This window comes from Oncorhynchus masou, chromosome 6 (assembly GCF_036934945.1).
Source record: "Oncorhynchus masou masou isolate Uvic2021 chromosome 6, UVic_Omas_1.1, whole genome shotgun sequence".
Taxonomy (NCBI): Eukaryota; Metazoa; Chordata; class Actinopteri; order Salmoniformes; family Salmonidae; genus Oncorhynchus; species Oncorhynchus masou.
The window spans coordinates 48,222,537-48,358,511 of NC_088217.1; the positions used below are offsets into that span (position 1 = coordinate 48,222,537).

Sequence of the window (135,975 nt, forward strand, 5' to 3'; positions counted from 1 at the left end):
CATCATCTCCCAAATGTTGACTTTCTATTACAGAGCATTGCTATGGCGTGGACTGAAGCCTTTAAAGTATATTCATATCAGTTGTGTTCCTCCACTTTACGTATTCACCTTTCCTCTATTTCTACTGTGTTTCTGCTTGCCGATGAAAGGTCTACTGATATCTAAGCAGACCAGCCTTTGTATTGAATATATGGAATTACATTGTGATGATACTGATGATACACACAATACGCTTATTTACATTTTCTTTTTGATCAGGAATTATATTTGATTTGATGTGTATAAAATTATCTGGTGACATTTGCATAAAAGCAGAGTAACTTCGCACAATTCTGCACCTTTGATAGTTGTATTCCGTCATAATTTAGTGACTGCTAAGAAAATATATTGATCTAATGGATAATTTTTTTTTTTAAAGACTAACTTTCTGTTTTGTCGGCTTAGACTGTATGTTTGTATTCATCTTTTTGCAGTGATCTTTTGATGAATGTATTTGCAATTATTTTGACAGTATCATTTAGTTTTGATGAATGTATTTATTTTTTAAGGACATGTTTTAATACATTAAATCGTTTTAAGGCCAAAGAGATTAAAACGTAATGTATATAGCTAGTTTGTACAGATTACATTCCACTTGCTTGTATCTCCACGCTATGTCCATTAGGTTAGGACAATCTAAAAATGAAGATGCATACAGTGTCTGGTGAATTGCATTAGTTCACATTTAAATTCAAAGTAATTAAGTGATTAAGCAATATATTGGGCGCGCACGTGTGTGTGTGTGTGTGTTGAGCTACAGTAGTTAATATGGGCAGAAATGAAAGCTATTGAACACTGTACTCACTCCCTGATGGTGAACAGTGATTACATGCAGAAGCACTACTTTGTTCTATAATTTGCTATGGCAAAAGTAATCCTATTTGGATCCCACTGACTAAAAAGCCTAGCTTATCATTGATGTGTGAATCCCTGGAGCACAGCTTCCCCAAGATTTATTGAACTTTGCGATCCCTGAATTAGATTACATGAGGGAACTGCCTTCGACCCAATTAGGCATTCATATGCGTTACCAGTGCATGTAAAAAAAAAAATACTGCATAATCCAGCACTTACATATCAGTAATTCTATCACCACTCTGAAATTTTGCCAAGATATCAAATTGATTTACAATGGCTATGTTAACAGCACTGAATGGGGCTGCTGAAGACGATCAAACCTCCAATGGGTGCCAAATAATAAATCCCTGCTGTTTTCATACTAAACGTCCCTTATGATGAATATTAAAAGGTCAAATGGTGCTGGAAAACCATTAACTGTCTAATGTGGAAGTGGAAAAGACCACGCTGTCACAGATGCAGTGCTTTAAATAAAGAAGGGGATCTTGAACGCAAACAACTTGCCGCAGTAAACATTTTAACAGTTTATTAAGTTACAATTTTAGAAAATTCAACACAAACTCACAAAACAATGATTCACATGCACAATTTTAGTATACAAGACAAAACAGTTAGTTTTCAATATGAAAACGCAGTTCTATAGGTCAGTTATCTCATGGAGATCATGGATTAAATATCAGTATTAAAATCAAGGGCCACAAGTTGTATAAAATATCAGTAGGTTGTCTTTGTAGGCCAGCTTTAAAAATATATATGCAAGCTATTTACATTAGACCAAGTACATTTGTCAGAACTAAAGTGAATATTTGAGTAACCATAATCAGTGTTTATCATATTAAGTTGAATCCTTTAAAATCAAACTCAGTTGACCTGATGGCTAACATAACGGTCTTAGATTGTATTTAGAATTAATTAACAAAGTACAAGGCCAGAAAAGGTACAGCATTTCCCCCTCTATTTTACAGTTAGCAAGGAACAAGTACTTAGAACTATAGCTACGTAGATTATAGGATAGTCTGGCCAAGTTTGATAAAGGACTCATTTGTAAATCCACATACTCTAGCACTGTGTGAGGGATGTGTACTGGTAAGTATACACTATTCTACTAACCAGCATACAGAAATAATGATCAGGTGATGGGTACAGGAATGAGGATAAGGTCTACGAGTTACACTATTTGTATTATACACTGTGTTACAAGGTTTTATCCTTGAAATTAACTGACATTGCACTGTACTTATTTTTATAGTAGTATTATTACACAGGCTTAATCCACAGACAGTTTGACACCTAAAAAGCCTATTGTTCATCATTTGGAGAAAAAGAAAAGGCTATCACTGCTATATCAATGCATATCTTCAGCGTAGGATGGACGTTTTTTTTTTCTTTCAAAAAAAGGGCTGAAGAGTCAAAAAGACAAAGGAAAATGACTAGCTCCCTTTATTAACCAACACATGACCTTTAAACCTGGAATCCGTAATGATGAAACTGCCATGTCCATTTGCGATATAACGACAACAAAGTTACTTCAAACAACGAACACCGTTTTCTCATTGCACCTCATTGCACGCACAATAGAACAGCAGAGTATGTGTTTCGATATTTTTTACTACGATGCTGGATGCTCCTCTCCTCCGTTTCAAAAACAAAACAATAACAAATGTGCCGGGGGCGAACAGGGGTGCTGTTTTCCCTTATGCGGATTTCAGCTTTAACGAGGAACAAAATGCTGTTCATTTTCATATGAAAGTCAGTAGGATCACTTATGAACGTGGAGCCGTTTGAATCCGTTAAAAGTTCTTAGTAGGGGGATGTTACCTAAAACACCAGTTTCTCATAGCAGCTCTTATAAAAAAACAAAAAAACATGTACTGTATATTACATTGTGTTCTTATGATTTTAACTTTGAGTGTGGAAGGACATCTCCAACATCTCCAACTGTACCCAACAAAAACATGCGCAACAGGAAGCCTCGGCATCAGTCAATCAAGCATCTGAATTGTGACAGCTGCAATAACGGGGCAGGAAAATCAATATCCTATTGACTGGGCTGCAGCAGTCTAATCAAAGAGCACAGGCCTTTATGAAACCACTGAAGGAGCAGATAGGCTGATTGTGTCCGCTGTTTGGGCTTTACGGGCCTCTAGGGACTGCACACCTGTTCTGGTGGCTGAGCAGGGACACAGTCACACAGTCACCTTGGATCAGTTCCTTGTGCTTTCATTCGACTTTGGGAAATGAGTGCAAACGCAGATGACGGGGACAGTCTCACAACAATGTAATCATAGCTCAGCCAGCCCTAATCAGTCACAAGTTCAGTGAAGGCACGGTTCTTTATAGCAGTAGTTGAGTGTTTACTGCAAGTCCAAACTTAACACCAGTGGCCCCAGAATGATGACTTAAGATGGAGGACCCATCAGACAACAACATGAACAGGAACCAGTTTCTCACTCAACATCAGGCTAATCGAAGTACTTTAGCAGTTACTGTGTCTAGTCTAGCAGCTCAGGATGTACTTCATTGTGTGCAGAGAGGGACATTATGACAGCAGCCAACCTTTTTCCTCTATTTCCAGTCAAAGCTCCTTTAACGTTACATCATTTATTTAGAGGCTTTAATAGCTGCTAAATTGTGCTGCAGATCCAATCATAGATGTATTATTCACAGGATCTCACCAGACCATAAACGTAGACCAAACTTCCACACTACATACAGTCGGATCCATCTCTACCTCTATAAAGTTTTCAACCCATTGTTATATCAGGTGTTCCAGTATATAATTAAAATTGGAATCATCAACCCATTTCCATTAGTGGGGTTTCACATTCACCCCACTCAGTTACTTCGTTTCTATCTGTCTGATAATTCCTTTCCAAAAACTGATCCAGAAAGAATGTATGTAAGTATGTCCCTCAATTTGTAATATGAAAGATATGCACGTGCAGTGAAGGCACTAATATGTCCTGTACTCAGACATGTATACTTTATATATATTTTGCAGACCGGTGATCTGAATTCGGGATAATCGGTAAGACTTATTTAGCATTTAGAGGTCATTTGAATGCAGAAAATTACAAGTGGCAACACCACATGATTCTATTCCTTCTGGGACCTTAACATTTCACCGAATTCATTGTGATTTGCATCCATTATTTAGAGGAGCTTGAGATACAGACCAAAATGCCAAGTCCCATCAGCTTGTTGTAGAGAAGGGGTCTAAAGCTCAATAGCCAACAGCTCTGTAAGATGCCTAATACTATTTCACTATGCAGAGATGAGTGGGCTAGAGGCACAAGTAATCGATTTAGTATCCAGCCCTGGTCCTGATGAGTTAAGAAATCTCAAAACACAAAACATACAGGGTAAGGTTCTAGCTGCAGTTACAAAAATCACTTGATGGAATATTTTTTGATTCGGTTCACCAAGTAAAACTGGTTTTATATGCTATAGTAGCCAATTTACAATAGGTCTGGGCATGTAGTCAGCTACATAACTTAGTTAGTGTATATTTTTTTTACTTTTTGAAGTTCTACTTCTTCAACTTCTTATAATAATACTCCAAAATGCCATCTACAGTTAGCTACGATATCAAAGGCCATCTGACCCATATAAACCAAATCACATCTCTCCATTGAGCAGCTAACCCTACAATTACAAATGTATGTGAACATACTGTACCTCCACCTGGTAAAAAACATTTTTTTAAACCTCAGATTACCTCTGAAAGACCAATAAATGAATGAAATAAAGACAATGAAACCTTTTTTTTCCGTCAACTACTTTGGTATCTACATGGATTTAAGGCATTAGTATTCTTCAAGGATCAGTATCAAACATATAGAATGTAGACATCACTACTCCCAAATTGAAGTATATTCCATTGGCAAAAACAAAATAACACTTCCAAAATGTTTTTACAGCATGACGGCACTTATGACATGAGAGGAAATACTGTAAAATATAATGCACACAAATTCACGTTCTCTATCGGCCCGTTATTGAAATCCTCAATGCATGGCCCTTTTAAAATTCCTGTTCTGTCCAGCACTGCCACAGTGAGTTTTCACCCGTCGCCCCTTCCGACTGAGGGTGAATGCAGGAGCAGCCTCCTGGAGGAGAGGGAGAGAGAGGAGGGTCGGTAGGACGGCTGTGACCAGACATCACCAGGAGGAGCTGAGGAGGATGAGAGCACTGACGAGGACTGCAGAGAGATGAGACGGCGACAGCAGACTAAGCCGAGACGCTCCCGAGCCCTGTGCGCCCATGCCTGAAACCATAAACCACCAGTTAGAGAGAAGCTCTTCAAGAACTTAAGATTCCACCCTTTTTTTTTTAAAGCAAAAAGCGGGGCATTTTCTGTCTCTATCTGCAAAATTGGCTGACAAGTCGTCATAAATCAAAGAGTAACTGTGAATTATATAGTGCTTCCATATCTCCATTATTAATGACTTTCAACAGGATAGGCCATTAAAGTATACAGAGATGATAAGGCTTATATCACATTAGAGCAGATCTCTTTAGAGAAAACTGAACCCTGTTTCAATTTTGCACAGCGGGAGGGGCATTCAACTATTTTAGACACAGCCGTGCTGTGCAGTCAACAAGGAATAATAACCCAATGGCAGAGATGGATTGCACCGTACATGCATTTTTAAAAAGGTTGCCTTTCTTGCACCCCAAAAAAAAGTATATTACACATGGTCGAAGAGGGGTGCAACGAGGCCAAAATAAATGTTCTGTTCGACTGGTTGAATCCTCGCCAAAACTTGATCAATGGACACAGGAAGAGGAGATGGCAAGCGTACTTAATTTGTGGATGTGGATGGGTTCGCTGCCCACACCTTCACCGCCCTCACTCAGGGCCTTGATCTGGATCAGGTAGTTGTCGTTGGAAGACAGCGTCAGCTCCAACCTGGTTTTGTTTGTCATGATGCTGTTTACCTCATTATCCCGGTGTCTTCTCAACAGCACCTAGAAACAGCAATGCAAAACCCCCCAAAATACAAAAATGTAGCAACACACAGTCACTTTGCAAAAACAGACAAGCTCAAAATGAAAGACTGGCTAAAATGAGCGGTGAGGAGTGGGGGAATTCAAACTAGGAGAGTGACTAGATTTTGCTGATTGGATGATAAGATGAATCCTGATGCTTTGTGACAGTACAGTGCGGCTGGCTGATTGAAGCTGTGGATGTTCTGTCCCTGTGGACAACCCTACCAATATGAGCCACTAATTATCAATATGGCTGAGTTGACCAGAGGCGATGGTATTGAATACACTTCTTTCATTACACCCCCGACCAACTACCTGCTCTTTGCTTCTTCCTTTTTTCAAATCAAACAACCCACGCAAAGCGCACTAATTGAAAGATTGCGTTTGAGATGGTTGTGTTGGATTTGACAAAATAATAGAGTTAGAGTGACATGAGACGTACAAGATATCCGATGACCTCTGCCTCCGTCTCCATGGCTATGACAGGATCCCAGTGCAGAGTGAGCAGAGAGCCAATCATGGTCCACTCTACATTCAGAGGAGGCTGGCCAGGTGCTGCGAGAGGGTAGTGATGAAGAAAGAGAGAAGAAAAGAGAGATGCTCATATACAGCAATGTGTGTATGCTTGGAAAAAACGAAAGAGTTTCAGTTCTGCTTACATTTTGAAGTTGAATGTAAAATAGACACAAAACCCACTGACGAGATTCACTCACGTGGCTTCTTGGTGGTGGCGTTTATGGGTGTAGACTGTGGCCCTGTCCCAGCAGTGTTAAAGGTACACAAAGCCAAGTAATACTGTGTGTTGGCTTTCAGTCCAGTCACGTTGACTGCTGAGTAGTTAGCAGAGATTCTCACTTTGCCTACTGTGTCAGGCTTGGTGTCATCTTCCCAATACACCACCTGTTTACCAATGGAAAGAAAACAAAAAGAGGTTGAGACATCAGACAGGAAAAATTCAAACCTAGCCTTGGGGACTTTTATTAACTCACACAAGTGATTAATTTCATCACATTATTAGAACTCACTCCTCCTCATCTAATCTGTAATGCCATTTAGTGTGCAGTAGGGGACTGGCTTCCCACTGAATAATACATTTTTCAATATCTAGGTCCTCAATTGCTGATACACCATCCTCTCTACCCTATGGCCATTCTACAAAGGCACCAATAGTAACCCTAAAAGTAGAATATGACAAAGTGCTTGTGTGACAAAGTATAGGGATATTCTGTCAATACTATGTTTTAGATCTCCTCTTTTTGGTAAAAGAAAATATATTCCCCTCACGGGGAATATGTTCCTTCAATTATTAAAATACAGTTTCTGTACTAAGAAATGAACACATCCAGCAACAGCATGGATGAATATTGTATTCTCGTTAACACGAGGCACAGTGCTTAATTAGTTCCCTTGAGGGTATTAACTTTCAATTAACGATGCAGGTGAAGAGATTTTTGATTAAGCAAATGAAATAATCCAATGCTAGTTTAGGGTCATATACAATATTCAAGTCTCTGGTATTAAGTGACAGAGTTAAGTCAATACATAATTAGAGAGAAAAAGTGAAGTCCACCTGCACTCCTATATTCCTGGTATTGCTATGAAACTAAATGAATCTATTAGATACTATTTTTCACCCTAAAACAATATACTGTTCTGGAGTTAAAAACTAGCTCCATACTGTAGATGATGGGCCTATTATTGTGCAAATCAGTTTAGACCTATCCTGCCTGTTTGGATACTAAAACAAACAACACTAATGCATCTGTCTATGATGTCTTTCAGAATCCTATGACCTCCACTGTACCCAATGGCTAAGGTTTAAGATGCATAACAACAGCTTTCCTCAGTAAAAGCGCCTCTCTCTCAAATCCTTTTTGGTGACATGATAACACTATTGTATCTACACAATATAGCCGTTGCCGTGGCAACCACGGGTTTTGTGCCAAGGGGCAGGGGTGAGAGGGATTGAAAGAGCACTGGGGAAAAAATGTGTCCTTAAATGGATGGATGATAGCTATCCTCATCAGGTTTCAGAAGCCTCTGGTGGGAGGTCTTCAGAGCAGCAGTGTATAAAGCGTAAATCATAGACCGCAGGAAGCTGAGACGCGATAGTCTGGTGTCCCAATGTGACACAGCGAGGCGGCTCTGAGAACACTATCCGAGCGAGACGCACAGCTGAACGGGCACCTCCCCACAATTCCCAACCAACGCGGCTTTGGTACGCATCCTCCCATTCATTTGAATGTGTTGACACTAGTTGGAGAAATTGCTTGAGTAGTCGAAAAGTATGAAAGCCAACGGTCCAATATTCTAGAAATCTGCTGTGTGTTTTGGACTATGATAAATCCTTAAGCAACACCCACTCTCTGAGGGTGTCTCAGGGGGAGTGGGATATACACAGAAAATAACATTTCCAGTTCACCAAACACTGTACAGATTACACACATACATTTGTGAAACTTGCCAAAATAAAGGAAACACCAACATAAAGTGGCTTAATAGTATGTTGGACCACCACGAGCCAGAACAGCTTCAATGCACCTTGGCATAGATTCTACAAGTGTCTGGAACTCTATTGGAGCAGTGTGACACCAGAAATTCCATAATTTGGTGTTTTGTCGATGGTGGTGGAAAACGCTGTCTTAGGCGGCGCTCCAGAATCTCAAATAAGCGTTCTATTTGGTTAACATCTGGTGACTGAGATGGCCATGCCCTATGGTTTACATCGTTTTCATGCGCATAAAACCATTCAGTGACTACTCGTGCCCTGTGGATGGGGGCATTGTCATGAGGCATAGCCATGGCCTGCCCAGCATTTTTGACCTTATGCATGATGTGATGTTAATTTCTTAATTAACTTAGGAACCACATCTGTGTGGAAGCACCTGCTGTCAATATTCTCTGTATCTCTAATTTACTCAAGTGTTTCCATTATTTTTGTAGTTACCTATAGGTACAGGTACAGGACTGAACATACTATACTATTTACAAGCTGTTGTCAACGTTATAGAAGTTCTCACGATATCTTATTCAGTGAAATGTTACATTTACACAGCACTCCAGGGAATATTTCAAGAATCGTTTTAAAATAGTTTAAATAAAGCTACTGATTTGCATATAAATATTAGAAATGGCATCAGAACGTGTCTGGCCGTGTCCGAAATCTGTCTTGCCCACTACTTACTACAACTACATAATGTGTACTATTCATACCATATACTATTCAGAACGTACTGTTTAGTCAAAACGGATGCAGTAAGCAACAAATACCAAGCTACTAGGCTCACCCATCCTGAGAATGCGTAATCTAATGCGCAATTGCATTGATTTACGCCATTTGTTCATTTGGTATAGCGCGTATCATCTTATCTCATTATCGGCAGATTATCAGTTTTTATCAAACACGTGAGTCTGGAGAGATGATTCTCTTCCTCAAAAGTGTTCAGCAAATTCTACCCGATGAAAAGCCTAAATGAGTAATAACCTTTAAAGAATACTTGAAATTTCACATACTATAAACCGTTATATTTTCGCATGCCTAAAATGCCTACTATTTAGAATGCAAGTATGGTTATTTATTGAGCAAATTGAGAGAATCCTACCTCATAACCCAGCACTCTTTCAGGGGTGGCAGGGAGGGCTTCCCAGATCACTTCAATTTGAGCTGCAGACACACTCCTGCCCCAAACCCTCTTAGGAGCCTCACTGGGGACTGCAGAAATAGAGAGCTGGTGAGCACCACTCACTCAACACCATCAAACACACTAATAGGAAGCAGAAGCAGGCAGAGAATAGACCTGTAGTTTCACTGGAGAGAGCTATATTGCTTGGGCTTGGTTTTTAATGGGATCTGTGACTGACATTAGGGAAGACTATCTTCACGGCAAATTCAATTAACACAGTACCTCACTGACAGCCCAGTGTAGTAAGTGTCAGCTAGGATTTCCTGTAATCTACCTCTGCAATAACAATAACTAATATCAAGTTGAAACTCCCAGCTTGAGAGGGGGAAAAGTGTCTGAACCAACTTATTTCATCATTACTATTCAAGGTCGTGCCTCCAGAATAGAAAAGATTAGGAGCTGTTTGAGCGTGGTTCCACTGGCTGCCATTGCCTTTACCTTCCTCTGCTGAAAACACTGTGGCTATGGAACTGAAAGGCCCCTCCCCGCGGTTGTTGTACGCCCCAACCTTCACATCGAACGGAGAGAAGGCCGGGATGGTGTCGTTGCGGAAGACGTATCGGGCGACCCCAGGCGTGGAGATGACCACTCGCGTCCAAGTGACGGCACCCAGTGGCCGGAAGGCGATGATGTAACCGAAGCCCTCTCCATTCTGCAGTTCCTCAGGCACGGGCTGGGAGCGAAACACAAAACTATAGTGATATTAAAACGCATACAGACAAAGACACAGACACCCCTGCCTTTGTCCTCAAGCACCCGCCAAAGAGGGCTTCAACACGAGCTGCAATGATTAGATGCAGCGTTTTCCCCCCTACACCACAACCCACAGATCCTTTTCTCCCTGCATTGGTACATCATTGTGGATGAAGTGGGCTTCAAAGAAACAATTTCTTTCCCGGAGTTGAATCACGTTGGGGGCTGGCACTCCGAGGCCAGACCCCAGAACGGAGGGGCTGGCTCTAGTGCAGGTCATGAAATTGCTCCATTCAATTCTGCACAATTAAGCAAAACCATTACCAGGCTATGGAGAGAGCAGTAAAACCTGACAGATGACTTACCTCCCAAGTTATCACTAATTCAGATTTTGTGCCACCTCCGCCTCCAACATCAGTGGGAGCTGTATCAGGCACTGTAAGGCAAAGCCCAAAGGAAAGCAATTAGAAGGCAGTTAACATAGCTGAACTACAGGTCTATAAGTCTAGCCCCACGACAGTTTTAAAATGCATCCAGAATATTTTTTTCATTTTACAAACCACAACTTCTCCCTTGATACGAGCGACCCAACATGTTTTGGAGTATATCCTCCTACTCGAATAGCAAGTCTCACAATGAATAAACAACTTCGTTTTTGACTTAGCTGTTAAGTTTAATAGTCAGAAAATGCCATTTTACTTGACAACTGTTCTGTGCATGGCTCTGCACAAAAGATTTGCGGACCACTCATGTGCATCCTGATGTGTATTTACCCAAAGTAAATGGTCCATCACATTTAATCTGTCACATCAGCAACTGGTTCAACCAGCATTTAAAGTCAGATGTCAGGGTTCTGTGTATATCACTTTGTTTGTGTGTGTGTGTGTGTGTGTGTCTACACATGTATTTTAGAGAGAGTAGAGGAGTGACACTCACTGGCATCCTCTGTCCTGGTCTTGGCTGAGGCTGGACTAGGCTCTCCCATGCCCACACTGTTGCGGGCCACCACCCGGAACTCATACTCCACCCAGGCATTTAGACCCACTACAGTGGCTGTCAACGTGTTGCCATTGATTTCCTCGGGAACTAGAAGTGGAAAGGAGAGCGTTCAACATTACCATCTACATAAGCATGGCTAAGGTGTGCTCTGTTCTGTACTGTATGCTAGGTGTATTAGCTACCTGTGTCTACAGCTTGCCAGCCCACAGTGAAGGGTGTCCTGGCCTGGATGATGTAGCCGGTGATAGGGCTGCCATTGTCCCTACCAGGTTTCCAGGAGAGCTGGGCTGTGCTATCTGTGATCTCCTCCACCGCTACAGTGTCCGGGGGCCCGGGGGGACCTGACTCAATCAGACAATTAGCAAAGTGAGCCTCCACACCAGGCTCACAACACCACCACCACCCTTCCCATTCCCAACTCATTAAGCTCTTGCCTTTACTGCTGACCCTGTTACATATCAAGGCCATTACACTCCATCCAATTAAGGGCTGTGTCCTTGGTCCGGCTTCACAGGGGCCTTTAATTCAGACGTGTGATATGTGAGGCTGAGAAGTGATTATGAACACAGGATCACTAACACCGAACAGGGACATGGGAGGGGTACATTTGTGAAGAGAGAAAGAGCGAGAGAAAGAGTTAGAGATTGAGAAAGAGACAGTGAGTGAGACAGAGACAGTGAGTTAGAGAGAGACAGTGAGTGAGATAGAGATGCAGCAAGATTGAGAAGTACAGCAAATATGTGACCCACTTCAGGAAGCTAGACATTTGTCGCACGTCACTACTTCACAGGAGAGGCATTTGAACATATACTAGCGTTCAAAAGTTTTGGGTCACTTAGAAATGTCCTTGTTTTTAAAGAAAATGTTTAAAAAATTGTCCATTAAAATAACATCAAATTGATCAGAAATACAGTGTAGACATTGTTAATGTTGTAAATGACTATTGTAGCTTGAAACGGCTGATTTTTAATGAAATATCTACATAGGCGTACAGAGGCCCACTATCAGCAACCATCACTCCTGTGTTCCAACGGCACCTTGTGTTAACTAATACAAGTTTATCATTTTGAAAGGTTAAATGATCATATGAAAACCCTTTTGCAATTATGTTTTCCTGTTTTCCAGTTTAAAGAAGCAATAAAACTGGCCTTCTTTAGACTTGTTGAGTATCTGGAGCATCAGCATTTGTGGATTCAATTACAGGCTCGAAATGGCCAGAAACATAGAACTTTCTTCTGAAACTCGTCAGTCTATTTACATCCTTAACAATGTCTACACTGTATTTATGATCAATTTGATGTTATTTTAATGGACAAAAAATATATATTTTGAGAACAAGGACATTTCTCTCTGTGACCCCAAACATTTGAATGGTAGTGTATATTTTTATCAAAGTGCGCTTTTTGGCAGAAATGCCTTCTGTTACATGTGAACTTTATTGTGACTCAATAACAAACTTGTGTTCCATCTGTAAATATGAATACAACTGCTAAATTACGAGCCTAGTTGGATTAGCCAAGGAAAAAGTGAGAACTGTCCCGCTAGCCATGATTATCTGAGATAATGGAAGGGCTGGACATGCCGGGAGATGAGTTTGGATTGGTCTGCCATGTAGCATGCCTCTGTCTATAACGTGAGCTGCTCAGTACATGTTGATAGTCCTTTCTCTCACAGTGTTTTTTAAAGATATTATGTTAGCCATCGAGAATTACAAAAGTTTTGCTACTTTTCTCAACAACATTGATGCCTTGAATTTACCAGGTGCTATCAACAGATCAGTTGGAAAAAGTTGTGATGGACTACTTTCTGCACACGCCATGGTCAGTGTGAACCGGAGTGACTTGACAACGCTGGCCAAACAAGATGTAGCTACAAACAAAACAAAGTTAAAGTTCCAGTTTGCCATGAAGCGTTCATCCATGTACACTGGTAAGAGTTTAGCTACATTTTCAGATATTATACGTGTCTAATTTTGTCAGAAAGTAATTTTCATTGCAAGTTAAAGAGTACTGTTAGCTAGCTAGCCAACTTTAGCATGTTGGCTTGGTAGCTAGCTAACAGTACGTGTATGATCTGTGTAGTAATATTATTTGAATCAGAAATCCCTTTGCATTGCAAGTTACTGCCTAATGTTAGCTAGCTAACATTGAACCTGGTTGGCTAGCTTTAGCTACTTGCAGATTCATACTACAGCTATGACAATGTTTGTATTGGTAGTAGTATGAGTTGGGATTATGCCGGTTCATTGTTTAGCTGGCTAGCTATCTAGCTACATGTCTAAATGAAAGGCTACACTTCACCAGATGATTACATGACCCATCAAGTCAGCCAGGTGTGTTGGGGTGACTGCGGCCATCTATTGTATTTCATGAACATGTGTACATGTCTAGACAATAGTGACCCATTCATTTAGCTAGATGTGGCTGGGGGGTGGTTATAGCATTTCTTTCACGTGACAATTAATTTATACAAGTGTGTCTGGGTAAGCGTCATCTAATAATTATAACAAATTTATACAATATCTGTATAAATCTGGACAATTTCTGTTTTTGATATTGCTACTATGCAAGTGACCATTTCACTGTACCGTTTACACCTTCTGTATTCTGTGCATGTCACAAATACATTTGATTTGATAAGGTGTTTTTATACCATTGAAGGCAATGTGAAGAACAACATGACCTGCACCAAAGTCAGATTAGGATGTAGGCCAAGGACTAGATAAAGTTTATTTTTACCTGGAGTTTTTACTCATTGTAGGCTACTACTTTTACCACTTTTAGTATTGAAAACGTTGGATATTTACTACACTACTCACTCTGTTTAGCACATGCCCTCACATGTGAATCCTTAAAGAGATGGGTGGGACTAAGGTTTAAGAGGGTGTGAACGATGTTGAATGGGTGTAGACAAAGAAGAGCTCTCCATTAGGTGTATAAAACAATTCAAGGGCCATTTTCTTAACAGTGTGGTTACAAGTGTATCCACTTTCAAAGCAGAATTCCTTTCACATTGTTCCTTAACTGCAGTTTATGAGATAACATTTTCTAACGCTGTGTGTCTTTTATCCAATGTAAAAAAACACCATACATTTTTTTTTTGCTACATAGGACCAAATCTAAAAGTGGTTGGTCACATATATGCTCCAAAGATGTTGTTGTTTGCTCCTCTGTTTCATTATTCAGATGCTTCTATGTTGTTTTGTCAATGTGTAAATGAGCCAATTAAAGCAATTCTCTGTAACAAACAATGGTTTTCCAAAACACTGGGACAGCTATTACAGGGTGTTATGGGCATGCAATGCATGCCAATGTAAATCACTAGAGATAAGTTACAATGATGAGATATGATACACTGCGCGTAACAGATATTAACTACTGCGGTGGAAGCTCCTGTCACAAGTGTACCAGAGTCACATTATGTGCCCTTTTTAAATTTAGCAATGCCAAATATTGTCTTTCAAAAACATGTCATACAAATGTTCTCATTACACCAATATCACACATCATTACATTTGTATACCATGTCATGTCATGAAAACATTGGTGTAAGATAATTATATTTGTCTGCAGAGTTCTCACCAAACTATGAATATATTTATGGTTAAATTTGACATTTTAGTCTTTCAGCAGATGCTCTTATCCAGAGTAACTAACAGAAGCAATTAGGATTAAGTGCCTTGCTCAAGGGCACATGGGCAGATAGTTGGCTCGGGGATTCGCACTAGCGACCTTTCGGTTACTGGCCCAAAGCTCTTAACCGCTAGGCTACCTGCCGCCCCATAGGTAGCTTGGCAGCAAGTTTAATTAACCAATATTATTCATATAGGCCTATAAAATGATAGTCTGGTTGCCAGTCTGTTTAGATCACATTCCACTGCTTGTACTCCATGGCATGTGCCAAATTTTTAGCACATGACATGGAGAACAATGACTGTCAGCTGTAAGAATGTAAGCTAAACAGACTGGTACCCACACTAATAAAATTAAGTATGTCATCTAGATTGCAATTCCAGCACCAATTTATTGCATGAATCAATTTTAATTCCGTCAAAGTGCTTACAAGATTTTACATTGGAAGCTCTATGATCAAACATTCACAGCCGGATCTATATTGTATTTCGACACTCAAACTTTTCTGAAGAAGCTAAAATGTAAATCACTTCTGAGAAATAAGTCTCTGTACACATGTGAATCTCATAGCCAGAGTGAACATGAATTCCATAGAGGCAGATTTTACAACCTTAACAGTTGGTTATTTTACCTTTCACAACCAAGATGGCTGAAGCAGACAAGCTCTCCACATCGGTGTTGATAACACAGACATACTTTCCCCCGTGATTCAACTGGATGTTACGAATCATCAGATCTCCTGAGATGCTCTACAAGGGAAAACAACAACACACAAGAAAATCTGATGTAAAATCATGAAATCCAAAGGAAATACACTCTGAACTGTTTTATAATTATTTTTGCGCAACTGTCTGTGTGATCCTACTGTAGGTTGATTAATAAATACATGTATCACATTGGAGCAATATCATGTGCTGCTATCTTCTTTTTCTTTCCAAGTGTGACTGTAGCTTTAAAATTGAGAAAGCTCTGTGTACGGAGCTGCATGTGGTCCCCTCAGGTCACAGAGTCTTGTGACACACGGAAACCAGCAAGAACGTGAGCTGTGTTCTAAACAAACAGTCCTGTTGGCTACGCTTCAGGCACTGCATGCTCCCCTACTCAGCCTCGCACAGGACCACCAAAACAAACACACAAAGGCTAATTGGCAAGATGATCCTAATTATTCAAGAATTACATAAGCAGGGATGGATGATAAATTAGAACAACTTACAGACTAAGAGCTAATATTGTTCTAAATAAAACAGTATGCTCTTTGACGCCATGGGGAAACTAAAGCTGATAAACTATTGAAAAACCTAAAGAGGAGTGAGATGTGATGAAATAGCTTCAGTTCATCTTCCCATCTGCCATGGAGCCTTAAGTGGAGCTACAGAAGTCAATGTGGAGGAGCTATCAAATTTAAATGTCTTCATATTTTAAAGTGAGTGAAATGGGATCATCTTTATCTGTAGTTAACTATTAGGTACATAGCAATGGTACCCATCACTCTATCTGGGGAGTGGGACTCACATTCTAAAAATTCAGAGCCAATGTTCACTTAGTAGAGTGGTCTGTCACACATACACAGCATGTCATCCTCCAGGACTCCTTTTAAAATAGAGTGTGCTTGTCTGGAGAGGATTCACCTGAGGGCTAGCCAGGTTAGACACACTCAAGCCACGCCAAATTTCATCAACTCACTGGGTAGTGACCATGGCTCAGCTAGGCTCGGTTGCAATTGGGCATGAACGCCCCGAGGATCCTCACCTCTCGGAGGCAAAGACAAAGCAGAGCAGAGTGGCACTTATGTGTGGCTGAGGGACGGCATGGCACTCCTCTCCTCTGAAAGGCTAACATGCTCAAGCCATGTCTGCCTCTGACATGCCAGCCAGCAGCTTCCTGACTGGAGAGCGAGGGGTTAAATTCCATGCCTTGGCAGGCAGGAAGCTATGAGGCAGATCTGGTTTAATTATGTTAATTAATTCATCAGACGCTGTTGAGAGGAGCTGGTAATCTCCCTGGGCATGGGGATACGGAATATGTGAAAACTGTATCTCATTATTTGTGTGTCCACATGTCAATGTCATTTGTAATTGCCATTTGTCTATCCACGCAGGCGTGAACTTAGCATGACCACGACTTGGGAGGGGTTCAACTCTGATATCAACTTCAACTTTGATCCATTAATTATTATTTTTTTCAGCTATAGCCATACAATGAACCTTGGGTGAATAATGAATCCATAAAACAGTGATAAATGATTCTCTAAAACAATTTGGCAGAGACGAGCGCAGAACAAATGACAGTGCTCGTCTATCAAAAGGAACACATATTTTTGCCAAAGAGTAGTCAGTCTCTTATCGTTAATTGAAGGCATGAGGAATTCAGATGAACATTTTACTGGTGCGAAGGCTTGCCCTTGGTTAATGCCAGCCAACTCACTACAAATGATTTCAGGGCACAAGATTCATAAATAGGTATGCAAATTAAATTAACGCAAAGAGAGATGATTAAAAAAATGATCTCCCTTGGGGTGGAGAAATTAGAAGTTTAAGGGATGAAAAGTAAAAACACTTTTAATTCATCAGGCTTCTTACACCATTGAAACAGCTCTTCACCTTTATGTTGTCTTATGAATAAGATCACAATTCTTATGGGCTGTCTGATAGACAGTGAGTTAAAAGATACATGGAAGAGTAAACATAACTTGAAGCAATGGAAGTTAAATACAGCCTACTGAAGCATCGCTTCAATGTTAAAACTGCTGCTAAGATTTGATCCCAACAATACTCTTCTTGAATACACGTTTAATAAAGTAGCCTACAGTGTGAGGGTAGGGCGTTTAGGCGGTAGCCAACCTATTATACAGAGATTATACAGAGTTTCCAAATGAGGCGTATTATTTTGCAGTCTGACACACTGTGTGAAACAATCAATCCTAGAATAGCCTCACAGCAGTTGTCCACTGCTCCTGATGACTCACCCCTCCTACTCTGTCGAAATGGTCGGCATCCCCATGGAAGTCTATGAGCTGCCCGTTGAAGGCCCAGGAGAAAGACACATCCAAGGCTGGATCGCTGGCTATCTGGCAGGGCAGCACGATACTTTCGCCAACAATGATCTCCATGTTAGCAGGCCGCTGGGTGATTCTGGTGGGCTCTGTCCAGACAATGACAGCTTAGTATGCATCTTAATACTCTCTGGGTGGGAACCATTACACTCAAACAACTCTAGTGTAACTAAATCATACTATCATTACGACAAGGATCATCATAGCTACGTGTATCTTGGTTCTTAGCACTTAACTTTCAAAACATTTCTGGTTGACTCTTCGTATTTGCATGGTCAATTTGGGGGGAAATGTTTGAAGTAGGATTATGCAAGCAGAATGCATTTCCAATGCTGGCTGTAGAGAATTGGATGCAGTGGACTATGGGAGCCTTGTAAGGGAAAGGTCAGGATAATTACATTCCATTAGATTAAAGGGATCAGCTGTTGGAGTAAAACTTTAAATAAGCGAATGAGAAAAACAAGGGAGGTGGAGACAGACGTTTAAAACACATGTACCAGATATCTGTATCTGCACGTTAGGTCTCCACATCCATAAGTAATGACCGTTACTTAATTGCAGTACAATAAATTATTGCCTATTTGAGCACCATTGCAATTGCTTTAATTAGAAAATAACAACTGTGACTGTGTTAAGTTGTACAGACAAAATAGTAAGGATCACTTTCATTGGATGTTAGGCTGGAATTATTAGTACATTTATCAACACAAAGAAGTACATACAAATATCAGACAGTACACTCTAAAAAACGCTGGGCTGTTGGATGATCCAACTACTGGGTTGCAGGCAGTGAGCCACTGGGTTGTTTTCTTTAAAAAGTGCAAGGTTGGGTTGTTGATGCTGGGTTAATAATGCTGGGTAATTGAGATATGGGGCAGAAAACAGAAGGTGTGGCTTAGTAGGGGCATGGGTTTCAGATGGTTCTTTTTGCCACCTTGTAAAGGTAAATGTCATTCCTGTTCATCCGTTGTGTTGTACTGTTGTCACGTTAAGGTTAAACACTAACAGTTTTGTAGCTTCACTGAAGCTTATTGAAGTGTGGGCTGCAAGGAGCCTAGTGGTTAGAGCGTTAGGCCAGTATCCGAAAAGTCGCTGGTTTGAATACCGAACATGCAAGGTGAAAAATCCGTCGACGCTCCCTAGTTTTGGGGGCGATGCCTCAGGGATTATTGGGAGAATATGTTATGAGAGCTCACCTGTGATAAACAGCCTTCCAGTGGTGCTTGCAGTTCCAAACGGATTCTTAGCGATGCACGTGTAGCTTCCCGCATCCCTCCTGGTTACATTGGCAATCTTCAGTGTCCCGTTGGGGAGCAGAGTAATCCTGGGGGATGAGTAGCAGAGATTCAGAGCTTGTGCTTGGGTAGAGAACAGAAGTGCCGTGTCTAAATCTAGTCCAAGTGCTAGGACGCATCATCGCCTTCCTTTCAACACCATTTACATGTTTCCTTCTATTCCAGAGGAAAGTCCAACTGTCATTTCAGAAAACTTTGCATTTTTCAATTTCCTATGAAGATTGGTGTCCTAATGCCAATCCTTCCACCCAGGCTTGTCATCCAAGAGACTAAATGACTGAAATGTAAGTCTTCGCGTATACTAAGCATTCAACATGCACAGATGCTGCACACTACTTTACTGGGCTATGTTGTCTTCAAATTAGCCTGTACTCCTATTCATCCACACATCTGAAAATATTCTAATCACACATAACCACACTTTGTGAATGGGTGAGAATTCATGCTGAGTTCCACACTACCTCTCGTTTCTCTGCACGATCTCATTGCCTTTCTTCCACAGGCTAATTGCCTGGGGCGAGGCTTGGGGCTTGCACTCCAAAGCCACATCACTGCCTGAGCGAGCTTTTAGCAGGGCCTTCAGTGGATTCTTGGAGAAACTGGGAGGTGATGCTAGAGAAGATGCAGGGGGTGGAAAAAACGCAAAGAAGACAACTTGAACCAACTCCCAGATCAAATGTGCTGAGCTGAGATTGACTCTCATTCCCTCCCTCCTTCCCCTACCCTCTGGCATAAAAGCCATTATTTCCATAGGAACTGCTCCAGGGCTTCAGCGATGAACCCCCCCCCCCCAGTCCTCACTACACAGTATGAGATTCTCTAAACTTTTGGCTTCATCTGTCATCATAATGTTTTGTCAGCCATCATCTGAGACCCCCAGTGTCATTAAATATCAAGACAGAATTGGATTTCTCATCCAGTAGGTCAGATAGAACTCATCAAAGCTCTCCAAATAAATCGATATGTCATCTACATGAGAAAGCCCTCTGACGCCACTATGCAACGTATCTGTAGCATCAAAATCAATATAATGAAATGATTGAAACTAAAATGAGACACTCCATCAGATTCAGATTTTCTTTTCTGGAGCCGAAGTGGCATTAAATGAGGCAGCAGAGTGATTTTTGAAAGGGGTAATCGCAGGATGCTAGTTGTACCTTTAAGAATATGATCAAACACACAGCAAGATAGACACAGATAAAAAGCGGAGAGGAAAGCAATCTTACCTAACACCATTAGCTCAGCGCTGGAATAAATAATGCCATGTTTGTTTTCAGCCACACACTGATACATCCCGGTGTCTGACAGGTTTAATGCTGCTATGGAGAGAGCCCCGTTTTCAATTTGTCTCCGGCCCTGTGGATGAGAAAGCAGACAGATCTGTATACGTATTGCTGGAGCAGTCTAATATGTCCACAGGCGCAAATGCAATTACTTGTACACTATGAAGAGACGAAGAAAGCAAGAGAGAAGAAGACTTTTTTTAATTTTATATCCCTCTGTTGCAGTATGTATGCTCAGATTGGGGCTAAAAAATGCTGACCTGCAGCTTCAATGAAAAGGGAAAAAAAGCAATGTTGACAATACCAGTAGAACACTAATAAGCAATTTATTTTCCATGGCCATCCAGTTGGAAAAGCCACTAAGACAGGTCTGATTTTTTTTGCTGAGGTCTTACTCAGACTGAATTTTAACCCCATCAGCTGTTAAGAGAGCCTGAACCACGGCACATTATGGTGGAGATGTTGATGTGATGTGTCTGTGGGACAGGTCCCTCAGATCGGATCCATCACAGTGCTGTGAAGGGGGGGGTTGAACGATCTGCATGCTCAGAGCTGGTGGTTTCCAGGGCTCCATACATACCTCTGCCATTAGGTTGTCTCCATTCTTCAGCCAGCTGTAGGAGGGCTTGGGCTTCCCGTTAGCCTTACACTCCCAGAACAGATTCTCCTCAATGGACAGGGCCCCGTCGATCATTGTCTGGAGCCAATGGGGCTTCGCTATGAAAAGAGGGAATATGCAAATGCCAGGGACATGGATTCAAAAGACATAATGACGATAAAAAGGACAACTGAGTCAAGACTGAAAATGAATTGTTATCACGGACCACTGAAATAATATAAGCTTTGAATGAATATTCCATCATTTCACACAATTACTATGCTAATCTCACTGAGCATTCCAAACAGCCAGGTTTTCTATCAGACGTCCAAGGCCACAGCCAGTATTCTGACTGGAAGCCTCCATAAAAAAATGGGGTTATCTATTACAACAACACGTTGACTCATAAGTCTCTCTGGATTTGAAATGGACCACTTACCATGGAAGGAGATACGACCTCGTGCAGCGTTTTTGCCTCTGCTATTTTCTGCCACACACTCATATGTCCCAGTGTCTTCCTGCTGGAAATTTTGAATTTCAAGGACTGCGTTGGAGTTCTTCATCTTCACCTTACTGGGAAACGGGACGCCACTGGTTCTCCTCCAACTTATTTCTGGGACTGGGCTGCAATATTAGGAATGAAAAAAAAGCCCTAATGACGACGACTGTCTGAGGTGGAAAAAATGTGATTAACTGTACAGAAGCTTCTACTGTGTAATGGAATTCAATTATTCTCTAAGGATGAGACTGCCAAAACCTTTACAATTACTGTAACCATACAAATCTGTCTCTCATCCATTTTTCACTGTCTCAAATTTCTACGGGTTTGCCTTCCTGGGAGATGTATGAAAGGACATTTGATTTTCACATCCTTACGATGTGATATTGCTTTCTGTAGTCCCTTGGGAATCTGTGATATTTGTTTGTTTATCCCCATTAGCTTTTGCAGAGGCAGTAGCTATTCTTCCTGGGGTACAAAAAAATCCCACAAAACATGACAAGTAACAAAGTACTGATAAACTGACAGACAAGAGCAGTCACACACATTTTAAATACAATGATATGCTAACAATTCAAAAAGACCAAACTAAAAAAAGACAAATACCACAAAAATGTGTGTTAGATCGTGTCTGTGTGTGCGTGTGTTTGTGTGACACCTGACAGTCCCTGCCGTTCCATGAGATGTTGTTTAATATACTTTTTAAAGGTACTTTCTCTGTTTTCTTGAATAATTGGAGATAGAAGGGAGTTCCACGCGATCATGGCTCTGTATAATACTGTGTGTTGCCGTGGATTTGTTTTGGATCCCGGGTGGCACATCTTGTGGGTGTCTGAGCTGAATGTTATTTGATTATGCAGAAAATCTGGAATTATCATTACAGTAATACTTCTCGTAAAAACTATGAGAAGCAGTGAATCTCTGGTCAACCCTCAACCAGGAAAGACAGGCATACATGTTGTAGATGTTAGTTCTGTGTGTGCAGTCAAGGGAAAGCTCTTTTGCTGCTCAGTTTTGAGCCAGCTGCAGCTTTGCTGGTTCTTTATTTGCTGCACTTGACCATATTACCGGACATTAATCAAAATGGAACAAGACCAGAGCCTGAACAACTAGTACAGTTGATTTTCTTCACAACAACTGATAATTAACAACTGATTATTAACCATCCAATGTTACACCTAGGAGTTCAGCTTCCTCAACTTGCTCAGTGGTCACACCATTTGTACACAACTCCAGTTGAGGTTTAGGTCTTAGAGAACGCTTTGAACCAAATAAAATTGTTTTAGTTTTAGATGTATTTAAGACCAGTTTATTATTAATCACCCATTCTGATACGGACTGTAAATCCTTATTTGGAATTTCAGTGAGCTCACTGGCATCGGGTGCTGACATGTAGAGTGTGGAATCATTCGCATACATAGTCATTCTAGCTTTGTGTAAGACCAGTGGCAAATCATTTGTAAAAATAGAGAAGAGTAACAGCCTAAGGCAACTGCCTTGAGGGACTCCGTACTGTACATATCTGATGTTAGAGAAGTTTCCATTGAAGAACTCTCTCTGGGTTCTATTGGATACATAACTCTCCAACCATGTCATGGCAGGTGATGTAAAGCCATAGCAAGTCAGTTTCTTCAATAAAAATGTATAATAAAATCACACCCTGCACTGAAATCCATGTATTTTAAACAATCATCTGTCATTGGAGTCAGTGCAGTACAAGTGCATGCCCTTCTCTACAGTATATGCATGCTGAAAGTCAGTAGCTAACTTGTTCTCAGAAAAATAGCATTGTATTTGGTCACACAAATGATTTCCATTAGTTTACAAAGAGTAGGCAGCAAACTGATTGGGTGTCTGTTAGAGCTGGCAAGGGTGCTTTACTATTTTTAGGCAGTGGAATGACTTTAGCTTCCTCCCACGGCTATGTACACACACCTCTTTAGGTTTTGGTTAAAGATATAGCAAATAGGGGTGGCAATACAGTCCACTACCATTCTCAATAGTTTCCAATCAAGGTTGTCTATATCTGGTGGCGTATCATTATTGATGGATACAAATAGTTTTTCCAGCTCTACCACACTAAGTTGACCAAATTCAAAACAGCACTCCTTCTCTTTCATTATTAGATATTTTATACAAAAATATGATGGTTCACTGTTCAATGTTTTCATTTCACTTAAGTTTTTCCACTTTACTAGTGAAATAGTAATTGAAATGATTGGCAATATCAAAAGTTAAAAAAATAAAAATAAATGACCCATCAACTTCAATGAACGATGGAGATTAATTGTTTTTTCTGCCCATGATATAACTTAAAGTACGCCAAAGTTTTTACCCGTTGTGTTTTATGTCATTTATCTTGGTTTGGTAATATAGTGTAGTCACAAAATGTCTCAATTTAAAGTATGTCAACTAATCAGCTGAGCAGCCTGACTTGTTTGCTACCTCTTTTGCATAATTTCTTTGAACCATAACATTTTTTCTGTTAATCATCAATCCAGAGGGTTCCAACAGCTCTCACAGTTAATGTATTAACAGGTGCATGAATCATGTTACACATACTTCCAGTGTTGCATCTGGGTTCACTTCCTCATACACATCAGACCAACAGACATGTTATACATCTTCAACAAAAAGAGTAATGAGAAAACATTTTGTATGATCTCTTGTAAATTACTTTAGGCTCAACCTTTGGCACTTAGGCTTTCCTTCTTATTGCCACAATGTTATGGGAACGGATATTGTTTTTGAGCAAAGCTCTGCAGCATGAGTGAAGATCTGATCAATACAAGTGGATGTCACAGATCCAACACTATTGATATGCACTCTAGTTGTTTGAGTGATAACCTGGGTCATATTGCAGGCATTAGTCACAGTCAGAAAGATTTCTCTTGAGAGGACAGCTCGTTGCTAACCAGTCAATACTCAGGTCAACCAGAAAATAGACCTCTGTTTAACATCACACACATTATCAAGCATTGCACACATATTATCCAAAATACTGACTGTTACGACTTGGTGGCTTATAGCAGCACCCAAAAAGAAGAGGATTTAGATGAGGCAGATGAACTTGCAACCACAAAACTTCAACATTTGACTTGAGCTCTCTAAGCTTTATAGGAATATGGCTCTGACTTTACACTAAGTGTACAAAACATTAGGAACTCTTTCCATGACAAGATTGACCAGGTGAATCCAGGTGAAAGCTATGATCCCTTATTGATGTCACTTGTTAAATCCACTTCAATCAGTGTAGATGAAGAGGAGGAGACAGGGTAAAGAAGGATTTTTAAGCCTTGAGACAATTGAGACATTGATTAAGTATGTGTGCCATTCAGAGTGTGAATGGGCAAGACAAAATAATGCCTTTGAACAGGTTGTGCCAGGCACACCAGTTTGAGTGTGTCAAGAAATGCAACGCTGTTGGGTTTTTCACGCTCAACAGTTTCCTGTGTGTATCAAGAATAGTCCACCACCTAAAGGACATCCAGCCATCTTGACACAACTGTGGGAAACGTTGGAGTCAACATGGGCCAGCATCCCTGTAGAACGCTTCAGAATTTTAAAACTTTGTTTCCATTGAACATTCCATACAAATAAAATAATTTGAGTTAATTATATGAATAGTGTCTTGGTCCTCCTTTCTTTTTGATGACCAATTTACCCCTTTTTTCAAGAGCATCTTCTGCCTACCAAAATCTACTATTACCTTAGCAGCGCTTCCCTTCCTCCCTTTTCTACAAGTTAATCACAGCACTTGTGTAGTGCTTAGAGGAAGCAGCTCCACAGTAATTTTTTCTGTGTTTTGGGGACATTTTACAACTCATACTATGGATTTTACCCAAGAGGCTACAAGACTTTCCTATTCCCATGAAGAGGGTCAAAATATTATTACCACTGCCTCGTTGCTAGATGAGATGACAGCCACTGAGAATACTGGAACGGACTCGAACAAGGCTTACAGAGACTTGCAACACATTAAGGAGAAAGACACCAAACTTGACCCCAATTCTATGAGCATGTCTGACTATTGGAGAAATGGCCTAATCCCCAGAGGACTCCATATTATGAAGTTTCCAGCTTATGGAGCACAAGGTAAGACTAAATTTAGAGATAAATGGGAGGCTATTCTCAACATGTGTTCTTTTGACCTAATGCTACTTCTAATAGAGGAAGCGATAAAGGACATGTCGTCCAAACAGAAGTTGAAGAAGTAAAAAGGAAAATTACAGAACACAGTGACAATTCTAACAAAGCACAATGTGATGAGATTTTGAAAGAGGAAATAGACACATTCACTCTGACATTGAAGCAAGACAAGCTAAGGACATTTAGAAGAGATGCAGTAGACTACAGAGATGGCAAGGTCTTTTCCTGGAGAAAACCAACCCACAAGATCTGTTTATTTCAACTTTATGAGCAGTGGCGATGAGGCTCACCCCAGACACTCAGAGGCTGGCTCCTCCAGGAAGAGTAGCCACACAGGATCCCCAACAAGAGAGGGAGAGGACGCGGAAGACGTCAACACGGAGGGGGAGGAAGAAATCAAGACTATCCAACCACACGGAGCAGGACCAGAACAAGGCTGTGATCAACACTTCTGGAGAACCCCTTTCTGATGATTGTGTAAGGGTTGTCTAAAGGACTGTCCTTTGCCCCCATATACTCAACAAATGAATTAAATACAAAGATAGACATATTTTGATTCTACGGGAATCTACATCTGAAGGCCTGGTACAAGCAAAACAACTTCAACTACAGACACCAGTGTTTCAGGTCAGGCAGTTTCTGTGCCCTCAAAAACACATTTTAAGCCCAAATCCACCTTTTGTCCCATTGTCCAGAATGCCACACTAAATACACTTGCCAAGAAGATGGATTTTGATGTGGAGAATCCATTTAAGGGTAAAATTGACTCTAACCAAACGCAACATAATCCAAGACAGAGAGGGATGCAGTTGAATCATTGTCCAAAAATGTATGGATTGTGGTTTAGAAAGCAGAGCAAGGTGGTGCTATAGTAGTGTGGAGTCAAGACAAATGTGACAGAAGCCTACCGTCAATTAGACAACGATGAATTCTACCAATCTCTTACCTTGAACCATTCAGAGGACCTAAAAACTGAATTGAAAGGGATCCTCACAGAGGCTTAGGAGAAAGGCTACATTTCAGACACTGAGTTCAAATGTATTCTCCATGACAGTTGGCGTATGGATTCTTTTTTTATCTTCTTCCAAAAATCCACAAGAATCTTGAAACCCTCTATGCACCATTTCTTGAGTACCCGGCTTGAGACTGAGATGCCTCCCACATAATTCATTGTCTCACTGACTGAATGGACTCTTAATCATAACATCTTTATCTTTCAGGACCGTATTCTTCAACAAGTCAAAGGATGTGCCATGGGAGCTTGCTTACAGCCCTTCCTATGCCGGTTTGTACTTCGGTAAATGGGGAATTTACTTCATTTTGACCGGATTATACCATGGGGACGCTATATTGATGATGCTTGCATGTTCTGGTCTGGCTCAGAAGATATAACTTATTTCCTTCCACCAATACCTTAACAGATTTAACCCTAACATCAAACTAACTATGGGTTACAGCAAGGAAAACATACATTTTTTTGGGGACCTTGACATTAGTAAAAAATGACAAAGGTTGTTTGCACACATCAAGCTTTAGGAAACCTTCAGATGGGAAAACCATTCTGAGGGCAGACAGCTTTCAAAAAAAGGCTAAAAGAGAATATTCCAATTCCAAAGAGTCAGAATTTGCCATCAGGAGAAAGATTACAGTGTCAAATCTGCTGAATTCGATAATCGCTTCTTGAATGGGGGCTACAGCGCTCAGGTCCTGAAAGATGCAGGTATAAGGGACGTGCGACTTGACAGAAATAACTTGTTGCAAAGGGAGTGCCTCCTGATGCATCAGAGAGAGTGTACTTTGTTACAAAATACAGCACTGAAGCAGAGAACATATCATTCAAAATAATTGTGGAATCATCCAAAGTGATACGCTACTGTCCTACCCTAAATGACAAATGAGTCCACATCCATCTTCCTGTTGACTCTCAACAAACTTGGCTAGACCACAAACCTATGGGTTCTTTTAAATGCAAACAGTGCAACCATTGCAGAAATATTGCACAGAAAAAAGATTTTGTTGACACATCTTGGAGTATCAAGTCAAGCATTTCATTAACTGCAAAACCACTCATGTCACCTACAGATTGGAATGTCCAATAGTGCAAGGTGCTCTACATTGGATGGACAACGAGACACCTTCAAGACCGCTTAGCGGAACACAAGTACGCCATATGGGTAGGCAATGAAGTCTACCCCATGGCATGGCAAGTCCTTACGCTATGGCAACCCTGCCTCCTTACAAGCTATGGGTATTGAACATGTTCCGACCTCAATTAGATAAGGAGACCATCTTAAACAGCTAAACCAAAGGGAAAATTTTGGATTGACAAACTATAGGCTACTAAGTACCCTGGTTTAAATGAGGATATGGATTTCTTACCTTTCAGTATCTGGGGTGACCACCATTTGCCTCATGAAGCGCGACAGTTGCTGGTTATTGGCAGGAAATGGAACATGATGTTGTACATGTTGATTCAGAGCATCCCAAACATGCTCAATTGGTGACATGTCTGGTGAGTATGCAGGCCAACAACAGGGACATTTTCAGCTTCCAGGAATTGTGTACAGATCCTTGCGACATGGGGCTATGTATTATCTTGCTGAAACTTGAAGTAATGGTGGCGGATTAATGGCACGACAGTGGGTATCAGGATCTCCTCATGGTATCTCTGTGCATTCAAATTGCCATCAGCAAACCTCTCGCCCACACAGTGCCACATGGTCTGCGGTTGTGAGGCCGGTTGGACATACTGCCAAATTCTCTAAAACAACGTTGGAGGCGGCTAATGGTAGAGAAATTAACATTCAATTCTCTGGCAACAGCTCATGTGGACATTCCTGCAGGCAGCATGCCAATAGCACGCTCCCTCAAAACTTGAGATGTCTGTGTTATTGTGACGTAACAAAACTGCACGTTTTAGAGAGGCCTTTAATTGTCCTCAGCACAAGGTGCACCTGTGTAATGAGCATGCTGTTTAATCAGCTTCTTGATACGCCACACATGTCAGGTGGATGGATTACCTTGGCAAAGAGTAAATGCTCACTAACAGGGATGTAAACTAACTTGTGCATTTGAGAGAAATACACATTTTGTGCATATGGAACATTTCTGGGATCTTTAATTTCAGCTCATGAAACCAACACTTTACATGTTGAGTTTATATTTTCAGTATATATAAAACCTTGTTTAGCTAACAGTCAATCAATCAGGCGCTTGTGAGTGTCAGTTGGTGTATGTGTGCCTGTGCATATGTGATGTCGGGCTGAAGCTACTGATCCAGAAGCTTGGCTCTCTAACTCCTCCCAGGCTTTTGGGAGGGTGGACAATGAGCTTATGGTAGCTAATGTAAGCAATGCCCCCACGCTCTCTGGCAGCTTCCATAGCTGGGATAAGTTCTTTCCTCTGGCGAACAGCTTCAGAGAAGTCCTTGTTTAGGAAGATGTTGGTGTCTCTCGAGTTCTTGGCTCTCTCCTGAACAGCCATCTTGTCATTGAACCTTAGGAAATGGACCATTATTGTCCTGGGTAGGTCACCTGGGCTCGTAACAGGTTTTTCAGACGGTAGAAACGTAGGCTAACACAGGTACTCCACGCAATTCCAGCCTGCACAGCTCACAGGGCCGATGGAAACAGCAAAAAACAGCAGGGATTTAAACAGCCACAAGCACAGGACTATATGCAGCCCTAGCCACAAGGGCTAACTGCATCTCGGGCTGTGTTCAAACATTCAAGGAAACCTGGCTAGTTTGAAAGCTAGGCTCGCTACTTCACCAATCAGCAGCTTTTCAGCCTTTAGGGTTTAGCAGTATCCAGGGACAGATAGTAGCAGTCCCAGCAACTGAGGCTAACTGCGTCGCGGGATCCAAACTAAACAGGTAAACAAAAACGTTCAAACTTTCAAAAACAACAAACTAAATTCTCTACTGTTCCGCTCTCAGCATGAGTTGCGCTCTGTTGACGTCACTGTGTAATGTGAGTTGGTTGCAGGATAACGTTGTGGTTTGTGATACTTGACTTCAAGACTATAGGTGATATCACTAATATTCCAGCATCCTAAAAACAGCAACCACATAATTCTCTCTACTACCGCATTGCAAGTGGTACCGGAGTGCCAAGTCTAGGACAAAAATGCTTATAAACAGTTTTTACCCCTAAGCCATAAGACTCCTGAACAGGTAATCAAATGGCTACCTAGACTATTTGCATTTTGTGCCCCCCAACCCCTCTTTTTACGCTGCTGCTACTCTCTGTTTATCATATATGCATAGTCACTTTAACTATGCATTCATGTACATACTACCTCAATTGGGCCAACCAACCAGTGCTCCCGCACATTGGCTAACCGGGCTATCTGCATTGTGTCCCACCCGCCAACCCCTCTTTTACGCTACTGCTACTCTCTGTTCATCATATATGCATAGTCACTTTAACCATTTAGCCTCGCTACTTTTATAGCCTCGCTACTGTATATAGCCTGTCTTTTTACTGTTGTTTTTATTTCTTTACTTACCTATTGTTCACCTAATACCTTTTTTGCACTATTGGTTAGAGCCTGTAAGTAAGCACTTCACTGTCAGGTCTACATTGTATGTATTCGGCGTAAGTGACAAATACACTTTGATTTGATTTGATTACAATGATATGTCTGACATATGCACAAACTTGCACATTCACTCCAACTTACTTTCCCAGAGCGAAACATTCCAGTTTCACCGTGGATCCCTTCGCAGCTGGAACAGTGTCAGGGAAATGAACTTCTATTTTGGGTTCATATTCACCCATTGCTCCTATGAAAGGGAGACAATATACAAACCAAATTTTGGCATCAATGATTAATGGCACACTCGCTTTACGCCCTGGAAAACAACAATAACATGGGCCCAGAAACACAGAGGTATTTGTGTGTGGAACAGAAGCGAACACTGAGAGGTTGGTAAGATGGAGAGAAACGGAAAAGGTTTGCAAAAGGTTCAAAGAAGGACACACCTGGGTGAAGGCAGGGATTAATCTCCTTTTCAGACTGAATTTTATATTCAAGCTGCTCGGAGGGCAACAGCTTCACCCTTTGACTTTACCTTTTGAGGGGGTAAGATTACTCTTGCTCTTTGACCACTTATAATCAGCATTACAGAATATCTGGATAGAATGGTCTATTGTAGACTGCATAGACTGCCAATGTTTTATAAATTGGGGCTTAATCTGGGCAGTTTTTTGTGGTTGTGCTGTCTGATCAGTGTGTCTGTTTAAAGGATGGGATCTTACCATCATTCCTCAGGACCAGTGGTGTAGGAGAGCTGAGGACTTTCCCCTTAGTGATGCTGTTGTTGACCACACAGGTATAGTTTCCCACATCGGAAGGCTCCACTTTAGCAATGTACAGACTTCCTGTCTCCTGGGAGATGAATCGACGACTGTCTTGCTGAACAAAGTATGGGTACTCATTGAAGATCCATGCAAATGTCAGCTCTAGGAGGGAGAGGAATATGACAGTGTTAAATACAGTACAGTAGTATTAATATATTACAACACAGTAATGTGTTTGTAGGCATAGGAGTCTACATTGAAAAATTCCCTTTTGAAAATATAATTTAGCATGTATGCTAAATAGCTCACAGTGTTGGTATTGCCCATTGATGAAATACTGTATTAGAAAACAAAAAGAAAAGCACATTGTAAGCAGATCATGTTGGCATTCCACACAATTTCCTTTTCCTTATTTCAGTTTCCTTCCAAGAAGATACCAGGGCAAATATATTAGAACAGCTATTGGTGCACAAAAAAAAGAGTGTCCAAAGGAAAGAGAGCGAAACAAAACGGATTACAGCGCCTCACTGGCACTCTCATGACACATGCCCTGTCCTCTACCCTGAGTAACTGGGGACAGGACTTTTTTTCCAGGCTTGACTCATGCATGTCACACTTCTCCTCAGCCAACAGGCCTAGCTAAAGAACACAGAGCGCTGCCACACAGCAATACTGGGTCATCTTGAAAAGAGCCAGTGCACAGATTCATAGGAGCAAGGTACCGTAGCGAAAGCCTATCTACCGTGGCGTGGAGGCGAGAGCGCGTACGGAACTACAAAGGTGTGTATGCAGCGTACTGTCGCTCATCTCCTGTCCCCCTGGGAGGAGAACGCCTCGCAAACCTTGGCTCCTGGGATCACATCTTTGCAGTCGGTTCACTGAAGCCGAAACCAATTCATTCTGACGAAGCAAAGCAAGACCGGAGATCCCTGACTCTGAGCTATGTGGCCGTAATGAACAGTGATAGCATTCGTCAAGAAAATACAAATCAAGAGGAAAATGAAAATATAGTGCAACAACCTCTTTTCTTATTGAACACAATGGCTATTTATGTAACAAGCACAACACTACAAACATGCAACAGCTATGACACAAAAATAAACATAATTGAGCCCTGGAGAATGAACACATATTTATGATGGCTCAGAGCCCTAATGCAGTCACTTTAGCTAGCAACAATATTTATTTTGTGGCCATGTCGATGTAACGTGAGATATAATGTGTCATTTGAGAGAGCCTCTATTCCAGCAGTTGAAGCCGCTGAGGCAGAGTAAAAACCTGCAGAGATGTCTTACAGTCAGTGGATAGTGATGGGTCCAACGAAGTTCCATGTTTGTGTGTGGCATATTCATGCTTCACAGTGCAATGAGCACAGTGCCACACCTACTTGGTCTTATTCACTTGCTCAAATAGGGAAACAAACAAAAAATACTGTTGTGGTGACAACAGCATGCCTGGCAAAAGCTCATTTCTGAGTGAGAGGCTGTCGCATTGTGTTTCACACTGGCTACCCCAGGCCATTATCGCCTCCTCCAGCTGTACAAGACTGTATACACACACCTACTGTAGGCACACTTTAGGCCAATACATTAGAGAAGAACCAACCACTCTACAATGTCATGTTAAAAGTGAGTGGTCCTGCAACAGGGTCAGCCTGTATGTAGGCAAAGTCCGTTATTCAATACTAAGCTAACTGGAATTGAGTAGTGTCGCGATCACACACACTTCAAATAGCCGTCTCGCATGTGCCGAGTCACTTCCTCTGTACAAGTTGAAAATAGTATGGAAGGTAAATAAGATATTCCAGAAAGTGATTCTGTTTGTTTTCCCTCTATAGGGTGTAGAGTAAATTAGTTTACAAAATCCCTTTGAATTCTGCATTCCATTTAAGTTAGGATAAGTTACTATTGATCATCTAATACAGGTTTTATTAAAAGCACTTTACTCAGACCGTATTGCCTAATTATCAGGTTAAGACTCCAATTTGAGGAATATTTTTTCAATTGCCACCAGATTTGGCACTAATTGTAAGAAAGTTCAGAATGAAAAAGAAGGCCAGCTAAGCATATCTTTAGTCTGCAAACATCTGTGTGAATTAAGTTCATCTGAGGCTGCTTGCAAGAGCTCTAACAAATAATGTTTTATGAAAAAACTGATTAGGTTAGGAATGTGAGCACACCAAATAGCGCCTGTATATTCACTCATATACCGCATCAAAGATTTTAATTGGATACAGAGGAGAGGCATCTTCAGGTTTTCATCAATATCTCTAATATGGAATAAAAACCTACCTCCAGAATGCATGGGTGGTCCACATAACAAAACCACTCCTTGGCCCTCTCGGACACTGACAGCACTCCGTGTCGTTTGGGTCTTGAAGTTATCTAGGTCTTATCAACACAAAAATCAAGGGTAAGCTTTAGTGTTATTACAGAAGACAGAACGGATAAATATAAAGCACAAACCTTAATATTACTCTATGTCTAAATGCAGCTGATAAGTCAATCCGTATCAGCTAATGTGTTTCCCAGTTTGTATCAGTTATCTTGGTTTCTTTAAAGCGCTAAAATCCATGTACTGTAGGAAAACCATTTACAGCTACAGTAATGGATTGCTTTAGAACACCCCCAATGCTATCCAATACTTAGAAAGGCAACTGTAACATTAAATATTACTGATGGACTTATGGTATGTGATGGATACCTCACAACACACAGTCGTTGTGATAGCAGCAGGAGATTAAATTGCAAAGGGATAAAAAGAGGGGAGGAAGTTGGAGGGACTGCACAAACACGGAGCACATGACGAATAACAGGAATCAGTGCCAAGAGCAATAACCAACATCATTATTAAATGCAGTGTAATCTCGCCCTTAAAAGCACTAGCTTCCCTGTCGATACTCTGGGAGCAATTCATCCCTGCAAATGAAAGAGGAAAAGCTGCCTGACTGAGCTTGTACCTGGGCTGATGAAATGTTACTCTAGTTTAGTGAGTGATGGGTGAACTACTGTACCCCTGTCCCTACTGACTCTGCACCCTCGGGTTGGGCAGCCCTACAGTCAGGCCCCGAACACAAACAAAATAAAGTCAATGGGACAGATAAAAGGAATTGGGAAAAGAGGAGGATTACAGAGGGGGGTGGGAGAGTGAATGGAAGATTAATGAGCCAGTCTCTGATGACCGTGGTGAAATCCAACACAGCCAAGGCATAGCAGGATTCTGTCCAGGCCACACAGTGAGTCGCCATCTTCTAATAGAGCCACAGAGAACTTCAACTCGCAGACATGGTGTCGAATCTAAAGCGCTGGAGGAGTTAGGCTAGGCTATCTAGACGAGGGAAAGGTGGTGCAGGCTGGTTGGAAAGCATAACCAAAACAGCAGCTGATCATTATGATAATATTCCTTACCTCCTAAGAGGTAGGAATCAGTTCTCTTACTCCTCTCTCCCTCACACAGAAATGTTCCCTTGTAAGGAGAGACAGTAGGGACTGCTGTCAGTAGGGACTGCAGCACTCTATAAGCTGGCTCTGCCTTGTCTATAGCAGAACGACGGCTTTCTGTGTAATATGTCTCCTCTACACAGACTCCAACTCTGAGAGGCAATAAGAATGTGTCAGGAGGGAAGCCAGGAAAAACATATAAAGATATCCTATCTAACACCATGCAAGCTCTTCATTCTATTTTTACCACAAAGGAATAGCAACTCAAGTCACAAGTACAGAGGGAATGTCATTTTAAGTGCATTTCATTCTCTCTCCCTGGTGTGTATTATACCAGTGTTTGTACATTTGTATAACAGTTGCATTACAGTTGTTCAGAAATTCAATGTAAATTTGGATGAAGTTGATGGCCATAACACATCGCAAAGAAATATATAATTGAAATGACAGTTGAATTGTGTAGACAGGAAATGAGTGCGGTAAGCCATCCCTGTCTATGGAAGAGTCTTGATTATGAAGAAAATCTAGCCGTGTATGCAGCAATCCCCATCTATCTCCAAGACCTCCCCTGAGCATTCAAATAGACAATAAATGTCAAGCAGTTCCCTCCTCACCCAGGCCCCACAAGTGAGATTCATTATCCAGCCCATAAGGGTAATGGCAGTCCATCTCTTAAGAGGAAGGAAATGCTCTCTATTCCTGGGACGTGATCAATGATCAGTGAGAGGTGTCTCTCTACACCATCTATTGGTCTGCTCTCTATGTGGTAGAGAGCCACACCAAAGCTTCATATTCACCAGTGGAGGCTGTTGAGGGGAGGACGGCTCATAATAATGGCTGGAATGGAGATTATGGAATGGCATCAAACCGTGTATTTGATGCATTTGATACCATTCTACCTATTCCGCTCCAGCCATCAAATCAAATCAAATCAAATGTATTTGTCACATACACATGGTTAGCAGATGTTAATGCGAGTGTAGCGAAATGCTTGTGCTTCTTGTTCCGACAATGCAGTAATAACCAACGAGTAATCTAACTAACAATTCCAAAACTACTACCTTATATACACAAGTGTAAAGGGATAAAGAATATGTACATAAAGATATATGAATGAGTGATGGTACAGAGCGGCATAGGCAAGATGCAGTAGATGGTATCAAGTACAGTATATACATATGAGAAATGTAGTGTATGTAAACAAAGTGGAATAGTTTAAAGTGGCTAGTGATACATGTATTACATAAAGATGCAGTAGATGGTAGATGATATAGAGTACAGTATATACGTATACATATGAGATAAATGATGTAGGGTATGTAAACATTATATTAAGTAGCATTGTTTAAAGTGGCTAGTGATATATTTTACATCAATTCCCATCAATTCCCATTATTAAAGTGGCTGGAGTTGAGTCAGTGTGTTGGCAGCAGCCACTCAATGTTAGTGGTGGCTGTTTAACAGTCTAATGTCCTTGAGATAGAAGCTGTTTTTCAGTCTCTCGGTCCCAGCTTTGATGCACCTGTACTGACCTCGCCTTCTGGATGATAGCGGGGTGATTACTACAAGCCCGTCCTCCCCAATTAAGGTCCTCCCCAATTAAGGTGCCACCAACCTCCTGTGATATTCAGATCTCCCTCTCTAGAATACCAGACTAGCTGTTCAACCAAGTCTGATCTATCTGCAACGGCAAACAATTCCACAGTAAAAAAAATGATTGTGTCTGGTTTGCAAAGTGTAAGCTTTATTTGAGTAGGTTTCCTTTCAAGTCCAGATCACAGAGGCTTGCATAGATTGGCAAAGTATCAGTCAGTACCGAGGTTGCACAGACGCTGTCAAAGCTGGAAACACAGAGACTAATGAGAATCAATGGAGTTCAGAGGCAGTCAGAAGCTGCCTCACCCACTGTGGTTGTTGCATCTGACATTTCATTCGATTACCATTTCCCTTTAAAAAAATCTATTTGAAGCATACCGAGCAAGAAATCGGAATGCTAAAGACACAGAGGCCACAGACACACAACACAAGTGCACACACACACACACACACACACACACACACACACACACACACACACACACACACACACACACACACACACACACACACACACACACACACACACACACACACACACACACAAACGTACAATTGCAAGTGTAATACTCTTATTAAAACCAAGTATTGAGTTTATTCTTGTTAAAACCAAGTATTGAGTTTATTTGTTATAATTAATTGGTATTATATTTAAAAGGTGATTGAATTGCTCCCGAATTGTAATGTTGTTAATTGCATTTCTTTTGAAGAAATATTTATTTAATGTATAAGTGAATAGGTTGGTTTACTTTTAAGTTTAAGTTTTGACCAACAAGGTCACTTGATAAGCTGTGGCCAACGGGAGAATGGACCTGGTTAACGGGAGGCCTGGGAAAAAAGAGAGGGAGAGAGACGTTGAGAAAAGGATGAACATTACATTATGGCCGTTGGTGAAGAAGAATAATTAAAGAATACGATAAAAATAGAACAAAACCCATACCTACCGAGTTTGAAGGGAAAAAAACAATTTTATTTTAGAAGAGAGTTGTTATAATTTTGTTTCAGAAAGACTTAGTAAAGACTGAAGCTACGGTCTCATCGTGGAGGTATTTGACAGCCTTGAGGTTAGCCTAGCATCGTGTGAAACCGAGAGAGAATTGCTTGGGAAAGCTTAACAAGTTCATGTTCCCATGGGATATCGGTTACTGCTAAAGAGTACTGTCTGCATTGATAGCTGTGCTTGCTGTGGATCCTGTGAGGAAACCTGAAAGGAACTGCCATACTTCACTGAGGGAATATCTACGAGTAGTGAGTAACCACTGTGGGTTGCTTTGGGCCTTTATGTGTGTCGTCATGTTTTTTGAGCTCCAACGCGCACCAACGGGTTAAGCAAGCTTGAAATAATTTGGACATGGGTTGTGCACGACTCATTGGGGTTCATTATTTTGATGTGGTGCTTTGAAAATGTAATAATACACATTTTGAACCTTATGTGTGTTGCCTTGGTGGAGTCATTTACTGTTTCAATGTAATTGAATGCATGGGATAGCCTATCCTGATACAATAACAGAAACCTATAATAATTTCATCTGAAGTTATTACCCAAATTGTCATCACCCTAGATACTTTACAATAGGGACTCTTATTGGAGATGTCCTTCTCACCTAACATCCCATGCTGTTGAGATATTCTATGTAAGGTAATATCGTGAGAGTCAAATTGGAGCCTGGTGAGAGGGTTACACATGCATGCATGCACACAAACACACACAAACACACACCCCTCCCCTATAACGTGCTAGGGATAGCCCAGGTCACTTACATGCAAATTTCAGAGTGGCTCTGCGGCTGAGGATGGTCCCCCATGTGTTGAAGGCAGTGCACTGGTATATCCCTGTGTCTTGGTCCCTGTCCAGACGGTTAACGATCAGGTTGCCCCCAGACATGTGACGCCGGTAGTCACTCCCCAGATCAATGAGTGTTCCGTTAAGCGACCATCTGGAAAGACGTAAACACAATCAGCAGCCGGGCCTCTAGAGATGCACACTCACAAACATTTATCACATGGATCGATTTGATAAAGACAATTGATTCAAATGAAGATATGGGATATAATCACGCTGCAATTGTTGGTATTTTGAGCGTGAAACTTTTCATTGTGTATTGGGTTAGCTAGTTGCCTTTGAAACACTGTGTAGTCTATTTGTTAATATTGTACATAATTGTATTATGTAAAAAAAAATCGCATCTATCTTATAATACTGATCTAAAATACGTTGCATGTGAAGTTATGGGTTGAGCATAATAATTCCTATTTCCAACTTCTTTAAAAACATCCATCAGCAGCTAAGTTAAATGCCCAGATAGCATGAGGTCAAAGAATGCACAACATACAAATGTTTTGGACTATTTACTACTCTAATGATTTGTTGCAATAAACAATTTACAAAATGGGGAAATGATTTTTTGTTTTTCCAAAGTTAACAAAGCTGAGAGGCATGATAAGTATAGATTATTTTCCACTTAAGAATGCAAGAAATTAGGCATGATTCGGATAAGACTTGGAGCCAGCTAGCTTGAGCAATGCAATCTGGGACCGTGAAATGACAATTCAATGATGGGGGGGAATCAATATTTTTTTTTATTTTCAGAATACTAACGAGCAGGGAAAGTGGTGCTCCACACAGCCTTAAAACCAGCCATGACTTTCCCCAGACTCCCGTCTGACAGACTACAAAAGATATAGCTGTCTTTCATGTTGTCGCCTGCATTATTCATCTATCTCAGTGCGGCTTTCACTTAATCAAACTTATTTTGTCACCATTCCAGATACCAAAATAATTGTTTAAATGTTTGAAGTTATGTGATGAAACCTATGTTTCCTGGGCGCACAAATACAAACATTTCAAACAAGGCAATTTGATGCCATATTCAATCTCAATTCCCTTTAAAAGAGCATCTTGTTTATGCATGTTCCAAATGGCTGATATTATCCATCGTGTTATCGTATGTAAACCAGTGTTTCCCTCCGGATTGTTTTTCTAGCAGAGGTGACACTGCGTATACAGCCTAGCCGAAGGATCTGACGTGTAAAATAATAAAGGAGAGCGGGAGAGAGAGGGGGTTGGGTTGCTGGTTGTATTCGCAGCCACCCCAGCATATCTGAACTTAATGGGAGAGGACGGTAGGCAGGCTGAGCAGATCACACACCCCTGGAGCAGATGGCTGGGCTCTGCCTCTGCTGGGTGTGAGCGTGTCTACGCACGACACAGCCAGCCATCCCATCTAGCAGAAGCAGCAGAAGCAGCCGCAACACCTCGAACAGCAAGCCTCGGCTCCATTTGAACAGTGGGACAAGCTGTCAGAGACACCCCTCACCTGCCAACACTAAGTAGCCACCAGAAAAGGCCTGGTATGAATCGCCGCTGGGGATGAAGGCAAGGTGATAGAGCATCAAATACCAGTCACATACATAGCACCCATTCCATGAGAGTAGGAGTAAACAACGAGGGCAAACCACAATGCTGCTGTTGGTGTAAATTCACCCATAAGCAGATGTGGAGTTATTAAACCTGAACCAATATAACTGATATTCCACATTGTCCTCATAATAAATGATCACGCCACCAATTAAGGCCCATGCGGACATAACAATCCTTTACTATCAACTATGCAAACTATAATTATCCATGGGAGCCTAGTCATATTCTATTTGAGTCATCACCATCATCATCACCATCATCGTCATATGCAGTGATGTGTATCCTTCTCTCTAACAGTCAATAAAATGCTTCTTACCAGCTGTGAGGTTGTGAGCAAAACCCCAAATATGGTGTCAAAAACATGAAATAAGACAGCTGGCGCCAATTATATTGTATTGTGAGAGTATATGATTGTTGCAAACTGCATGCTCTGACCTGTATAGGAGTCTGTGCCCTCAAACCTGTTGCCAGCACAGGACTAATGAGGAACTGAATGAGCACTCCAACACCATGGAAATCTTTCTGCATTCTAAACAGTAGTGGTCTCATCTCCTTTTCATTGCCCCCTCAGGTCTTAACTCATCCACAGATGAGGACTCCAACTGAAGTGCTTCACAAAAATGGAAAAACAGCACTTCGAAAAAGCACAATTTCTCTGGGGCCATGGCATTAGTGGAGCCTTATAGAGTGAATGGAGGGAATTTAACACACCAGACAGTAGGGTTCCTAAACAACAACAAAGACTAATGGCTCCCTTATTTTCTCTGGCTGTCCTAGTCTGTTACAGCCTCCAGGCCATGGGCTGCTCATGGCATGGTCTGGATGAACTCTGGCCGACCTTGAGGTTCACATCAATGTTGCATGAGGCCTCTTCATCAAATACAGGCAGGGAATGGTGCCGCACTCAGCGCTGTCTCCAGCCACGCACCTCACCTGTTTTCCCCTGAGGACAAACACACACACAGCTAATATTGGCCCTTAAAAAAACACATTGCTGACCAGGAGAAAGAGGACCCTTGGTCTCAACCCGGAAGGTTGGCAGAGAATAAGACTAACAGGCTCATCAGATATTACTGAATATCATCATTGAACATGGTTGTATTTGAAATGGAAGAATTAATATTTCAGTAGTCTGAGACTTTGTCAGGACAGGAAATGCAAAGTTCTCTCCTCAGGCTCCATGCTGTGATAGCTTCCAGACTAAATGAGAAACTCAAATTGCCTAACGTGTCCTCGGAGCGCTATTACATAAATTAAGAGACGTGACAACATCTCCCAGATTTCACATTAGAGGGCAGGGAACATCACAAATAAATGATTGATGTCCATTGGTCACTATGTCCTTGGTTCTACAGTGCATTACAGTAAGTTCAGAACACACTGCCCAATGTAGTGTTCATTATGGGTCACTGTCAAGGAAGAAAATCAAATGTGACAACCATATTGAGAAAAACTAACCCTACTGTAACAGATCAAGTACTAATATCTTTAACATGCGCTGTGGTGTGGAGTGATGTCAAGTGTGGAGTTGTGTGGGACTGGTTATGAAAGATAAAGAAAAAAGACAGTACCAAAGAGCATTGTTTCAGTGATAGGAGATGGTTACTTTGACATGAATTGGAAAAAGTGAAGCTCTTGAAAAAAACTCACAAATCTTGTGATTCCAGTATAATTTCACTAGAAACTGACTGATGTTCGTTGATGCCTCCCTGTGGGAGATCAAAGCTTGTCCCTTTGCGGCTCTGAGGGACAGCTCGGGCAGCTCATTGAGGGCATTTGAGGTCCTGAGTTTTTTTTGCGTTTGGGAAATGTATTGCTAAACATTTCTGTTTCACTTTTAATCATCAAGACAAAAGTCCTCTCCTTGCCGGAGGGGACACAAGTCAAGAACAGTCAGTGTCAAACATACACTCTAGTGCAACCCAAATAAATCCACAAATGATCCCTTTACTTGCAGTGAGTCCAAGGACTAAACGATGCAGTGTCTTTAAAAGTATTCCCATAAACGTCAATCCCCTGCCATGGGAGTTTGTTTCAATAAAGTGATTCACTTCAATTCTACTCAGATATGTGCTCTGTATTCATGTGGTTTTAATACACTTATCTTACGTAAAATGGGTGCTTGAAGTCCAACTTTTCAATTTGATCGACTTGGTTCTATCCATTTCACAACGAAAGCTTGGATTGTCTTTAATTAGTCTTGGATTGGACTTTACAAATAACATTAATCGTGTGAAATAGCTCATTAGACACACTTAACTGGAGTGTTATTAGCCTGCATGAAAACAATCATAATATTTGGAATTGCTTATGCTGACTAATGTGTTATCCGTTCCAATACATCCAATATTAATCAAGAGAAAACATATCACTGTTACTTTACTAATGTAGGAAACTTTTGCGCAGCACTTTAAAAATCTAAAGAGGCTTCTACTTACAGCATTCGAGGGTTATTCCAATTTGTGGCACAGATGACTAGACCACATTTTATCACACATAATCATAACCCACGATCTATGCTTTCCCTGTGCACTTAAGTAAAAAAAAATAAAAAATGTTCAGTTTGATGGTGAGAACACGTCCACTCTGCTTCTTTTTCATAGTTAGTGCAAGTTGTAATGGTTCAGCTCATCCTTGGATCGCTCAGCTTGCACAACAAGTATAATGATACCCCCTGCTGCTGCTCTAAGACCCATGTTTTCAGCACATACGCATTAGAGGAAATGTAAGCATTTAACGGAATGTCACTCACAAGGTTATTACCTCTCTCGACAGCCTGCTGTGCATTTACATGATGCTGACCAAGCTACGAAACACAATCTACCACCAAACCAACGCGGGCTGCCATTTTCAGGCAGACTTACCACCGGGGGGAATAACCGGGGGGATATCAGAGAATCTAGAGTAGAATTAGTAACTGAAATCTCCCTACATTCCTAATGATTTCCTAAGCAGTGCAGCACATTATAAAACATTAGCTTCAATCCTAGAGCAACCTAAATAAAATCTGTAATAAAGATAACTAGACTCATATCTCCGAAGTATTTATAAGCTAATGGTTGTCTGACTTCCCATCTAAATCTAAATCATAGCTCAAAGCTTGAATTAGTTTACAGCTTTTAGTTTTTTTTTGGAATGAGCATACCATATGGATCAGTTTCTCTGTCTGGTTAAATGTCTGCGTACCCCTTTCCTGCAGTCAAATGACCCAGTGTCCTCATGAGTGGAATGTTATTAATATGTCTTAATTGAATCATTAATAAACATATTATACTTTTTTTAATGCAGAAAATCTGGTGTTTCTATGTCAAACGGGTTGTTATATTTCAGCATTCTGTGATATATATAAAGTGTAATATTGGGATGCAAACTCAAAATGGAATACATTTTAACTCCATATCTGACATCAGGTGTGTACTTTTGTTTCAAAGTAGATTTGTTTAAGACTACCAAGAAACACTATATGTAACCTTGATTTAGCCAACTGCAGTGAAAGGTGAATCTTGTTTCTTGGATGCTACAGTATCTCTACTGCTACTATGGTAAGCCCAATGTGTATCGCTCTTCACCAAATCAATATCAATCAATGCTCTCAATATCCTGTTTGATTGCCTTGAGAGAGAGCGACTGAATATTTGGTTAAACATCCATGTTAAATGGTAGCTAATGGCAGTTCCACACTGAATTGTGGAATTATAGTGTAGATTGGTGGACTTCTTTACCTGTACTGTGGGGTGGGGTTCCCCTCTGCCTCACATCTAATGGTAGCTTCCTGGTCAGGGAAGTTGATGGGGAGAATGAGGTCACTGGGCTCTGTCCTCCATCTTGGCCCTTGGAACAGGACATCTTGTGCATGAGCTGGAGAACAAAAGCAACACAGGCTGTAATACTCAGGCCTTTAACAATTGACATTTGTCAATGTGTGACATTTCAGTCATCGAACATGGAATTAATAAATTAGTCTGAACAAACAGGTAGACAGTGAAAACTTGTGAATCCTGACAAAAACTAGTGACAATTTAGCATTTTTAAAAATCATGTCTATGATTGCAACATGGTTATACACGGTACAACTGAGACAGGGCCATTCAAATATTTGATTTGGAATAGACATAAGGAAACCATTATTTGATTAAATAGTGTGCTACTAACCCAAATAATTATAATAGCTAATCCATGAAAAACTTAAATGTTGGCCTAACTATTCAATGTTGGCACAAATCTGAGCACTGCAAAAATCTTGGTGCGGTTGAAACGTTAGTCACATGATTGCACCTGTGGGAATCCAGCAAACCAGGAACATTCACAGGACATTAGCTAACATATACCTATTAAGTTCTTGTTAGGGTTTGAGACAACATTTTTGATCACCAAAAAAACAAAATTTTCCAAACAAAAATATCATTGGAATGCTCTGCTAACATTCACAAAAATGTTGTTCACAAAATCTGTAAAAACTACCACAGAACATTCTCTTAAGGTTAAGGTAATAACCCAATGTTCCAGTAATGTTCTTAGAACATACTGCCGTAACAAAATCAATTGACCCTTTGCTATGCCCAGCAACCCTTGGTTGCTGTTGCAAACCTGGCCAACATTTTTCCAGGAAGACCAATTCCCCATTCAACCATTGGCGGAATCCCCTCACAATAACCTCAAACTGTGTTTTTTCTTCTTCTTTTGAGACCAATGAAACTGTTTCTAATAAAAAATGAAATTGAACACAGATCAATCACCCTTTGCTAAATCAGGAAACTCTTGGGTATGTTGTGGTGGACTGTCATTACAATTGCTTCATGGGAACCTGGTTAAATCATGTTTGTAGTGTAGCTAGCCATTGTATGTCTGAATTAATTGTTAGCATGCAGTCAAAGCTATAACCACTTTTGGAACTATTGCACAAAAACCGTATCCTGATGTCGACAGCAGATGGGAGTTGAATTAATAACATTCCTAACTTAGCTAGCTAACATACAATTTTGAGAAAACAAACTATAATAAGTGGCTAGCTAGCTACATTTGGTGGTCAGAGACTGAGAGATAGCTAACCAGCTGAGCTGGCAAACAATGTAACAAAATTATATAATTTCGGAATCAAAAAAAATTATGCATCTCAGGAATCACATTAATAATTACACCTGGTGCATTGTTCAATTATTCATCCATTTAAACAGACGATTTAAACATGAGCTTGTCAGAGGTGTCGGACTCGACGACAATTGCTATCCATTGGAGCATTGCGATTGGTTGCCAAAACTTATGGGTGGGACTTAGCGACAAGTCAATTGAAGTGGCTAGGAGGAAACATTACAGGAACGTTCTGCTAATGTTGATGGATATGTATGTTATATTCAAAACACTCACGAAAAACAAGCAGGGAATATTCCTACAATGGTCTAATAAATTTTCCAGTGTGACGTTATGACATAATGACGTTCCAAAAATATTCCCTCAACATATTTCAGCAATTATGTCTGGATTCAATTAAATTGGTTCTGAGAAAACAGTACAGGAACGTTCTTTTAATGTACATGGAGACATCATCCAAAACATTCAAAACAACAGGGAACAGGGAACATTTCTGCATAACTCTCATGTGCACTACCGGTCAAAAGTTTTAGAACACCTATTCATTAAAGTTCTTCTTTATTTGTACTATTTTCCACATTGTAGAATAATAGTGAAGATAACAAAACTATGAAATAACAGATATGGAATCATGTAGTAACCAAAAAAGTGTCAACATTTGCTTTGATGACAGCTTTGCACACTCTTAGCATTCTCTCAACTAGCTTCATGAGGTAGTCACCTGGAATGCATTTCAATTAGCAGGTGTGCCTTGTTAAAAGTGAATTTGTGGAATTTATTTCCTTCTCAATGCATTTGAGTCAATCAGTTGTGTTGTGACATGGTAGGGGAGGTATACAGAAGATAGCCCTTTTTGGTAAAAGACCACGTCCATATTATGTCAAGAACAGCTCAAATAAGCAAAGAGAAACGACAGTCCATCAATACTTTAAGACATGAAGGTCAGTCAATCTGGAAAAATGTAATACCATTTTACGTTTCTTCAAGTGCAGTCGCAAAAACCATCAAACACTATGATGAAACTGGCTCTCATGAGGACCCCCACAGGAATGCTGCAGGGGATAAGTTCATTAGCGTTACCAGCCTCAGAAATTGCAGCCCAAAATAAGTGCTTCACATAGTTCAAGTAACAGACACATCTCAACATCAACTGTTCAGAGGAGACTGTGTAAAGCAATCCTTCATGGTCAAATTGTTGCAAAGAAACCACTAGTAAAGTACACCAATAATAAGAAGAGACTTGCTAGGGCCAAGAAACACGAGCAATGGACATTAGACTGATGGAAATGTGTATTTTGGTCTGGAGTCCAAATTGGAAATATTTGGTTCCAACCTCCGTGTCTTTGTGAGATGCGGTGTGGGTGAACGGATGATCTCCGCATGTGTATTTCCCACCATAAAGCATGGAGGAGGAGGTGTTATGGTGTGGGGGTGCTTTGCTGGTGACACTGTCTGTGATTTATTTGGAATTCAAGGCACACTAAACCAGCATGACAACCATAGCATTCTGCAGTGATACGCCATCCCATCTGGTTTGGGCTTAGTGGGACTATCATTTGTTTTTCAACAGGACAATGACCTGATATACCAAGAAGGAGAGTGATGGAGTGCTGCATCAGATGACCCGGCCTCCACAATCCCATGACCTCAACCAAATTGAGATGGTTTAGGATGAGTCAGACCGCAGAGTACAGGAAAATCAGCCAACAAGTGTTCAGCATATGTGGGAACTCCTTCAAGACTGTTGGAAAAGAATTCCAGGTGAAGCTGGTTGAGAGAATGCCAAGAGTGTTTAAAGCTGTCATCAAGGCAAAGGGGGGCTATTTGAAGAATCTCAAATATAAAATAGATTTTGATTTGTTTAACAGTTATTTGGTTACTACATGATTTCATGTGTTGTTTCATAGTTTTGATGTCTTCACTATTATTCTACAATGTAGAAAATACTACAAATAAATCAAATTCAGCTAATGTTGATATCAATGCACTAATACCTACACTACATGACCAACGTATGTGAACACCTGCTCGTCGAACATCTTATTCCAAAATCATGGGCATGAGTTGGTCCCCCCTTTGCTGCTATAACAGCCTCCACTCTTCTGGCCACTCTTCTGAAAAGGCTTTCCACTAGATTTTGGATCATTGCTGCGGTGACATGCTGCCACAAGATAATTAATGTTGTCGGGTACTGATGATGAACGATTAGGCTTGGCTCTCAGTCAAGTTCTTCCCCAACAATCTCAACAAACCATTTCTGTATGGACCTCGCTTTGTCCACGGGGGCATTGTCATGCTGAAACAGGAAAGAGCCTTCCCCAAACTGTTGCCACAAAGTTGGAAGCACAGAATCGTCTAGAATGTCATTGCTGTAGCGTTAAGATTTTCCTAAGGGGCCTAGCTCGACCCATGCAAAACAGCCCCAGACCATTATTCCTCCTCCACCAAACTTTACAGTGGCACTTTGCAATCAAGCAGGTAGCGTTCTCCTGGCATCCGCCAAACCCAAATTTGTTGGTTCGACTGCCAGATGGTGAAGCGTGTTTCATCACTCCAGAGAATGCTTTTCCAACTGTGGCGAGCTTTACACCGCTCCAGCCGACATTGCACATGGTGATCTTAAGCTTTTGTGCGGCTGCTCGGCCATGGAAACCCATTTCATGAAGCTCCCGACAAACAGTTGATGTGCTGACGCTGCTTCCAGAGGGAGTTTGGAACTCGGTAGTGAGTGTTGCAACCGACAGATGATTTTTACGTGCTACAGTACTCGGTGGGCCTGTTCTGTGAGCTTGTGTGGTCTACCACTTCGCGGCTGAGCTGTTGTTGCTCCTACATGTTTCCACTTCATAATAACAGCACTTACAGTCGACCGTGGAAGCTCTAGCAGGGCAGAAATTTCATTAACTAACTTGTTGGAAAGGTAGTATCCTATGATGGTGCCACGTTGAAAGTGACTGAAGACTTTAAGGCCATTCTACTGCCAATGTTTGTCTTTGGAGATTGCATGGCTGTGTGCTTGATTTTATGCACCAGTCAGCAACAGGTGTGGCTGGAAAAGCTAAATCCACTAATTTGAAGGGGTGTCCACATACTTTTGTATATATAGTGTATAGCAACAAACAAACATTTCTGTGAGACGCTTATAAAGTTATATTGTAATGTTATGACATGACGTTCCAATAATGTTCTAAAAACATACTTTAACAATAATGGATGTAGCTCTTAAAACATTGCGGCAACGATCCACTAATATTAATGTATAGTATTATACAAAGTTGTCAAACTTTGAAACAAATTTCAAACCTCTTAAATCATGATATTTTATTAGGGTATTGTTCAAACATGGTTTTAGATTTTTAAATAAAGAAAGGTCATTAATTAAGTGTTAACCTGTGATCTGCCATCTTCCAATCCAGTAGGCTGTGGATTCCACAAACTATGATTCAAAGTCCTTAAACGTAGATTCAAACTATGGCTTTATGTCTTTGTACATACTGTATGCACATCGATGTACATACATCTCACCACAATCTGTCAGGCAATAATTTGACATGATTTCTGAAATCAAGTTCATAGTGAAAATAAAAGGTAAAAACATTCCAACTTTACAGTGTGTCAGAAATAATGAAAACAAATTCCTCAACAGTAAGATAGCACTAACACATAAAATCAATCTCCATGGACTGTTCAAAACTGTTTGGAATACTTGCTGAGACCCTGAAAGCATACACCTATTGTAAATTGCATTATATGTAAATTCAAAGTCTGCTTTGCTGTGGTTGTCTTACGAGAGAGAGAGAGAGAGAAAAAAAAGAGAGAGAGAGAGAGAGAAAGAGAGAGAGAGAGAGAGAGAGAGAGAGAAAGAGAGAATGGATTTCTGTCCCAATCCCAGGTGACCACAAGGGCATAACGAGCCAGTGTAGCAAGAGGTTTGTTCTAAAATGCAGGCGCAGTTCCATCCCAAGGATCCTGATAATGATCTCTGACATGTCATACACAGGAATAGGAATGGAATCGCAGATGTCCCTGGAGGTGCAAATGCAGTAGGCTGCTCAAGGGATGGCTGAAGGGCAACAGTAGCCTACCGTATATGAAAAACTGCATTTTAATCAATTTAACCTTGTCACTATGAAATATAATACGGTTGCTTGCAAATACTGTGTGGGTGTCTCTATCAGTTTCTTATCAACAGCAAAAGAGAAGATTAGATCTAGGCTAATGCAATGTAATGCAATACACATTCTGTAGAATTGTGTAGTCAGTGCACAGTATGGTTCATTTCAGTTCATAACGTCAAGCAGAATCTAGAGAATATCCAAAGCACTTCAAAATGATGTAGGGAACACTGTAAGCATTAGATTTCCTGCATTTCCATATGAGACAAAAGAGACAACATAGCGCACACACATCAGTGTAATACTGTCGACTGTCGAATACTGTGCTATTTTGAGAGGTATTGCAGTACTGTTGCCTAAAAGGTATACCACCCAGCAAACTGGGAACATTCCTAGAACATTAGCTAAGATTCTCATTAAGTTATAGTTAGGGTTGTATCTAACACTAGGATGACAACATTAAGAGAATGTTTTTCAGACCAAATATTTGAATAAATGTATATATATATTTTAAATTAAATATCCTTGGAATGTTCTCCTAACATTCATTAAACTATTGTGCAGAACATCTGTAACAACAACCACAGAACATTACCCCATTAGGTTTCCAGGTAATGTAATAACACAATGTACCAGTAATGTTTTCCCAGCAAACCAAAAATGGTTCTGTGAAAGTTCTCGGAACATTCGTTAGCTCACAGCAAATGTTCTCATAACATACCTGTATATAAAAGATTTGTCTGATGTTGCAAGAACGTTCCTAAAACACATTTTATCTGTTCTTTAAAGGTTCCCAGAATGCTTCATTAGTTTGTGGGAGCAGTTTTGTGAGATCGTTGTGGGGACAAAAGAAAATGTGTAATTAAGGCTCAGGTATACTCTACTAAAAGAGAGGATGTCTTTATTTCATCCAGATTTATGAATCTAGAAAGACATGTAGAATTTAGACTAACTGTAGACTAACTGTAAAAAAAAATAAAATAAATAAAAACATTGTGTAAAAATGGACTGTTCAACTTTTTTAAAACGCACCCTGTCTTATTTTTCATGATCTGAAAAGCAAAAATGAACCTAGATCAGTACTCATAGTCTATATATGGGCCTAGGGGTACGCAGCATATAAAGAGTATGATGGTTAATAACCAAGTTACCAGTATTCCACTGGGTTAGTTATATCTAACATAGCAGAAAAGGAAGCATGGAACTCCTGTGTGACCATACTGCCATGGCTATATATTGTCAACATATGAAGTGTAAAAAATATGGTTGTGTTTCGATGATTAAATGCTGTTCAAATGTACTATGAATGAAATTAAAATGCCAAGTGTCTCTACAATACAGTCTTCAAATGCAAATTACCATTAAATCTGTAGTGAAACATAATGGGGATGTATTCCAATCTGCTTTTTTATGCTTTAATTTGCATACTGAGAATGTTGTGGTAATATTAGGTAAAACTTAAACGTAACATTTTCTAAGTGTACTTGTAATATTCTTTGTATATTGCGTGAATATCAATGGAATATTACGTCCCCTCCCCAATTTCATGATATCCAATTGGTAGTTACAGTCTCGTCCGATAGCTGCATCTCCCGTACGGACTCGGACGACGTGAAGGTCGAAAGCCATGTGTCCTCCGAAATACGACCCCGCCAAGCTGCAGTGCTTCTTGACATAAGGCTTGCTTAACCCGGAAGCCAACCGCACCAATGTGTAGGAGGAAACAACGTACACCTGGCAACTGTGTCAGTGTGCATTGCGCACAGCCTGCCACAGGAGACGCTAGAGCGCGAAGGGACATGGACAACCCGGCTGGCCAAACCCTCCCTTAACCCGGAAGACACTGGGCCAATTGTGCGCAGCCTCAAGGGTCTCCCAGTCGTAGCTGGCTGCGACACAGTCTGGGATCAAACCAGGATCTGGAGTGACGTAGCTAGCACTGCGCAGCAGTGCCTTAGACCGCTGTGCCATTCGGGAGGCCCTGGAATATGAAGCTAAACCTAAAACAAACATGTTATGAACGTCATAAAAATGGTTTTATTGAATTCTTACAAAAATTTTCTGTACAACCTAACTTAAACATTGTATCATCATTGTGTCATCACAACTGAGCATATTTTGTGTTTTGGAAACCTCTCTCTTGTAATGTACCCACACTTTCCCCACAACTTAATTACATGTTCTGGGAACCTTTAAAGAACTCAGGAAGGCTGTTCTGTCAACATTCTTGCAACATTAAAAGAATGTTTTCTGCACCCTGATACAAGCATTATCTGAATGTCAGCACAACCAGATAGTTTTTGTGTTTTGGGAACAAATCTGTTGTTATCGCCCCACAATGTTACCACAACCTAATGAAACATTCTGTGAACAGTTAAAGAACATACGAAATGTGTTCTGGGAACGTTTTTGTAATATCAGGTGAATGTTTTGCACCCTAAAATATTATCACTTTTATACAATGGGTTACTAACATATTTATTCATACTATTTCATCCTTCCACAAGATATAGTCCCGACACAAATCTAGGGTTGCAACACAAGCTGGCTGGTCACTCGTTCTTTCTGTTCGGTTGCCAGAGAAGCGACCTAGTCGTTCTGTCTTTTTGTTCTACATCTATGGACGTGACCCAGTCGTTGGTTCTAAAAGTTCCATTGCAATACTGGCTGGCATGCAACTGGACAGTTTTTGTGTTTTGGGAACATATATTATGTGATGTTCTCACAATTTTCCCACCAGACTGTTCCCACAACCTAATTAGACATTCTGGGAACCTTTAAAAGAACAGATAATCCGTGTTCTGGGAACATTCTTGTAACATCAGTTGAATGTTTTTGTACACTAACAAAACATTGTACAATCATCCACGCAACTGGACAGTTTTTGTGTTTTGGGAACATCTTTTGTGATGTCCCTACATTGTTCTCACCAGACTTTACCCACAACCTAATGAAACATTCTGGGAAACTTTAAAGAACAGATGAAATGTGTTTTAGTAATGTTCTTGCAACACCAGGCAAATGTTTTATAGGTCCAAAAGGCTCCTTAGCCGCTTCTACCCCCAAACCTAAGACTGCTGAACAATTAATCAAATGGACACCCGGACTATTTACATTGACCTCTGCTGCTACTCACTGTTTATTATCTATGCATAGTCACTTTACACCTACCTACATGTACATATTACCTCGACTAACCTGTACCCCCGCACATTGACTCGGTACCAGTACCCCCTGTATATAGCCTTTTTCTTGTTATTTTCTTGTGTTACTATTTTTTACTTTAGTTTATTTCGCAAATACTTTCTTAACTCTATTTCTTGAACTGCATTGTTGGTTAAGGGCTTGTGAGCAAGCATTTCACGGTAAGGTCTACACCTGTTGTATTCAGCGTGCGACAAATGCAATTTAATTTGATTTTATACAAACATTCTACAATCATCACCACAACTGGACAGTTTTTGTGTTATGAGAACTTTTGCCACGACCTAACAAATGTTCTGGGAACTTTCACAGAACCAATTTTGGTTTGCTGAGCAGTTTCTCGTTTGTAACAAAGAGAGCAATTAGGCCTAGTAACATTGTTACTTGCACAATGTTAATGTAAACATAAATCATCATTCGAATGAAAAATCATATTGGAGCTTGTAGTATTATAATAGTAAATACCTCTTCCTGAATAAAATGTGTAGTGAAACATCTTACCTGCAAGGCAACCAATGATTGATAGCAGCACAAGTTGTTTCCATAGTAACATCATCTTCCGTTGCCAAGGGCAAATAAGACTCTCATCCAATTGCTTGTGAATGGAATGTTCTCCCCTGAATACGAGAATCTTTGATCTGAGGGGAAAGTAATTAAACAAATAAGTAAAATAAGATATTTTGAGCCAAATATTACAAGCATTCAACATCAATACATGATTACAGTATTACAAAAGTTTCACTATTCATGTTCTTTCACAGTTTTTAGAAGGCTTGAAGTAAAAATTTAAATAAAAAAAACTCTGAAAGCAATGTAAATGAAATCCACTCACGAGACAACACATGCATATGATTTCAGGCATTAGGCAACGGTTGATTAATTATTTTATTAATTATACTGTATGCCTTTTGATGACTGCATGATGCCTAAATGTAATGGAAAATACAGCTGTTGACACATTGGGGGTAAGTAAGGACATAGAGTGCATAAAAAAAAATATATACACTAACTGTTCAAAAGTTTGGAGTCACTTAGAAATGTCCTTGTTTTTGCAAGAAAAGCACATTTTTGGTCCATTAAAATAACATCAACTTGATCAGAAATAAAGTGTAGACATTGTTAATACTGTAAATTACTATTGTAGCTGGAACCGGCTGATTTTTAATGGAATATCTACATAAACGTACAGAGGCCCATTAACAGCAACCATCACTCCACTGGCATGTTAAGTTAGCTAATCCAAGTTGATCATTTTAAAAGGCTAATTGATCATTAGAAAACCCTTTTGCAATTATGTTAGCACAGCTGAAAACTGTTGTCCTGATTAAAGAAGTAATACAACTGGCCTTCTTAAGATTAATTGAGTATCTGTAGCATCAGCATTTGTGGGTTCAATTACAAGGCTCAAAATGGCCAGAAACAAAGAACTTTCTTCTGAAACTTGTCAGTCTATTCTTGTTCTGAGAAATGAAGGCTATTCCATGAGAGAAATTGCCAAGAAACTGAAGATCTCATACAACTCTGTGTACTACTCTCTTCACAGAACAGAGCAAACTGTCTCTAACCAGAATAGAAAGAGGAGTGGGAGGCCCCGGTGCGCAACTGAGCAAGAGGACAAGTACATTAGAGTGTCTAGTTTGAGAAACAAGTGCCTCCAAAGTCCTCAACTGGCAGCTTCATTAAATAGTATCCGCAAAACACCAGTCTCAAGGTCAACAGTGAAGAGGCGACTCCGGGATGATGGACTTCTAGGCAGAGTTCCTCTGTCCATTGTCTGTGTTCTTTTGCTCAACGTAATCTTTTCTTTTTATTGGCCAGTCTGAGATATGGCTTTTTCTTTGCAACTCTACCTAGAAGGTCAGCATCCCGGAGTAGCCTCATCACTGTTGACGTTGAGACTGGTGTTTTGCGGTTGCTATTTAATGAAGCTGCCAGTTGAGGACTTGTGAGGCGTCTGTTTCTCAAACTAGACACTCTTGCCCAGTTGTACACATTTCAATACCAGGTATAGATGGAAAGCCAGTGATCACTATACCATCATCTGTGACAATGTCAAATGTTCACCATAAAACCTGGTCCAGACAAACTCTTCGGAAGATACTACATATCAAACATGGAAGAAGTTTGAATATTATTCAGCTGCAATGACTCACAGGTTCCCAACAGTACATATTCTATGGAACTACATCTTGGACAATGTTATGGAATAGTTACACAAAGAATTGCTAAGTGAGCTTGTTTTTTCATTACCAAACCATCATAGTAAATTTCCTGTCAACCTGAGCAACAAGCACAAATCTGCTACATCGGAGGAAAGAGGCAGGTTGGAAATAATTGACCTCAAAAGCTACTTTCCTATTAATAGGAACTGGCAGACAACCTAAATACATTTAGCAGTATACTAATATATAGCCTAATGTGCAGCACAACGCCCATACAATGAGAAAAGTTTAGAGTGCCTTCAGAAAGTATTCATACCCCTTGACTTATCGCACATTTTGTTGTGTTACAGCCTGAATTCAAAATTGATTCAATGGGTTCTCACCCATCTACACACAATATCCCATAATGACAAAGTGAAAAAATTATTTTAGAAGTGTTTGCAAATGTATTGAAAAATTAAATACAGAAATATATATTCACACCCCTGAGTCAATACTTTGTAGAAGCACCTTTGGAAGTGAACACAGCTGTGAGTCTTTCTGAGTAAGTCTCTAAGAGCTTTCCACACCTGGATCGTGCAATATTTGCCCATTATTCTTTTCAACATTCTTCAACCTCTGTCAAATTGGTTGTTGATCATTGCTAGACAACCATTTTCAGGTCTTGCTGTAGATTTTCATGTAGATTTAAATCAAAATTGTAACTCGACCACTCAGGAACATTCACTGTCTTCTTGGTAAGCAACTCCAGTGTAGATTTGGCCTTCTGTTTTAGCTTGTCCTGCTGAAAGGTGGATTTGTCTCCCTGTGTCTGGTGGAAAGTAGACTGAACCAGGTTTTCCTCTAGGATATTGCCCGTACTTAGCTCCATTCTGTTTATTTTTTTTATGCTGAAAAACTCCCCGGTCCTTAATGATTACAAGCATACCCATAGCTGTACCAATAGCTGCCATTTTTTGTGAGGCATTGGAAAACATCCATGGACTTTGTGCTTGAATCTGTGTTTGAGATTCCTGCCTCGACTAAGGAAGCTTACAGATTGTATTTGTGGGGTACATATAGCTCTGGGCGATATGGACCAAATATCATATAATTGTATTTTTATTTGGAATGGATGCTGTGACAGTATATTACGGTATTTTATGTTTTTTAATAATACAAGTAATACATTTGCTTCATGAGTAGTGTGTGACCCTAGGGTGGCAACACATACATTCAAAGTGATTTCAATGAGTATTTCTCCATTCTGATTGTTTTATACCATTCAAATTTAACAAAATATTATAATATGTATTTTCATCCATTTCTGCATGTCCTGCACTCATTCGAGATCATTTCCACACTGCCACGGAGGGCTACATGACATGGGCAAACAAGTTAGGCCTTATTTTTTTATCAAATTCTGATTTGACTTGCGATTTAGAGAAAAACACTTGGCTGAACTGTTGGAATTATGCAAATATAATGATAATTCTAATTATTCAGTTAGAATATAATAGTGGGCACTTTGAATACAGTGTTGTTTGACATGACAAAGAATGCAAATGCCAGGGAGGAGTTAGTGTGACAGGGTAAGAACCAAAGTGTTGATGAGTGATTCCTAGGTGACACTTTCATCTTTGGCTACACTGAATGTAGCTAACACAGTTTTATTTATCTGTTATTTTACCAGGTAAGTTTACTGAGAACACATTCTCATTTACAGCAACAACCTGGAGAATAGTTACAGGGGAGAGGACGGGGGAGCCAATTGGAAGTTGGGGATGATTAGGTGTCCATGATATGAGGGCCAGACTGAGAATTTATCCAGGACACCGGGGTTAACACCCCTACTCTTTTTTTAAAAATTGTATTTATTTTGTATTTTTATTGAATATCCGAAACAGACAATATACTTGCAGTGAAGCCGCCCAACAACTAAACCACACCAGTCATCCAACAGATTCCCATTCAGAGCGACACACAGAAGCATCCAGGGTCAATGCCCTTCTCAAGGGCACATTGACAGATCTCCCACCAGACCAAAAAATGTGAACCCGAACCCTCCAAGATCCCACCACAGTTCCCCAATAGCTGTCCCTCAACCATCCGAGACCCCTCCAACAGTACCCCCCAAGAAGAAAAAATATATACACTTCCATTCCCCACCCGCAAGAACCCCAAATGCACCAACAACCAAGAAATTGAACTGAAGAGAAAAAATAAAAAGACAAACTGTCACGAATCTCGCAGAGGATGGTGCCTCTTCCTGTTCGGGCGGGGCTCGGCGGTCGTCGTCTCCGGCCTATTAGCTGCCATCGATTCCCTTTCCGTTTGTTTTTGGTTATTGGTTAATTGGGTACACCTGTTTTGTATTAGGGTTTGTTTGTAGGGTATTTAAGGGCACTAGGCCCTCTGGGTATTTGTGCGGGCTTGTTTTTGTTACTCTGTGTTGGATGGTGTTATTTTGTTCATATCCTTATTCGCTGGACTATTTCTGTCCTATTGTTTGGACTGGCAACTAATATACACCCTGTGTGTTGGCATAACCATTTTTGTTGCGCTGGGGAATAAATTTGACAAAACGACTGAACCCTGCTCTCTGCGCCTGATTCCACCCACCACTCCGAGTTATCGTAACAGAAGCCCGCACCCTGAAAATGGAGTCAGCAGGAGCAGCGACCACCCCTCTCCCCACTATAGAGGAGCGCGCAGGACTTCGCGTTGGAGTTCAGGACCCTAGCTGCTGGTGCTGGGTGGAATGACAGGGCCCTGATGGACCATTACCGGTCTAGTCTCCGGGAGGACGTCCGCCGGGAGCTAGCTTGCAGGGACACAATTCTCTCCCTGGATGAACTAATAGACATGTCTATTCGATTGGACAACCTGCTAGCTGCCCGCGGGCGTTCAGAAGGGGTCCTGTTAATTCCACCTTCCAGCTCTCCCACTCCGATGGAGTTGGGAGGAGCTGCATCTAGGGGGATCAGAGGATGGGGCTCCTCCTGCTCCAATTGTGGACGGAGAGGACACACTTCGGACCGGTGCTGGAGGAGTTCCTCTGGGAGTCGAGATGGTCGGCGGAACACTCCTCGGCCACCCCAGGTGAGTAAGCACCAAACTCACCCAGAGCTCCCTGTTGGTCACATGTTTTTGTTAATTTTTTCCCTGCATTTTTCCCCTCTCTTCAGCATAAGGCGCTAGTCGATTCAGGCGCAGCTGGGAGTTTTATGGATCGCGGACTCGCCCGTAAATTGGGTATTCCGTTAGTGCAGATAGACCCACCTGTCCCCGTGCACTCCTTAGATAGCCGACCGTTAGGGTCAGGGCTGGTCAGGGAGGCCACGATTCCGCTGGACATGGTAACGCAGGGGAATCATAGGGAGAGGATCAGTTTCTACCTTATTGATTCACCTGGGTTTCCAGTGGTGTTGGGGGTTCCCTGGCTGGCTATTCACAATCCCCTTATTTCCTGGAAACAGGGGGCTCTTAAGGGGTGGTCAGACGAGTGTTCAGATAGGTGTATAGGAGTTTCCATCGGTGCCACGACGGTGGAGAGTCCAGACCAGGTTTCCACCGTGCGCATTCCTCCAGAATATGCCGATTTGGCTATCGCTTTTAGTAAGACGAGAGCGACCAAATTACCACCCCATCGACGGTGGGATTGCGTGATAAACCTCCTGGAGAACGCTGCACTTCCCCGGAGTCACGTGTACCCACTGTCACAGGAGGAGACGCTGGCTATGGAGACATATGTCACGGAAGCTCTGAGACAGGGGTACATTCGGCCCTCCATGTCACCCGTCTCCTCGAGTTTCTTTTTTGTGAGGAAAAAGGAGGGAGGTCTGCGTCCGTGCATTGATTATCGAGGTCTCAATTCGATCACAGTGGGTTTTAGTTATCCGCTATCTCTCATCGCTACGGCGGTGGAATCATTCCACGGAGCGCGTTTCTTCACAAAACTGGACCTCAGGAGCGCGTATAATCTGGTGCGTATTCGGGGAGGAGACGAGTGGAAAACAGCGTTTAGTACCACATCAGGCCACTATGAGTACCTTGTCATGCCGTATGGGTTGAAGAATGCTCCAGCCGTCTTCCAATCCTTTGTAGATGAGATTCTCAGGGACTTGCACGGGCAGGGTGTGGTAGTCTATATTGATGACATCTTGATTTATTCTACCACACGCGCCACGCATGTTTCCCTGGTGCGCAAGGTTCTTGGGCGACTGCTGGAGCATGACCTATACGTCAAGGCTGAGAAATGTGTTCTCCAAACCAGCCGTTTCCTTCCTGGGTTATCGCATTTCCAGTTCGGGGATGATGATGGAGTGTGACCGCTACTTTGCATACACAGTACGAGCTATTCTGAACTTGAGGCGCCGGGTGAGGGGCCTGCAGTACATCGTGGACTGGGAGGGGTACGGTCCGGAGGAGAGGTGCTGGGTACCGGGGAGGGACATTTTAGATCCTTCCCTCTTGAGGGATTTCCACCGCCTCCACCCGGATCGCCCTGCGCCTCGTCCTCCGGCCTCGAGGACGACCCGGAGGACGAGGCGCAGGGCGATCCGGGTGGAGGCGGTGGAAATCCCTCAAGAGGGAAGGATCTAAAATTTGACAAAACGACTGAACCCTGCTCTCTGCGCCTGATTCCACCCACCACTCCTAGTTATCGTTACACAAACGAAAAACGAAAAACAGCAAACAACGCAAAAAAAACAACAAAAACAACAAAAACACAAAGGACATCAAGGACAACTAAAATCCTAACAGCAATGCCAACTGTATATGTTTGAGGGCATGTCTGGCACTATTCTATGTGTGTGTCCATGTATGCATGTATTTGAATGAGACTGTGTGTATATATGCATGTGTACAAACACCTGCATGACATCAGCCTCAGGAAAACCGGCATTAGCATTAAGAACACTGCCCCTCAATGTCAGTCAAAACATACGTTTTACTGTTTTATTTTGACTTTTATTTTTGACTTCTATCTTTGACCATCAATCTATCTCCCGCACAGCAACTCCACTCCCACTTGTCTTCAATTCCACATCCCAAACCTCAGCTTCCCTCAGCCCATCCCACCTATCTCTGCTGGCCACCCTATTCAGATTTTTATGCAACATATATCTTTCAACTATGCTGTGATGTTAACATACAATTTCAATCTATCTAATCGAATAGAATCCACAGATTGTTGAGTAGAAGATAAATACTTTTACTAAGAGTATTAGTATATTAGTAATTGACTGACCCGGTCTCGCCAGATCTCCTAACAGTACTATTTCTAGGGTCAATTTTAGATCAAAGCTATGCATTTTCAGCCATTCCTGAACCTGAGAACAGAAAGCAGGCTACCTGAGGGCAATACCAAAATAAATGGACTATTGATTCTGTACCCACACAACAAAATCTGCAGAGCTTCGATGATTTTATGCCCCAAAAATTCAACATTTTGTTGGTGGCAAGAACTCTATATTCAAATATTTTTTTGCTGAAATGCACGAAGTCTTGAATCTTGCGTTGTTTTATATACAGCATCAACTCATACAACCTCATACCATGGAATCTATACATCAAAAATCTCTTCCCAACTATTTTGCAATCTGTATGGCACAGTTGTCAACATCTTGGTTCTCAAATGAAACTGGTATACTTTCCTATTTATGCTACCTTAACTCCTCCGCCAGTTTTGATCCTTTTTATTGGGCAGACAGACCAGTTCCCTACCTCCTCCTGCTGCCACCACCTGCCTCCTCCATTTTTGGGGTAATGCTGTAATCAATTGGTTGTACTCTTGGATTGAGCAGACCTTCCCGTACAATTCTGATAACTCCATGAAGGACATAACTCTACCATTCCAATATACAATATAATTTAAGAACAAAATACCCTTTTCAAACATATTTCCCATAAATAAAGGTATTTTATCAACCAGAACATTTGAGTTCATCCATAATATTTGTTCTATCTTTCAGGGGGATGAATTTGAAATTATAGCCAGCTCTGCAATGGTTGTTTGAAAATGAAAGATAGTTTGAATAAAGTATCATTGTCCATTAATCGAAAATGAAACATGACAATGTGCACAAAGGCAAAAATGCCATTTTTAAACAAAGGATGAGCTTTTCTTAGCAATCTACTTGAGAACCATTTAGGGATCAAGTAAACTTTTGAATAAGTGAAGCTATTAGAGAGAGGTTTAGTGCTTTTATATTTAATAATCTCAACCCACCCAAGTCATATTCATTATATAAACTCAGCAAAAAAAGAAACGACTTTTCACTGTCAACTCTTATTTTCAGCAAACTTAACATGTGTAAATATTTGTATGAACATAACAAGATTCAACAACTGAGACATAAACTGAACATGTTCCACAGACATGTGACTAACAGAAATGGAATAATGTGTCCCTGAACAAAGGGGGGAGTCAAAATCTAAAGTAACAGTCAGTATCTGGTGTGGCCACCAGCTGCATTAAGTACTGCAGTGCATCTCCTCCTCATGGACTGCACCAGATTTGCCAGTTATTGCTGTGAGATGTTACCCCACTCTTCCACCAAGGCACCTGCAAGTTCTCTGACATTTCTGGGGGGAATAGCCCTAGCACGCACCCTCCGATCCAACAGGTCCCAGACGTGCTCAATGGGATTGAGAACCGGGCGCTTCGATGACCGTGGCAGAACACTGACATTCCTGTCTTGCAGGAAATCACACACAGACCGAGCAGTATGTCTGGATGAGCATGCAGGAAGGGTACCACATGAGGGAGGAGGATGTCTTCCCTGTAACTCGCCAGCATTGAGATTGCCTGCAATGACACTAAGCTCTGTCGGATGATGCCGGATGATGCTGTGACACACCACCCCAGACCATGACGGAGCGATCCCGCTCCGGAGTACAGGCCTCGGTGTAATGCTAATTCCTTCGACGATAAACGTGAATCCGACCATCACCCCTGGTGAGACAAAACCGCGACTCGTCAGTGAAGAGCACTTTTTGCCAGTCCTGTCTGGTCCAGCGATGGTGGGTTTGTGCCCATAGGCAACCGTTGTTGCCGGTGATGTCTGGTGAGGACCTGCCTTACAACAGGCCTACAAGCCCTCAATCCAGCTTCTCTCAGCCTATTGGGGACAATCTGAACACTAATGGAGGGATTGTGCGTTCCTGGTGTAACTCCGGCAATTGTTGTTGCCATCCTGTACCTGTCCCGCAGATGTGATGTTCGGATGTACCAATCCTGTACAGGTGTTGTTACACATGGTCTGCCACTGCGAGGACGATCAGCTGCCTGGCATGTCTCCCTGTAATGCTGTCTTAGGCTTCTCACAGTACGGACATTGCAATTTATTGCCCTGGCCACATCTGCAGTCCTCATACGTCCTTGCAGCATGCCTAAGGCACATTCAGGCAGATGAGCAGGGACCCTGGGCATCTTCATTTTGGTGTTTTTCAGAGTCAGTAGAAAGGCCTCTTTAGTGTCCTAAGTTTTCAGAACTGTGACCTTAATTCCCTACCGTCTGTAAGCTGTTAGTGTCTTAATGACCGTTCCACAAGTGCATGTTCATGAATTGTTTATGATTCATTGACAAGCATGGGAAACAGTGTTTCAACCCATTACAATTAAGATCTGTGAAGTTATTTGAATTTTTACGAAAATATCTTTGAAAGACAGGGTCCTGAAAAAGGGACACTTCTTTTTCTTGCTGAGTTTAGATAGGCACGCTATATTTTGTCTGGTTTAGCATCCCAGATAAAGCAAAATATTTTTAGCTCATATAATTTGGAGAACAAATCATCAGAAGTAGGCAGCACCATAAGTAAGTGAGTAAACTGAGATATGACTAAGGGGTGGGTAATGTAAAAGTTGTATTTTTTAAAGATCCAATATGTAATTATTGTACACTTATCATAATTATGTTTTTTCCAAAAGGTACAGAAGAGTTATCTAGATCTTCAATGAGACATTGCAGAGATTTAGCTTGTGGACTTAATATAAAACTTGAGTTATCGGCATACATGGACACCTTTTTTTTAAGCCTTGGATTTCTAATCCTCTAATGTTGTTATTGGATCTGATTTTAATAGCTTGCATTTCAATGGCCATAACGAATTGATATGGTGACAGCAGACACCCTTGGTTAACTCCTCTTGACAATTGAAAACTTTCTGAGTAGTAACCGTTATTTACTATTTTTCACCTGGGGTTGCTATACATAATTTTTTACCCATTTTATAAGAGAATCACCGAAATTGAAAAAAAAAACGCAGGCATTTATAAATAAAATCCAGTCTTACTTCATCAAATGCCTTTTCAAAATGCGCTCTAAATACCAGGCCTGGCTTCTTAGATGTTTCATGATGTTCAATTATTTCTAGTAGTTGTCATATATTATTTCTAATGAATCGTCCATGTAAAAAAATCTGTCTGATCAGGATGAACAATACCTAGTAAAACCCTTTTAATTCTGAGTGTTACACATTTTGCAGGTATTTTTGCATCACAACATTGAAGTGTAAGGGGCCTCCAGTTTTTTTTAGACTGGATCTTTATATTTGCCATCTGGGTCTTGTTTTAATAATAGTGAAATCAGACCTTCTTGCTGAGTACCCGAAAAACTACCATTTCTTTAGGAGTAGTTAAAACAATCTAACAATGGAGCTTTTAGTATATCAAAAAGGCTTGATATACCTGCCTAAAATATTTAGCTTCCTCTTTTAAAATATAATTCAGAGAATCATAAATGACTCCGTTTTCAGTAACGAGTTTCTGCAAATTAATTTTGTTAGTGTTCCTGTATTGGAGATTCAGAAATAATTGTATGCCATTTTCTCCATATTCCATCCAGTTTGCTTTATTTTTGCAATAAATTACATTAGATCGTTCTTGAATAAGTTCCTCAAGTTCTTTTTCCTCTAACTTATTTTGTATCTCCGTAGGATTGTTTTTATTGCTATCTACCTGTACTATTAGTTCATGATTTCTCTTGTTAGTCTTGTCTCTTTAGCCAGAAACTGCTTTTTTATTATTGATGGATATTGAATGACCTATGAAGGTACATTTAAAGGTATCCCAAACAATAAGTGGATTTGCAGAACCTATTTTATACTGGAAAAATTCAGTTATAAATTATTTTGTCTTAGTTAAAAATAAGTTGTCCTCCAGTAAACGTTGATTACATTTCCAATATCCCGACCACGTGGAAATATGTGAAGGCCCATTAGATTATGATCCGATCGCATTCTGTCTCATATTAAAACTTTTTGAACCTTTGATGCAAGAGAGAAAGAGACAAGAAAGTGGTCAAGATGACTAGCTTGATTAATTTTCCTCCACGTATATCTCACTAGGTCTGGGTTTTTTAGTCTCCAAATATTCACTATTTCTAATGTGTCCATAATATTTGTGATTTCCTTAAGGGCATGGTGATGATAGTTTGAAGAGTGATTTCCTTTACGGTCAATTGAGGTACTTAACACTGTGTTATAGTCTCCTACCATAATGATTTGATAATTTGTTGCCTGTAAGTTTAATATAAATATAAATGTATAAATATTTTTGAAGAAGTATGGATCATCCTGATTTGGACCATATAGATTAATGATCTAAAACTCTTTTCCGACCACGTTCATATCCAAAATGATCCACCTTACTTGTGAATCATTCCTGACTAATTAATATCACACCTTTTGAGTTCCTTTGTCCATGATGGAAAATTATTTCACCACCCCATTCCTTTTTCCATGCAACTTCATCTAAGGATGTAGAGTTTATATGTTATATATGTTATATTCCTTTTAGCCACATAGAGACTGATCTTCTTTTATAATCTGTTAAACCATTACAATTCTAACGGGTTATTCTTATTTCACCCCTTACCATAACTAGATACTATTCTCAGTCTAAATTGACCATAATTAGTGCTTGTAAAGTTACTGCCATCAGAGGTATTATGACGGTAAATATTAGAGCCTTCAAATGTCTGATATTTAGAATTCAAGAGGGCTTGTAAGGCCTGTTGTAAGTCAGGTCCTCACCAGACATCACCAGCAACAACGTCGCCTATGGGCACTAACCCACTGTCTCTGGACCAGACAGGACTCGCAAAGAGTGCTCTTCACTGACGAGTCGCGGTTTTGTCTCACCAGGGGTGATGGTCGGGATTCACGTTTAATGTCGAAGGAATGAACGTTACACCAAGGCCTGTACTCTGGAGCGGGATCGATTTGGAGGTGGCGGGTCCGTCATAGTCTGGGGCGGTGAGTCACAGCATCATCGGACTGAGTTTGCTGTCATTGCAGGCAATCACAACGGTGTGTGTTATAGGGAAGACATCCTCCTCCCTCATGTGGTACCCTTCCTGCAGGCTCATCCTGACATGACCCTCAAGCATGAAAATGCCACCAGCCATACTACTCGTTCTGTGCGTGATTTACTGCAAGACAGCCTGGATCTCAATCCCATTGAGCACGTCTGGGACCTTTCGGATCGGAGGGTGAATGCTAGGGCCATTCCCCCCAGAAATGTCTGGGAACTTGCAGGTGCCTTGGTGGAAGAGTGGGGTAACATCTCACAGCAATAACTGGCAAATCTGGTGCAGTCCATGAGGAGGAGATGCACTGCAGTACTTAATGCAGCTGGTGGCCACACCAGATACTGACTGTTACTTTTGATTTGGATTCCCCCCTTTGTTCAGAGACACATTATTCAATTTCTGTTAGTCACATGTCTGTGGAACTTGTTCAGTTTATGTCTCAGTTGTTGAATCTTGTTATGTTTATACAAATATTTACACGTTAAAGTTTGCTGAAAACAAATGCAGTTGACAGTGAGAGGATGTTGATTTTTTTTGCTGAGTTTAGAAACATGTAGACAAATACATAAAAAAGAGACAAACAAGAATCATATTCAATTATACACAAACAGTTTGAAAATAGAGAGAGAGGTGAGAGAGGGAGAGAGGAGAAAAGAGAGAAAGAGAGAGTGAGAGAAGAGCGTGAGATCAGGTGTTTACTGTATGTATAAGTCCGTATGTGTAAGCGAGCATGTAATTGAGTACGTGTGTGTTTATAGCCACTTCATAGTGTTCAGATATTTTTAGTTCCAATACTTTTTTTTTCCGTAAATCCCTGTAGATTTTAGTACATCCATGGTGTTATGGAGCTGTCTTAGAATAGCTGTCCATCTATAAAGAGTTTGTCCACAATGAGAAAGAAACGCTTACCCTTCTCCCTCTGTTGCCTCTGTACCAGATACAGTCTCTTACAATGTTTGTTGATTTCCCTTGGAAATTGGTAATTGAGACTGAATTTGGTCCCTTTAGGCTCACTTCCCCTGCTTTTGATCAGCTCTTTTTGTAGGTAGTGCTCAAATTTTGCGATGATCGGTCAGGAGCCTTGGTCTTGTTGCTCCGAGCTCCAGGTCTGTGTACTCGGTGGAAAGCCACCTTGTTTACAGTCTCCATAGGAAGTTTCAAGGCGGATTGCATGAATTATCTGATCACGCCCTCTGGATTATTGGACGAGGTAGCCATTAAAAAATCATGTTAAACACTATCCTTGCACACAGTCAGTCCATGCAACTTATTATGACTTGTTACGTACATTTTTACGCCTGAACTTATTTAGGCTTGCCAAAACAAAGGGGTTGAATACTTATTGACTCAAGACATTTCAGCTTCTTATTTATAATTCATTTGTAAACATTCTGAAACATAATTCCACTTTGACATTATGGGGTGTTGACTGTCAAGATCAGTACATTTTCATTTCAGTAACCATTTGACTTCCAGATCCATTGAAATTATACATTACATGAATGACTTTCTTAGATATGTGTGGTATGAACATCTAAGCAAATTACTTCCCAGACTATTTGCATTGCCCCTCCACCCCCCCTTTCACACTGCTGCTACTCTCTGTTATTATCTATGCATAAGTCACTTTAATAACTCTACCTACATGTATATATTACCTCAATTACCTCAACTAACCGGTGCCCCCGCACATTGACTCTGTACCGGTACCCCCTGTATATAGCCTCGCTATTGTTATTTTACTGCTGCTCTTGAGTTATTTGTTACTTTTATTTCTTAATTTTCTTTTGGTATTTTTCTTAAAACTGCATTGTTGGTTAAGGGCTTGTAAATAAGCATTTCACTGTAAGGTCTACACTTGTTGTATTCGGCACATGTGACAAATAGCATTTTATTTTAGTTGATACGTCTCTAAGGTTTTCAATTGTCAAAGCTTTGAAAGCCTGGTTCCACAGCCAGTAGATTGAGTGACGTTTTTCCATTGAGCCTGTGTCATGCTTGCAAAGTCTGTGAACTGAATTCACAATGCCTGGTACATAATATTGTCTGACAAGTAATATAATGGGCCTTTAAAAAAAATTGGATCTGGAAGTGGTGCCTATTGTTATATAATTCCAATTCTATCATTATTTCAATGGTAAAAAGCTTTCTTTCCTAATGCTTTGACCTACATCACTGTTACCACTGGTAACTGATATTCCTCTCAGGATTAAGATTCCTAACCCTTCTCCAGCTTCTTAAAACTTTACATTTTTTTGTGGATTAACCCAGTAGGCTACTAACTTTGGTATTCTTAATATTGTAGTAAAATGGCATATAAAACTATTGTTTCGTCGTCTTACAAATGTTTACAAAACAAAATATGCAGTCATTTCAATATCTACAGAACTGTGTATGTTTAGTTTGAAGGGGAGGAATATAGCTGTTATTCCATAACCATTGTTATGAGTCACATTCTGTGAGGAGCCCAAAGCACTAGCCTCCTGCAGCTACCTACTGTCGCCCAGTACACACTCTTCAGGGGAGTGATCTCATTTGGTTATAGATTACATAATCTTCCGGCCAGTGCTGGCTTAGCACCATGCTCCTGGTGCCAGTAATGGTTCCTCATCTGCTGTAATTGTGGGACACAGTGTGTCTCAGAGTGGATTTCCTGGTGTCTTTCAAGTTTTAGGGGGCATTTTGCCACTGTAAATCGTGTCACATTGGATTACATGCTTTGAGATCATACCCGGGTAGAAATGTGTGCAACATTCCCCAGTTTGTCTGGTTTGCTCTGCTCCATCCCAGTCATCCCATCCTATCATTCCCAGTCTAATGCCGGGACCCATAGAGGACAGACTGTATTTATAATGCATACCTCCAGTATTTTCAAGATGAGCTCTTTATTTTGACATTGCTTGATATGTTGGATCCCCAGCTTGTGAGAGAATTCAGTCAACATGTCAAGCAAGATGGCTCCACTGAGTTGCTAAAAAATGAAGAGCTCATACTGGAAATAGGTATGCATTATCATTCAAGTCTATCTTCTATTTGGCCGTGTACTGTAGATGTAAGGGTGGCTGGTTATCACTATGCACTGGCGGAGGTGAAGTGAAATTATGAACACGAGATTTCTCTGCCAAATGTAATGATGCATCACAGTTTCACCTCCACAATTGCTAAGCCTAATGAAAGTCGTTGGCTAAACGTACCCCTGAGTAAATTACATGACTTCTTGTTTAAAGGGGCTGTTGTTTGGTGCATAATTGATAGAAAAGGTGGTTAAAGGCATCCGTTTCCCCCTGAAGGGACGCATAATAGCAAAGAATCTAATAAGGGTGGGAGAAAAGGAGAGAAGTTCTATCACAACATGAGAGGGAGGCTGAGCTGTTTTCAGATGCAACAAGACCTATGGCAAACAAAGCTGGACCAGCAAGGACTGTGTGTACATCTCAAAAGGAGACACTGTTACTCAGTTAGTTAGAAAAAACGATAATAGGTAGGCCAGCGTTTCCCCTGTATGCATGCTTTGGTGCGTTGCTGCCACTGCACTGTTAGAGTTATAGAAGTATGCCCCAGGAAGAATCCATCGGCCGCCCCCTGCATTAAGGCCCCAGGAAGACCCCATGCTTCTGAAATAAATCCTAGGGGAAACACTGGGTGGGCTATTCACCATATCACAAGACAGCAGCATCTAAAACCTCATTCATATTGAAGATTATCTCTAATTCGAGAAAGGATACATATAATTACTGTAATCAGTATTATTGCCCTCCACTAGAAAATCTCTAAGGCCAGTATGAACAAGCGGAATGATTTAAGTTCTAACTTCCAACATGAGCTGTGATTTACCCAAGAAAGATAATGAGCCCATCTCATCTGTACCTCACTATTTAGTTTATCCAGCGATCCAGCTGCTGAGTAAACTTAATTTCACATGGGCCAATGAGGACGCATACATGTTAGTATATCAAAGTTAGGTATTAAATACTTCGAACAAGGGCATTGAAAGAAGTCTTTGAGATTGTTTCACAATTAAAGGTCTAAATGCTCCGTGCTGAGAAACTGAATGATGTTTGTCCAAGACCAATTAAGTGTACTGACTTGGAATATTTTTTGTAATCTCTTACTATACTGCCCCCTTTCCTCTCCGTACAGCTTTGTACCATTTTCATCCAATTAAAGAATGGTTTTCCATAATCATATGAACACCTCTCCTGAGATGTCTCTGTCAGCCGTTTCAAGTGCGGCTGCCATGGAAGCACATCACATAACGCAGAACACTGGTGTCCGATTGGCATGTTGTTACATACATGCGTGCATAAGATAAATGTGATTAGGACTGACAAACTGGCTGTGACTAAGACCAAACATACAGAGCACGCAACGGTGACTAACATAGACTGAGCTCTAAGACAAGGGAGATGTTATTTACGTTTCTCACTTTTGTCACTCAGAGAAACATCATAGTGACATTGAGTCACAATTATTTTATGCATTATACAGTACATTATAGTATAGCAAATACTGTACAGGATAAATTGAAAACAACAAAAAATATGTATTTTCTTTTAGGCCAAACCTCAAAAGTGAAAATGATTTGCATTTGAAGACACAATCAATGTCACAAATGTTATCTATTAAACTAAATGGCATGAAGCAAGATACTTTCATGAGGAGATATGAACTGTTTTCACACAGTGAGTGAGAGAGTTTGTTTAACACCCGAATAGCAGCTGTGCACAAACGGTGAAATGATTGATAATTATCGGGTCGAAAAACATTTCACCCAAAGAGGGAAGGATCTAGTAACTGAGAAAACAGGAGAATTCCTGGAAGGCCTCACTGTTCTAAAAACAACAGGAAGCTCCAGTGATTTCCTCAGATGTTAACCAAGGGGCCAATGCATCGGTGAACCCCACAGCTACTGCAAACCATGGGCCAAAAAAGTAAGTGCACTTAACAGAGAGTGAGACAGGGAGCAGTGATCCGTTCCACCACCCTATCATCGTCGTGACATATCCCCAGACCCCCATCCCAATAGCCACAGATACATCACTGGGTTGGAGGTGTGGGATGAAGAGAGGGACAGATGCTTTCTAGATTAGAGCTAGACCTCTGGATCTGTGCATCCATTTACAACACTACAGTATATTCGAACCGCCTAGATTTTTTCAAACAGAAATGCACTTTTTGTACCAAGATTGCCACTCTGATGTTCTTCAGAAGGGATTTCAAAACCATTTGAGCTAAAATAGAAGGGCCATAGTCCTTTCCTCTGTAGCAATGTCAGCGGCATATTGCAGTGTTCAGGAATAATTCAGCACCTAGCTGCTTATGATGTTTTCACCTCTCATTTGGCTGTGCTTGTTAGCCACAAAACGAGATGAGCAAAGCATGCTAGAGAAATCTATAAATAAACATGAATAGAGGAGAGAGGGATCAAATTCCCCAATGAATAGCGCATACTTTGAAGATGTATATTGGCTGAGCATCTGCAATTCTGCTGCAGCTGGTGTTCTGTCTTTTTTAAGGGGTTCAAAATATGGTCCAACCAGAAGAGTTTTGAGACATTCATATATGTATTTATCTAAAGGAAATAGAACAAAGGAGAGACCGTTTTGGTCACAAAGGTCCCCCAGAGGGCAGCCACCTGGGATGCAGACAATCATTTTACACAGTCAGAGGAGTCAATGAGAAATACAATAGTGCCAGCAACATAATTAAAAGCATAATTGAATTATGTTGGATGACTAATCACAGCTTAAAATGGAAAAAAAGCTAGAGAGCAAAAGATCCATAAGGTGCTCCTGACTGAATTGTATGTAGAGGAAGGGGCTCTATGGCAACCAGCATTAGCCTATCTGCAGTCAGAGCTATGAAGGCTATACCTTCCCTGACTGCATGGCACAAAGCAGGCCCCATGTGGACTTGTGCCCTAGATGAAGAAAATGAGCCTGAGCAGCAAGATAAATCTCAGTAGCCTGGAAAAGCTATTCAAGGCTCCTGGTGGAGTACTATATCAGCATTATGCGTGAGATGATCATGCACAACCATTATCTCGATAAATGTCTGCTACACGCATCTTTTTTTTGTTGCTGTTGTTGAGGAAATAGCTTTTTCTGCAATTCAAAAGATAGAAAGTTGAATAAGTGCTTGAATCAGGGTGTTGTTTAAATGTGTCACCCTCACCACTTCCCATATTTGGAAATGGGAACAAGCAAGAAAATCCAACTATAACCCTGGCCTAATAGGCTATACTATAGGCACCGTGTGAATTGCACTGTAGTTGCCATAACATGCTCAGTTATCAAATAATTGTTATATTTCACACTGCCTTTTTGATTATTGAAACATAAAGAAAAACTTCTCGGCATGTCGAAAAATACTAGTAGGCTATTGCCTATGACACATTGTGGAATTGATAGACACTCGGACTCGCATGCAACGTAACCACTATTATGAAACATTAAAATAGCGTCTTACCTTATGTGGAAGCTTATCAAATCAACGTAAACTAATAAACACTTACCGAGTTATTAAACACAATGCTGTTTTTCCTCTTCAAGGAATTGGACGACCAGATAAAATAGTAGGCTAGTCTATTTAATTGATTCCACTGTCCAAATGACATACATCAGTGGTGTTTATCGATTGTCTATATGTATTTTCCTAAAGAATAAACATTTTCATAAGAGCCGTGGCTCTCTTATTCAAGATCCCAACGAGAGTTTGCGGATAAACGCTGGTCCACGGAATCGCAGCACCACACTTCTCGTAAAGAGCCCCGCAAGTCCGTCTCTCCTCTTGGCTTGGAGGAGATGCTCCTCGTTGTAAATCCCCGAAGCACCCACGCAATTAGCTCAGGAGTCACAGGGCTCCAGCTCCGACGTCGGGATGCCAACTGTACTCAATCACAGGTGCTTTGGTCTAGTCTTTCAACAACGAAGACACCCCAGGAAATGCTGCCAGTCTGGACGGAGAGTGAGACAGAGAGACCTCTGAGCTGAGATTTACATTCTGCGCATCCCCTTGCTCCAGACCCGTTGTACAGAGGCAGTGAAGCGCCCACTGTTGACACGTGAAAACACGCGCACAAATGAAATGCACCACTGGTCGGGAGCTCAATACTCACCCAGCATGCTCTAATTTCCACGTATTCAAAGCCAAAAAGATGATCTGAAGTATCTTTTTTATATGGCACACCGTCATTTATAGGCTATACGTTGCCCAATTGGAATTAGTCACAGCCATCCAGATAGAGGGAGTTACAGCAGTAGTTTCCTTTCACGACTGTCACGGTAATTTGAATACCTCGTGGTAATTGCATAGGGAATGTAATGAGCATCACATTGTCACTGATATGATTATGCCATTAAGACCAGTGTTCAAGTCAATAGGCCCAACTCAAATGTATTCCACTGTAGGGTTATTAGACTAGATCTATTTACAAGTAGGTCTATATGCAATAGTCTACTAAAATGTATCACAAATTGTGTTGATCTCTCAACGGTTTACATAACTGTATTTATCTAGGTTACATTCAACAAATACAGTCCTGTCTCGTCAGTGCACAAGCTACCTGTGACAAAACAGCACTCCCTACCGTTGGATCTATCTTTGTTCCTCCAGTATTATCATGCGGGGGTGTCAAGCAAACGTATGTGGGTGGTATCTTACACACCCATTGGTTGATCAATGTCACGGTGCTTTGCTCGATTGCATTTGCCTGGGGTGCGTTCAGTACGACAGAACTGTGTACAACGTTTAATTAAACGGAAACGGCACTGACCAGTTGAAATATGCTGTGATTATGGTGGCCCAGAGGGCGATTGTATATGGTGTGCTGTACCAGTACTCTCTGTTATCACCTGCACTCTGGTGAAATTGTTAAGTACTAACCGGTCCAACTCCGTGTTAGTTCTCTTACGAAAAAAGATTGCAGTCAGAGTGCAGTATAACTGCAGTGGTGGAAAAAGTACCCAACTGCCATACTTGAGTAAAATTTATATTAAAGATACTTTAATAGAAAGTGATTCAAGTAAAAGTAAAAGTCAGCCAGTAAAATTCGACCTGAGTAAAAGTCTAAAAGTATTTGGTTTAAAATATACTTAAGTATCAAAAGTAAAAGAACAAATCATTTAAAATTGTTTAAATTAAGCAGACCAGATGGTACCATTTTTTTGTTTTTATTTATTTATGGAAAGCCAGGGTCACACTCCAACACTCAGACATTATTTACAAACAAAGTATTTGTGTTTAGCGAGTCCGCCAGATCAGAGGCAGTAGGGATGACCAGGGATCTTCTGTTGATAAGTGCATGAATTAGACTATTTTCCTGTCCTGCAAAGCATTCAAAACGTAACGAGTATTTTCAGGTGTCAAGGGAAAATGTATGGAGTAAAAAGTACAATATTTTCTTAAAGAATGTAGTGAAGTAAGAAACCTAAAAAAAAACGAATTGAGTAGTACTTATTTTTACTTAAGTACTTTACACCACTGCTGTACACTGAAATTACTGCGTCCAAAATAGCAGAGTCGACTACAGTTACTGGACTTGTACTGTCTGTGAGTATAACAGAACTGATATGGCAGGCGAAAACCCGAGGACAATCGATCCAGAATTACATTTTTTCAGCTCAACACTGATTAGAATGGCTGTCAATGGGAATATAAAATGAATACCTCCCATATTTCAGATCCTATGGCTTCCAATAGATGCCAACAGTCTTTAGAAAGAGTTTCAGGCCTGTTTTTCTTTTAAATGAGATAGAATTTGTAGTTTTTGTTAGTGGGTCCCATTTTGGCTGTAGTGTTTGTAACGCGTTCCGGTGAAGGTGCACACTTCGTTATTTATCTCCGGTAATGAACATGCTATTCTCTGTCTTAAATGTTATTGTTTATTTACATATTAGGGTACTTGAGGATTGATTAGAAACGTTGTTTGACTTGTTTGGAAGAAGTTTATTGGGAATTTACGTCATTTATTTGTATGCATTTTGAATGCCAGCTAAACTGACATTTTTGGGATATAAAGAAGGACTTCATCGAACAAAAGGACCATTTGTTATGTAGCTGGGACCCTTGTGATTGCAACGAGATGAAGATATTCAAAGGTTAGTGATATATTTTATTGCTATTTCTGACTTTCTGACTTGCCTCTGCTTGGTTGGAAAATGAATGTAATGCTTTTGTGTGCGGGGCGCTGTCCTCAGATATTCACATGGTGTGCTTTCGACTTAAAGCCTTTTTGAAACTTCTAATTAGCAATAAATTAAGCTTTTAAATGATGTATGACACTTGCATTTTCAGGAATGTTTAATATTACGATTTTTGTCATTCGAATTTTGCGCTCTGCAATTTCACCGGATGCTGGCCAGGTGGGATGGTAGCGTCCCACCCACCCCAAAGAGGTTTGAACTATAGTTTTGGCAAGTCGGTTACGACTTCTACTTTGTGCATGACACAAGTCATTTTTCCTACAATTGTTTACAGACAGACTATTTCACTTATAATTCACTGTATCACAATTTCAGTGGGTCAGAGGTTTACATAGACTAAGTTGACTGTGCCTTTAAACAGCTTGGAAAATTCCAGAAAATGATGTCATGGCTTTAGAAGCTTCTGACAGGCTAATTGACATCATTTCAGTCAATTGGAGGTGTACCTGTAGATTTATTTCAAGGCCAACCTTCAAACTCAGTGCCTCTTTGCTTGACATCATTTGCAAATCAAAAGAAATCAGCCAAGACCTCAGAAAAATAATTGTAGACCTCCACAAGTCTGGTTCATCCTCGGGAGCAATTTCCAAATGCCTGAAGGTACCACGTTCATCTGTACAAACAATAGTACGCAAGTATTAACACCATGAGACCACACAGCCGTCATACTGCTCAGGAAGGAGACGCGTTCTGTCTCCTAGAGATGAACGTACTTTGGTGCAAAAAGTGAAAAGCAATCCCAGAACAACAGCAAAGGATCTTGTGAAGATGCTGGAGGAAACAGGTACAAAAATATCTATATCCACAGTAAAACGAGTTCTATATCAACATAACCTGAAAGGCCGCTCAGCAAGGAAGAAAGAAGCCACTGCTCCAAAACCACCATAAAAAAGACAGACTACGGTTTGCAACTGCACATGGGGACAACGATCATACTTTTTAGAGAAATGTCCTCTGGTCTGATGAAACAAAATAGAACTGTTTGGCCATGATGACCATAGTGATGTTTGGAGGACAAAGGAGGAGGCTTGCAAGCCGAAGAACACCATCCCAACCGTGAAGCACGAAGGTGGCAGAATCATGTCGTGAGGGTGCTTTGCTGCAGGAGGGACTGGTGCACGTCACAAAATAGATGACTTCATGAGGAAGGAACATTTTGTGGATATATTGGAGCACATCTCAAGACATCAGTCAGGAAGTTCAAGCTTGGTCGCAAATGGGTCTTCCAAATGGACAATGACACCAAGCATACTTCCAAAGATGTGGCAAAATGGCTTAAGGACAACAAAGTCAAGGTATTGGAGTGGCCATCACAAAGCCCTGACCTCAATCCCATAAAACATTTGTGGGCAGAACTGAAAAAGTGTGTGCGAGCAAGGAGGCCTACCTACCTGACACAGTTACACCTGCTTTGTCAGGAGGAATGGGACAAAATCCGCCCAACTTACTGTGAGAAGCTTGTGGAAGGCTACCCGAAACGTTTGACCCAAGTTAAACAATTTAGGGTCAATGCTACAAAATAATAAATGAGTGTAAGTAAACTTTGGACCCAGTGGGAATGTGATGAAGGAATTAAAAGCTGAAATAAATCACTCTCTACATTTATTCTGACATTTCACATTCTTAAAATAATGTGGTGATCCTAACTGACCGAAAACAGGTCATTTTTACTTTGATTAAATGTCAAGAATTATGAAAAACCGAGTTGAAATGTATTTGGCTATGTAAACTTCCAACTTGAGCTGAACATTAATTGAACCGTACTTCACCCAAAAGTAATAGAAAAAAATACCCACCATTACCAGCTCGGGTACGGCAAAGTTCAGCACCCAGGTGGAAAAACCCTTTAATTCTGAAGTAAATCCCCATGTGATGATCATGTACAGACTGCGACTGTAGCGCGCCATTCCCCCTACCTAAAATGTACTATAGGGCTGCAGTCCAAGCATTTTATTTTTACCCCCCTCAGCTCTTCCACTAGCCACTTTCCCTCGGGGAATCCCTGTCGAAACCAGATGCAGTTTGATTGCCATCTTAAGTGGAGGTACAATTCACAAACGTTTCCCCCTCGGCCTTGAAGAACTTTGGTCACTTGCGGGGTTAATATGACCCACAATTCAATGCAAACTGTCGTCACATGTCAAATATTGTTTATATTTGCTTATAGTACTGATGACAGTTTGTCTATTAGTCAGACAGACAACTTTACCAGGCTGAGTGTTGAATCAACATATAGGCTACTTGCTGATGTTTAAAACCCTTTTTTTGACTAGCTACATGCCGAATGGATAGGCTTCCCTCACACATCTGAAACTATGTTTATTGATCATGGAATGAATGCAGTTACTTGCTGTGTAACTATGATATTGAGCTAAATGTGCTCAATTGTTTTTCATGGAATAATTGCTCTTCAAGAGGTGATCACATTACAACCAAATAATATTGACATTTATTTGGCAATCGTTAACAATGGTTTTAGCTGGCGGTGCCTTGCCCCCAACAGGCAAATCGAACGTTCTGCACCTTATTGTGATGTTTATTGATAACCAACTTGCAGTTACTATGACAAATAAAAATGGTTGCTATGCAGGCTCTTCTCCCTTGTTATCTAGCCAACTACGCAGAAATCACTTCAAACTGAAGATGGAAAGACAGCATGCTAGCTGCATTTAGTTTCCTTTTACCTGTTTTCTATTTGGATTTTTTTTGTTGCATTTGTCCATAAAAATAATGCTGATCTTGATTTCGCCTCGCTCAAAAAAGCTGTCTATATTGTCCAGACACGTTCACTTTCGAGGTGATGTTGGAGATCGCGTTTCAAAACTAAAACAACGCCGCAGATGTCAGAAAGACAGACCAGACTGCAAGGTTTATACAAGTCCCTTCTGTTGCAAACCAAATGCTAGGTTAAAAGCAAGGGGAAATATTTTCTAAAGGCCTTTTTACAGTGTAGATCAAGTTTATACCTGGCTGGGCTGATGGGACAGTGGATGCACAGTGATTTCTCTGATAGAACAGCTGGAACGCAGTTTAAACCAATCAGCATCCAGGAATAGACCCACCCATTGTATAATAAAAGCAATACATTGCTCCATCAATATCAGTCATATTGACCCCAACATACATTTTCAGCTGTTTATGTTGTTGAAAAGAGGAGATTCCTAGCTTCAAAATGTTGTTTAATTTAAGGATCGGCCCCTTTTTTTCCCCAATTTTCGCCTAAAATGACACACCCAAATCTAACTGCCTGTAGCTCAGGCCCTGAATACACACAAATCTTAAGTAAAGGAATGTAATTGAGGATATATAAATATTTGGACGAGCAATGTAAGAGCTGCATAGACCAAGATACAGTAGAATAGGATAGAATACAGTATATACATATGAGATGAGTAATGCAAAATATGTAAGCGTTATTAAAGTGACTAGTGTTCAATTATTAAAGTGATTTCAAGTAATTTACATAGGGCAGCAGCCTCTAAAATGCTAGTAATGGCTATTTAACAGTCTGATGGCCGTGAGATAGAATCTGTTTTTCAGTCTCTCATTCCCAGCTTTGTTGCAACTGTATTGACCTCGCCTTCTGGATGATAGCGGGGTGAACAGACAGTGGCTCGAGTGATTGTTGTCCTTGATGATCTTTTTGGCCTTAATGTAGTTTGCCCTCGGTGATGCGTTGGGCAGACCACACCGCCCACTGGAGAGCCCTGCAGTTGCAGGTGGTGCAGTTGTCGTACCAGGCGGTGATGCAGCCCAACAGGATGCTCTCGCTTGCTCATCTGTAAAAGTTTGTGAGGGTTTTAGGTGCCAAGCTAAATTTCTTCAGGCTTCTGAGGTTTAAGAGGCCATGTTGCGCCTTCTTCACCACACTGTCTGAGTGGGTGGACCATTTCAGTGTGTCAGTGATGTGTATGCTGAGCAACTTGAAGCCTTCCACCTTCTCCATTAAGGTCCCGTCGATGGGGACGGGGACGGGGGACGGGGACGGGGACGGGGGACGGGGACGGGGGGGGGTGATTCCTCTGCTGTTTTCTAAAGTCCACGATCAGCTCCTTTTTTTGTTGATGTTAGGAGGGAGGTTATTTTCCTGGCACCACACTCCCAGGGCCCTCACCTCCTCCCTGTAGGCTGTCTCATCATTGTTGGAAATCAGACCTACTACTGTTGTGTCATCTGCAAAGTTGATGATTGAGTTGGAGGCGTGCATGGGAGCGCAGTTATGGGTGAACAGGGAGTACAGGAAGGGGCTGACCACGCATCCTTGTGAGGCCCCAGCGTTGAGGATCAGCGAAGTGGAGGTGTTGTTTCCTACCTTCACCACCTGGGGGTGGCCCGTCAGGAAGTCCAGGACCAAGTTGGACAGGGTGGGGTCAGACCCAGGGCCTCGAGCTTAATGATGAGCTTCTAGTGTACTATGGTGTTGAATGCTGAGCTATAGTCAATGAACAGCATTCTTACATAGGTATTCCTCTTGTCCAGATGGGATAGGGCAGTGTGATTGTGATTGCATCATCTGTGGATCTATTGGGGCAGTAAGGTCTAGGGTGTCAGGTAAGGTAGAGGTGATATGATCCTTGACTAGTCTCTCAAAGCACTTCTCGATGACAGAAGTGAGTGCTACGGTGCGATAGTCATTTAGTTCAGTTACCTTTGCTTTCTTGGAATACAGGAACAATGGTGGACATCTTGAAGCATGTGGGGACAGCAGACTGGGATAGAGAGAGATCAAATAGCCCTGCACTTTTTTCATTCTGCATGTTGCAATGTAAATATTTGGCATAACTTATGGCTTGTTTGCTACTCATTTGACAGTTTCACAAAATAATGTGTGGTCAATATGTTTAAAAATACGTTTGTGGATGTAAGGTTCTGCTTTTCTTTTCTTAGTTAACCTTTGTCTTTGTGTTCTTGAACGTAGCCCTGTTTCTTTTTGCTCTGGAACTTAGCCCATGTCTTTCATTTTTATTCACTGATTTCACCTGTGTTAATTTCTCACCTGGTCTCATCAACTCCCTATTTATTTCAGTTCTTTCTGTTTGTATGGTTGTGAGGTATTGTTTTTTTTTTTGACTGCCTACCTGTGTTTGACCATTGCCTGCGACCACTATTCCGGCCTTCTGCAAAGGCCTAAGAAACATCTGCCACGCTATGCGCATGAATCTACACATTTTTCTCTCTGAGTATTCATTACAGAATACCTCACCTAAAAAAATGGAATGGATTCAGTGGAGCTACAGCAGCACCTAACCCAGCAAGAGGAGCGTATGGAGGAAATGTGCCATCTTCTCCGCCAGCCAGGTATTGTAACCCATAGCCCTCCTTCGTTCACACCCATGCATGGAAAATATGATGGTTTGCCTGGGAAATGTCATTGATTTCTGATGCAATGCAGCAAATACATTGAGCACAACCCCACTAACTTCGCCACCGACAAGAGCAAGGTGTATTTTGTTGTCTCTACTCACAGGCAAAGCCCTTGATCGGGCCACCACCATATGGACTGCCAACAGCACAGAACTTGGATCCAAGACCCACTTCCACCCCCTCTTCATAGAGGTATTTGATCACTCCCTCCGGTCGTCCTACAGGAGACCTCCTCATAGAACTTCAACAAGGACACAATTCAGCTGCCGAGGATGCCCTTGAGTTCCGCACCATGGCTGCAGGGAGTGGATGGAGGCTGCTTTACTTACCGTCTACTGAGGAAGGCTCAACAGGGAACTTCAGGTGGCGCTGGCCTGTAGAGGTGACCTTCAGGATTTAAATCAATACATTCGTATGTCCATTGACCACCTAATTGCCGACCGCCGAAGAACTCTGCCACCCAGGAACCCGAAACCTTCTTTCCATGATCCCGTCCGAGTCTTCCAGAGCCCATGCAGTTGGGCCATGCTCCTCTCGCGTGTATTGAATGTCAAAAGCGAATCCAAGAAGGGCTCTGCCTATACTGTGGAGGGAAAGATCATCTACTCAGCCATTGCCCCGTTCGCCCGCCACGGAGGGATGAGAAGGGTCCCTCCGCTGCCATGCAGGTAGGTGTGACATTATTTCTAAATATATCCGAGGCAATTCTCCATCTCAGTATTGATAACTGAAGGGGGTTACTAAGTATGTAGAGGGCTTGATAGATTCGCGAGCAGCAGGTCATTTGATCAATCACTAGCTAGTACAAGCACTTGACATTGATCTAACACCTGTCACCCCTCCCTTAACTTCTTGGTGACAGGGGGCAGTATTTTCACGTCCGGATGCAATGCATGCCCATATTCAACTGCCTGCTACTCATCCCCAGAAGATAAGATATGCATATTATTAGTAGATTTTGATGGAAAACACTCTGAAGTTTTTAAAACTGTTTGAATCATGTCTGTGAGTATAGCAGAACTTATGTAGAAGGCGAAAACCCAAGGATTAACCATTCAGATTCCCAATGAGGTTTCATTGGGAATCCAGATTTCTAAGGGAATTCCTTGCAGTTCCTACCGCTTGAAGTTTTTCCTTTGTGTAATGAAGAAGTAGCCCTGTTCAAAACGAGGGTCACTTCAAGTGTACTGTTAGAGGCGTGTGACCAGAAAGGTAGCGTCAGTTTGTTTTCTTCCTGTATTGAACACAGATCATCCCGTCTTCAATTTATTTGATTATTTATTTTAAAAATACCTAAAGTTGTGTTACAAAAGTAGTTTGCAATGTTTTGGCAAAGTTTACAGGTAACTTTTTAGATATTACGTTGCACAAGTTGGAACCAGTGTTATTCTGGATCAAACGCGCCAAATAAATGGACATTTTGGATATATATCGACGGAATTAATCGAACAAAAGGACCATTTGTGATGTTTATGGGACAGATTGGAGTGCCAACAAAAGCAGCTCGTCAAAGGTAAGGCATGCTTTATATTTATATTTCTGCATTTTGTGTTGCGCCTGCAGGGCTGACATATGCTTTCTCTCTTTGTTTACGGGGGTGCTATCCTCAGATAATAGTATCGTTTGCTTTCACTAAAAAGCCTTTTTGAAATCTGACATGTTGGCTGGATTCACAACAAGTGTAGCTTTAATTTGCTATCGTACATGTATGATTTAATGAAAGTTTGATTTTATAGTAATTAATTTGAATTTGGCGCTCTGCATTTTCACTGGCTTTTGGCCACATCCCAGAGAGGTTAAGGATTAACACCCTGGACGGGCCGCCATTGGGCACGGGCTTCATAACGCACCTGACACAGAGCGTCACCCTCCAGATTGGAATCGTCCACACCGAAACCCTTCAATTCATGGAAATCTCATCCCCCAAACAGCCTCATCCTCGGATACCCCTGGCTTTGTGGTCACGACCTTGACAACTCGTGGCAACAAGGTGAACTACTGTCCTGGTCTTCCACCTGCTTCTCCATTTGTCTCAGCCTACCCAGCAGAGCCACCACCATTGAGGCCTCGGCAGTGCCACTCACCATACCATCTGAATACACCCGGGAACAGCAATATCTTCAGAAAAACCAAGGCCTCCACTCTGCCACCACATCGCCCAGGAGACTGTGCTATGGACTTACTCCCTGGAGAGTCCCCACCGAAGGGCCGTATTTATCCCACATCTATTCCAGAAAATGAGGCAATGGAGAACTACAGTACATTGATGAATCACTCAAACGGTTTCATTCGTCCTTCTTCTTCCCCGGCTGCATCCAGCTTCTTTGTTGGAAAAAAGGACGGTGGTCTCCGTCCATGTATTGACTTTCGTTCCCTGAATGATGTCAAGAACCGTTTCCCCTCTTCCTCTGATCGCAGCAACCCTTGAACAAGTGGGCCGCGCCAACATCTATACTAAACTCGACCTGCAAAGTGCATGTAACCTTGTCAGTATACGTGAAGGTGATGAATGGAAGACGTCCTTCATCACTGCTTCGAGGGCACTATGAATACCTGGTCATGCCTTACGAACGCCCCCGCCGTTTTCCAATCCTTTATGAACAAGGTTGTCCAGGATATGATCAACCGATTTCTCATCGTCTACATTGATGACATCCTGATTTTTGTCCTACTCCCTGAAGGACCACATACGTGTATATCATGTTTAAAAGGTTCTCCAACTTCTCCTTGACTTTCATGTGAAGAGTACCTTCCATGTAACCTCGGTAGACTTCCTCGGCTTCATACTGATACCTGGAGGGGTCAGCATGGATGAGAACAAAGTCACCGCCGTCAGTAACTGGCCCAAACCCACCACTGTTAAGGAATTCCAACGTTTCATTGGGTTCTGTAACTTCTAGCGCCTGTTCATTCGGAACAACCTTTGTGTTCTGTAACATAGCCCTGTCTTTTTCCCCCCTTTTTTTTCATTGATTTCACCTATTTGTTTCTCACCTGGTCAAATCAGCTCCTGATTTTAGTTCAGTTCTTTCTGTTTGTATGGTTGTGAGGTATTGTTTTTTTTTTTGACTGCCTACCTGTGGTTGACCATTGCCTGCTTGTGACCATGATTCCTGCCTTCTGCAAAGGCTTAATAAACATCTGCCGCACTCTGCGTATGACTCCACACCTTTTTCTCCCTCAGTATTCAATACAGTGGGAGTGCTAGCAAGCTAAACCGCTAGCTTTTTAGTTGACTCTTAATGAATGACTCATTTTGAAAGTGGGATCTTGATTAACATCTGAGGCTTTTAAAGTGTACTTACACTATGATTTCTAAATTAAAACGAATTGGATTGGCTAGAAAACACGTCGTTCTAGTGAATTCTAATTTTGATCAGAAAACATATCAAGCCAATACTTTACTTTTATTTACTCCAATGTTTTTAAACAAACACTATTGTCTCAACACATGGTTAAAACTAGATTTTTTTTTATATATATATATCATGGATGGTCCTTGCATCCATAGCTCTGTCTATGAATTTGAGATGGGCTACATTTCTCCAGGGCACATCTCTCCGCTTTATACCAAAACAGAGGCTGGGTGTCCGGTTTATTATTGTTTCAATTAAGAATTCTAGCTGTAGCCCTTTCCTCGAGTCAATGACCAAAAGGCCTTTGGCCTGTCTGGAATGTTAATATTTTATTACATTTTATTTTTACGACGGAAATCCGGTGTTTCTATGTCAAACAGTTTTATATTTCAGACTTCTGTGATGTACTGTAAATAGTGTGTAATATTGGGATGTAAACTCAATGTAATACATACCTGACGTGGTACAGGTGTCTTCTTTTTTTAAGCCCATAATCGTGTGTGTGTGTGTGAGGTGTAGATGTGTTTAAGACTACCAAGAATCACTGTGGCCCTGATTTAGCCAACTGCAGTATAAGGTTAAACTCTGAAAAAGTACACAGCAAATGTACACAGAACACGTCATAAGCCATGACAAAATGTTTATAATTACATGAAATTAGCTTTACATATCACACCTTGGTCTGTTTCACCTGTCTTTGTGGTTGTCTCCCCCCTCCAGGTGTTGCCCATCTTCTCCATTATCCCCAGTGTATTTATACCTGTGTTCCCTGTCTGTTGCCAGTTCGTCTTATCTTGTCAAGCCTACTAGCGTGTTTTCCGTGTTCCTGTTTTTCATAGTCTCTGTTTTCTAGCCCTCCCGGTTCCGACCTGTTCTGCCTGCCCTGACCTTGAGCCTGCCTGCCCACCTGTACCTTTGAGACACTGACATGGTTAATGAACTGCTTGTCCTCGACCTGCTTATTGCCTGCCCCTTGTATTTTAATAAATAACAAGGGCTTGAACCATCTGCCTCCTGTGTTTGCATCTGAGTCTCATCCTGAGTGATCATATGAAAACTGCAACATTTTCTCTCTGCCCCATTGCAAAATTATTAGAATTGCAGGAAATTAGCTTTAAAACAGCAACATTTTCTATCAGCCTCATGTAAAAATGTGTAAATGGCTATAAAACGACACATTTGTTCTCTGCCCCATGGCAGAATGTGTAGAAATACAGGATGTTATCTGTTTTCCTAAAAAATAAATAAATAAATAAATGTAAGAGCACTGAATTTAAGGGTATAAAGTTCACGCGTATGCTACAGTTAAGAGTGCATTAATGAACTTAGGACAGCATTGTGGTTTGAGCATACAATTCCATTTCATTGGACACAGCTTCAATGAGCTTTAAAAGGCCCGAGGGTAGGCTATCCTCTAATCTCATGTCAGAGCAAGAGAGCAGGCTAGATAAGAGATGCGGCATGTTTGTGAAAAGGGGCAGTGGGTTAATAAAAACAGGGTGGTCAATACCACGGCCCTTACCATGTGCACTCAACAGTATCTGTATGTCCTGGGGTGCTGTCTTGTAATCCAGCAAAGATGTTGCTTTCCAGGTCAACAATAATTCTGTGAGCACTGCAATGCAATTTCCACCGTGTACATGGTTGCTGCTTTCATATATGATATTATTAAATCTATAAACATTCTAACAGAGTTACTGACACACCAACCAGATGCTAACACACAAAAGACAATAGTATGAATGATTAGGATTCATATGTAGCCTATTGTCCCCCTCTCCCCTGTAACTATTCCCCAGGTTGTTGTAAATGAGAACGTGTTCTCAGTCAACTTACCTGGCAAAATAAAGGATAAAGAAAGAAAAGAATGATTCAGGAATAATTGTTTACCATGTCAACTGGTAACACTAAAAACAACATTTAAACCAGCCTCATGGATTGTGAGCACTTAATTTCAAAATGTGTGACCCATTAAAACAGATGGCTTGATGACATGATTTGAACCTGAATGTGGTGTCATAGTTGCAACTGTAGGTCATAAGCAGGTGCATGTGCGGAGAGGAATACTTCAAGCTTGGTTATGTGCTAGTCAGTGGCCCATCACAAAAACATGTCACTGCATTGTTTTATGTTGCGACGCAGTGGTAGACGGCATCAAACATAATTTGATCCCTCATTTGGGGGAATTTCCTGTTGGGATTTCTCACATCAAAGGCAGCAGGTGTGGAAGATCCCATTTGGTTTATCTGCTGCTTCAGGAGACCTTTTTGAAATGAATGGTAATGCCATATTCTAATTTGCCATAGCGCATCTGTGTCACTCGATTCTTTTGTATGTATAATTCCTCATTTGTATTTGATTCACTGTATGCATCGTAAATAACGATTCTCCAAACAGATTAGCAAATCTGAGTTGAGCATGAATATAAGGTCCTTCACTCCCTTTACTGATTGTCAAGTGCTGAGTTGCTGATTTTTGAACATTGTAAAGACACAATTGACAATTTTGCCTTTTCTAAACTCCGTTAATTGTCTTCGGAGCCAAGCTTTTGAAAATGACAGATGGCATTGCCTGGAAAACCCAGTGAAGTAGCCTGACACTTCTTCCTCAGTTCTTCTCAAGCATCATTAATGGCTCTTCATTCAGACATTATTGATAGAATATTACTGTGGAAATGTATTCATGCAATTTTAACAGAGCCACTTCGAGAGGAAACGCAGCCTCTAGGAATTTTGACTCAGCCCTCTGATAACAACAGGTACAGGATTCAGCCAGAGGCATCAACAATGTTGGGGTAGTAAATTCACACTTGGAATTGTATTATTTCACAGGTGTTGTTGATCATTACTTATCTGTGGTAAAAGCTATTGTAATGTAAAGCCTTTCATTGTGGTCCACTGTCCATGTTCCAATAAAATGCGCAATTTCATAATCATATCGTCCAAAGACAACTTTCATCAGCAAGCAAGTAATGTTTAATGTACGTATTAGGTGCGTGTGTAGATGCAGCACAATCTGAATGAAATTTGACTTTTTATACCCACATTGAACTATTTATGAACTCAGTTTTTCCATATTCCCTTAGACGTTCAGTAATTACAGAAGCTACTCTGGGTACATCCCCCAAAGATGCAGAGAAAAAAAATCCAGAAAGCATCTGAGGTTAGAGAGGGAGAAAGACATGAGTTACAGATCTAATAAAAACAAATTAGACTGCCTTGGAAATATTAGCCATCAGACACCTCCAGCAGTGTCTAACAAACAAATTCACTGCAGGTACCCATCAGAGATAGAAGGAGGAAATTGCATGGATGGAAAGCACAGACAAAACGCCCCCTGAAGTCAGGAAATTAGCTGAGATGTTTGCTTAGAGAGGTGAGGAAGATGGCCCACTAGATATCCCCCATAACCTCCATGGGCATCTCAATAAATACTGATGCTTGCAAGGACAACACAGATTGTTTTAAATTAGTACTCTGAATTTTTGCTCATACTGATACATTCAATTAATAATAATTACACTAACAATTCCACAAGATGCAATGAGTTTAATTTCTGATCGCCATGACTGTTGTTTTATCGTAACAATCCTGATGCAGTGAATGACAGCATATGCCATGTTGCATCGACTTTGTCAACGATGATCTATACACTGACGAGTAATGGGACTGGCAGCACTAACATTGGGAATAAATGCCCACATAGGCCGAAGGCAGGCAGGGGGAGGCGGGATCAGGCGGGGACATTCTAGCCAATGAGAGGACAGTTATGTGTGTGAACAACAGAGACAACTCTGATATAAAATTTTCTCAAAGTTTCCGGAATGGCATCTATATCAGTACATTCGTAGGAACCTAAACATGACAAAACTTATATTTGATCAAATAAGCCTCACATCAAATTAGCTATTTAAATTTTAAGTTGACCGAATTCATCAATTTCTCATTGACCTCCAAACACAAAAATCCCCACTTGATTTGCTTCTATTTTCCGCACAGACAGAGTTTGGTGCAGATTCAAGCATCTCGTTTCACCCTCTTCATCTCTGAATTCCCTCAACAAATCAAATAATTTATATTTCTAGCTAACAGCTTGTAAAATGGATTGCAGCCCTTGAGCCCTCTAAACCTTTGTATAATTTCAGTCAGTAATTTTGAAAGTGGTGCCACGAGCCAAAACGTGTCCCTGTTTTTTGTGTACTATGTCATTCAATTGTGTACTACGTCATCCATTTCATGTGATATGATATGAATTTTGCGTATGTTACAAATCCAATTTGTGCTGCTTAAGAACCAGGAGTGCATCTTTAATGAATAAATTATGTGATAGAGTAGTCAGATGTCATCAGAGAGGTGGAGACTTGTGAAAAGCTCAGAGCTATTTCACAAGAGCACCTCCTCCCCAGCTACCCACTGCACTGAGGCTAGGCGACACGGTCACCACCGATAATTCCATGATAATCAAAAATTTCAATAAGCATTTCTTTACGGCTGGCCATGCTTTCCTACTGGCTACCCCAACCCCAGCCAACAGCTATGCACTCCTCGCAGCTACTTGCCCGAGCCTCCCCAGCTTCTCCTTCACCCAAATCCAGATCGCAGATGTTCTGAAAGAGCTGCAAAACCTGGGCTTGTACAAATCAGCTGGGCTAGACAATCTGGACCCTCTCTTTCTAAAATTATCTGCCGCCATTGTTGTAACACCTATTACCAGTCTGTTCAACCGCTTTCATTTCGTCCGAGATCCCTAAAGATTGTAAAGCTGCCGCGGTCATCCCCCTCTTCAAAGGGGGTGACACTGTAGACCCAAACTGTTACAGACCTATACCTATCCTGCCCTGCCTTTCTAAAGTCTTTGAAAGCCAAGTTAATAAACAGATCACTGACCATTTCGAATCCCACCGTACCTTCTCTGCTGTGCAATCCGGTTACTGAGCTGGTCCTGGGTGCACCTCAGCCACACTCAAGGTACTAAATGATATCATAACCGTCATCGATAAAAGACAGTACTGTACAGCCGTCTTCATCGACCTGGCCAAGGCTTTCGACTCTGTCAATCACCATATTCTTATTGGCAGACTTAATAGCCTTGGTTTCTCAAATGACTGCCTCGCCTGGTTCACCAACTACTTCGCAGATAGAGTTCAGTGTGTAAAATCAGAGGGCCTGTTGTCCGGAACTCTTGCAGTCTCTATGGAGGTACTACAGGGTTCAATTCTCGGGCCGACTCTTTTCTCTGTATATATCAACGATGTCGCTCTTGCTGCGGGTGATTCTCTGATCCACCTCTACGCAGATGACACCATTCTGTATACATCCGGTCCTTTTTGGACACTGTGTTAACTAACCTCCAAACGAGCTTCAATGCCATACAACACTCCTTCTGTGGCCTCCAACTGCTCTTAAACGCTAGCAAAACCAAATGCATGCTTTTCAACAGTTCGGTGCCTGCACCCGCCCGCCCGACTAGCATCACTACTCTGGACGGTTCTAACCTAGACTACGTGGACAACTACAAATACCTAGGTGTCTGGCTAGACTGTAAACTCTCCTTCCAGACTCATATCAAACATCTCCAATCCAAAATCAATCTAGAATCTGCTTTCTATTTCGCAACAAAGCCACTCACGCCGCCAAACTTTCACTCACGCCGCCAAAATTACCATAGTAAAACTGACTATCTTACCGATTCTCGACTTCGGCAATGTCATCTACAAAATAGCTTCCAATACTCTACTCAGCAAATTGGATGCAGTCTATCACAGTGCCATCCGTTTTTATTTTTGCCAAAGCGCCTTATACCACCCACCACCGCCGCGACCTGTATGCTCTAGTCGGCTGGCCCTCGCTACATATTCGTCGCCAGACCCAACGGCTCCATGTCATCTACAAGTCTATGCTAGGTAAAGCTCTTCCTTATCTCAGCTCACTGGTCACGATAACATCACCCACCCGTAGCACGCGCTCCAGCAGACATAGCTCACTGGTCAACCTCAAAGCCAACACCTCCTTTGGCCGCCTTTCCTTTCAGTTCTCTGCTGCCAGTGACTGGAACGAATTGCAAAAATTGCTGAAGCTGGAGACTTACATTTCCCTCACTAACTTTAAACATCAGCTATCTGAGCAGCTAACCGATCGCTGCAGATGTACATAGTCCATCTGTAAATAGCCCACCCAATCTACCTACCTCATCCCCATATTGTTTTTATTTACTTTGCTGCTCTTTTGCACACCAGTATCACTACTTACACACCATCATCTGCTCATCTATCACTCCAATGTTAATCTGCTAAATTGTAATTACTTTGCTACTATGGCCTATTTATTGCCATACCTCCTCATGGCATTTGCACACACTGTATATAGACTTTCTTTTTTTCTATTGTGTTGACTGTACACTTGTTTATTCCATGTTGTTTCTGTCGCACTGCTTTGCTTTATCTTGGCCAGGTCGCAGTTGTAAATGAGAACATACTGTAGTTCTCAACTAGCTTACCTGGTTAAATAAAGGTTAAATAAAAATGTTTTTTTCTTTTTTCCGTTTAATCAGATCTGCTGTCATATTTTTGAGTAATTGAATAAAGGTATCTTTATATATTTGTTGTTTGTTCCGTTATTAAGCATCCCAAGTATTTAATATTTTTTGTGGAATTACTGTAAATTGTGAGTTATTCATTTTATTTCCTTTTGCAATTATTTCGTTTTTTTCAAAGTTTAATTTAGAACCTGATATTGTTTTAGTATTCTGAGAACATCTTTACTAAAGCGGGCATTGAGTTTTCAATATTGGTCAGGTATATAACGCGATCATCTGCAAATAAATTGAGTTTATATTAATGTTTACCAATACTGATATCTGCTACATTTGACCGCTGCTCTCTTATGTACGGCATCTCAGTGCAAGAGGCATCACTACAGTCCCTGGTTCGACTCCAGGGCTGTATCACATATGGCCGTGATTGGGAGTCCCATAGGATGGGACCTGGATGCAGACAGTTTGAAGTAACAAAGGTTTATTACCAAAACAGGGGGCAGCCAAATGACAGGTCAAGGACAGGCAGAGGTCAGTTATCCAGAGCAGAGTTAAAAAGGTACAGAACGGCTGGCAGGCTCAGGGTCAAGGCAGGCAGAGGAGAGTAATCCAGGGCAGTGTCACAAGGTACAAAACAGCAGTCAGGGTCAGGACAGGCAGAATGGTCAAAATCCAGGAAAACTAGAAAACAGGGAAACGGGAGACAAATGGCTGTGAGACATAGGTTTAGTCCTAGACACATGAAATGTGGGATGTACAGTATACAGTGGGTACGGGGCAACACAAGATAAACAGCAGAGAATTTTTGTCAGGCCATTAGACTGAGGATGGAACCCAGAGGACCCAATGGGTGTGCAGAACGTCTTCCAGAACCAGGACAAGAACTGAGGACCCCGGTAGGAGATCCATGGATCCAGAAGACATGCTATGTCGTCTCTTTGGCAGAGGGTAGCTTGGGGAGAGGAATGACATGGGCAGCTTTGGAAAACAGGTCCACTACTGTCAGGATTATGGTGTTGCCATCAGACGGGGGGAGACATGTGACAGGCAAGTCTGGAGGAGTGGGCCCACCTCAGGACCGAGGGACGGGCGGCACCAGGGACGGCTGAGTGCCGTCGCCAGGCACGAGGTGGGAAGGATGGTCTCAGGGTTTGAGGGTGTAGCCATGGGGCTATAGCGGCGTGACAGCGGTCGGTAGGAGAGGGTGAACCGGGTGAAAGGCAGGGGCCACCTAACTTGCCTAGAATTGAGATGCTTGGTGGTGTGGAGATATTCCAGGTTATTGTGATCCGTCCACACAATGAAAGGATGTTCCGCCCCATCCAACCAGTGCCTCCACCACTCCAACGGCATCTTCACGGCGAGAAGCTCACAATTCCCCACATCATAATTTCTCTCAGTGGCATTAAGACGATGAGAGAAGAACTTGAGGTCCCGGGCAGAATGCTGTGACAGGACAGCCCCCACTTCACATCCAAAGTGTCGGCCTCCACCAGGAACTGACGGGACGAGTCAGGATGCACCAATATGGGAGCCGAGAATGTCATTAACCAGGGCCCGGAACACAGCTGGAGCGTTGGTGAGACCAAATCGCACAACCAGATATTCGTAGTGACCGCTGGCCATGTCTTCCACTTGTCCCCTTCCCGTATCCGCACCAGGTGGTAGGTGTTCTGCAGATCCAACTTGGAGAACATGGTGGCCCACTTGTTGGCCCACTTGAGCTCCGGGTTGGAGCGAGAGGTCGCATCTACACTTCGGTCCGCAGGTAGTATAACTTTTCATTACATTTCATTATAGTACAACGGTTTGATTTGACTAATCTTAGCAATTTCTCCTTAGCTAGCTACATAGCCGTCTTTGTATCAAAGATAATTGCGTAATTATCGTATTTCGTCGTCCTAACGTAGTCTACACTGCTATCTGCCCAGCAGCTAGCTAACGTCCACCGTCTACCGAATACCAGCACTGTAGAAACTATTACACTCAACTGAACGACTTGATTAGTGTAGTGTTAGCTAGCTACATAGTTGTCTTTGCTGTCTTCGTATCCAAGATAATTGTGTAGTTTAGAGTGTGTAGACTTAGAGTGATTATCTTAATTTACCGAGGTTAGCTAGCCAGCTATTTGTCGTCCTTAACGTAGGAGATACTGCTAGCTAGCTAGCCAACAGCTAGCCAACGTCTACAGAATAGAACTTCAACAACCCGGTCAACATTCCGCTTTGCTCCACAGGTAGTATCACATTTTCATTTCACTTCATTACAGTACAACGGTTTGATTTGTTTGATCGTAGCTAGCTAGCTACATAGCCGTCTTTGTATCATAGACAATTGTGTAGTCTAGAGCGATTTTCTAGGTTAGCTAGCCAGCTATTGTCGTTCTTTTAACGTAACGTAACGTAATCAACACTGCTAGCTAGCCAGCTAGCCCCCGAATAGCAGCACTGTAGAAACTATTACACTCAACGGAACGACTTGATTAGTGTAGTGTCAACAACGCAGCCACTGCCAGCTAGCCTACAAAGTCAACAATGCAACCACTGCCAGCTAGCCTACTCCAGCAGTACTGTATCATTTCAATCATTTTAGTCAATAAGATTCTTGCTACGTAAGCTTAACTTTCTGAACATTCGAGACGTGTAGTCCACTTGTCATTCCAATCTCCTTTGCATTAGCGTAGCCTCTTCTGTAGCCTATCAACTATGTGTCTATCTATCCCTGTTCTCTCCTCTCTGCACAGACCATACAAACGCTCCACACCGCGTGGCCGCGGCCACCCTAATCTGGTGGTCCCAGCGCGCACGACCCACGTGGAGTTCCAGGTCTCCGGTAGCGTCTGGAACTGCCGATCTGCAGCCAACAAGGCAGAGTTCATCTCAGCCTATGCCTCCCTCCAGTCCCTCGACTTCTTGGCACTGACGGAAACATGGATCACCACAGATAACACTGCTACTCCTACTGCTCTCTCTTCGTCCGCCCACGTGTTCTCGCACACCCCGAGAGCTTCTGGTCAGCGGGGTGGTGGCACCGGGATCCTCATCTCTCCCAAGTGGTCATTCTCTCTTTCTCCCCTTACCCATCTGTCTATCGCCTCCTTTGAATTCCATGCTGTCACAGTTACCAGCCCTTTCAAGCTTAACATCCTTATCATTTATCACCCTCCAGGTTCCCTCGGAGAGTTCATCAATGAGCTTGATGCCTTGATAAGCTCCTTTCCTGAGGACGGCTCACCTCTCACAGTCCTGGGCGACTTTAACCTCCCCACGTCTACCTTTGACTCATTCCTCTCTGCCTCCTTCTTTCCACTCCTCTCCTCTTTTGACCTCACCCTCTCACCTTCCCCCTACTCACAAGGCAGGCAATACGCTCGACCTCATCTTTACTAGATGCTGTTCTTCCACTAACCTCATTGCAACTCCCCTCCAAGTCTCCGACCACTACCTTGTATCCTTTTCCCTCTCGCTCTCATCCAACACTTCCCACACTGCCCCTACTCGGATGGTATCGCGCCGTCCCAACCTTCGCTCTCTCTCCCCCGCTACTCTCTCCTCTTCCATCCTATCATCTCTTCCCTCTGCTCAAACCTTCTCCAACCTATCTCCTGATTCTGCCTCCTCAACCCTCCTCTCTTCCCTTTCTGTATCCTTTGACTCTCTATGTCCCCTATCCTCCAGGCCGGCTCGGTCCTCCCCTCCCGCTCCGTGGCTCGACGACTCATTGCGAGCTCACAGAACAGGGCTCCGGGCAGCCGAGCGGAAATGGAGGAAAACTCGCCTCCCTGCGGACCTGGCATCCTTTCACTCCCTCCTCTCTACATTTTCCTCCTCTGTCTCTGCTGCTAAAGCCACTTTCTACCACTCTAAATTCCAAGCATCTGCCTCTAACCCTAGGAAGCTCTTTGCCGCCACCTCCTCCCTCCTGAATCCTCCTCCCCCTCCCCCCCCTCCTCCCTCTCTGCAGATGACTTCGTCAACCATTTTGAAAAGAAGGTCGACGACATCCGATCCTCGTTTGCTAAGTCAAACGACACCGCTGGTTCTGCTCACACTGCCCTACCGTGTGCTCTGACCTCTTTCTCCCCTCTCTCTCCAGATGAAATCTCGCTTCTTGTGACGGCCGGCCGCCCAACAACCTGCCCGCTTGACCCTATCCCCTCCTCTCTTCTCCAGACCATTTCCGGAGACCTTCTCCCTTACCTCACCTCGCTCATCAACTCATCCCTGACCGCTGGCTACGTCCCTTCCGTCTTCAAGAGAGCGAGAGTTGCACCCCTTCTGAAAAAACCTACACTCGATCCCTCCGATGTCAACAACTACAGACCAGTATCCCTTCTTTCTTTTCTCTCCAAAACTCTTGAACGTGCCGTCCTTGGCCAGCTCTCCCGCTATCTCTCTCAGAATGACCTTCTTGATCCAAATCAGTCAGGTTTCAAGACTAGTCATTCAACTAAGACTGCTCTTCTCTGTATCACGGAGGCGCTCCGCACTGCTAAAGCTAACTCTTTCTCCTCTGCTCTCATCCTTCTAGACCTATCGGCTGCCTTCGATACTGTGAACCATCAGATCCTCCTCTCCACCCTCTCCGAGTTGGGCATCTCCGGCGCGGCCCACGCTTGGATTGCGTCCTACCTGACAGGTCGCTCCTACCAGGTGGCGTGGCGAGAATCTGTCTCCTCACCACGCGCTCTCACCACTGGTGTCCCCCAGGGCTCTGTTCTAGGCCCTCTCCTATTCTCGCTATACACCAAGTCACTTGGCTCTGTCATAACCTCACATGGTCTCTCCTATCATTGCTATGCAGACGACACACAATTAATCTTCTCCTTTCCCCCTTCTGATGACCAGGTGGCGAATCGCATCTCTGCATGTCTGGCAGACATATCAGTGTGGATGACGGATCACCACCTCAAGCTGAACCTCGGCAAGACGGAGCTGCTCTTCCTCCCGGGGAAGGACTGCCCGTTCCATGATCTCGCCATCACGGTTGACAACTCCATTGTGTCCTCCTCCCAGAGCGCTAAGAACCTTGGCGTGATCCTGGACAACACCCTGTCGTTCTCAACTAACATCAAGGCGGTGGCCCGTTCCTGTAGGTTCATGCTCTACAACATCCGCAGAGTACGACCCTGCCTCACACAGGAAGCGGCGCAGGTCCTAATCCAGGCACTTGTCATCTCCCGTCTGGATTACTGCAACTCGCTGTTGGCTGGGCCCTCTGCCTGTGCCATTAAACCCCTACAACTCATCCAGAACGCCGCAGCCCGTCTGGTGTTCAACCTTCCCAAGTTCTCTCACGTCACCCCGCTCCTCCGCTCTCTCCACTGGCTTCCAGTTGAAGCTCGCATCCGCTACAAGACCATGGTGCTTGCCTACGGAGCTGTGAGGGGAACGGCACCGCAGTACCTCCAGGCTCTGATCAGGCCCTACACCCAAACAAGGGCACTGCGTTCATCCACCTCTGGCCTGCTCGCCTCCCTACAACTGAGGAAGTACAGTTCCCGCTCAGCCCAGTCAAAACTGTTCGCTGCTCTGGCCCCCCAATGGTGGAACAAACTCCCTCACGACGCCAGGACAGCGGAGTCAATCACCACCTTCCGGAGACACCTGAAACCCCACCTCTTTAAGGAATACCTAGGATAGGATAAAGTAATCCTTCTCACCCCCCTTAAATGATTTAGATGCACTATTGTAAAGTGGCTGTTCCACTGGATGTCATAAGGTGAATTCACCAATTTTGTAAGTCGCTCTGGATAAGAGCGTCTGCCAAATGACTTAAATGTAAATGTTAAATGAGAAGCTCGAAGGCAGAGGCGATGAGTGGTAGGGGGTAACGTGTCTTAACCGTGATGTCATTGAGGCCCCTGCAGTCGATGCACAGTCGCAGGGTTTTGTCCTTCTTCTCCACAAAGAAGAACCCTGTGCAAGTTGGGTAGGGAGAAGGACGCCCTGCATACACCCTGCAGCTAGGGACTCCTCGCTGTAGGTCTCTATAGCCTTGGTCTCTGGCAGAGAGTACAGTTGCCCCCCGGGTGGTGTGGTGCCAGGGAGAAGGTTGACACCCGCAGTCATAGGGTCGGTGCGGAGGAAGCAATGTGGCCCGGGCCTTACTTAATACCTCCTGGATGTCCTGGTACTCTGTGGGAATCGCAAAGTGGTCCAGGGCAACTTCCGAGCCCACAGGAAGACTTCCCGGGATTGCTTCAGAGTTGTTGAATCTTAAAAGGCTATGGGATCCATCCCACTGTTTAATTCTGATTCATATACATTTTTATAGAAACTTTATCCCTACCTACATGTACATATTCTCTCATTTACCTTGCCTAACCTGTACCCCTGCACATTGACTCGTACCGGTACCCACATATAGCCTGGTAATTGTTATTTTATTGTGTTAATTTTTTTATTTTTCTGTTATTTTTCTTAAAACTGCATTATTGGTTAAGGTATTTTAGTAAGCGTTTCATGGTAAGGTGTATATATACATACTTGTTGTATTTGGCGCATGTGACAAATACAATTTGATTTGATCTGCTGACCATCTCTTTAAGGTTTCAAGAACCATTTTTTTCCCCCATCATGGAGCCCGTGCACATTCCATGTGGTACATTTGGATTTTGTTGGTCTTAGAATTAACCTTAACCTTTTCCATTCTGTCTGTCATTAAAGAACCAAGTAAAACATTTGAACAGACCTGACATATATGGGTGGTGGGCATTACATATAATGGGAGGATCATAGTATGAATAGTTATTATTTACATTATATACTGTACAATACATAACAAAAAGTATGTGGAAATGTGCTTGTAGAACATCTTATTCCAAAATCATGGGCATTAACATGGAGTTGGTCACCCCTTTGCTGCTATAATAGCCTCCACTCTTATGGTAAGGATTTCCACGAGATGTTGGAACATTGCTGCGGGGACTTGCTTCCATTCAGCCACAAGAGCATTAGTGAGGTCAGGCACTGATGATGGGCGTGATTAGGTCTGACTTGCAGTCAGCGTTTCAATTCATCCCAAAGGTGTTCAATGGGGTTGAGGCCAGGGCTCTGTGCAGGCCAGTCAAGTTCTACCACACCAATCCCGAGAAACCATTTCTGTATGGACCTCGCTTGGGAATGGAAATTGGAATTACAGAATCGTCTAGAATGTCATTGTATGCTGTAGCGTGAATAATTCCTTTCTCTGGAACTAAGGGGCCTAGCACGAACCATGAAAAACAGCCCCAGACCATTGTTCTTCCTTCACCACCAAACGTTACAGTTGGCACTATGCATTGGGGCAAGTAGCGTTCTCCTGGCATCCGTCGAACCCAGATTTGTCCATCGAACTGTCAGATGGTGAAGCGTGATTCATCCCTCCAAAGAATACTTTTCCACTGCTCCAGAGTCCAATGTCGGTGAGCGTTACACCACTCCAGCCGACACTTGGCATTGTGCATGGTGATCTTAGGCTTGTGTGCGGCTGCTCGGCCATTGAAACCCACTTCATGAAGCTCCAGACGAACAGTAATTGTGCTGACATTGCTTCCAGAGGCAGTTTGTAACTCGGTAGTGAGTTGTGTGCTCGATTTTAAACACCTGTCAGAAACGGGTGTGGCTGAAATAGACAAATCCACTAATTTGACGTGTGTTCACATACTTTTGCATATATAGTGTGTGTAGAGCATGTGGGCTGAGCAAACATTTAACAAAAAAACACACAACAAAATATAAAGCAAACAATTCCTCTCTTAATGTACCAAAAATTAGACTGGATGCATACATTGTATGCATATTGTATAGACTTTTGATAATTGTGGTGGATATTATAACATAAGGATTTGCTGGTGTCTAAGTCAAACTAAGATTATTTATTTCTGAGCTCATAGGGAACAGAGTTACACAGCACAGTGTAGACAGTCAATTCCGAAGCATTGGGTGATAAGCACATAACTTTATAGTTTCTTGTTCTTGGGCAGGACTTTTATGTGTACAAGGACACAGGTGCAAGCTACAATGTTAGTCACATACTCAGTTATGTGGACACATACAATCAACATTTCCCAATACAATAATCTACCCAGAACTTTAATTAATTTTACCATGGGTTTATAAGTCATCAATAACAATAATATATAATCAAGTCCTCTCCCAAGCAAAATCTACCCCTCTCCACCACCCCTTCCCTGTTTCCCCCTTTATCCCACCCATGCCAAGCTTATCCCCACCTCTTTACTCCCCCTTGCGCCCCCAAACTAAGCTTGTCCCACCCTACCATCATTACCCACCCTTGCCCCCCAAGACCACCTCCCCTCCTTACTCTCCTTCATTAACCACCCCTCCCTTCTTCTTCATCTACTTTTTAACCGGTCTCTGCTCTCTGGGGATGTTTGCATTGCTTGGGAGGAGGCAGTCACGGCTAGTCCTTTATTTAAATGGGGAGATCAAGCTGATCCTAACTGTTATAGGCCTATTTCTATTTTTCCCAGTTTATAAAAAGTGTTGGAAAACCTTCTCAATAATCAATTGACTGGCTTTCTTGATGTCTATAGTGTTCTCTCTGGTATGCAATCTGGTTTATGGATGTGTCACTGTGTCACTGGTCCTCAATGATGTCACCATTGCCCTTGATTCTAAGCAATGTTGTACTGCTATTTTATTGACTTGGCCAAAGCGTTTGATACGGTAGACCATTCCAATCTTGTTGGCCGGCTAAGGAGTATTGGTGTCAGAACATCTGCTGTCTCAGCCACTGCCTGTCTCCAAGGCTGTACCCCAAGGCTCGATCCTAGGCCCCACGCTCTTCTCAATTTATATCAACAACATAGCTCAGGCAGTAGGAAGCTCTCTCATCCATTTATATGTAGATGATATAGTCTTATACTCAATTGGCCCCTCCCTGGATTTTGTGTTAAATGCTCTACAACAAAGCTTTCCTAGTGTCCAACAAGCTTTCTCTGCCCTTAAGCTTGTTCTGAACACCTCCAAAACAAAGGTCATGTGGTTTGGTAAGAAGAAAGCCTCTCTCCCCACAGGTGTGATTGCTTCCTCTGAGGGTTTAGAGCTTGTGGTAGTAACCTCATACAAGTACTTGGGAGTATGGCTAGACGGTACACTGTCCATCTCTCAGCACATATCAAAGCTGCAGGCTAAAGTTAAATCTAGACTTGGTTTCCTCTATCGTAATTGCTCCTCTTTCACCCCAGCTGCCAAACTAACCCTGATTCAGATGACCAACCTACCCATGCTCGATTAGGGAGACGTAATTTATATATCGGCAGGTAAGGGTGCTCTCGAGCGGCTAGATGTTCTTTACCATTCGGCTATCAGATTTGCCACCAATGCTCTTTACAGGACACATCAATGCACTCTATACTCTTCTGTAAACTGGACATCTCTGTATACCCGTCACACGACACACTGGTTGTTGCTTATTTATAAAACCCTCTTAGGCCTCACTCCCCCCTATCTGTGATATCTACTGCAGCCCTCATCCTCCACATACAACACCCGTTCTGCCTGTCACATTCTGTTAAAGGTCCCTAAAACACACACATCCCTGGGTCGCTCGTCTTTTCAGTTCGCTGCAGCTAGCGACTGGAAGGAGCTGCAAACAAACACTCAAACTGGACAGTTCTATCTCAAACTCTTCATTCAAAGATTCAATCATGGACACTCTTACTGACAGTTGTGGCTGCTTTGCGTGATGTATTGTTCTCTACCTTCTTGCCCTTTGTGCTGTTGTCTGTGTCCAACAATGTTTGTACCCTGTTTTCTGCTGCTACCATGTTGTGCTCCTGCTATTGTTGTGTTGCTACCATGTTGTTGTCATGTTGTGTTTACTCCATGCTGTGTTGTCATGTGTTGCTGCAATACTATGTTGTGGTCTTATGTCTCTCTTTATGTAGTGTTGTCTCTCTTATCGTGATGTGTGTTTTGTCCTATACTTTTATTTAATTAAAAAACACATTTAATCTCAGCACCCATCCCCGCAAGAGGTCTTTTGCCTTTCGGTAGGCCGTCATTGTAAATAAAAATGTGTTCTTCACTGACTTGCCTAGTGAAATAAAGGTTAAATATATATATATATTTTAAACATCCCTTTATACCTCCACCCACTCATCCATTTACACACAACATAAACCCCCGTCCTCCTTCGCACACAGATCCCCATGCACCCTCCCTAACTCTCCCATTCATATACCCAGACACATACCCACACATACACCCACTCACACAGTAATTTCTTGCATCCTGGCCACATTTCTTTATGCGCACCTCTCCTGTATAAAGGTGTTCTGGTACTTCCCTTATGCACTTACCATTTCCATGTGCTAACTTTTACTATACCATAGGTCAGTACAGTCTATCAGTATATTGGTCTATCCAGCCCTCTATCCACCATTCACAGTGACAATAGTGGTAGGTGGATCGTTTGTCCAGATCTGCAATAAGCTAACTAGCAATCATACCACACATAAAAATATTCAAAGCTTCATACATTTTTTATAGGAATCGACAAGAATTAATAGGAATAGCTGATAGGTAGCGGAGAGGCCAGGTGCATCACTGAGCATGATGTTGATGTTGTTTAGGGACCATACAATTGTCTTGCCTAGACTAGCCTACAACGCTGCAATGCAATGAATATTGTATTATTGTTTTCAAGTGAGTACAACATTTCACTCTAGGATGCAATGAACAAGTATTTTGAATTATGGCGCAAATGTCCTTTAATTTGAATGGTTCATTTCATTTGGATCAGTTGTGGGTCTACTCTCGACAGTCTATAAGGTCTAGAAAGTTACAGTAGCAGGCCGGTCTGGCTATATTTTTTACTTCTGATACTGAATGCGCTGTCTGTTGCAGATCATCATTCTCCCAAGTCGTCCTATAATAACACGGACACATGCTCCCAGCAGGCCCAGTCACTCAGGAAAGCTTAGCACACGCTCTGCCTCCTCTCCAATCTGAGCAACTATTCCTCGCTCACCTCGAACCTAATGCTTCAATATAACCAAAATATTCAACTTTTTGGCATAAACACAACCAGTCACAATGTTTTAATCTGATTAGGCTACTTAAAACGTATCCTCTAACCATGTGCACGTTCATCCTAAATATAATTCCAGCACCCTCAAAAAGGCTTGACATGAACTAGGTCCATCCATCCTTTTAATGTGAGTAAAGTAGTCTACATGTCTGATAAAATTGTCACCACATTATGGGAAGAGGATGCAGTTCATTAGGCTGCCAAGAGATTAAATGAATTATGATGAACTTCACAGGGTGGTGAAAGTGTACAGGGATGAGGTTGATGCTCCTTTCAATAAATATTGAGGGTCTTATTCTGGTGACATGATTATCAATGCTTGGCAAATATAAATCATCTGGCACTTTTGTCCATAATAATCCCAACATGTAGTAGCACTGTATCTGCAAATTGTTGGCTAGAGTGCACGTGCCAATACCAGAGTTGGCACATTTGTTATACCCATGCATCCCTTCACTATCCCTTGACTTTTTTGCCCTGACGGAGACATGGATCACCCCAGAGAACACTGCTACTCCAGCTGCTCTCTCTTCATCTGACTACGTTTTCTTTCGTAGTCCAAGAGCATCTGGTTATCACGGTGGTGGCACAGGGCTACTAATTTTTCCTAATTGGAGATGTTCTCCCTCACTCACCTGTCCATATCGTCATTTGAATTCCGTGCTGTCCCTGTCACTTGTCCACTCAAGTTTAACATTGTTGTCATCTATCGCCCACCAGGTGTCCATGGAGAGTTCCTTAATGAGCTTGACACCTTGATAAGCTCATTTCCTGATGATGGCTCATCGCTCTTCGCACTTGGCGATTTCATTTATTTCCAACTCTCCTTTTCCCCTACTTGCATCTTTTGACCTCACCCTTTCCCAATCCCCTCCAGCTCACAAGACAGGCTATACGCTTGACCTCATCTTTACTAGAGGCTGTTCGCCTACTAATATCACTGCAACCCCCCTCCAGGTCTCTGATCACTACTTTGTTTCCTTTTCTGTCTCTCTTTCCTCCAACCCTAGCCACTCAGCCCCTGCCCAGATGGTCATGCGATGTCGCAATCTTCGCTTTCTCTCTCCTAGTACTCTTTCCTATTGTATCTTATCATCTCTCCCTTCTGCTAAATCCTTCTCCCTCTTGTCGCCTGATTTTGCCTCTTCAACCTTATTCTCCTCCCTTTCCGCATCCTTTGACTCACGTTGTCCTCTTTCCTTGGCCCTCCCTTCCTGCTCTGTGGCTGAGTGACTCATTGCGAGCGTACAGAACAGGGCTGCAGGCAGCTGAGCCAAAATGGAGGAAAACTAAACTTCCAGAGGCCCTATCATCTTTTCACTCTCTCCTCTCTACCTTCTCCTCCTCTGTATCTGCTGCTAAAGCCACTTTATATCATTCTAAATGTCAAGCTTCTGCCTATAACCATAAGAAACTCTTATCCACCTTCTCCTCCCTCCTTAGTCCTCCACCCCTCTTCCTCCCACCTTTCTGCGGACGACTTTGTCAACCACTTTGAAAAAAAGGTTGATGACATCCACTCCTCATTCACTCAGGCTATTCATTCACTCACACAGAACTCCCCATACCTTGACCTCTTTCTTTCCTCTCTCCAGATCAAATCCTACGACTAGTGAGGCCGCCCGACAACCTGCCTGCTCAGCCCATCCCCTCCTCTCTTCTCCAGACCATCTCTGGAGACCTTCTCCCATTCCTCACTTCCCTCATCAACTCATCCGGACCACTGGCTGTGTCCCCTCTGACTTCAAAATGGCCCGAGTTGCTCCCCCTCCTCAAGAAACCAACACTTGACTCATCTGAGGTCAAAAACTATAGACCTGTATCCCTTCTTTCTTTTCATTCCAAAACACTTCAATGTGTTATCTCTGATCAACTCTCGTTATATCTCTCAGAACGATCCTCTTGACCAAAACCAATCAGGCTTCAAGACGGGTCAATCAACCGAGACTGCTCTTCTCTGTGCTATGGATGCTCTCCGCACTGCCAAAGTTGACTCTCTCTCCTCGGTTCTTATCCTCCTAGATCTATTCGCTGCCTTCGACACTATGAATGTGCAGATCCTCCTCTCTACCCCGTCAGGACTGGGGCTCCTCTGCACACTCAGCTGGTTTCCAGTCGAAGCTTGCATCCACTACAAGACCATGGTATTTACCTACGGAGCAGCAAGAGTAATTGCCACTCCCTACCTTCAGGCTATGGTCAAACCTTACACCCCATTCTGCCACCTCTGGTCTCTTGGCCTTCATACCACTACTGGAGGGCAGCTCCCGCTCAGCCAAGTCCAAGCACTTCTCTGTCCTGGTCCCCCAGTGGTAGAACCAGATTCCCCCTGAAGCTAGGACAGCGGAGTCCCTGCCTTTATTACGAAAGCATCTGAAACCCTACTTCAAAGAGTATCTTAAATAATCCCCCACCTCACCTTGAGCCCCCTCCTCAACAAAACCAACACTTGCTCTTGACCCCTGTCACCCCCCTTCCTAGCTCTGACTTTTCTGATAGCCACATTGAGGGAAAGCATGCTTAGCTTTTTTCCATCTACGTAACATTGCAAAAATCAGAAACTTTCTGTCCAAAAATGATGCAGAAAAATTAATCCATGCTTTTGACACTTCTAGGTTAGACTACTGCAATGCTCTACTTTCCGGCTACCCAGATAAAACACTAAATAAACTTCAGTTAGTGCTAAATACGGCTGCTAGAATCCTGACTAGAACCAAAAAATTGGACTGATTTCAAGGTTTTACTGCTAACCTACAAAGCATTACATGGGCTTGCTTATCTCTCTGATTTGGTCCTGCCGTACATACCTACACGTACGCTAAAGTCACAAGACGCAGGTCTCCTAATTGTCCCTAGAATTTCTAAGCAAACAGCTGGAGGCAGGGCTTTCTCCTATAGAGCTACATTTTATGGAATGGTCTGCCTACCCATGTCAGAGACGCAAACTCGGTCTCAACCTTTAAGTCTTTACTGAAGATTCATCTCTTCAGTGGGTCATATGATTGAGTGTAGTCTGGCCCAGGAGTGGGAAGGTGAACAGAAAGGCTCTGGAGCAACAAACCGCCCTTGCTGTCTCTGCCTGGCCGGTTCCCCTCTTTCCACTGGGATTCTCTGCCTCTAACCCTATTACATGGGCTGAGTCACTGGCTTACTGGGGCTCTCTCATACCGTCCCTGGGAGGGGTGCGTCACCTGAGTGGGTTGAGTCACTGATGTGATCATCCTGTCTGGGTTGCCCCCCCCCCGGGTTGTGCCGTGGCGGAGATCTTTGTGGGCTATACTCAGCCTTGTCTCAGGATGGTAAGTTGGTGGTTGAAGGTATCCCTCTAGTGGTGTGGGGGCTGTGCTTTGGCAAAGTGGATGGGGTTATATCCTTCCTGTTTGGCCTTGTCCGGGGGTGTCCTCGGATGGGGCCACAGTGTCTCCTGACCCCTCCTGTCTCAGCCTCCAGTATTTATGCTGCAGTAGTTTATGTGTCGGGGGGCTAGGGTCAGTTTGTTATATCTGGAGTACTTCTCCTGTCCTATTCGGTGTCCTGTGTGAATTTAAGTGTGCTCTCTCTAATTCTCTCTTTCTCTCTTTCTTTCTATCTCTCGGAGGACCTGAGCCCTAGGACCATGCCTCAGGACTACCTGACATGATGACTCCTTGCTGTCCCCAGTCCACCTGGCCGTGCTGCTGCTCAAGTTTAAACTGTTCCTTATTATTATTGGACCATGCTGGTCATTTATGAACATTTTAACATCTTGGCCATGTTCTGTTATAATCTCCACCTGGCACAGCCAGAAGAGGACTGGCCACCCCACATAGCCTGGTTCCTAACTAGGTTTCTTCCTAGGTTTTGGCCTTTCTAGGGAGTTTTTCCTAGCCACCATGCTTCTACACCTGCATTGCTTGCTGTTTGGGGTTTTAGGCTGGGTTTCTGTACAACACTTTGAGATATCAGCTGATGTACGAAGGGCTATATAAATACATTTGATTTGATTTTGATTTGATACTATGCCTGTGATATGTGGTTGTCCCACCTTGCTATCTTAAAATGAATGCACTAAGTTGCTCTGCTAAATGACTTAAATGTAAAATGATAACCTAACCTGGTTGTAGCACTGTATCTGCAAGCTGTTGGCTAGAGTGCACATGCCAATACCAGAGTGGGAACATTTTCTATACCTTTTTTTTCTATTTTTCTATTTTTTTTTGTAACAAAATCTTCAGTAGGCCTGGAGTTGAAAATGTGATGGAAACTCATTTAACTTGTATTTATATTCGGTACATGGGAATTTAAGTGTAACGGAGACGCTGTGAGTTGTGAAGCAAGTGCAGGTGAAACGTTTAATAAAACAACATGAAACAAGACAACATAACAGTGGCGTTTACGCATGAACACAAGAACAATACTAACCGAGGAAGGAACCCAAGGGAGTGACAGATATAGGGGAGATAATCAGGAAGGTAATGGAGTCCAGGTTGGTATCATAATGATCTGCAGGTGCGCATAATGATGGATGTCAGGTGTGCGTAATGATGGATCCAGGACCAGTGTTTAGTATACCGGCAACATCAAAAAGCCAGATGGGAGGAGCGGGAGTAGACGTGACAGTACCCCCCCTGATGCATGGCTCCCACCGCAGGATGACTCCAACCAGATGGACAACCCCGAGGACGAGGGGTTGTCCACCAGGTACTGGAGATGACCCCCATGACATCAGGAGTCCAGTAGGGATCTGATGGCATATGCCAGACTCCCCTCAATATCCGGGGGATATTGGGGGCAACATCAGCTAGGGGACCAGAAACCACCGGCCTGAGAATGGAGACGTGAAAAGAAAATCTAATCAAATTATATTGGTCACATACATGGTTAGCAGATGTTAATGAAATTGTAGCGAAATGCTTGTGCTTCTAGTTCCAACAGCGCAGTAATATCTAACAATTCCCCAACGACTACCTATTACACTCAAATCTAAAGGGATGGAATAAGAATATGTACATATAAATAAGGCGAGAAACGGTAGTCACTGGGAAGCTGTAACCTATATGTCACCTCGTTGACCCTCTGGAGGACCTTGAATGGCCCCACAAACCGGGGGCTCAGTTTCTTGCAGGGCAGGCAGAGTGGGAGGTTCCTGGTGGGGATCCAGATGCGATCACCAGGATGGTGACGGACGGCACGCTAGAGCCTCACATGAGCATTACACCAAACCTCCTCTGTGTGCCGGAACTATTCGTCCACTGCAGGGGCCTCGGTCTGGCTTGGAGTCCATGGAGCCAAGGCCGGTTGATAATCCAGGACACACTGGAAGGGAGTAAGTCCAGTGGAGGAGTGACGTAATGAATTCTGGGCGTATTCCACCCAGCGAAGGAATTGGGCCCACTCCCCCTGTCAGTCCTGCCAGTGACTCAGGAACCTCCCCAGCTCCAGGTTCATCCTCTCCACCTGCATGTTGGACTGAGGCTGGTACCTGGAAGTGAGGCTGACCATGATGCCTGGTTTCTCCATGAAAGCCCTCCATACCCGTGACATGAATTGAGGGCCACGGTCAGAGACGATGTCCTCTGGAAGGCCATAGTACCGGAAGACCTGCTGGAACAGTGCCTCAGCAACCTGGAGAGAGGTAGGGAGACCAGAGAAGAATAAACCGACATGATTTTGAAAATCTGTCCACAATGGACAGATGAGACAAGGGACGCTGATGCACGGGAAGGAGTTTCCCTGCCGGAGCATGCCGGGGGACTTAGACTTAGTTTGGGCACACACATAACAGGATTTTAAGTAACGATTTACGTCCTGCACCAAGATGGGCCACCAATACCTTTCGGAGAGTGATTGTATAGTACGGATGATCCAAGGATTTCCAGCGATGACAGCTGTGCGTGCCCAGGTCAACAGTCACGCCCTTATTCCTGTGGGAACGTAGATGCGCTCAGGGGGACAGGTAGTGGGAGCGGGTTACCGCTCCAGAGCCTTACGAAGGTCCAAATCCACGTCCCAGACCACAGGGGCTACGACACAAGAGGGAGCAGGAAAACAGGTCCTCCGGCATTTGGGTGACCAGTCTGTGATTCTCATCCTCCATGAGATGGTAAGATTATGGCGTTGGAACCATGGGAGCCCAAGGATGATCTTGTGACCTGGTGCACTAGTGATGTAGGGGATGTTTTCCTGGTGAATGGACTCCACGGTGAGGGTGAGTGGTGTGGTGATGTGTGTGATGGTTCTGGATCCTAGTGGCCGATTATCAATGGCTTGAACCAGAAAGGAGAGCGGGTATGAGGGGGATGTTCTGAGAGAAGGCAAGGGTAATAAAGCACCGGAATACGCTAGCGCTTTAGAAACAGTACATGAGGGACAGCCAGCTAGTGTGATCGACACTAAAAAGGGTTTGGCCATCGCGATGTGTGCTTCCAAGAAGAGGTTGATGTCATGACTTGCCAGTTCCGTTTGGACCTCCTTGCGCAGTCCTCTTCGGAATAATGTACGGATCACTGGCTCATTCCATCTGCTGGATGCTGCTACTGTCCGGAAGGTGAAACGTACTCTGCAGTGGTCTGGTCATCCTGCCGTAGTTGTAATAGGCACTCACCCCCCTCTCTGCCCTTTGGTGGATGATCAAAAATAGAGCCATGAACCCCTCATAGGAAGCCAGCTCCTCCTCTCCTCTCTCCCAGACAGCAGTAGCCCACTACAACGCCTGCCCAGTCAGCAGAGAAATAACCGTGGCAAACGTGGACCTCTCGGTGGTTATGGCTCCTATTTGTTGCACGAAATAGAGGGAGCACTGGAGTAGGAAGCCATGGTATTTAGATGGGGATCCGTCATATTTATTCGGGAGGGACAAACGAGCATCGCTGACCTGGGCGGACTGCTGAATGGACTAATGTGCTGGCTCGGCTGGTGGCAGAGTATCCTTCGCTAGCGAAAGACAACGCCTCTTGGGCATGTTCGAGTTATTGAAATCTGCGAAGAACCTCTTTCATAGCCGTCCCCAGTTGCGCCAGCTGGTCGTGGGGCTTATGAAGTAGAAATTCCTGTTCGTCGACCATTTTGTGAGGCAGTATTCTGTAATGTGGACGCTGGGAGTTGGGAAGCAAGTGCAGGTGGTGAGTGGAATCATAAACGGCATATGGACTAAAACAAGAAACACAAGAAGTTGCAATTCACATACCCTGAACACCATATGTGAATTGATTGCCCCCCATCTATCTTCAGAGTTTGTACTGTTAGGTGACCTAAACTGGGATATTCTTAACACCCCGGCAGTCCTACAATCTAAGCTAGATGACCTCAATCTCACACATATTATCAAGGAACCTACCAGGTACAACCCCAAATCCATAAACATAGGCACCCTCATAGATATCATCCTGACCATCTTGCCATCTAAATACACCTGCGCTGTTTTCAACCAGGATCTCAGTGATCACTGCCTCATTGCCTGCGTCCGTTATGGGTCCGCGGTTAAATGACCACCCCTCATCACTTTCTAATCGACCTGGCCCTGGTATCCAGGAAGGATATTAACATTATCCCATCAGTCGAGGATGTCTGGTTGTTCTTTAAAAGTGCTTTCCTCACCATCTTAAATAAGCACGCCCCTTTAAAAAAATGTAGAACTAAGAACAGATATAGCTCTTGGTTCACTCCAGACTTGACCAGCACAAAAACACCCTGTGGCGTACTGCACGAGCATCGAATAGTCCCCGCGATATGCAACTCTTCAGGGAAGTCAGGAACCAAAATACACATTCAGTTAGGAAAGCTTTTTTAAGTCACCCGCTTTTTCAAACAGAAATTTGCATCCTGCAGCACTAATTCCAAAATGTAAATCCCACCGTACCTTCTCCGATAGGCAATCCGGTTTCCGAGCTGGTCACGGGTGCACCTCAGCCACGCTCCAGGTCCTAAATGACATCATATCCGCCATCGTTAAAAGACAGTACTGTGCAGCCGTCTTCATCGACCTGGCCAAGGCTTTCGACTCTGTCAATCACCGTATTTTTATCAGCAGACTCAACAGCCTTGGTTTCTCTAAGGACTGCCTCGCCTGGTTCACTAACTACTTCTCAGATAGAGTTCCGTGTGTCAAATCAGAGGGCCTGTTGTCCGGACCTCTGGCAGTCTCTATGGGAATGCCGCAGGGTTAAATTATCGGGCCGACTCTTTTCTCTGTATATGTAAATGATGTCACTCTTAGAAAATCAGAGCCTTACAAGTGTGCCGCCAGAAATGCCCAAATGCAGAAATGCCCGGTTCCGAGAGATAACACCTTTCACGTAAATACATTGATATATAATAATATATATAATAATACATTGTTACTACAAGCAAGCGGCGGTTTGTGTGCAAAGTATAAATGAGTAGTTTCTAAATATATCAATGTTAAATATGTCTGTCCCTCTCTCTCTCTCTCTCTCCCTCTCTCCATGTATTTTGTAACACACATATATATGTTGTCAGTCCGCTAGGGACCTGTTTTTAATGTATTACGTGTGTATGTTTATCCTGTGTCACCACTTAGTTAGCTAGTAAATAAATCATTTTACCAATTTGTGTAGTACTGAATCATAAGTAAGGCTCAGGATTTTACAGATGCAAGGAGGTTATGACTGTTCAGAAGGATGATATGGTATAAGGTTATGATTAACCTCTTGAAACTCCCCATCCCGGATCCGGGATTGTGACTAAGCCTCAGGCTCATTAGCATAACGCAACGTTAACGATTTCTGAAAATCGCAAATAAAATTAAAATAATGCGTTTGCTCTCAAGCTTAGCCTTTTCTTAACAACACTGTCATCTCAGATTTTCAAAATATGCTTTTGAACCATAGAAATTGACTAATTTGTGTAAGAGTATGCAAAGCTAGCATAGCATTTTGTGTAGCATGTAGCACGCAACATTTTCACAAAAGCCAGATAACCAAATAAATAAAATCATTTACCTTTGAAGAGCTTCTGATGTTTTCAATGAGGAGACTCCCAGCCACATACCAAATGCGCAGTGTTTCCTGAAAGCGTCTGTGTGTAGGAGAAATCGTTCCGTTTTCTACATTGCGCCTGGCTACCGAAACGAACCGAAAATGCAGTCACCTACAACGTGAAACTTTTTCCGGATTAACTACATAATATCGACCGAAACATGGCAAACGTTGTTTGGAATCAATCCCCAAGGTGTTTTTTCACATATCTCTTCATTGACATGCAGTTCATGGAAGCTTGCTTCTCTCTCTGTGCCCCATGGAAAAATACTGGCAGGTGACTTTTGCGCACCAATTTCGGCGCAGGACACCGGGCGGACACGTGGTAAATGTGGTCTCTTATGGTCAATCTTCCAACGATCTGCCTACAAATATGTCACAATGCTGCAGACACCTTGGGGAAACGACAGAAAGGGCAGACTCATTCCTCTTGCGTTCACAGCCATATAAGGAGATCATGAAAGACAGAGCCTCAAAAATCCTTGTCATTTCCTGGATGCCAAGTCATCTTGGTTTTGCCTGAAGCTCACGTTAAAGGGCACGCACAGAGAAGATATTTGTATTTCTGGACACGTCAGAGTGTTTTCTTTCGAACAGTAGCAATTATATGCATAGTCGAGCATCTTTTTGTGACAAAATATCTTGTTTAAAACGGGAACGTTTTTCTTCCAAAAATGAAATAGCGCCACCATAAGTGTAAGAGGTTAATAAGTTGACTGTTTTGGATGTAATAGGTAAAGACCTTTAGAGTTTAATTCGGGAGATGGTACCTCTTTAACTTCTTTGGGATATTGGGCGGTATTCTGACATCCGGATGAAAAGCGTGCCCAAAGTAAATTGCCTGCTACTCAGGCCCAGAAGCTATGATATGCATATTATTGGTAGATTTTGATAGAAAACACTCTAAAACTGTTAAAATAATGTCTGTGAGTATAACAGAACTGAAATGGCAGGCGAAACCCTGAGGACAAACCATCCCCCCAAAAAATGTCATCCTACCACTGATTTCAATGACTGGCACTTTTATAATAGGGTGAAATCGTGCCCGATTGCAGTTCCTAGGGCTTCCACTAGATGTCAACAGTCTTTAGAAAGAGTTTCAGGCTGGTTTTTGGAAAATTGAGCCAGAAATTGTAGTTTTTCTAGGTGGCTCCCATTTTGGCTTGTAGTGTTTCCAAGCGCGTGAATGAGAGCGCGTTCTTTGGTATTTCTCTCTGGTAAAGACAATAACGATTCTCCGTCTTAAATTATACCATTTATTTGCGTATTAGGGTACCTAAGGTTTGATTATAAACGTTGATTGACTTGATTGGATAAGTTTATTGGTAACATTTGGGATTCAATATGTATGCATTTTGAAGGAGGGATGATTGATTATGGATTATTGTGGATTATTGACTGAAGTGCGCCAGCTAAACTGAGTTTTAATGGATGTAAAGAAGGAGTTTATCGAACAAAAGGACCATTTGTAATGTAACTGGGACCTTTTGGAGTGCCAACAGAAGAAGATCTTCTAAGGTAAGGCATATATTATATCACTATTTCTGACTTTCGTGTCGCAACTCCCTGGTTGTGAAATGATTTGTTATGCATTTGTGTCTTGGGCGCTATCCTCAGATATTCGCATGATTTGCTTTCACTGTAAAGCCTTTTTGAAATCTAACATGGCGGCTAGATTAACAAGTTAAGCATTATTTTGATGTATTGTACTTGTGATTTCATGAAAGTTGAATATTTATAGTAATTTGAATTTGGCACTTTCAATTTCACCGGAAGTTGTCAAAATGGGACGCTAGCATCCCACTGATCCGCAAGAGGTTTAAAGAACTGCTCTCATGGTGCCCCAAATCCTAATAAGTTAATTGTTGCATTATTAATTTAATTGGGTAACAATTAAACATAGTTAGTTGATTAGATAAATAGCAGTGTTCAGATTAATGTTAAAAGTCAAATCACGACATATGACATCAAAAAGTTGAAAATCAGATTTCTCCCTTGTTGATCATTGGCAGCAACCGGCTCTGATCATGAAACAAGCATGTAGAATGAGCTCCTCCTCTGGTTGTCAGAACCCTCAAGCTTCTGGCTAGTTGCCTGTTTGGCATTGACTGTGCCATAAAAGGGAAGTAGATATCCATGTTTATAAACACCTTGAGTTGGACCACCATTAACATAATATTTCCAAGAGAATACAAGTCTTAATGCGTTGCAGTTGTGCGTCCTGATGTATTAGGCTGACTCCTCCCATATGTATTATTTTTGTAAATATACAGTGCCTTCAGGAAGTATTCAGACCCCTTGACTTTTTCCATGTTATGTTCGCCTTATTCTAAAATGGATTCAAAATAAATAACAAATCTGCAATCTACGCATAATACCCCATAATGTTTTTTAGAATTGCAAGTGTATTAAAAATAAGAAACACCTTATTTACATAAGTATTCAGACCTTTTGCTATGAGACTCGAAATTGAGCTCATGTGCATTCTGTTTCCATTGATCATCCTTGAGATGTTTCTACAACTTGATTGGAGTCCACCTGTGGTAAATTCAATTGATTGGACATGATTTGGAAAGTTACACACCTGTCTATATAAGGTCCCACACTTGCCAGTTCATGTCAGAGCAAAAATGAAGCCATGAGGTTGAAGGAATTGTCTGTAGAGCTCCGAGACAGGAGACAGTCACAAATCTGGGGAAGGGTACCAAAACATTTCTGCAGCATTGACAGTCCCCAAGACCACAGTGGCCTCCATCATTCTTAAATGGAAGAAATTTGGAATCACCAAGACTGTTCCTAGAGTTGTCCGCCTGGCCAAACTGAGCAATCGGGGGAGAAGGGCCTTGGTCAGGGTGCCGTCAACACATCATAAATGTTTACACAACTGCTGATGCATTCCTGACAATCTCAATAGAAACTGTCCAATGAGTTGCATTAATATATTGTGTATGGGCGTTGCACAAAAAGATATACACAAACATTTGGCTGATGCTTGTGGATTCCTCCCTGTCGGAACAAAATAGTTGACTGAGCATTCGTCTTTCATGACATCTCACTCAGAGGCCTTTGGCCCCCTGGTATTAATTAAGAGAGCCTCCCAACACAACCCTGACCTTCCACAGACTTCCCCTGCAATTAGCTGCACTAAGAGAGGCTGTTTCAGAGATTTGAGGCAGTAGAATTTTAGATAAATAATGTGAGTCAGTGATGGGTAACAGTGAACAAGTATTAGAACTCTCTTGCGAGGCGATAAAGATCAACTTTCTTTCATTTCAACTGATTTCAAACCTGTGTGCTCTACTACAAAAGCAGGATACTTTAGTTTGAAGTGAAATTAGACTGATAATGTTTTGAATTTCATTTTTGATTATTTGGGGTCTACAGACAGGACATCCCTGCTGGTGAACGGATCCTTTGGACACCATAGCGTGGCACCTGTGGAAGGGGCAGGCCAGATATAACATATGTGGACCAGCTCAAGAGCGACACCAGACAAGAGTAGGAAGTGGTTGAGTCTGCAATGGAAAACTCACTTTTCATCCCTGTGGACCCCAGACAACCAGGTGATGAGATGTGACAAAAGATTGATGTTAAAATTGTGTACAATTATGATCACTCACTTCTCTCCCATTTCGCCTGATCCTTAACATGAATATTACCGACAAAGGCTATCACCAAATGAAAACACATACAATTGTGGCAGTGACTGTGCAGCTCTGTGAGGATTTCATGGCTTATACAGTTGAAGTCGGAAGTTTACATACACTTAGGTTGGAGTCATTAAAACTAGTTTTTCAACCACTCCACACATGTCTTGTTAACAAACTATTGTTTTGGCAAGTCGGTTAGGACATCTACTTTGTGCACACAAGTCATTTTCGCAAAAATTATCTACAGACAGATTATTTCACTTATAATTCAATGTACCACAATTCCAGTGGGTCAGTTGACTGTTCCTTTAAACAGCTTGGAAAATTCCAGAAAATTATGTCATGGCTTGAGAAGCTTCTGATAGGCTAATTGACATCATTTGAGTCAATTGGAGGTGTACTTGTGTATGCATTTCAAGGCCAACCTTCAAACTCAGTGCCTCTTTGTTTTCATGGGAAATCAAAACAAATCAGCCAAGACATCAAAAAATAATTGTAGACCTCCACACGTCTGGTACATCCTTGGGAGCATTTTCCAAATGCCTGAAGGTACCACGTTCATCTGTACAATCAATAGTACGCAAGTATTAACACCATGGGACCATGCAGCCATCATACCGCTCAAGAAGGAGACGCATTCTGTCTCCTAGAGATGAACGTACTTTGGTGCAAAAAGTGCAAATGAATCCCAGAACAACAGCAAAGGACCTTGTGAAGATGCTGGAGGAAGCGGGGACAAAGGTAGCATATATATATATATATATATATCCACAGTAAAATGAGTCCTATATCGACATAACCTGAAAGGCCGCTCAGCAAGGAAGAAGCCACTGCTCCAAAACCACCATAGAAAAGCCAGACTACGGTTTGCAACTGCACATGGGGACAAAGATTGTACTTTTTGGAGAAATGTCTTCTTGTCTGATGAAACAAAATAGAACTGTTTGGCCATAATGATCATCATTAATTATGTTTGGTGGAAAAAGGGGGAGGCTTGCAAGCTGAAGAACACCATCCCAACCATGAAGCACGGGGATGGCAACATCATGTTGTGGGGGTGCTTTGCTGCAGGAGGGACTGGTGCACTTCACAAAATAGATGAAATCATGAGGAAGCAAAATTATGTGGATATATTGAAGCAATATCTCAAGACATCAGTCAGGAAGTTAAAGGTTGGTTGCAAATGTGTCTTCCAAATGGACAATGACCCCAAACATACTTCCAAAGTTGTGGCAAAATGGCATAAGGACATCAAAGTCAAGGTATTGGAGTGGCCATCACAAAGCCCTGACCTCAATCCCATAGAACATTTGTGGGCAGAACTGAAAAAGCGTGTGCGAGCAAGGAGGCCTACAAATCTGACTCAGTTACACCTGCTCTGTCAGGAGGAATGGGCCAAAATTCACCCAACTTATTGTGGGAAACTTGTGGAAGGCTACCCGAAACGTTGGACCCAGGTGTGACGTAGAAGTCCGTCACTGGCCGCGGGCAGCATTTGGTTCTTTAACGCACACACATATTCATCACTCCTCCCTGCGCCATTATAAGATAAGTTAACAATGTGGGTCGACACACAAATTAACTTCTGTCTTGATGGCAGTACTGTTGTTTTTTGTTCCGGAATCACTTGTAAATAAACACCTTTGCACAGAAGAACTTTTGCGGTTCCGCCATCTTTTTATTTTGATAGAGGTTAGGTTATCCAGTTTAGCCTTCTGGCCTACTCTACGTGACATATGGTGGCAGTGGTGGGATGGCGTACCGCAAATCAGTGAATTCCAACAAGAGAGGTAAAGGAATGCGTACAGGATTGCGTTCTCAGCAACAGCATCAACTGTCAGAAAAGGTACCTGAAGTTGAACCGGGGTGGAATACCATGGAATCGTCTGGTGAAGAAGAGGTCAAGTATGAGAAACTAGGAGCCCGACCGCGGGGCCAAAGACAACCAGAACTGGGTGAGCTGCTAACTGAAGGAGCAGGTGGGGGACCAGAACCACACCCAACCATGGTAACCCTTTTTCAGCAACTTTTCACCTGCCTTGAGAGGAGGGACGAAGACCTCAAGCAGGAGTTACGTGGCCTACGACAATCTATCCTCACAGCTCCCCACCAGACGGAACTCGTCAGTGAGAGCCCAAGATTGGGTCTTCCAACACCAGGACGACAAAGGCTCGATGCAGCAGGGACTTCAACTCCACAGCAGGCACCCCAAGCAGTAATGAGGCCAGTACCAGGAGACCAGTCCAGCAGTGTTAACGTCCATCTTCCAGCATTCCTGAGGAAGGAGCCAAAGATGCCCTCATACCAGCAGGGGGAGGACATTGAAAACTATCTGCTGAGGTTTGAGCGCATGGCTAAGACGTGGCAGTGGCCTGAGGTAGAGTGGGCCTGCAGCCTTGTCCCATTGCTCACGGGCAAGGCCTTAGAGGCTTACACAGCAATGGATGAGGGGCTGTCCAATGTCTACAAGGGCTTGAAGGAAGCGCTGCTGGTGAAGTTTGACATCTCACCAGAAACCTACCGTCAACGCTTCAGAGCTGCATCAACGCCATCGGGTGAGTCGCCGACAGAGACGTACCACCGCCTCAAGGGTCTCTACCGACGATGGGTTCGACCGGGGAGAAGACACAGGACGAAATCGGGGAGGTCATCATCCTCGAGCAACTTCTACAGGTTCTACCACACGACATTCGAACCTGGGTCCGAGAGCACGAGCCCAAGGACGGGCTTATGGCGGCCAAGCTTGCACTGCAGTATCTTAATGCACGTAAAGGGGGCCCACCACAACCTGCAGCACCCGCTCCAAGGAGTCTCAGAGACACAAGGGACATCAGAAACGCCAGAGATGGTGGAGGTAACTCTGGGGGTTATGTGTCTGGGAGGGAGGTAAGGGATCATGCAGTTCGCTCTGATGGGAGGGGTCTGACCTGTTTTTACTGCCGGCAGCAGGGGCACAAAGCTTCAATGTGTCCGCTACGTAAATCCAAGCTCTCAGGTTACTGTTATGTACCCAGAGAGGGGGATGGTGTTCAGAATAGACAGACTCGGGAAGGGTCATGCTTGGTACCTGTAAAAGTGAATGGTAAAAGTCTTGGTAAAAGTATGGTAAAAGTCTGCAATGATTGACACCGGCAGTTCCCTGTCATTGATCAGAAAAGGTAATGTACCTGTTAATGACATTGATTATGGTCATCAGACACTGATCCAATGTGTCCATGGTGACCAGTCACAGCAGCCCACAGCTGAGCTCACAGTTGAGATTCAGGGTCAGAAATACCTCCTCAAAGTTGGGGTAATGGAGAAGCTACCTTTTGAGATGATTTTGGGGAGGGATGTGCCTGTACTCTCTGATCTGTTGGGAAGTGTGGGGGTCAGCTATATGGGCAGTCAGTTTGCCAGTCTGATGTTCAGATGGCATGTTCAGTTGTCACTCGTGCCCAAGCCAAAGCTGGTTTACAACCTCTGCCTGACTTGTGTGATAGTCTGTGCGAGGGGGGAACCAAAGGGCCCAGAAAGTCACGCCGCCAGCGGCGTCTTGAGAAGTATGTGGGAACTCCTGTACCTGTTGCTGATGTGTCTGGGTTAGAGGTGCAATGGGATGTTCCACAAAATTTTGCTACACTGCAGAAGTCTGACGCAACCTTGAAATGTTTGTTTGACAAGGCCTTAGCTGGGGACAGTCAATCTTCATGTGTGGGGATTTACACAGTAGACAACCACATACTCTACCTTGGGTCAGAGGCAGATAGCAGGAAGTTGGTGGTGCCATCTACCTGTAGACCACTTGTTCTCAACCTTGCACATACAGTTCCATGGGCAGGCCATCTAGGGCAACATAAGACCTATCTTAGGCTAGGCTCCCGTTTCTTTTGGCCCTCCATGTATACTGATGTACAAAAATACTGCAAATCATGCCCCACGTGCCAGAAAACCAGTGCTGTCCGTAGGTCTGAACGGGCTCCTCTATGTTCACTGCCAGTTATCTCTACCCCATTCAAGAGAATTGCAATGGACATTGTTGGACCCTTGGAGAAGAGTAGTGCAGGTTACAAGTATATATTGGTGATCTGTGACTATGCCACCCGGTTCCCAGAAGCCTTCCCACTCCGTTCCATAACCACTCCAAAAATAATCAGTGCTCTTGTTCAGCTCTTCTCTCGTGTAGGAATCCCAGATGAAATCCTGACGGACCAAGGGACAAACTTCACCTCGCGACTGATGGTTCAACTCCACCGACAGCTGGGCATTAAAGGCTTGAGGACTACTCCCTACCATCCCCAAACGGATGGGCTCGTAGAGAAATTCAATCAATTCAATCAAACGCTCAAGAACATGCTGAGGAAGTTTGTGGCTGACACTGGTAAAGACTGGGATAAGTGGTTACCCTTTCTGCTTTTTGCTTACAGGGAGGTGCCTCAGGCATCGACAGGTTTCTCGCCATTCGAACTCCTCTATGGATGGCCAGTGCAAGGACCACTGGACCTGCTGAAGAAGTGCTGGGAAGGTTCCCCAGTAGCTACCTCAGGACAGGGGATTGTCCAGTATGTCCTCCAGATGCGAGACAGGTTGGAACGGTACCGAGAGGAAGCTAGAGCAAACCTTCAGCAAGCCCAGAAGGCCCAGAAGAGAGGCTATGACCAGCACGCTCGCCACAGAGAGTTTGAGCCAGGACAGAAAGTCCTGCTCCTCATTCCCTCGTCTACCAGCAAGCTCCGGGCGCAATGGCAAGGACCGTACCTAATCGGGAGGAAGATGGGCCCAGTGACCTACGAGGTGCTGCACCCGGACAAGGGTAAGAAGAAGCAAACCTACCATGTGAACCTTCTCAAGGCCTGGGAGGAGAAAGAGGAACTCTCCAAAGGAAAGTCCTTTCTGGTCCGCAGAGTAGAAGAGGATGAGTCGGATGGGGTCACAGAGGCATGGAAAGAACGAGCAGAAGTCATACTGACTCACCTGGAAGAAGACAAGCAAGATGAGCTGAAGCAGCTGTTTGGCAAGTATCCGGCCCTCTTCAGTCAGAGACCAGGAAGAACCAAAGTCCTAGAACACGTCATTCGTTTGAAACCTGGCCAGAACCCTGTCCGCCAGCATCCTTACCGTGTGCCTGAGAGGCTGGTGGTAGCCCTCAAGGAAGAGGTCCACACCATGATGGAGATGGATGTTGTCGAGCCATCTTCAAGTGAATGGAGCAGCCCTATTGTCATTGTCCCAAAGAAGGATGGCTCTTTGCGCGTCTGCATGGACTTCCGTAAGGTGAATGCCATCTCCCAGTTTGATGCCTATCCCATGCCCCGCATTGACGACTTACTGGAGAGAATAGGTAGAGCTCATTACATCACCACATTGGATCTCTGCAAAGGGTACTGGCAGGTGCCCCTGGATGAACAATCCAAGGCCTACACTGCATTCCGGACGCCAATGGGCCTGTTCCAGTTCAAGGTCATGCCGTTTGGCCTTCATGGGGCCCCTGCGACTTTCCAGAGGCTGATGGACAAGGTCCTCCTGGACTGTGACGATTACTGTGCTGCTTACTTGGACGACGTGGTGATCTACAGCCACTCCTGGGAGGAGCACATACAGCATCTTAGCAGAGTACTGGGGAAGATCCATGAAGCAGGCCTCGCGCTTAACCTCCTGAAGTGTGAGTGGGCGAAACAGGAGACAAAGTACCTGGGTTACCAGCTGGGTAAGGGTGAAGTTCGGCCTCAGGTGGAGAAAGTGGAGTCCATCTGGAATAGCCCTCAACCCAGAACCAAGACACAGGTGAAGTCCTTCCTGGGTCTGGCAGGGTGGTACCGGAGATTCATTCCACAGTTTTCGACCATCGCTGTCCCTCTGACCAACCTCACTTCGAAGGGGGCCAGCAACCCTGTGAAGTGGACTGAGGAGTGTGAGGAAGCCTTCATGACACTGAAAAAACGACTGTGCTCATTCCCTGTTCTCCAGACCCCTGATTTTCAGAAGAGATTTCTTGTGCAGGTGGACGCTTCGGCTGTAGGAATTGGAGCTGTACTGGCCCAAGGGGAGCCAGGAGAAGAGCTTCCTGTGCTGTACCTGAGTCGGAAGCTGTTGCCCAGGGAAACCAGGTATTCTACAATCGAAAAGGAGTGCCTGGCTATAAAGTGGGCCCTAGATAGCCTCCGTTACTACCTTCTTGGGAGGGAATTTGACCTGCACACGGACCACAGAGCACTGACCTGGATCCAGACCATGAAGGACCGGAATTCTCGTGTGACCAGGTGGTATCTGGAGCTCCAGCCCTTCAGGTTCTGTGTCCGTCACAAGGCAAGAAAAGAGAACGTTACTGCGGACTACCTATCAAGCTACCGAACATGGTCGCTTCAGGAGAGGAGGAAGGTAATGTGACGTAGAAGTCCGTCACTGGCCGCGGGCAGCATTTGGTTCTTTAACGCACACACATATTCATCACTCCTCCCTGCGCCATTATAAGATAAGTTAACAATGTGGGTCGACACACAAATTAACTTCTGTCTTGATGGCAGTACTGTTGTTTTTTGTTCCGGAATCACTTGTAAATAAACACCTTTGCACAGAAGAACTTTTGCGGTTCCGCCATCTTTTTATTTTGATAGAGGTTAGGTTATCCAGTTTAGCCTTCTGGCCTACTCTACGTGACACCAGGTTTAAAGGCATTTTAAAGGCAATGCTACCAAATACTAATTGAATACTATGTCTATGTCCCCTATCCTCCAGGCCGGCTCGGTCCTCCCCTCCCGCTCCGTGGCTCGATGACTCATTGCGAGCTCACAGAACAGAGCTCCGGGCAGCCGAGCGGAAATGGAGGAAAACTCGCCTCCCTGCGGACCTGGCATCCTTTCACTCCCTCCTCTCTACATTTTCCTCCTCTGTCTCTGCTGCTAAAGCCACTTTCTACCACTCTAAATTCCAAGCATCTGCCTCTAACCCTAGGAAGCTCTTTGCCACCTTCTCCTCCCTCCTGAATCCTCCTCCTCCCCCCCCTCCTCCCTCTCTGCAGATGACTTCGTCAACCATTTTGAAAAGAAGGTCGACGACATCCGATCCTCGTTTGCTAAGTCAAACGACACCGCTGGTTCTGCTCACACTGCCCTACCCTGTGCTCTGACCTCTTTCTCCCCTCTCTCTCCAGATGAAATCTCGCTTCTTGTGACGGCCGGCCGCCCAACAACGTGCCCGCTCGACCCTATCCCCTCCTCTCTTCTCCAGACCATTTCCGGGGACCTTCTCCCTTACCTCACCTCGCTCATCAACTCATCCCTGACCGCTGGCTACGTCCCTTCCGTCTTCAAGAGAGCGAGAGTTGCACCCCTTCTGAAAAAACCTACACTCGATCCCTCCGATGTCAACAACTACAGACCAGTATCCCTTCTTTCTTTTCTCTCCAAAACTCTTGAACGTGCCGTCCTTGGCCAGCTCTCCCGCTATCTCTCTCAGAATGACCTTCTTGATCCAAATCAGTCAGGTTACAAGACTAGTCATTCAACTGAGACTGCTCTTCTCTGCATCGCGGAGGCGCTCCGCACTGCTAAAGCTAACTCTCTCTCCTCTGCTCTCATCCTTCTAGACCTATCGGCTGCCTTCGATACTGTGAACCATCAGATCCTCCTCTCCACCCTCTCCGAGTTGGGCATCTCCGGCGCGGCCCACGCTTGGATTGCGTCCTACCTGACAGGTCGCTCCTACCAGGTGGCGTGTCTCCTCGCCACGCGCTCTCACCACTGGTGTCCCCCAGGGCTCTGTTCTAGGCCCTCTCCTATTCTCGCTATACACCAAGTCACTTGGCTCTGTCATAACCTCACATGGTCTCTCCTATCATTGCTATGCAGACGACACACAATTAATCTTCTCCTTTCCCCCTTCTGATGACCAGGTGGCGAATCACATCTCTGCATGTCTGGCAGACATATCAGTGTGGATGACGGATCACCACCTCAAGCTGAACCTCGGCAAGACGGAGCTGCTCTTCCTCCCGGGGAAGGACTGCCCGTTCCATGATCTCGCCATCACGGTTGACAACTCCATTGTGTCCTCCTCCCAGAGCGCTAAGAACCTTGGCGTGATCCTGGACAACACCCTGTCGTTCTCAACCAACATCATGGCGGTGGCCCGTTCCTGTAGGTTCATGCTCTACAACATCCGCAGAGTACGACCCTGCCTCACACAGGAAGCGGCGCAGGTCCTAATCCAGGCACTTGTCATCTCCCGTCTGGATTACTGCAACTCGCTGTTGGCTGGGCTCCCTGCCTGTGCCATTAAACCCCTACAACTCATCCAGAACGCCGCAGCCCGTCTGGTGTTCAACCTTCCCAAGTTCTCTCACGTCACCCCGCTCCTCCGCTCTCTCCACTGGCTTCCAGTTGAAGCTCGCATCCGCTACAAGACCATGGTGCTTGCCTACGGAGCTGTGAGGGGAACGGCACCGCAGTACCTCCAGGCTCTGATCAGGCCCTACACCCAAGCAAGGGCACTGCGTTCATCCACCTCTGGCCTGCTCGCCTCCCTACCATTGAGGAAGCACAGTTCCCGCTCAGCCCAGTCAAAACTGTTCGCTGCTCTGGCCCCCAATGGTGGAACAAACTCCCTCACGACGCCAGGACAGCGGAGTCAATCACCACCTTCCGGAGACACCTGAAACCCCACCTCTTCAAGGAATACCTAGGATAGGATAAGTAATCCTTCTCACCACCCCCCCCTTAATGATTTAGATGCACTATTGTAAAGTGGCTGTTCCACTGGATGTCAGAAGGTGAATTCACCAATTTGTAAGTCGCTCTGGATAAGAGCGTCTGCTAAATGACTTAAATGTAAACTTCTGACCCACTGGGAATGTGATGAAAGAATTAAAAGCTGAAATAAATCATTTTCTCTTCTGTTATTCTGACATTTCATATCCTTAAAATAAAGTGGTGATCCTAACTGACCTAAGACAGGGAATTTGTACTAGTATTAAATGTCAGGAATTGTGAAAAACTGAGTTGAAATGTATTTGGCTAAGGTGTATGTAAACTTTGAACTTCAACTGTATGTCTTTACGAAGTGTATTTTTTTCCCAGGCATCTTAAAACCTGCATTTCTTTTGCTATTTGTTTCAGAGCCTGTTAGTCAGCCATAACATGTTACCGTTTATACCTCCTATTCCATACATACAAAAATATTAGTTACCTTGTAGTATAATGCACACTGTACTATCTCTTGATCATGTGTAGTACTATAGAATGTTGTAGGAGATCATAGAATTCTACAGTATTATCTGCAATAAAACACTGTGGTAAAAACTACAATAACGTCTGCAAAAACACTACACATTTTTTAACTATAGTAAATACTATAGTATTTCATTTGCATATATACTGCCCCTTCCACTACCCCATATCCCAATTTGTGCCACCCATGAGTGAAAACCTACATGTCATGTAAAGACCATATTGCCGACAAAGCTCATCACTAAGCTAAGGACACTCGGACTAAACACCTCCCTCTTCAACTGGCATCTGGACTTCCTGATGGGCCTCCCCCAGGTGGTAAGGGTAGGCAACAACACATCTGCCACACTGATCCTCAACACTGAGGCCCCTCAGGGGTGCGTGCTTAGTTCCCTCCTGTACTCCCTGTTTAGCCACGACTGTGTGGCCAAGCATGACTCAAACACCATCATTAAGTTTGCTGACAACACAACAGTGGTAGGCCTGATCACCAACAATGATAATACAGCCTATAGGGAAGAGGTCAGAGACCTGGCAGTGTGGTGCCAGGATGAGCTGATCATGGACTACAGGAAAAGGAGGGCCGAACAGGACCCCATTAACATCAGGGCTGTAGTGGAGCGGATCGAGAGTTTCAAGTTCCTTGGTGTCCACATCAGCAACAAACTATCATGGTCCAAACACACCAATACAATCGTGAAGAGGGCACGATAACACCTTTTCCCCCTCAGGAGACTGAAAAGATTTGGCATGGGTCCCCAGATCCTCAAAGTTTGACTTCTGCACCATCGAGAGCATCCTGACCGGTTGCATTACCGCCTGGTATGGCAACTGCTCGGCATCCGACCATAAGGGGCCAAGCTTCCTGCCATCCAGGACCTATATAATAGGCTGTGTCAGAAGAAGGCCCAAAACATTGTCAGACTCCAGTCACCCAAGTCATAGACTGTTCTCTCTGCTACTGCACTGTAAGCGGTACCGGAGCGCCAAGTCTAGGTCCAAAAGGATCCTTAACAGCTTCTACCCCCAAGCTATAAGACTGCTGAACAATTACTCAAATGCCCACCTGGACTATTTACATTGACCCCCGTTTTACAATGCTACTACTCTCTGTATATTCACTTTACCCCTACCTACATGTACAAATTACCTCGACTAACCTGTACCCCCACACATTGACTCGGTACCGGTACCCCTGTATATAGACTCGTTATTGTTATGTATTTTATTGTGTTACTTTTTAATTTTGTTTATTTAGTAAATATTTTCTTAACTCATTTCTTGAACTGCATTGTTGGTTAGGGCTTGTAAGTAAGCATTTCACGGTAAATTTGATTTGTGTTACGTACATGTTATACAAAAGAGCAGAAGCTCTACCTACCTCCCTACCTACCTACAGGTTATGGAAAATGTGTCCTTTACTTTTTTTCCAGTAGTTTCCTGAAGGAGAATGCCTCCACTTGTATGTCAGATATAATGAAACAAAAACAGTATAGTAATGTCCGCAAAACACTCCAGTTGTCACACCCTGACCTTAGAGAGCCTTTTTATTTCTCTATTTGGTTAGGTCAGGGTGTGATTTGGGTGGGCATTCTAGGTTTTCTGTTTCTTTGTTTTTGGCTGAGTGTGGTACCCAATCAGAGGCAGCTGTCTATAGTTGTCTCTGATTGGAGATCATACTTAGGCAGCCCTTTATCCCACATTTAGGTTGTGGGATCTTGTCTTTGTTTGTTGCATTATGCACGACTAGCTTTAAGTTCGGTTTGTGTTCATTGTTTTTTCCTGGTGTTATGTTTTCAAATAAAGAGAGAATGTAAGCCTACCACGCTGCACCTTGGTCCGGCCATTTATCATCAGACGATGAGCGTAGCAACAGTATACTACAATCCACAAAAACACTACAGTAAATACTACTGTATACTACAAGCTGAAAAACACTACATTAATTACTATAGTGTATTACTACAGTTATTTTACTACAGTATTTATATTATAGTAAACTGTAAATACTACAGTAATGTCTGCATAAACACTACAGTGAATACTATAGTATTTATACCATATTATACAATAATATGTTTTCGTGTTGGTGATTACAGAAGCATTGAGAGTCTGGAAAGTAACGCATCTGGGTGTGTAAGATATACCTTCTCACCATTAGGAAGTCCATACCAAGTATAACGAGGGGAGAGTGAAGTTATGTTGTTGTAAATGTTCTTTATGGGTCCATTTAAATGGGCCCTTTCCAAAGGAAAATTAGATGCCCATGAAAGCAACAGATCTGATCCCTCCTCTCCTATTTCTATAAGGAATCATAAGGGTCTGCTCTGACCCCTGTGACCTATGCTTGTATGTGTTGAATGTAGGCTACAAGACATTTTACCCATGTATGTTTTTGTATGGATTGAAACATGCAACATTTGACACCATGGCTCCATATTATCTAGAAACATACTTACATAAGCCCGGTTCAGAAACAACAGCTGACATAAGGAGAAACATGTGGTGTTGTAGAACAGCTGCAGATGGGGCATTCAGGTCAAAAAGTTTCCACGGTAATGGTACCTCTTTAAAATGACGTGGTGAAACTTTGAAATAAAGTTGCCACTTATTGAAGCAAGGTGTTGTAGCAAATTAGTATCATGAAATGCATGCACCAAAAACATAGCACACTTTGACTTGTCAGATAAATATCAGCAAGCTAGACTAGATAACTGCCACAAAATAGCTAGCTAGCTGTCTGCTTGGTTAACTAGCTAGCTGCCTGGCTAAACACACAACTTCAGTGCACTGTTCTCTGTCTCAACGGACCTGTCTCGTCTCAAGTCTTTTGCTAAGATTTAACACGTTGAATCTTAAACTCCAGCAGCTAACATGAGACGTTCTAAAACAAGACTGTTGAGATCAAGCAAACTTCGTTTTAAAACAGCATAAAACCATCTCGTCTTGGCTGTTCTATCTGAACTGGGCTATAGATGTTTCAAATCATATTTTGACACGTATTCTTTGAAATACTCTGAACTGTCAAACTGAGTGAGTCCTACCTCAGTGGATAGATCTCAGTTATGCAGGGTGCAAGCAAAATGTTCTAATCAATAGTCATTCTGACACATGCAAGCAATTTCGTGGATGGAGAATTATCTTCCCTCACATAAAACACTCCCACATACTGACAATTATAATTGCTGATCATGTTTGGCTCATTTTAGATGTCCTCTGCTCAGCAGGTTGGCCCTTTTCAAAGTATCACTTCATCATCTCAGCAGAACAAAGCTTTTTCAGGCTGTTGGTTTCATACACAGGCTCATAGCAAGGGCTTCATAAAAAGGGCTGGTTCACATATGCCTACAGTACAAGTCATTCCCTTCACAAGCTTTGGAAATGGAAAACAATGGTTTCGCTGTTTTACATTTGTAAATGTTCATGCATAATTTGACAGACTTAAATTAGTTGGTGGATTAATAGAGTTTGATTGGCGATAAGTGAACATGGTCTTCCTGCATGGCAAGGGAAAATGATATCACCAGCCATTCTGACATGGCATGTGGGAATTTCTTTGCAGATTTGATGTTCACAAACTCTTCCGAAGAAATGAAGGGAATACGATGTTGACTTTCAACCTGGAAGTGGTAGACCAAACCACACAAATCAACATCCCTTCCCAGTTTTAAGGAAAGTTAGGGAGAAATGTACTACATTTGGCAGATGAATTTCATCCTTGAGGCTGTCAATGCAACGTCATTCCACCAGTCACTTACTTTGCCTTTTTGCGACTAAATCAAAATTCAACACAGAACTAGGAATGACCTTTGACCCAAATGTGTGTTGCCATTTGCAGAGGTCACAGGCCCTCAGGGGCTGGTTATTTGGTTAATATGTTTGTGAAATATTAATGTAGTGGAAAATCTATATTCTCACATCGGCCTATATCTCTGCAGTGTGGCATATTCTCCCCGCTGTAGTTTTTCAGCTACAGAGAGAGATGTGATGACACGTCTCTGTGTACCTCTCCAGCTCTCTGAAGCTACAATGTGCTGTTTACACTGAGCCTGATTCCACTCTGTGAGAATGAGGAATATACTGTGGTTAGTCTCATATCTACACATTGACAGGTTCAACACACCGACTCCTCCTGGGACACCAATCATCCCTGATAGCACACCACTCGCTGCTCTCCTTTTTCACCCAGGCATCCCCCCTCTCACCGGGGCCTGCCACTCGCCTATTTATTTAAATGCGATAAATATTTAATTTGTGAACGTGTTGCGGAAGATCACACAGGCACTCACAAAGGACCCTCAGCTGAATATGCAATGCTCAGATAAATATTTCAGCATTCCATTTCCCCAGCCCCCTGTTGACTCGCCATGCGCCTCTAGCTGATCCTTGCAAGAATTAAACATGTTTTGCTTGCAATATTTATTCTTAAACAGTAAATGCCTTGCAGAATTGTTGGTTGCAAGAGGTGGCTGTGACTGGCTTGATCTGTGTGCATTTGCAGTTAAGAGCGTTGGGCCAGTAAATGAAAGGCCGCTGGTTTGAATCCCCGAGCCAAACAGGCAAAGCATCTGTCGATGTGCCCTTGAGCTCCTCTAAGTCACAATGACCAGCTGCCGCGATGGATGCAATGACACAGGGTATCTCCACACACACCTCAGTGTAACTATATGCATGTCACAGTTTCTCACCAGGAACTCTCATCAACATTTTTGTTTTCATCCAACAATACTATACACTCTTAGAAAAAAAGGGTTCCAAAATGATTCTTCGGCTGTCTCCATAGGATAACACTTTTTGGTTGCAAGTAGAACCATGTTCTACAATAAACACTCTCAATGTGAATGATCAACAAAAGGTAGTGTCATCTGAACAATTTCACAGAGGGTTTATGCTAATCCCTAATAAACACTGCAACTTAGCTTCTCTAAAAGACAGTCCTTTCAGAATAAGAGCTTTGCATACATTTTCAGGGAGCGGTGAGGTAAAAACACATTTAACACTAAATGTGCAGAAAATATTTATTCAGTGTCAGGTTGAAAATAGGATGAGCATTCCACACCTCTCCATTATAGCAATAATTATAGGGAGAAGGAAGCCTACTTTCCCACTAGCTGCGTGGCTCTGTCTATTATGACTTTTAATTGACTTCACTGGCTAATGAAGCAGTCATTTCCTATCTGTAAACCAATCATGTGCAACAGGCTCTCATATTAAATATGAGCTATAGTATCAGAAACGTGATAGATATTGTTTGAACATGTACAATCTCTGATATCTAGCCTAGCAATCTATCTGAACTCTACTTCATATGTATATTTCAGTGTACAGTGCCTTCAGATAGCACTCATACCCCATGACTTATTCCACATTGATGTATCACAGCCTGAATTCAGTGCCTTCAGATAAGCACTCATACCCCATGACTTATTCCACATTGATGTATCACAGCCTGAATTCAGTGCCTTCAGATAGCACTCATACCCCATGACTTATTCCACATTGATGTATCACAGCCTGAATTCAGTGCCTTCAGATAGCACTCATATCCCATGACTTATTCCACATTGATGTATCACAGCCTGAATTCAGTGCCTTCAGATAGCACTCATACCCCATGACTTATTCCACATTGATGTATCACAGCCTGAATTCAGTGCCTTCAGATAAGCACTCATACCCCATGACTTATTCCACATTGATGTATCACAGCCTGAATTCAGTGCCTTCAGATAGCACTCATACCCCATGACTTATTCCACATTGATGTATCACAGCCTGAATTCAGTGCCTTCAGATAAGCACTCATACCCCATGACTTATTCCACATTGATGTGTCACAGCCTGAATTCAGTGCCTTCAGATAGCACTCATACCCCATGACTTATTCCACATTGATGTGTCACAGCCTGAATTCAGTGCCTTCAGATAAGCACTCATACCCCATGACTTATTCCACATTGATGTGTCACAGCCTGAATTCAGTGCCTTCAGATACAACTCATACCCCTTGACTTATTCCACATTGATATGTCACAGTCTGAATTCAAATTGGATTAAATAAATAAAAAATTCTCATGTATCTACACACTACCCCATAATGACAGTGAAAACATGTTTTTAGACATTTTAGCAAATGTATTGAAAATGAAATACAGAAGTATCTAATTTACATAAGTATTCACACCCCTGAGTCAGTACATGATAGAATCATCTTTGGCAGTGATTACAGCTGTGAGTCTTTTTGCATAAGTCCCTGAGAGCTTTGCACACCTGGATTGTACAATATTTCTTCAAGCTCTGTCAAGTTGGTTGTTGAACATTGCTAGACTGCCATTTTCAAGTAGATTTATATTTAAGTCAAAACTGCAACTCGGCCACTCAGGAACATTCACTGTCTTCTTGGAAAGTAACTCACAATTACAAGGATACCCATAAGATGATGCAGCTACCACTATGCTTGAAAATATGGAGAGTGAAACTCAGTAATGTTTTGTATTCGATATGCCCAAAACATAACACTTTCTTTCAGGACAAAAAGTGAATTGCTTTGCTACATTTTTTGAAGTGTTACTTTAGTGCCTTGTTGCAGATGCATGTTTTGGAATATTTTTATTCTGTACAGGCTTCCTTCTTTTCACTCTGTCAATTACGTTAGTATTGTTGAGTAACTACAATGTTGTTGATCCATTCTCAGTTTTCACTTATCAGAGCCATTAAACTCTGTAACTATTTTAATGTTACCATTGGCCTCTTGGTGAAATCCCTGAGCAGTTCCTTTCCTCTCTGAAAACTGAGTATGGAAAGACACCTGTATCTTTTTAGTGACTGGGCTTATTGATACACCATCGAAAGTGTAATTAATCATTCACCATGCTCAAAGGGATATTTAATGGCTGCTTAAAAAAACAAAAACAATAGGTAGCCTTCTTTGTAAGGCATTGGAAAACATCCCTGGACTTAGTGGTTGAATCTGTGTTTAAAATCCACTGCTCAACTGAGGGACCTTACATGTGTGGGGTACAGAGATGAGTTAGTCGATAAAAAACCATGTTAAACACAATTATTTCAAACAAAGTGAGTCCAGACATTTATTGTGATTTGTTAAGCACATTTTTTATCCTGATTTTATTTGGGCTTGCCATGACAAAGGGGTCGAAGGAATACATATTGGCTCCAGACATTTCAGCTTTTCATTTAGAATTAATTTGAACAACATAATATTTGAACAACATAATTCCACTTTGACATTATGAAGTATTGTGTGTAGGTCAGTGACGGAAAAAAACTAAATTTAATCCATTTTAAATTCAAGCTGTAACACACCAAAAGTTCAAGGGTGGGAAGACGTTCTGAAGGCTCTGTATGTGTTATTACAGACTGACTCCTATTCTGTCACTAATCAAGGACAGCACAATACCTGATGTAGTACATACCGTTTATAACTGCTATTCTTAACTTTAAAGGACAATGCTCAGAACTAAATAAATGCAAACATTTACTTCTGCTCAAACAATGACAGTTAAAAAATAGATGCTTGTGGCGTCAAGTCTCATTCTGCGCTGTGGTGCTCTTCCTTGTATGAGGGAATTCATCAATAAAGCAATTGTTTAAGCTCCCAGCAGGTCCCAGTGCAGCTGTAAAATTTATGAGCAGCAGTACAAACAGACAGTGGATGGATCGAAAAGAGTCCCGGAGGCCGCCGGAAGAGAGTCCTTAGCAATAACAACACAATCAATCACATCTCACACACGTCACACACAACCCTAAGTTCCCTAGCAATGCATTCCAAGTGTATTCTCACATTCACATGTTCTCTGCTCCATCATTAAATCTCATCCGAGGAGGCTGGAGAGAGGTGGACGGCTCATAATAATGGATGGAATGGAGTCAATGGAACGGTATCAAACACATGGAAACCAGGTGTTTGAGACCATTCCATTCATTCCCTTCCAGCTACTACTATGAGTCCGTCCTCCCCATTTGAAGTGCCACCAGCCACCACCGTATATCACAGTGTTAGTAGGTTGTTCCATCATGGGGGGATGGATGGTATACTGCCGGCTCAATCTCAGAGCCTCTCTGTGTAAAATCCTGTTCTGTTAAGACTGCGATACACTTCAGGGTTTTTAGAAATCCTATGACCACACTACTTTTCACATAACAAGCCTTGGAGAGAGATCTGAGAATGGAGTAGTATGATGCTGGCATTCCGCTAACAATAAGGACATCACAGCAGAATGGTGGATGTTCTTTGGAGTGTGCAGCAACGAGGGCAATTAAGATACCAAATATGTTGACATTTTGTTTGGGAGTTTGCTGACAGTACCCTTTCATGTCTTGTTCCTTTAATTCCACTATGATGTCCCCAACTTCTATGAAAGCCTTGGATATATTTGGAATGCCTTGCAGATATCAATCATGTTATCTGTTAAAGGCTTTAGAAATGGCAATCGTGAGCGAATCTGTACAGTGTTGAAAAACAACATTTTTTTAATACATATATTTTTCTACATTGCACTACTTTTAGTTACTAGCTGAGATTTGAAGTGCAGAAAAAATGTCTGCCTATTGGAGTACAATTTCTTTCCCCTGTTAATTTGTCCGTCTAAGCCCTGAAGGATTGTGACAGAGGACTGTCATCAGGCTCTAAATCATGGGGAAGTACTGTTCCTCCTCCAAACACAACCAGAGGATGTCTGTCTGTGTTCCATCAAGTTTGCTTACTCACATAGCCCCTCCGAACAAGTGTGGAGGTTTTTTCGGAGCCTACCCGTCCATAGTTTTTATGCTTGGAGAACCACATGGATAGCAGATTTGGCATTGGCATGCTCACAGCACCAGCGAGTCTGCCCATTATTCTCCACACATTGCAAACGCCATGGCTGGAGTGGGGTCGGGCTGCATCCTCAGGGCCGGACAACAATCTCAGCCTGCAGAGCTGGTGACAAATAGTCCTCTGATCTATGCACATTAATTTACAGTGGAAGTGGAACTAGAGACAGCCTTGCCATGCTAAAGGGATTGCAGCAAAGGCTAAGCGTATACAAGGGTACATCCTTGCTATTCTCTGGAGAAGTGCAGGGTGAAATGTACAAGTGCAGAAGTTGTATGAAACCTGACTGGGAAGCAGGGCAGAGTCTGGCAGTGTTAATCAGGCTTTCTAGTTCATCTGTAAGAAGAATACTTAGCCACAACTGAGGCCATGCGATAGTGCAGAGATGGTCGTCTTAGGGGTGCATTTGTGGTTGCACTTTACTTGAACCCTCCATCACATACGTGCTTGGTATAGAGATAACATTTTTTAAGATTGCATCCCACCTCTAACAGGGAAAAATAAATAGGATATATGTGTGCAAGTACAAAAGGAGTAATTTGATGATACTCTCAGCAGGGTTTACGTTTAATCATCGTTTATGTAATCTGCTTTTATATGCTCCTGGGTAAATACAATGTCTGAAAAATTAAACACCTGTCATCCCTCTTCCTCGAGGCACATCTTCATTATTGACAGTGAACATGACACCACATCATGTTATCATGGAAGATGAATTGTTATATTTAAAAAACGGGACTTTGAGAGTGCCTAGTGGTATAGTTTAATAGCATGCTTCACACTCATCTTAACCAAACATTTCCCACCCACACAATATTCAAGTGATCCCCCCCCCCCAGAGCTGACTCCCTAAAGGTTGCTTGTTGGTAAAAGCTTTCAGGAGAAGTTACCTGAAACATGTTGTGGGTACCTGAGTTATTGCTTATACTGTACCATGATTATGCAGTATGCCTTCAGGGACCGGGACAGTGCCCACTGTCTAATATAATTATGAATTCACTCGATGATGCTCACCAAGGTGCCTTCGGGAATAACTTTTGTGGGACAAAGATCACATATTTCAATAACTTCAGATAAGCTAGCAAGTAAACAGAAAACATGTTTTCTATTTGGAATGTTTCTTGGCAATGGCTTGCACCACACCCCATTGTCTTACGTCAGATTGCTCCAATGTTGTCACTGTCTTATCTGATATAAGACAATGACAACACCCCTGAGTTAGAGTTGCTACTGGAAATATCACTTCTCCACATGCCAAATAATTATGTTGCTTTTGATATTGAAATTCAAACCCCTTGATTGGTTTCTATGGCAACTGGTTTGACTACTGTAAGAGCCTTACTCCAGTTTCTGAAGTGCAGTTGGAGATCTGTAGCCCTAGGAGGAAATTTCATAGACAGACTGTCACCCCTAAATTGTACCATAGTAATAGCCCCATCTCCACACCAGAGTTAGTGCTTAGTTTTATGATTCTATGGGCAGCTCCTTTCAGATCCTGACTCAACGTACTCTGGCTGTCACAATCATCCTGGGTAAAGGTCATCCATGCACCAGACAATCAAAAACAAGAGAATAACCAGCTCACTTCATTATATCAATGGGGATGTGGTTTGTTACCACAAGAGGTTCAGAAACATGCCGGGTTCTCGTCCAAAGCATAGGTTAATATCCTTCATCGGCTACACAAAGCTATTTTAAACAGCTGACCATCTTTCCTCTTTGGTCTGTTGGTCTGCTCCCACATAGCAAACTGTCAGGCTTTGGCCTTTCATGTCGCAAGGCTCCTTGACTGAATCATCACTGTGAACTGTGATTTCTGCCCAGTTCTGTGAGAGTCGGGAAGCAAGTACATCGGGAGCGGGAGTAGACGTGAAAGTACCCCCTCTCTGATGCGCGGCTCCGGCTGCAGGACGGCGACCAGAGGGACGGTCCCGAGGACCAGGAGCGGGCCAGTCACTTCTGCTGAGGCACGGGAGCCTGACGAGCCAACTGAGGCTTGGAAACCTGTCGAACCAGCTGAGGTTTGGGAGCCTGAAGAGCCAGCTGAGGCATCCCCGGTCGCTTCGGCAGCGGCACTTGGAACCGACGTCACCGGTAAAAACTTGTTTTCTTTAAATCCCATTTGCTTCCCTTTGGTGAGGCGTTATTCTGTAATGTGTACGCTAAGAATCGGGAAGCAAGTACAGGGAGTGAATTTAATAAACAACGGAACATAGACCAAAACAAGAAACACGAGTAGCGTACAGACATGAAACACAGATCCAAGTCAATAACACCTGAGGAAAGAACCAAAGGGAGTGACAGATATAGAGGTGGTAATCAGGAAGGTGATGGAGTCCAGGTGAGTCTCATGAGGCGCAGGTGCGCTTAACGATGGTGGCAGGTCTGCGTAATAATGAATAAACTGCGGACGTCGAGCGCCGGTGAGGGGGAGTGGGTGTAAATGTGACAAGTTCGCCAGATAGTTTGGCTTAGGACACTCTCAAATATTCAGATGGCGCATTCACAACAACAGACAATCCAGTGTCTTTTAATGAGAGGAATGTGTGAGTTGAAGGTGCAAGACAATAGTTAAGAGTCCTAAGTTACTATGTAGTAAGAAGTATTTGTTGAATTTAGATTTCCTTTCACCATTACCAATGTGTATTCTGCAAGTATTCAGCAAAACTCGCATCTAAATGAGAAAAACAAAGGCAATTTGCACACAAACCTCTTTGTTCCTTTTAGATGGTTTAAAAGCATAGACTGGGACTGTAACCCAAAGCGCACATCAAAAATGGATAACCCATGGGAATCAACAGCACTTTAAACTGCGAAAAAAGCTGAAAAGCACATTTTCTGGATATTTATAAATGGACATACAATATATTAAATGAACAACAGAAAATACATGAAACTAAATCTCAGTGCATACAAAGCCTCTACCTTAGTATGCCTTATCATACAACTTAAGATCGCTCCTATACTGTTCAGGGTGTGTTGGAAACTCCATCAACTCCATTTCATTTCATTAGAGGAAAACGTTGTAGAATTCACTCACTTCCATACCCAGGGCCACGCAGTCAACATAAATAATGAGAAATGGGAATTGAAGCCCTCTGTTGCAATTAGTCATTTCATTTCCAGATCGAATTTGGCTTATTTCAAATGGCGTATCTGGGATCCTCTAGACATGCCTCTAAAGGTCAAATCTGTTTCTCTCCCCGAACAATAATTTGAATTCTCTTTCAAAGGACACACCCCCACAGAGATGTCTCCAAGGACAGCTATTTCTATCTGATATTCACATGATGAAGTAACGCCGCCATAAATGTCCGTACTGCAGGGGTGTTTGTGAATATATCTGCAGGAGCAGTAATGTTCCATCCAGACTTTGAGAGGAGCCTGCATACAGTAGTGCTGTCTTGTGAGTCAAATAGACAAAGAGAAATTGCCAAAGGGACCAGGCAGGGAGATGACAAGCAGTGTTCCAGGATGACAAATGTTTCTGAAATGGTAAATGCTCAGGAATGATAAATATTACAGGATGACAAATGTGGACCAGCTGCAAAGGAAATCAAATACAAGCCACACTAGATTAGAGATTCTGAGTGGATCAAGGTTTTTATTTCTTCTACTTTAGGTCTTGATAGCAATGATCAAATTGAACAAGATGGGTGAAGTTTGGTGTTGAAGTTTTCCGGCTGTCTAAGAAGAGTATGATTTATAATCAGAAGGGAATGTGGGATGTTGCCTCTCTGTAACAGATATATAAATAAACCCTCAACGCAGGGCAAATACACAAACTTAAGAGTTTGTTGTCCTCTGTGGAGGCAAGGTGTGTTGCTTCTCTCATAATACATTTCTTGCTAGAACAATTTCAACAGACCCTTCAGAATTTGGGCATTTTTCCAGTTATGGTTACATCAGAATACAATTTGGGAAGGGATTACATTCCTTGGCTAGCTGGAACGAATGTCGAGAAACACAATTGTGATTGGGACCACAGGTCATAGGTATTACTGTATGCTCAACAATGTAGAAGATTCAAGCAGGCCAACTCCAACAGCTACTACCAACCCTTGAAAGGGAATACTTGTCATACCCTGATTTGTTTCACCTGTCTTTGTGATTGTCTCCACCCCTCCTCCAGGTGTCGCCCATCTTCCCCATTATCCCCTGTGTATCTATACCTGTGTTCTCTGTTTGTCTGCTGCCAGTTCGTTTTTGTTTGTGAACCTACCAGCGTTTGTTCCCCTGCTCCTGTCTGTTTCTTGCTCCTGTTTACTAGTCCTTCCCAGTTTTGACCCTTCTGCCTGCCCTGACCCTGAGCCTGCCTGCGGCTCTATTTCTTGTCCCACCTCACTGGATTATTGACCCCTGCCTGCCTTTGACCTGTCGTTTGCCTGCCCCTTTATTAGAAATAAACATTTGTTTCTTCTTCGACACTGTCTGCATCTAGGTCATACCTGAAACGTGATAATAATACCTTTCAAAATGTTGAATGGAGTTCTGTGTTAAGGCTGAGGTTTGGATTTCGAATAACTAAATTACACCATAGATAGGAAACAATTTAAGAGAACCACAGTATGCCCTGGAATAAACTCAGAAAAATATTGACTCAGATGTCAGTAGCTTGTATGTTAAATGTTATGTGTGACTGTTGGAATTAATGTATGCATGATGCCAGATGTGTGATCAGACCAGTGACCAGCTTTACATTTAGCATAAATAGGCTGGAACACACATTTGTAATCAATCAAATTGCATAGTGGGAAATCACAGTTTTATAACATGTCATTCAAAACACATATCTTTCATGTTTTATATACTCAGAGTCAAGTTACTGTATGGAAGCAAAGAGGATACCTAGTCAACCGAAATGTGTCTTCCGCATTTAACCCAAACCTTCTCTGACCATGGTCACTCCCAATCACCCATGCAGCATGTTTTGACTATAGAGTGTACACTATGGCTAACAGTGCTGACACCACACACTTTGTGCTATCAGAGTTAAAGGCTCTGATGAGAACTTAAATTGCCTCCTTGGCTTGTTTGTTCCACTTGATATTGGCTATAGTCTCAAGGTAATGCTTACCTCTGCAAATGACTGAACACCTGCCTTAGAAAAATAAGAATGGCCAGCATGAGCTATAAGGGACAAGGAGCTCCTCTGTTAATTGTAAGGTTTCAATTTGGAACAATCCTACCATGATCAAAATATTTACTTTGAACCAAAAATGTTATATCACAATGAAATTATATAAGATCTTGTTTAGTTACTGAATTATTATAAAAAATAAACAAAAAACACTAAAATAAGCTTGCGTAAGCCTACCAAGTAGAACATTTCAATGCGACTGATGGTGCCGGCTGGATGTCGATGGGAAATATTGAGAAAGAACCGTTTTTTGGAGGAGAATAGAACAGAAAATGAATAAT

The 135,975-nt window shown here is 42.5% G+C and overlaps 1 protein-coding gene across 1 annotated transcript; it reads right to left on the reverse strand.

Annotated features, from left to right (window-relative positions):
• Positions 1-1,401: 1,401 nt before the first annotated feature.
• cntn3b (contactin 3b) lies at positions 1,402-71,512 on the reverse strand. The gene is made up of 23 exons (XM_064968900.1): positions 70,914-71,512; positions 52,441-52,577; positions 43,255-43,390; positions 37,873-38,048; positions 33,367-33,465; positions 31,034-31,237; positions 30,456-30,558; positions 21,564-21,748; positions 21,107-21,243; positions 20,470-20,599; positions 19,705-19,855; positions 19,145-19,272; positions 17,862-18,037; positions 15,528-15,645; positions 11,447-11,605; positions 11,202-11,351; positions 10,631-10,701; positions 10,011-10,245; positions 9,492-9,601; positions 6,603-6,789; positions 6,332-6,444; positions 5,703-5,868; positions 1,402-5,164 (listed from the first exon to the last, which is right to left on the reverse strand). The coding sequence occupies exons 2-23, from the start codon at positions 52,493-52,495 to the stop codon at positions 5,058-5,060; spliced, it is 3,096 nt and encodes a 1,031-aa protein (XP_064824972.1). The 5' UTR covers positions 52,496-52,577; positions 70,914-71,512; the 3' UTR covers positions 1,402-5,057.
• Between the last annotated feature and the right edge of the window lie 64,463 nt (positions 71,513-135,975).

What these genes read in the sequence shown, in the direction of transcription:
- cntn3b (XM_064968900.1), bottom strand. Translation starts at nt 52,495, where the DNA reads ATGATGTTACTATGGAAACAACTTGTGCTGCTATCAATCATTGGTTGC. An exon ending in ATCGTGCAGAGAAACGAGAG is followed by an intron (nt 19,273 to 19,704) that starts GTAGTGTGGAAC and finishes CTCATCCCCCAG; the next exon opens with GATTACTCTGCTCCCCAACG. An exon ending in TGGAAGGCTGTTTATCACAG is followed by an intron (nt 18,038 to 19,144) that starts GTGAGCTCTCAT and finishes TTGTCTGGACAG; the next exon opens with AGCCCACCAGAATCACCCAG.